Raw genomic sequence first — 106,359 nt, 5'->3', positions numbered from 1 at the left:
CCTATCCAACCTTGTGACAGCATTCAATATGTCCCATCCAATTGTGTGACCCCATTCAATGTGCCCCATCCAACATTGTGATCCCATTCAATGCGAGCATCCAACCTTGTGACTGCATTCTATGACCCATCCAACCTTGTGACCGCATTCAAAGTGACCCATCCAACCTTGTGACCGCATTTTATATGACCCATCCAACCCTGTGCCCCCATTCAATGTGCCCCATTCCAACCATGTGACTGCATTCTATATGACCCATCCAGCCTTGTGATATCATTCAATGTGACCCATCCAACCTTGTGACCGCATTCAAAGTGACCCATCCAACCTTGTGACCGCATTCAAAGTGACCCATCCAACCTTGTAACCCCATTCAATGTGTCCCATCCAACATTGTGATCCCATTCAATGCGAACATCCAACCTTGTGACCGCATTCTATATGACCCATCCAACCTTGTGATCACATTCAATGTGTCCCATCCAACCTTGTGACCTCATTCAATGTGCCCCATCCAACAATGTGATCCCATTCAATGCGAGCATCCAACCTTGTGACCGCATTCAACATGACCCATCCAACCTTGTAACCCCATTCAATGAGGCTGATCTAACCTTGTGACCCCATTCAATGTGCCCCACCCAACTTGTGACCCCATTCAATGTGACCCATCCAACCTTGTGACCACATTCTATATGACCCATCCAACCTTGTGACCCCACTCAATGTGACCAATCCAACCTTGTGACCCTATTCAATGTGACCCATCCAACCTTGTGACCTCATTTAATGTGACCAATCCAACCGTTTGACCGCATTCAATATGACCCATCCAACCTTGTGATCCCATTCAATGTGACCTATCCAACCTTGTGACAGCATTCAATATGTCCCATCCAATTGTGTGACCCCATTCAATGTGCCCCATCCAACATTGTGATCCCATTCAATGCGAGCATCCAACCTTGTGACTGCATTCTATGACCCATCCAACCTTGTGACCGCATTCAAAGTGACCCATCCAACCTTGTGACCGCATTTTATATGACCCATCCAACCCTGTGCCCCCATTCAATGTGCCCCATTCCAACCATGTGACTGCATTCTATATGACCCATCCAGCCTTGTGATATCATTCAATGTGACCCATCCAACCTTGTGACCGCATTCAAAGTGACCCATCCAACCTTGTGACTGCATTCAAAGTGACCCATCCAACCTTGTGACCCCATTCAATGTGTCCCATCCAACATTGTGATCCCATTCAATGCGAACATCCAACCTTGTGACCGCATTCTATATGACCCATCCAACCTTGTGATCACATTCAATGTGTCCCATCCAACCTTGTGACCTCATTCAATGTGCCCCATCCAACAATGTGATCCCATTCAATGCGAGCATCCAACCTTGTGACCGCATTCAACATGACCCATCCAACCTTGTAACCCCATTCAATGAGGCTGATCTAACCTTGTGACCCCATTCAATGTGCCCCACCCAACTTGTGACCCCATTCAATGTGACCCATCCAACCTTGTGACCACATTCAATGTGACCCATCCAACCTTGTGACCCCATTCAATGTGACCCATCCAACCTTGTGACCCCATTCAATGTGACCCATCCAACCTTGTGACCCCATTCAATGTGACCCATCTAACCTTGTGACCCCATTCAATGTGACCCATCCAACCTTGTGACCGCATTTTATATGACCCATCCAGCTTTGCAACCCCATTCAATGTGACCCATCTAACCTTGTGACCCCATTCAATGTGCCCCATTCCAGACTTGTGACCGCATTCTATATGACCCATCCAACCTTGTGACCGCATTTAAAGTGACCCATCCAACCTTGTGACCTCATTCAATGTGACCAATCCAACCGTTTGACCGCATTCAATATGACCCACCCAACCTTGTGATCCCATTCAATGTGACCTATCCAACCTTGTGACAGCATTCAATATGTCCCATCCAATTGTGTGACCCCATTCAATGTGCCCCATCCAACATTGTGATCCCATTCAATGCGAGCATCCAACCTTGTGACTGCATTCTATGACCCATCCAACCTTGTGACCGCATTCAAAGTGACCCATCCAACCTTGTGACCGCATTTTATATGACCCATCCAACCCTGTGCCCCCATTCAATGTGCCCCATTCCAACCATGTGACTGCATTCTATATGACCCATCCAGCCTTGTGATATCATTCAATGTGACCCATCCAACCTTGTGACCGCATTCAAAGTGACCCATCCAACCTTGTGACCACATTCAAAGTGACCCATCCAACCTTGTGACCCCATTCAATGTGTCCCATCCAACATTGTGATCCCATTCAATGCGAACATCCAACCTTGTGACCGCATTCTTTATGACCCATCCAACCTTGTGATCACATTCAATGTGTCCCATCCAACCTTGTGACCTCATTCAATGTGCCCCATCCAACAATGTGATCCCATTCAATGCGAGCATCCAACCTTGTGACCGCATTCAACATGACCCATCCAACCTTGTAACCCCATTCAATGAGGCTGATCTAACCTTGTGACCCCATTCAATGTGCCCCACCCAACTTGTGACCCCATTCAATGTGACCCATCCAACCTTGTGACCACATTCTATATGACCCATCCAACCCTGTGACCCCACTCAATGTGACCAATCCAACCTTGTGACCCTATTCAATGTGACCCATCCAACCTTGTGACCTCATTTAATGTGACCAATCCAACCGTTTGACCGCATTCAATATGACCCATCCAACCTTGTGATCCCATTCAATGTGACCTATCCAACCTTGTGACAGCATTCAATATGTCCCATCCAATTGTGTGACCCCATTCAATGTGCCCCATCCAACATTGTGATCCCATTCAATGCGAGCATCCAACCTTGTGACTGCATTCTATGACCCATCCAACCTTGTGACCGCATTCAAAGTGACCCATCCAACCTTGTGACCGCATTTTATATGACCCATCCAACCCTGTGCCCCCATTCAATGTGCCCCATTCCAACCATGTGACTGCATTCTATATGACCCATCCAGCCTTGTGATATCATTCAATGTGACCCATCCAACCTTGTGACCGCATTCAAAGTGACCCATCCAACCTTGTGACCGCATTCAAAGTGACCCATCCAACCTTGTGACCCCATTCAATGTGTCCCATCCAACATTGTGATCCCATTCAATGCGAACATCCAACCTTGTGACCGCATTCTATATGACCCATCCAACCTTGTGATCACATTCAATGTGTCCCATCCAACCTTGTGACCTCATTCAATGTGCCCCATCCAACAATGTGATCCCATTCAATGCGAGCATCCAACCTTGTGACCGCATTCAACATGACCCATCCAACCTTGTAACCCCATTCAATGAGGCTGATCTAACCTTGTGACCCCATTCAATGTGCCCCACCCAACTTGTGACCCCATTCAATGTGACCCATCCAACCTTGTGACCACATTCAATGTGACCCATCCAACCTTGTGACCCCATTCAATGTGACCCATCCAACCTTGTGACCCCATTCAATGTGACCCATCCAACCTTGTGACCCCATTCAATGTGACCCATCTAACCTTGTGACCCCATTCAATGTGACCCATCCAACCTTGTGACCGCATTTTATATGACCCATCCAGCCTTGCAACCCCATTCAATGTGACCCATCTAACCTTGTGACCCCATTCAATGTGCCCCATTCCAGACTTGTGACCGCATTCTATATGACCCATCCAACTTTGTGACACATCCAATCTTGTGACCGCATTCAATGTACCTCATCCAACCTTATGAGCCCATTAAACCTACATTGTGACCGCATTCTATATGACCCATTCAACCTTGTGGCCCCATTCAATGTGACCCATCCAACCTTGTAACCCCATTCAATGTGACCCATCCAACCTTGTGACCGCATTCAAAGTGACCCATCCAACCTTGTGACCGCATTTTATATGACCCATCCAACCCTGTGCCCCCATTCAATGTGCCCCATTCCAACCATGTGACTGCATTCTATATGACCCATCCAGCCTTGTGATATCATTCAATGTGACCCATCCAACCTTGTGACCGCATTCAAAGTGACCCATCCAACCTTGTGACCCCCTTCAATGTGTCCCATCCAACATTGTGATCCCATTCAATGCGAACATCCAACCTTGTGACCGCATTCTATATGACCCATCCAATCTTGTAACCCCATTCAATGTGACCCATCCAACCTTGTGACCCCATTCAATGTGATCCATCCAACCCTGTGACCCCATTCAATGTGACCCATCCAACCTTGTGACCCCATTCAATGTGACCCATCCAACCTTGTGACCGCATTCAATGTGACCAATCCAACCTTTTGACCTCATTCAATGTGACCCATCCAACCTTGTGTCCCCATTCCAACCATGTGACCGCATTCTATATGATCCATCCAACTTTGTGACCCATCCAACCTTGTGACCCCATTCTATATGACCCACCCAACCTTGTGACCGCATTCATTGTGTCCCATCCAACCTTGTGACCCCATTCAGTGTGACCCATTCCAACCTTGTGACCGCATTCTATATGACCCATCCAACCTTGTGACCGCATTAAATGTGTCCCATCCAACCTTGTGACCGCATTCAATGTGACCCATCCAACCTTGTGACCGCATTCTATATGACCCATTCAACCTTGTGACCCCATTCATTGTGACCCATCCAACCTTGTGACCCATTCAATGTGACCCATCCAACCTTGTGACCCCATTCAGTGTGACCCAATCAACCAGTGTACGACCTCATCCTACCCTGTGTGACCGCATTCTATATGACCCATCCAACCTTGTTACCCCATTCAATGTGACCAATCCAACCTTATAACCCCATTCAATGTGACCCATCCAACCTTGTGACCACATTCAATGTGACTCATCCAACCTTGTGACGCCATTCAATGTGACCCATCCAACCTTGTAACCCCATTCAATGTGACCCATCCAACATTGTGACCCCATTCAATGTGATCCATCCAACCCTGTGACCCCATTCAATGTGACCCATCCAACCTTGTGACCCCATTCAATGTGACTCATCCAACCTTGTGACCCATTCAATGTGACCCATCCAACCTTGTGACCCCATTCAGTGTGACCCAATCAACCAGTGTACGACCTCATCCTACCCTGTGTGACCCCATTCAATGTGACCAATCCAACCTTGTAACCCCATTCAATGTGACCCATCCAACCTTGTGACCACATTCAATGTGACCCATCCAACCTTGTGACCGCATTTTATATGACCCATCCAACCTTGTAACCCCATTCAATGTGACACATCCAACCTTGTGACGCCATTCAATGTGACCCATCCAACCTTGTAACCCCATTCAATGTGACCCATCCAACATTGTGACCCCATTCAATGTGATCCATCCAACCCTGTGACCCCATTCAATGTGACCCATCCAACCTTGTGACCCCATTCAATGTGACCCATCCAACCTTGTGACTGCATTCAATGTGACCCATCCAACCTTGTAACCCCATTACGTGTGACCCATCCAACCTTGTGACGCCATTCAATGTGACCCATCCAACCTTGTGACCCCATTCAGTGTGACCCAATCAACCAGTGTACGACCTCATCCTACCCTGTGTGACCGCATTCTATATGACCCATCCAATCTTGTTACCCCATTCAATGTGACCCATCCAACCTTGTAACCCCATTCAATGTGACCCATCCAACCTTGTGACCACATTCAATGTGACCCATCCAACCTTGTGACCGCATTTTATATGACCCATCCAACCTTGTAACCCCATTCAATGTGACCCATCCAACCTTGTGACGCCATTCAATGTGACCCATCCAACCTTGTAACCCCAATCAATGTGACCCATCCAACATTGTGACCCCATTCAATGTGATCCATCCAACCCTGTGACCCCATTCAATGTGACCCATCCAACCTTGTGACCCCATTCAATGTGACCTATCCAACCTTGTGACCTCATTCAATGTGACCCATCCAACCTTGTAACCCCATTCAGTGTGACCCATCCAACCTTGTGACGCCATTCAATGTGACCCATCCAACCTTGTAACCCCATTCAATGTGACCCATCCAACTTTGTGACCCCATTCAATGTGATCCATCCAACCCTGTGACCGCATTCAATGTGACCCATCCAACCTTGTGACCGCATTCAATGTGACCCATCCAACCTTGTGATCGCATTCAATGTGACCCATCCAACCTTTTGACCTCATTCAATGTGACCCACCCAACCTTCTGACCGCATTTTATATGACCCATCCAACTTGTGTCCCCATTCAATGTGCCCCATTCCAACCATGTGACCGCATTCTATATGACCCATCCAACTTTGTGACCCATCCAACCTTGTGACCGCATTCTATATGACCCATCCATCCTTGTGACCGCATTCATTGTGTCCCATCCAACCTTGTGACCCCATTCAATGTGACCAATTCCAACCATGTGACCGCATTTTATATGACCCATCCAACTTTGTGACCCATCCAACCTTGTGACCGCATTCTATATGACCCATCCAACCTTGTGACCGCATTCAATGTGTCCCATCCAACCTTCTGTCCCCATTCAATGTGCCCCATTCCAACTATGTGACCGCATTCTATATGACCCATCCAAATTTGTGACCCATCCAACTTTGTAACCCCATTCAATGTGACCCATCCAACCTTGTGACCGCATTCAATGTGACACATCCAACCTTGTGACCGCATTTTATATGACCCATCCAACCTTTTAACCCCATTCAATGTGACCCATCCAACCTTGTAACCCCATTCAATGTGACCCATCCAACTTTGTGACCCATCCAACCTTGTGACCGCATTCTATATGACCCATCCAACCTTGTGACCGCATTCAATGTGTCCCATCCAACCTTCTGTCCCCATTCAATGTGCCCCATTCCAACTATGTGACCGCATTCTATATGACCCATCCAAATTTGTGACCCATCCAACTTTGTAACCCCATTCAATGTGACCCATCCAACCTTGTGACCGCATTCAAAGTGACCCATCCAACCTTGTGACCGCATTTTATATGACCCATCCAACCCTGTGCCCCCATTCAATGTGCCCCATTCCAACCATGTGACTGCATTCTATATGACCCATCCAGCCTTGTGATATCATTCAATGTGACCCATCCAACCTTGTGACCGCATTCAAAGTGACCCATCCAACCTTGTGACCGCATTCAAAGTGACCCATCCAACCTTGTAACCCCATTCAATGTGTCCCATCCAACATTGTGATCCCATTCAATGCGAACATCCAACCTTGTGACCGCATTCTATATGACCCATCCAACCTTGTGATCACATTCAATGTGTCCCATCCAACCTTGTGACCTCATTCAATGTGCCCCATCCAACAATGTGATCCCATTCAATGCGAGCATCCAACCTTGTGACCGCATTCAACATGACCCATCCAACCTTGTAACCCCATTCAATGAGGCTGATCTAACCTTGTGACCCCATTCAATGTGCCCCACCCAACTTGTGACCCCATTCAATGTGACCCATCCAACCTTGTGACCACATTCTATATGACCCATCCAACCTTGTGACCCCACTCAATGTGACCAATCCAACCTTGTGACACTATTCAATGTGACCCATCCAACCTTGTGACCTCATTTAATGTGACCAATCCAACCGTTTGACCGCATTCAATATGACCCATCCAACCTTGTGATCCCATTCAATGTGACCTATCCAACCTTGTGACAGCATTCAATATGTCCCATCCAATTGTGTGACCCCATTCAATGTGCCCCATCCAACATTGTGATCCCATTCAATGCGAGCATCCAACCTTGTGACTGCATTCTATGACCCATCCAACCTTGTGACCGCATTCAAAGTGACCCATCCAACCTTGTGACCGCATTTTATATGACCCATCCAACCCTGTGCCCCCATTCAATGTGCCCCATTCCAACCATGTGACTGCATTCTATATGACCCATCCAGCCTTGTGATATCATTCAATGTGACCCATCCAACCTTGTGACCGCATTCAAAGTGACCCATCCAACCTTGTGACTGCATTCAAAGTGACCCATCCAACCTTGTGACCCCATTCAATGTGTCCCATCCAACATTGTGATCCCATTCAATGCGAACATCCAACCTTGTGACCGCATTCTATATGACCCATCCAACCTTGTGATCACATTCAATGTGTCCCATCCAACCTTGTGACCTCATTCAATGTGCCCCATCCAACAATGTGATCCCATTCAATGCGAGCATCCAACCTTGTGACCGCATTCAACATGACCCATCCAACCTTGTAACCCCATTCAATGAGGCTGATCTAACCTTGTGACCCCATTCAATGTGCCCCACCCAACTTGTGACCCCATTCAATGTGACCCATCCAACCTTGTGACCACATTCAATGTGACCCATCCAACCTTGTGACCCCATTCAATGTGACCCATCCAACCTTGTGACCCCATTCAATGTGACCCATCCAACCTTGTGACCCCATTCAATGTGACCCATCTAACCTTGTGACCCCATTCAATGTGACCCATCCAACCTTGTGACCGCATTTTATATGACCCATCCAGCTTTGCAACCCCATTCAATGTGACCCATCTAACCTTGTGACCCCATTCAATGTGCCCCATTCCAGACTTGTGACCGCATTCTATATGACCCATCCAACCTTGTGACCGCATTTAAAGTGACCCATCCAACCTTGTGACCTCATTCAATGTGACCAATCCAACCGTTTGACCGCATTCAATATGACCCACCCAACCTTGTGATCCCATTCAATGTGACCTATCCAACCTTGTGACAGCATTCAATATGTCCCATCCAATTGTGTGACCCCATTCAATGTGCCCCATCCAACATTGTGATCCCATTCAATGCGAGCATCCAACCTTGTGACTGCATTCTATGACCCATCCAACCTTGTGACCGCATTCAAAGTGACCCATCCAACCTTGTGACCGCATTTTATATGACCCATCCAACCCTGTGCCCCCATTCAATGTGCCCCATTCCAACCATGTGACTGCATTCTATATGACCCATCCAGCCTTGTGATATCATTCAATGTGACCCATCCAACCTTGTGACCGCATTCAAAGTGACCCATCCAACCTTGTGACCGCATTCAAAGTGACCCATCCAACCTTGTGACCCCATTCAATGTGTCCCATCCAACATTGTGATCCCATTCAATGCGAACATCCAACCTTGTGACCGCATTCTTTATGACCCATCCAACCTTGTGATCACATTCAATGTGTCCCATCCAACCTTGTGACCTCATTCAATGTGCCCCATCCAACAATGTGATCCCATTCAATGCGAGCATCCAACCTTGTGACCGCATTCAACATGACCCATCCAACCTTGTAACCCCATTCAATGAGGCTGATCTAACCTTGTGACCCCATTCAATGTGCCCCACCCAACTTGTGACCCCATTCAATGTGACCCATCCAACCTTGTGACCACATTCTATATGACCCATCCAACCCTGTGACCCCACTCAATGTGACCAATCCAACCTTGTGACCCTATTCAATGTGACCCATCCAACCTTGTGACCTCATTTAATGTGACCAATCCAACCGTTTGACCGCATTCAATATGACCCATCCAACCTTGTGATCCCATTCAATGTGACCTATCCAACCTTGTGACAGCATTCAATATGTCCCATCCAATTGTGTGACCCCATTCAATGTGCCCCATCCAACATTGTGATCCCATTCAATGCGAGCATCCAACCTTGTGACTGCATTCTATGACCCATCCAACCTTGTGACCGCATTCAAAGTGACCCATCCAACCTTGTGACCGCATTTTATATGACCCATCCAACCCTGTGCCCCCATTCAATGTGCCCCATTCCAACCATGTGACTGCATTCTATATGACCCATCCAGCCTTGTGATATCATTCAATGTGACCCATCCAACCTTGTGACCGCATTCAAAGTGACCCATCCAACCTTGTGACCGCATTCAAAGTGACCCATCCAACCTTGTGACCCCATTCAATGTGTCCCATCCAACATTGTGATCCCATTCAATGCGAACATCCAACCTTGTGACCGCATTCTATATGACCCATCCAACCTTGTGATCACATTCAATGTGTCCCATCCAACCTTGTGACCTCATTCAATGTGCCCCATCCAACAATGTGATCCCATTCAATGCGAGCATCCAACCTTGTGACCGCATTCAACATGACCCATCCAACCTTGTAACCCCATTCAATGAGGCTGATCTAACCTTGTGACCCCATTCAATGTGCCCCACCCAACTTGTGACCCCATTCAATGTGACCCATCCAACCTTGTGACCACATTCAATGTGACCCATCCAACCTTGTGACCCCATTCAATGTGACCCATCCAACCTTGTGACCCCATTCAATGTGACCCATCCAACCTTGTGACCCCATTCAATGTGACCCATCTAACCTTGTGACCCCATTCAATGTGACCCATCCAACCTTGTGACCGCATTTTATATGACCCATCCAGCCTTGCAACCCCATTCAATGTGACCCATCTAACCTTGTGACCCCATTCAATGTGCCCCATTCCAGACTTGTGACCGCATTCTATATGACCCATCCAACTTTGTGACACATCCAATCTTGTGACCGCATTCAATGTACCTCATCCAACCTTATGAGCCCATTAAACCTACATTGTGACCGCATTCTATATGACCCATTCAACCTTGTGGCCCCATTCAATGTGACCCATCCAACCTTGTAACCCCATTCAATGTGACCCATCCAACCTTGTGACCGCATTCAAAGTGACCCATCCAACCTTGTGACCGCATTTTATATGACCCATCCAACCCTGTGCCCCCATTCAATGTGCCCCATTCCAACCATGTGACTGCATTCTATATGACCCATCCAGCCTTGTGATATCATTCAATGTGACCCATCCAACCTTGTGACCGCATTCAAAGTGACCCATCCAACCTTGTGACCCCCTTCAATGTGTCCCATCCAACATTGTGATCCCATTCAATGCGAACATCCAACCTTGTGACCGCATTCTATATGACCCATCCAATCTTGTAACCCCATTCAATGTGACCCATCCAACCTTGTGACCCCATTCAATGTGATCCATCCAACCCTGTGACCCCATTCAATGTGACCCATCCAACCTTGTGACCCCATTCAATGTGACCCATCCAACCTTGTGACCGCATTCAATGTGACCAATCCAACCTTTTGACCTCATTCAATGTGACCCATCCAACCTTGTGTCCCCATTCCAACCATGTGACCGCATTCTATATGATCCATCCAACTTTGTGACCCATCCAACCTTGTGACCCCATTCTATATGACCCACCCAACCTTGTGACCGCATTCATTGTGTCCCATCCAACCTTGTGACCCCATTCAGTGTGACCCATTCCAACCTTGTGACCGCATTCTATATGACCCATCCAACCTTGTGACCGCATTAAATGTGTCCCATCCAACCTTGTGACCGCATTCAATGTGACCCATCCAACCTTGTGACCGCATTCTATATGACCCATTCAACCTTGTGACCCCATTCATTGTGACCCATCCAACCTTGTGACCCATTCAATGTGACCCATCCAACCTTGTGACCCCATTCAGTGTGACCCAATCAACCAGTGTACGACCTCATCCTACCCTGTGTGACCGCATTCTATATGACCCATCCAACCTTGTTACCCCATTCAATGTGACCAATCCAACCTTATAACCCCATTCAATGTGACCCATCCAACCTTGTGACCACATTCAATGTGACTCATCCAACCTTGTGACGCCATTCAATGTGACCCATCCAACCTTGTAACCCCATTCAATGTGACCCATCCAACATTGTGACCCCATTCAATGTGATCCATCCAACCCTGTGACCCCATTCAATGTGACCCATCCAACCTTGTGACCCCATTCAATGTGACTCATCCAACCTTGTGACCCATTCAATGTGACCCATCCAACCTTGTGACCCCATTCAGTGTGACCCAATCAACCAGTGTACGACCTCATCCTACCCTGTGTGACCCCATTCAATGTGACCAATCCAACCTTGTAACCCCATTCAATGTGACCCATCCAACCTTGTGACCACATTCAATGTGACCCATCCAACCTTGTGACCGCATTTTATATGACCCATCCAACCTTGTAACCCCATTCAATGTGACACATCCAACCTTGTGACGCCATTCAATGTGACCCATCCAACCTTGTAACCCCATTCAATGTGACCCATCCAACATTGTGACCCCATTCAATGTGATCCATCCAACCCTGTGACCCCATTCAATGTGACCCATCCAACCTTGTGACCCCATTCAATGTGACCCATCCAACCTTGTGACTGCATTCAATGTGACCCATCCAACCTTGTAACCCCATTACGTGTGACCCATCCAACCTTGTGACGCCATTCAATGTGACCCATCCAACCTTGTGACCCCATTCAGTGTGACCCAATCAACCAGTGTACGACCTCATCCTACCCTGTGTGACCGCATTCTATATGACCCATCCAATCTTGTTACCCCATTCAATGTGACCCATCCAACCTTGTAACCCCATTCAATGTGACCCATCCAACCTTGTGACCACATTCAATGTGACCCATCCAACCTTGTGACCGCATTTTATATGACCCATCCAACCTTGTAACCCCATTCAATGTGACCCATCCAACCTTGTGACGCCATTCAATGTGACCCATCCAACCTTGTAACCCCATTCAATGTGACCCATCCAACATTGTGACCCCATTCAATGTGATCCATCCAACCCTGTGACCCCATTCAATGTGACCCATCCAACCTTGTGACCCCATTCAATGTGACCCATCCAACCTTGTGACCTCATTCAATGTGACCCATCCAACCTTGTAACCCCATTCAGTGTGACCCATCCAACCTTGTGACGCCATTCAATGTGACCCATCCAACCTTGTAACCCCATTCAATGTGACCCATCCAACTTTGTGACCCCATTCAATGTGATCCATCCAACCCTGTGACCGCATTCAATGTGACCCATCCAACCTTGTGACCGCATTCAATGTGACCCATCCAACCTTGTGATCGCATTCAATGTGACCCATCCAACCTTTTGACCTCATTCAATGTGACCCACCCAACCTTCTGACCGCATTTTATATGACCCATCCAACTTGTGTCCCCATTCAATGTGCCCCATTCCAACCATGTGACCGCATTCTATATGACCCATCCAACTTTGTGACCCATCCAACCTTGTGACCGCATTCTATATGACCCATCCATCCTTGTGACCGCATTCATTGTGTCCCATCCAACCTTGTGACCCCATTCAATGTGACCAATTCCAACCATGTGACCGCATTTTATATGACCCATCCAACTTTGTGACCCATCCAACCTTGTGACCGCATTCTATATGACCCATCCAACCTTGTGACCGCATTCAATGTGTCCCATCCAACCTTCTGTCCCCATTCAATGTGCCCCATTCCAACTATGTGACCGCATTCTATATGACCCATCCAAATTTGTGACCCATCCAACTTTGTAACCCCATTCAATGTGACCCATCCAACCTTGTGACCGCATTCAATGTGACACATCCAACCTTGTGACCGCATTTTATATGACCCATCCAACCTTTTAACCCCATTCAATGTGACCCATCCAACCTTGTAACCCCATTCAATGTGACCCATCCAAACTTGTGACCCCATTCAATGTGACCCATCCAACCTTGTGACCGCATTTTATATGACCCATCCAACCTTGTAACCCCATTCAATGTGACCCATCCAAACTTGTGACCCCATTCAATGTGACCCATCCAACCTTGTGACCGCATTCAATGTGTCCCATCCAACCTTCTGTCCCCATTCAATGTGCCCCATTCCAACTATGTGACCGCATTCTATATGACCCATCCAAATTTGTGACCCATCCAACCTTGTAACCCCATTCAATGTGACCCATCCAACCTTGTGACCGCATTCAATGTGACACATCCAACCTTGTGACCGCATTTTATATGACCCATCCAACCTTTTAACCCCATTCAATGTGACCCATCCAACCTTGTAACCCCATTCAATGTGACCCATCCAAACTTGTGACCCCATTCAATGTGACCCATCCAACCTTGTAACCGCATTTTATATGACCCATCCAACCTTGTAACCCCATTCAATGTGACCCATCCAACCTTGTAACTCCATTCAATGTGACGCATCCAACCTTGTGACCCCATTCAATGTGACCCATCCAACCCTTTGACCCCATTCAATGTGACCCATTCAAACTTGTAACCCCATTCAATGTGACCATCTAAACTTGTGACCCCATTCAATGTGACCCATCCAACCTTGTGGCTCCATACAGGGAACTAGTGTTGAAAGGGTTGAATCTGGTTCTATATCTAACCAATCCAGTTATCGGGGAATCTCCATATCAAGTTTTGTTGGGACTATTTTTACACATGTATTAAATAAAACGTGAGAAGCAGTCTCACTAATCCAAAGTATGACTTTCATTAAAAAAATCGCACATCAGACAACCTGTTTATCTTGAATACAAACAAATCTGTATCACAACGAAGCTCAAGAAGGTGAAAATAACATCAAAATTGAAGTGTAAAAACCTAAAACGTCTTTTTGCATACTTTGTGGACCCGAGAAATGCATGCATTCGACATGAAGGCCTATACATAAAATTATTAAAATGTGGTACAGTAAATACAGTCAATGTGTATAGACCAATAATCTCATTCATGAGTAAAACATTAAACCCAACATTATTCAATCTTTTTATGAACTGTTCGTATACGTTTCTAGAAAATACATTGAAAAAAATACAAAAGTGATTTAACACCTCCACACCATAATGAAATGATTTACAGGCTGATTTGTCACAGGTGATGTTTTAAGAATTATATTAGTACACGTGGTGTCATACACTGCCAGATGCCCATATACCACATACTTGCTAAAAGTTACACGGATATTGTTTTAAAAACCTCTTGTTCAAGTTGATAGCAACTTGAATGTGAAGATACGCATGATATTGTTTCAATTCTAACGTCACCTGTGGGAATCCCGACAATGCGCATGATGGATGTCCGTACGAGCGATATGACAGAACGATCTGCCAGGTATTTTGATCTCAGCACATGTGACCTCCAACTCCAAAGGAAACACCCAGCAGTCATCTAGCGACATTGTTCTGCTATTGGGAAAATGAAATCCTGTTTAGATAAACTGGTAACATACATATGCAAGACATTGGAAACGTAATGTAAATATCGACTCGGGCATATCACAAATCATATTTGCTTAGAAAATTGTATTTTTTAAATCGGCGTGTGGTGACGGTAAAGCCGTGCTGATTTTCACTGTGATATTTCAAAACAACTACTTTCAACGCGTGTAAAATACATTGTTTGTTTACATACAATTCGTACACGCGCTGCGTGACGACCACCGCCCTTTATTTTTTTGCTGGGCATTTATTGAAAGTAGCTTTATAGTGTTATACATTTTTAATTTCGGTTGTAATTGTTCTTGGTCCGTGATGATTTCCGTCTTTCCTTTTTTTTTACACTACCAGGGTTGTTGTAGACTACTGGCCCTGATATTCTATTTTTTTTAGGTTGAATACTGCTTGTGTTCGTATATTAGCGCAATCAGCGGGCAATGACAATATTTTATGTCAAAATCTGTTGTTTTAGCATTACTCAACAGTGTGTGAACTTTTTAAAAATTCACTGCTAGTCTATTTTTTATTTAGAAAAGCTGTCAAATAATTTGCATTAAATGACAATTTTGCTGGGATTTCCATAGATTGTCATGGAAACACATTTCGTCATTCAAACCCGCTAAAAATAATGACAATTGTGTAATACTTCTAGACAAGAACAAACACATTGTAAAACACCCATATTATTAAATTTGATCACCATATTCTTGCCACGGAAACCAATGGTAAAATTCTCTTAAACAGATAAAACGTGTTGTTTTCACCCCATTCTGCACATCGATTTTCTCCGTACCGAGTACGGTGACCACGTGATTGTATTTAATTTTCTTCATTATTGTAACAATTTCGCATTATAACATTTATTAACTCATGAAATGAAAAAGCCTATACAAAAACAGGAACAGCAAAAACAAACACAACGCTTAAAACTCGTTAAGCATAGGAATATGATGTTATTGTGAGTTAAAACTGACCGTATAAGCCAACTCATAAATGCAATGAAACACTCAGAATTTATTTATTTTGCAATAAATTGTACTTCCGATTTTGCATAATATACCGAAAACATTGCCATGCGATTTATGACTAATTTTGTCAAAAGTTATGAGTGTGTTTCTACTTTAATAAATAATATCGTACAAAAAAATTTGGACCAGTCTAGGTCCCTTTATACAGAATAAATATTGAATAGGTATTGTTGGTGCGCCCTCACGTTGTACATTCAATCTCAGCGTGCGTGTTCGCGATTCCCGTTAATGGCGAGACCTTATTTCCAATATGGTAGCTGTCGTGTTGTGATGTGTCTTTGCGCTAACATGTTACTTTGATTTATGAATATTCGTGGGAAATTAACACAACCACTGAGCACGATGGACTAGAGGACATTCTATATTATAACTATGGGGACAGAGACTAGTATTTTACAGGGTTGCGATCTCGAAGAGCCATTAGAGACACCTTCGCAACAAGACTGGACGATTCATCCAGCCAAAAGGAACGATGGTTCCCGAGTCTCTGTTTTTGTTCACAAGAAAACGGAACAACAAAACGACAAACGTATAGAACATGCTGCTAAGGTGAGAGCGTGGAATTTTATTATAAAGTGGCCACCACGTCCTGATCACAATTTCAAGTTGTTTGTATTGATTGATTGAGGAGTTTAATGTCGATGACAGGACTAAATGGGGACACGTCGAGCTGTGTGACCCGGTTCGGTTGTGTGGTGTCAGCTGTGAATGTTGGGAGGGACATCTGTTCTGTAACACTGTTCAAATAACGAATATGTCAGTGTCTCTGCCAACGTTATGTCCCATTTATCAATGTTAATAACTCTTAAACCGCAGTAAAACGTTATTATATTTGTTTTAACACAACTAATTCTCCATTACATAAATAAGTATATGACTAGCCGAGGGGAATGTATGTGTTGAACCTCAAAATTTATTATTATACACTCATAAATAATAATAATAATAATTTGTATTCAACACGAAAATCTACTACAGAGAGTAATTTTATTGTTGTAAAACAAAAACAGAAATAATACTTCACGCAACTAATATCACACATAGCACATTAAATACATGATATACATGTAATTATAAAACTAAGAACAAAAATATAAGCTAATGTTATTGTTTAGGACAAGGCAAAACTGATGTACAGTTCACTCCACCAAAATCACCAATAAAACATTGAATAAATGTAACTAAGATTGGAATTAAAAACATGAAAATTAGTATAAGAATAAAACTACTAAGCTACTAAAATGCCATTGCATTAAAACTACCTGCAGACTTATTTGATGGAGTTACTATGTTCCATCATACTTGTATGTATGAATTGTGCAGTTTCTATTCTTGCTAAGCTTGTCATAACTAATCGAAATAAGTAGCTTCAGATATTTACCCTGCTGTGGAAGTACTGTCATGCTCTGTGGGTAATTCTTGATATCAGGCTTAGACAAAGATAATGTGTAAGTTATAATCCTGAAGACATTGATGAAAAGTTACGTCAGGAGGTGGTGCATACTGTAAAACTGTTATTTTAGGAATGCAGTCTAACTTGGCCAGGTCATAACAGTCGAACATGGCCAGATGTATAGTAATCGCCATGGTGTGATGTGAGCATGGGCTGATGGGTAAATGGGTCAATAATTATCACCATTTTCCATGTCTTTTTCATGTGTTTTTTATAGCTTCATTTCAATTTTAGATGATGTATTTGCCACATAACACGTCCAGTGATGCTACCACTTCACTGATATGTTTTTGTTTTCAATAACTCGCATCACTGCTATATTGTCGATTTCAGTGACAAATGTTTACGAAAAAAAAACACACAAGACATCCAGTTTGTGACAGCCTGGCTCTGCTATAGAAAAAAAAAATGATTAATGTTTCAATTTGTAGCCATTTTGTATGAATCGTGTATCGTACAGTACATGTAGTTTATTTTACCTTGACATGACTTGGGGCTTTCTGTACCGAAACAACAACTACAGATAAAGCATTTGTTAAAAAATGATATATTGCTGCTGTGTCGCTGAAATCAACAACACTCACCGACACATTAACACCTAACCCGCTGGTTGAGTTTGGTCGTTCACAGTATTCATCATTTTTAGCTAATAAAGCTACCGGTACTACGAGAATGTAAATGTTTATGGCAACAAAGATTTGATCTATGTTGTGATGACCGTCTTTGTAATTTAGATGAGATACACTTGCTGCCTCATGACAATATCGTCAGTAATAAATTAAAATAAAGTGTGATTTGAGGAAGATGTACGAACCAAACACTGGATTGTAATTACTATTATCAATTTTGTAAATATGCCAGACGCAAAGTACATAAGTACCAACTTTTTAGGAATTGCAGTTACTAAATTCATGCAGCACAAGACAGCAACACTTATCAACAAACAATGAAATAAACATTTTTCTCTAATATACATATATCTGAATTAAAATTTTGTAGTTTACATTAATTACCTCCACCAAGAAGGTTGAGTTATCAGTAGCATTGGTATTTCTATCTGAAATTTTTAACAGAGGTCTGGCGTGGCTCAAGGAAGTACCCATTGAATTTTGGTGGTGATCCAAATCACTGTCTGAAGAATATTCTTTTTCATTGCAAGATTTTTGGAATTCGATTTTGTGTACATGTATATAACACCATTACAATTGTGCAAGTGTTTAGCAAAAAATAACAAAATAAGATCGCAGTGAGTTTTATGAGATACTAATGTTTGATTTGGATCACTGCAAAGTTCTGGATACTGATCCAGAACAGAAAATGATGAGAGGGTTGGTATATTTTCAATCACTGTAAAGTAACAAATGAAAATGCCAGCCAAAACGCTGCTGTAGTAGTGTGTCAGCAGATATGATGCCTGGCCAGTAGTTATGGAGCTAGATCAGAAAAAAAAAAACGCTATTAGAAAAATATCAATTTTGTGAATAACTATTGTACATGTAGTAATAGTGATGATCCCAAATGTATGTTTACATTTTCAATGAATCCAATAATATACGTTAGATGAATATAACAATATGTGTGTGTCTGGGAGGGGGAGGGGGTACTTGGTGGTATTTTGTGCTCTTTACTTTCCTAAAGTCAGCGTTGTGTCAATGAATATTATTACCATCATATTTTCTCACAGCAACTCAAGATTCTGCGACATCCCACTATTCTGAAATTCTTTGCCTCTTGTAAAAATGTGGAAGGTACATACTTGATCACAGAGCTAGTAAAACCCCTGGAACTGGTGCTGGATAATTTAACCTCTGAAGAGATATGCGCTGGCATGTATAATGTGGTGGAAGCACTCAGCTTTCTTCATGAAAGAGTAAGTATGATCAGAGAACACTGATTACAGTGTTCTGAGCCCGAGGCTGTTTGACAGTTTACTTCAGAATTATTTTATATACTATTGACTAAGGGACGACGTCAAAAGATCGATGTCGGATAAAAAACTTATTTCCTTTAGTTTGGGGGTGGGGGTTTTGACCTCAAAAAGTTTCCATTCGACAAAAACGATTTTATTTTTTAATGAAGTCAAAAAAATCTTGGAGTATTTGTAGTTCGTTTTTTTTCTATCTAATCATAGACAGAAATAACCAAAAAAGGAAAAAACAGTAAAATGGTTTGGTTCGAGTGTAATTCTGTGCGTCAAATGAGGTGCATTTGTAAAATCTTTTTATACCCACCCGACAACCAACTGCTATGCAGTACTACTGTCCGATTATCAATTTGTATTTAATGGTGAATGTAGTCTGATGCCATGACCAATATTTATCAATTAAGTTTCAGTGGGGGGTAGGGGGGTTTGGAAAAAAACTAAAGCAATTAAGTTTTTTATCCGACATCGACCTTTTGACGTCATCCCAAATATCAACATACCATATCAACATACCATATTTGCTCGATTACAGTAGTAGCTGATACACTTATGTAAATTACAGAGGTGTGTCTACAATGTTTGATCAAAATAAGTAATATTTTATAATAGAATACAACAAATGTGGTTGTTGGTTATGTGCTGCATTTGGAGCAAATTGATATACTGATTATTTTAATACACCCTATTTTGACCAAAGCTACATTCCTGTTATTTACCGGTACTATTGATAGAGTAAATACAGTATTATTTATGCTAAAATAGTGACATACACACGTTGGGGGCTGAGTGTACATGTGCCAAAATGTGTGCGAAAACTGTCAGGACTGAGTCGGCACATGGCGAAAAATATCAAACCTAATTTTGGCACTTGTCAAAATCTGCTGTCTGAACTCTCGCCATGAACAAAATCAATGTAGACATTGGACAGTGAATATTTATACTGCGATCAATTTCTTCGTGCAGTGCTACATTGATATGAAAAATAGTTGTTCTTTGAATTTTTCTTTGCTGCTTTTTTGTGTGATTGTTAATAATGAATATCATAACAATTGGCATCAGATACACGTGCAGAACATGTGTACCACCATGCTGGGGTCAACAGATTGACAAACAAGGGTACGATTATGGTAGAACCCACTGGGCCCAAAGTGAGTCCAGATACAATTAACATGAACACAACTGCTGTAATCTCTTTTCAAACATGAAGGATTGAAAATATTCAACATGTGCTGAAATCATGTAATGTTAACGTAGCTACTAGTATTGTAAGTACATACATGCGTGGAAACAGAAATACATGAATGGAAATTTACTGTGTCGGCATCAAATATATAAATATACTTCCTGTTTACAGTGAGCTATTTCTTATACATGTCTCCTATTTCTGTTGACAGGGAGGTGTTTCCCATAACAATGTATACACGTCTTCTATCTATGTAAGTCAAGATGGCGGATGGAGACTTGGAGGAATGGAACAACTTTGTAAATTTCATGAGGCCACAATACAGGTAATATTTCTTGCTATAATTGTTGATTGAGTTCCTGTTATTATTTTTAAACACTAAAAGTAAGCTATGCTGTTCGTTCTATTAGCGCATTACATTTGTCAATAAAATGACATAGTTGTATCTTAGGTCAAAGTTAGTCATATTTTAATGAAAAGGTATACAATAAATGCACTACTGTAGAATATTTAATTTAATTGGAATTAAATTACCGCTTTTTGGGTGTTTTGTATGGAATTGATTTTCACTGATTTTTAACGAGTTGAATGGAAAATATGTGAAAAAAGGTATATTCGCTGGATTTTATTTTCACTGAATCATTCCTTCAACCAAAATTAATTCCAAGGAAAGATTTTACAGTATTTAGTTTGAGGGTTCTTCTATTAAAGATGTTCTTGTAATAGATCAAATACTGTAGAATACTTTATTTTCGCTTGGAATTAATTTTCGCTATTTTCGCTGAAGGGATGATTCTGTGAAAATAAAATTCAGCGAATATACTTTTTTTCCTATATTTCACATTAAACTCATCAAAGATCAGTGAAAACAAATTCCATACAAAATGCCCAACAAGTCTTTTCAGCGAAAATTAATTCCAGCGAAAATGAAGTATTAATATCTTTTTGATCATTTGCTCTCTGACTTGCCCAGACCAATCACATTCTTAGATTTGCACAAAGATGACATATAAACCAAAAATCGCATTAGCTGTATATAGAATGATTAAATTATTATATATTTTGATCATAGAAAAATTTCTATATTTCACATAAGTGCTTATATAAATGTGCACTTCTAATGGAGCAAATATAATAAGCCTGTGTGTGCAAATTGAGTATATATTCGTTACTCATCCCCTCTGTGATGTTAAATGTAATACCGGTAATTGTATCTCAACTTTAATCCAGGATAATGTGTTGCAAATAATAATAATATACTGTACTGTAAAAAGCGCCATGCAATTTTAGCGAATTGTGGTAAAATGACGTAATAGCAAAATGTTGATTTAGCGAATCTCTCTTGTCATTGTTGATTTCTTTGTTTGGTGGCCATTTTGAATTTATAATAAAGTCATTAGCGACATCTTGAATTAGCGAATCAGTTCTCTCGCTAAATTCGCGAAAAAGGCATGCTCGCGAAAAAGACATGTTTTACAGTATTCACTCAAATTGAACTTATTGCAATTTGAAGTGATCAAAAGTGCATGACAAAATTCGCATACATGTATAAAGAGGTTTACAGTAGAATTATTGAGACAGTCAGTTCGCAAGATGGCTTGCAACTTTTTTTGTTTTGTTCAATCTACACTGGGCAGCACTATTCCATTGACACAAGTACATACATTGTATATACAAATATATCAAGCAGTATCCCATATAGCATGTGTGTGAATGCATATCTAGCATTTAGTGGATCTTTAAAACATGTGAACATTCATCTATTTTTAGCTCCACTGTCAACTTTGTCGAGCGGAGCTTATCATATGAGTGATTGTCCGTTGTCGTCGTCCGTGTCAATGTTTTACTTTTTCGACTTCTTCTTGAAAACTACAAGCCTGAATGCTTTGATACTTGGTGTATATGTACCTTGGGTAGATCTCTCTCAGATTTGTTCATTTCATGATCATATCTTCAATTCTCTAATTTTGGTGAATATTTTTGTCATTTTTGGTAAAAAGTGATATTTTCGACTTCTCGTTAAAAACCGCAAGTATAATTACTTTGATATTACATATATAGGTACTACATGTGGATCTCTCTCAGATTTGTTCATTTTGTAATGATATCCTTAGTTCTCTAATTTTGGTGAATATTTTTGTCATTTTTAGTAAAAAGTGATATTTTCGACTTCTTGTTAAAAACCGCAAGTCCAATTGCTTTGATATTATATATATAGGTACTACATGTGGAACCCTCTCAGATTTGTTCATTTTCTAATGATGTCTTTAATTCTCTAATTTTGGTGAATATTTTTGTCATTTTTGGTAAAAAGTGATATTTTCAACTTCTTGTTAAAAACCGCAAGTCCAATTGCTTTGATATTACATATATAGGTACTACATGTGGACCTCTCTTAGATTTGTTCATTTTGTAATGATATTTTTAATTCTCTAATTTTGGTGAATATTTTTGTCATTTTTGGTAAAAAGTGATATTTTCAACTTCTTGTTAAAAACCGCAAGTCTGATTGCTTTTATATTACATATATAGGTATTACATGTGGACCTTGTTAATTTCGTGGTGATATCTTCAATTACTTAATTTTGATGATTATTTTTGTCATTTTTGGTGAAAAGTGATATTTTTGAATTCTTGTTGAAAACAGCAAGGTCCGTTGCTTTGATACTATACATATTGTTCATTTTATAATGATATCTTCAGTTCTTTAATTGAAATGTGCATTGCTAACAGCGGAGCTATCTCAGCCGACAGGCTGCTTGTTAACTTTTTGAGTGCCGGATATTTTTTCTTTCTAAAATTTAATGCAAATATTTTCACAATTTGTAAAATTGTCACTAAATTCCATACAGATATTGCTTGTAGTTTTTAATCGAAAGATTGGTCAATTTTTATTAACATTTTATAGATGGTACATGTACTAATAGCTGACAGTGGTGCTCAAAGTTATATTTCTGTCTGTTCTCAGTTGTTATCTTAGTTGTCCGAGTATAAACCCCTCTGGGAAAACGGCAAATTGACGAAAAATTTTGGGTTAAATGACTTGTTGTAAAATGCTGTAAATTTTGAGGGGGAGGGGCTTATACTCAAGCAGCGGTTTATACTCGGACAACTACGGTACTATCAAAACAAAAATTTTCATTTTGCTGTGTTTTCAGTTTTTAGAACAGATGTGTCCTATGAGAAACAGTAAAATAATCCCACCTGAAGAACAGGAAAAGTCTACATGTACATTAAGTGCTGAGTTTGGCCATGCAAGAGATGCATATGCATTTGGTGTATTGGCTCAGGAACTATTGGCGTATCTTGGTGAACTAGGTAATATTCAGGACATGTTTTTTTGTCTTTTTAGTTTTGTGGCAGGTCACATGAACTATAGAGGTGGTCTCAATGAAATTAATAAAAAATCCAACTATATAACCATACAATTTCTTCCCTATAGATAGTAATTACTCATAGTATACCGTAAAAACTTGATTAATTCACGGTCTCTATTAATTCGCACACCCATTTTATTTTCGAACGCTAATTTTTAAATGTATCCTTTTAATTTGCGGCGTTCAAAAACATGTTTAAAATTGTATTCTATTAATTCGCGGGCCAGAATAAAGTGGATAACTCAGAATATATCGCATGAAGACATTAAAAATATACATTTTGTTTGAATTTTTATGTTATCAGTACTTGGTGTAGCTGCAATCGCAGATGATCTCCGTCATCACAGCCTTTCAGTTAGCAAGCAGTTTAGGTTCGGTAAAGATTTGACCTGAAAAAAATCATTCCTCCACGACACTACAGATGTTGGGCAAGATTATTACTTAGTCGATAAATATCCATCGGTCAGCACATCGAGTATGAATTTCCGTGATGGAAAGCTTAGTACAAGGCTTTTTCGTTGCTGGTCCACATCGACCAAGTGTCCACCATTATTCTATTACGTCATTTAAGTGAACCGCCCTATGGTGCGTAAATTGACGTTTTTGATTGGTCGGGCGATTGACCTCGTGTCACATTTTCATTGTACCGGATTCGGTGAAAAACACAGAGATAAGCAGTCATGTACGTTCTATAAATCTAACCTTGCACACATAATCTTGTACTGACATGTTTTTTGTCCAAGAAAGACGTTCCCTTTCATTAAACCCCCAGTTATCTCTTACCGTCCATGGTATTTGTGAAAGTTGAAAGATTTTTTGAACAAATGACAAGTAACTATATTGATTTGCGTCTAGCTGGGTGGCCCGAATTTAAATATCAGTGCATGAACTCTGAAGGTCATTGCCCAATGCCACACAAACGCGTGGTTATTTGAGTTTAGTCGAAATGTACGTGAATAATGCGATCGAAGTGCACTGCCCAGAGTTTATTATATTATAGTAAAATTTAATTTGACGTATGGTATGTTTATGTTTGCGTAATTATTACGAATGTAATGCATTATCAAGTCGGTGATATTGAAATATTCACAGACCCAATACCCCGGGTCAGTGCCCTAACAATAGTTAAAAAAAACAATTATCATGAAAGCAATACATTACAGCATGCAGCAAGTTTCTCAAAGAAGTACGTGAAGTTCAACTGCGTCCCAAAATAATGTCGCTGATCACTCAGTTGTCTCAGCGTGTGTTGTGTCATGTCCATGATGCACCCCGTTTCGACTTTGGCTTGCTTTTCTTTCTTAGTGCATGTTCTTGTTCACGTAAAATGCGACCTCTCACCAATGTATTAAAACACTTTGAATTTATATTTTGCATGATTATATTTGGTCAACGCGAAACATTATGTTTTCTAAACATTTTCTGAGACCATTTTTATCAACGCAGGGTTATTTTTCCAGACAAGATGGGCTTCGTAATATCTGCCATAACAATAGCCCGGGCGATGCCTCGAAAAATAAAAAAAGGTAGTGCAGCCAGACGGCTACTTTGTAGCCACGTGTTCATTGTTTGTTTGTGTACAGAGTGACCTTTGCCATTTCACTGTTTCATTTCAAGTGTGACATGGTGCGTGGTTCTTGACGCAGTGCGTGTTCTCTGCCTGACTATTCGCCATTAATGGTGCTAACCACGAGTCTCAGAGGCACTAAAAAACATCCTGTAACCGTGTTCATTGGAAAACAATACAAATCACTAATAAAATTATGAAAACAGCTTCTTTTTGAATCGATCAAAAAGTACTCTTTTAATTCGCGCACCAAAAACCAATAATTTCCGTTTTTACGCTATTAATTTGTGCACTTGAAAAAATAATTATTTCTACTACTGCGAATTAATAGAGTTTTTACGGTATATTGAACATTTTTGCCACAGAAACCATATTCCATGTTTGTGACCATGTTACAATGCTGTGTGTGTATTACTATCATAATGATAGTTAAATTCCAGAGAAATAGTGGATCCTAAACAGAATACAATGTATCTGATTTGTAAACATTTTATGTTAATTAATGAGCCAATGTTCAGTCACTATCAGCACTACAACAATTTACCCACCGTCTGTTATGTTATTTTTGAAAGCAAGGTTTTCCTGATTTTTTTTTTTATTTCTTTTGCAGGTGACATTGCTGTCGATTTTTCCACCGTTATAGAACAATTCTTGAATCCAGACCCAACTCAAAGACCAAAACTTAAAACACTACTTTGCAATAAACTTTTTAAGTAAGTTAGATTGTTACTGTCTTATTTCTTCAGTTGGTCTTTGATGCTAACTCAAATTTGATTTAGGCCTTTCTAGGATGAATTCAACTGTTATTGTTTTCCCTCAATCACTCTAGCAGGACTAATTTTGTAGGAATTCTGAGTCAAAATAAAAAAAATCCCCAAAATCAAGTTGACTGCTGAGGTCTACTGAGTCTTCAAGAAAAATAGAATTGTATATGAATCTATGGATGACACAAACACAAATGTTGTGGTCCTGGATGTCCTTCATGTTTACGCTTTCACTTTATCAAATTACAAATTTTATAACTATTGAAAGATTTTTTTTAAGATCACTATTGAACGCATGATTTTCTGTTGTATCAATGACTTGCCAGTGTATTACCGTAACACAGCCAGTTTAGTCATAGCAAATCGTTGTGCATCAGTGGTGCATCATATCTGCTTAGAGGGTACACTCCTCTCAAATCCTCAGTCACCCACAAGTCAGGTTATGCCTTCTTGACTATTTGTTGCCTTCCAAACTGAATGTAGTCTTCAACCTTTTCACCACCAGTTCCCTCTTTTCATCACAAATTCACAAAATAGTCCTGTTTATAGTCTGCACTTTCCTTCAGAAGATTTGGACTAAAAAATCCAAATTTGTTTGAGTAAAAACATCCAATTTACTTTATTAAATTTTGTCTGTTGGCTCAAAAATTAGGAATCATTTCCAAAAATTCTGATGAATATAAAAAGAAAAATTTGGTAGAGAAAGTCTTGTGCTTAAAAGGTTAAATCTATTTGTGTATCTGGCTAGGTGCTGAAGTGTACCCGGTTCACACATCTGATTGTACGTTGTACACCAATTTCCAACCATATATATGTGTGCATGTTTCCCTCAAAACTCTTTACATGTTTAAAATGACATAGTACCTTTTTTCTTCAATAAAATATTTTGTGTTATATTTTTTTGTAGGAATGACTTTTTACAGATTATTAATTTTCTTAATAATATAACAATAAAATCAGAATCCGAGAAGACACTCTTCTTCAAAAGTTTGGTTCCTAAGTTGTTAGAATTACCTTCTTCATTGGTGGCTGCTCGACTTGTGCCAAAACTGCTGACTAGATTTGTAATGGCTGACTTTGATGCAGTGGAGTATGTTTTTCCACATTTATTCACACCAAACTCAGGTAAGTTCACCATATTTGGTTTTACCAAAGACTAATAAAAGTCATGTTTAGTCATGTTAACTCCTTGAAAGTCAATATTTGCCACCATCCACAAAGCCTGCACAATTTTTCTATAATTTAAATCAAAAAATGTATGAGGACAATGGAATAATATGTTCTTATGGTGGAAAGTTTGAATTCTTGGTTATGTATGTTTCGTCTTAGTTCTGATGAATCTGAAAACAAGGATTTGTGGATTTTATTTCCATGTGCATCAGTATTCAGTAGTATCCAGCACATGCTTGGGCTGATCAAGTTCAAGCATTACACATACCATACATCATATCGGATATATGTGCATGCATTTGTTTCATGATTTGATTCAAGACTGCTGAATAATGCATGTTATTTTATTTTTCGGATCAAGTTCAAAAATGGCTGTTTATAATAAGTTAAACAAATCTGAAGTTTTAGAGAAATGTTGCTTTGTCCCATGTTCGTATAACAACTCTATAGACGACTTTCCCGGAAGTAGCAAGACTGTGGTGCAAAAATACTCCTGCTTTGACAGGCTGAAAAAAATCAAACTATCAGTTTGCTTACAGTCGATAGAGGGGAATTTTATTTTTGTGACGTTGATTGGTACACTCAGAAGCACAATATAACGTGTGAAAAAATATGTTACACCCCAAAATGATATGCACGCATGTGAAACACTGTATTTTTGACTTTCAGGAAAGTTGTCTATCCCACCAGTCATTACTCTGCACACGCTTCTACACTGATCGGGCCACTGTAGAAGAGCGTATAGCAGCTCCAATCATAGACAAAATAAATTTGGTCTACGACATGCATTATTAAAACTCTACATTCTGTTACGCTGTTGTATACTGTTTCTGTGCATCCAAATAAGTTGGGTCTGTCTTCTCTCGCGTTCCTGTGCACGTTACTTCAAAATTAGAACGAAACAGCAGAAATTTTGCGTTCGTAAACAGCGACTTTACAAAAGTCACCAACTGATGGCGTCCCTTAGCCTGTGCTAAGGACTGGCCCTCCCAGTACGTGGACGCAATTGGGTCAAGCCAAAATACAAACATGTGAGATAAGCCTAAATCAGCTTAAATCTTAGCCTGTATTTCGTGTAGCGTGGACACTACTTATAAGTCATTTGTTCTGATCATTTAGAATGACTGCTAATATAAGCAATGTGATGGCGCAACTGAACAACTGTGCCCATTTGTGAAAAGACACTTTATAGTAGCATACTGTAGAATATTTTATTTTCGCTTGGAATTTATTTTCGCTATTTTCGCTGACGGGATGATTCCGTGAAAATAAAGTCCAGCGAATATACTTTTTTCCCTATATTCCACACTAAGCGCAGCAAAAATCAGTGAAAATACATTCCAAGCAAAACGCCCAAAAAGCCTGATCAGCGAAAATTAATTCCAGCGAAAATAAAGTATTCTACAGTACATTATATCTTTGGTTGTTTGTATATTATTACTACAAACTGCTACTCATCAGTGCTTTGTTACTTCACTTTTCAGATCCAATGTCAGAAACAGGATTCCAAGATGGTCATGTAAATCCAATTCTTCCAGTTCAAGAATTCAAAGAAAGCATTATTCCCATTATTGAGAAGATAATCTGTGTACGAGAAACACACGTCAGACTTGCTTTGCTCAAGTATTTTGCATCGTATGTACATTTGTTCGATACTGATGTGTTACGAAAAACAATTCTCCCACAGGTGAGATATCTCAGCATTTTTAGTTCTCATTTGGATGGTGGTCTGAAAACGAGAACATGTAATTTGGGTTTTGTGTGTGCGTGTGTCGTCATATTTCAGACATGCCCTGATGGATCTATTCAAAGGTACAACATATACATGTCATAAAGGTATACATATGCACGTTTTTAAATTTGACTATTCAGCAGCCTTTTTGAAATGTAGGGATTATAATTAAAAATTGGACTATAATTACATGTAACTAATACAAAATGTTTTGATGTTGTTAAATTAATGTTAGTTAATAATGTTAATAACAGTTTAAACAGGAACTGTGTCATTTTCAATGACTTGTCTTTCTCAATTTACATTGTAAGTAGTCGTTGTCCCTGCTTGATGCGTTTCCTGCTCCAATATTTTATGGAGTACAATTTGAGGGCCAATACTGCAATAATGTTTTTAGTTAGACGTTCATTGTGTGTCTGTACTAATGATTTTCCACTGATATCTCAAAAACGACAATACATTGGGCCTCAAAAATTGATTTTTCAAGTTAGAAAGGTACAACGTTATATATCGTACACTCCGAGTGTATGTGTTTCATCAATATGCTGCACATATGAATCGTTATATAGCTCAAGTCATGTAGAGCATGCAGCGTGATATGCATCTGAGCTGCGCATACACATATCAGACACTATGAGGAACCTACTTACTTCTGTCTTAAGGACAACGTCAAAAGATCAATGTCTGATAAAAAACTTAATTCCTTTAGTTTTTTCCCAAACCCCCCCCCCCCACCGAAACTTAATTGATAAATATTGATCATGGCGTCAGACTACATTCACCATTAAATACAAATTGATAATCGTACAGTTGTATGGCATAGCAATTGGTTGTAATAATGAAGGGAATATTCGTATGCGCAAACTACTTCTCTGGGTTCTGCGCATACTCTAGGTCCATGCCCTGAAATTGACCTCATTTGAGGCACATATTTACACTCAGACCAAACCATTTTCTCGTCTTGGATGTGTTTTTTTCATTTTCTGATATTTTTGTCTATGATTGGATAGAAAAAAAAACTAACTACAAATACAAATTTTTTTTGGCTTCATTAAAAAATAAAAACGTTTTTGTAGGATGAAACCCCCCCTAAACTAAAGCAAATAAGTTTTTTTATCCGACATCGATCTTTTGACGTCGTTCCTTAAGAGATGCAAAAGATGTTGTTTTTTTCGCTCTACAACAACCCGCATGTAAAATCGATGAGGTTCAAACCATAAACGCTTTGCAAAAGTCTTACCCGTTATATCCCATTGCTGCCTAGGCTCAGTCATTTTCCTTACAAATCCCTTGTGATTAATGTTTTCATATTATTGATTATTCAGATGTTGTTAGGCTTAAGGGACAGCAATGATGGCATTGTCAGTTCAAGTCTCCATGCTCTTGCTGAAATTGTATCAATACTTGGTGGTAAAACCGTTGTTGGAGGACCCAGAAGGAAACTGTTCTTGGATGGCAGGCCAAAGGTTTGTAAGATAGTGATATCTGACATGTTTGTATTTATCATATACCTCGTATTGCCTGGCTATGTAATGCTATGGGAATCCCGATGCGCGAGCCGTGCAATAATTTTCTATATTACGCCCGTGCCTCGTTTACCATATTTGATAAACGCACCTATTTCCTGGAACTACTTTCTGTTTACAAACAACGCGCGTAATTTGAGTCTGCGCTTCGATAATGGCTGACGATATTATTCTATGGATGGGAAATATACCGAAAAAACAGTTGGACTCATTATTACCCTGACGAAAACCGGCATTCCACCACAACCAATCATAAATATAACTGGTCACAAAAACGTGTCAAGTTTACAGCACTACGATAATCACATTCAGCTGGCATCGGTGTTGCTGGATACACCCAGTGACACCGATGCCAGCTGACTGTGACGATACTGTCTCTCAACGGAAGAACATCTGCGCATTTCAGATATTCTTAGTTGAGCTACGCCAGAAACTGGAACTGTAAACCAAATTGCTTCTTGTCAAGCAATTGTTTCTTGTTCACCGACTACGCTTTTTAACAACTGTGAAATCAGCGTGTCTCTACCTATGGCTACAACATCAGCTCCAAGAAGACGTCCGTTGTCGGACGTTGACTGACTTAGCTTAAGAAAGAAAGTTTATAATGAGTTTGTATATATTACCGTTAAAATATTGTTATAAATTTACGTTCATTTGCTGTTCCATTAAAACGTAATTTGTGGATATATTTGGTGACATTCGTCTATTGTGTGAGAGATGTTGACGCGTTTGCGTCGTTTAGAATCCTCTGTATAAATCCGCGCCAGTAAAAAGGCCCGTATCGAAACCCGGATGAAATCGACAGGGTTTTATTTTGGGCCAGACGAGCAAAAATTAACATAACTAAAGACTTTTTTTTTGATATAAGGTATATGATAAAACCTTTATGGACTGGATACGGCTTTTGCTGCCCTCGATCGTACGGCTTACACGCCCTCGCAAGCTTCGGGTGCTTCCAATGCACGACCTTGGGCTGCAAAAGCTGTATCCAGTCCATAAAGAATAATGTCTCATCTGTGTTCAGTTGTAGCATAGATCTTTTCCAAGGTCTATGGTTATAGTTTGTGTATATCTATTTCAAAAGTCGTGATTATGGTACAGTGTCCCTGTGTAGTTCTGCATTCTTCATGTAAGTTTCAGACTGATTTTTGTGAAAAAAATTTTCATATGAGAGAGAAAACACAGTTTCTAAAAGATTAAGGTCAGTTCCCGTAGTTGCGCACACAGTGGTCGTTCATGCAGGAATGGTTCATTATTTACCCAGTTTTCCAGTATGTCAGCTTTCAGGGCTGTATACATGTGCACACATTGTTCAATTTAAAATGATTGTCACTACACTGACAGCATGATTACTTCTCTGTGACATTCAACTCTTATCTCAGTCAAGGGACTCAGACTAAAAAATGTCATGGCATAATTAATCTTCCTGAAATATCAATGCAGCTGTCACTCAAGAATAAATTCTCTTACAAAAACTACAATGGGAGTCTTTGCAGTTAGTTACTTTGTCTGTATGCGTATGTGTGTGTCTGTTCCACTGATATCTCAAGAACCATACATCGGTTTTTGATGAAACTTGGTGCATAGATGCTCTGGGCCAATGCGCAGATTTGATTAGGTTCTGGTAAAAAGCCATGCATATTAATTACCTAATTTGCATGATAATTAGCTAATTTTTAGCTGTTCCATGACTGTTCCACTTATATCTAAAGAACCGCTCATTGAATTTTGATGAAACTAGGTACATAGATGCTTTGAACTTATGCACATATTTGATTAGTTTTTGGTGAAAATATATGCATACTAATTACCTAATTTGCATAATTTATCAATTTTCGGCTTTTCCACTGATACTCAACTACTAATCATCACATTTCAATGAAACTTGGTACCTAGATGTCATAGGACACTGTACAGACCTGGTAGTGTTCAGGGTGATATCAGTACATAATTATCACCTTATTGCAAAATAAATTTTCGGAAGTACATCACATTTCAATGAAAATGTACATAGGTTCTCTAGGACTATGCAGAGACCTGATTAGTTTTGGGGTGAATAATTGTGCAAATTAGTTACCTAATTTGCATAATTATTTAATTTTCAGCTTTTTCACTGTGTCACAGTGTATGGCCTGCTTATCGCAATTGAGAGGGCCACCCACAGAACTCACACTGAACAGGGGGTTCTTTCACTGCTAGTATGGGGTAGACAAGACAATATTACTGGAAATGAAATACACATACACCAAAATATCAAGTTAAAGCTCCTGGCTTTAATACCTCTCATAATAATTACAAGAAATAAAGCACAGAAAAATACAATGAATAAAGTCACTAAAATGGGGGATTGCTTAGGGAAGTGTGCATTTGTGATAACTCACAGTTCCAGGATGTATTATTGGACGACAGTAAATGGCTTCTGCAACACAACAACGGAGAAATACAGGAGTCTTGCTTGCAGAGGAACGCTGGAGGGCACCGCTGAAAGCAGGAGATCACAGCAGTTCATACAAGTCTCACAGAATGATGGTTGTAGCCTGTAATATTGTATCATAGCAGAACACACCGGAAAGCAAGTTAAAAGTGAAATGATTGACCAAAACTGTCCTGAGTTTATACCATCGGTAAAGGACAGGGTAGATTTGGTCAGTCTAAGCAGGCCTTGCACTGTGACACACTGATATCTTGAATACTAAATGAATCTAAAACTATGCAGAGAGCCAATTAGTTGTTGGTATATATTTATGCATATTAATCACCTACTTTGCATAATTAATCAATTTTCAACTTTCACACTGATATCTCAGGTACTAATCATCACATTTCATTGAAACTTTGTACATAGATGCTCTAGGACAATGTACAAATATGATCAGTTTTGGGTTAAAATCTGTTCATATTAATTCCCTAATTAGCATAATAATTCATAATTTGTTGGTTCTGATCACATTTCAATGAAACTTGGCACATAGATGGTCTGTTACATTGTGCAGACCTTATTTTACACTCAGATTTGTTCATTTTAATTTTCTGATTTGCATAATTAGTTTTTCCATCAATATCTCAAGTACGAGTAAATTTGAATTAATTTTTAATGTGTCTCTAATACTCTCAGCATAGGAAGTTCTTTCTAAGCTTTCTTTGATTAAACTTCTTTCCCAAAACTGCAGGTCTGATTGCATTGACACTGATAGGCATACCTCTCGTAGATTTGTTCATTTCATGATGATATCTTCAATTCTCTAATTTTCCATTTCTTACCACCATTGTCAACTCTTATACCACCATTGTCAACTCTTATACCACCATTGTCAACTCTTATACCACCATTGTCAACCCTTATACCACCATTGTCAACTCTTATACCACCATTGTCAACTCTTATACCACCATTGTCAACCCTTATACCACCATTGTCAACTCTTATACCACCATTGTCAACCTTTATACCACCATTGTCAACTCTTATACCACCATTGTCAACTCTTATACCACCATTGTCAACTCTTATACCACCATTGTCAACCCTTATACCACCATTGTCAACCCTTATACCACACTTATCAACTCTTATACCATCATTGTCAACCCTTATACCATCATTGTCAACCCTTATACCATCATTGTCAACCCTCATACCACCATTGTCAATCTTTATACCACTGTCACCTTTTATACCACACTTGTCAACCCTTATACCACCATTGTCAACCCTTATACCACCATTGTCAATCCTTATACCACTGTCACCTTTTATACCACACTTGTCAACCCTTATACCACCATTGTCAACCCTTATACCATCATTGTCAACCCTTATACCACCATTGTCAACCCTCATACCTCCATTGTCAATCCTTATACCACTGTCACCTTTTATACCACACTTGTCAACTCTTATACCACCATTGTCAACCCTCATACCACCATTGTCAATCCTTATACCACTGTCACCTTTTATACCACACTTGTCAACCCTTATACCACCATTGTCAACACCTATACCACCATTGTCAACCCTTATACCACCATTGTCAACCCTTATACCACCACAGTCAACCCTTATACCACCATTGTCAACCCTTATACCACCATTGTCAACCCTTATACCACCATTGTCAACCCTCACACCATAATTGTCAATCTTTATACCATCATTGTCAACCCTTATACCACAATTTTCAACCCTTACACCACCACTGTCACCCCTTATACCACTGTCAACCCTTATACCACTGTCACCCCTTTTACCACAATTGTCAACCCTTATCCCACCATTGTCAACCCTTATCCCACCATTGTCAACCCTTATACCACCATTGTCAACCCTTATACCACCATTGTCAACCCTTATACCACCATTGTCAATCCTTATACCACCATTGTCAACCCTTATACCACCACTGTCAACCCTTATACCACCACTGTCAACCCTTATACCACTGTCAACCCTTATACCACTGTCAACCCTTATACCATGATTGTCAACCTTTATACCACCATTGTCAACCCTTATACCATCATTGTCAACCCTTATACCATCATTGTCAACCTTATACCACCATTGTCAACCCTTATACCATCATTGTCAACCCTTATACCACCATTGTCAACCTTTATACCACCATTGTCAACCCTTATACCACCATTGTCAACCCTATACCACCATTGTCAACCCTTATACCACCATTGTCAACCATTTTACCACCACTGTCAACCCTTATACAACCATTGTCAACCCTTAAACCACCATTGTCAACCCTTATACCACCATTGTCAACCCTTATACCACCATTGTCAACCATTATACCACTGTCAACCCTTATACCACCATTGTCAACCCTTATACCATCATTGTCAACCTTATACCACCATTGTCAACCCTTATACCATCATTGTCAACCCTTATACCACCATTGTCAACCCTTATACCACCATTGTCAACCCTTATACCATCATTGTCAACCCTTATACCATCATTGTCAACCCTTATACCATCATTGTCAACCCTTATACCATCATTGTCAACCCTCATACCACCATTGTCAATCCTTATACCACTGTCAACCCTTATACCACTGTCAACCCTTATACCATGATTGTCAACCTTTATACCACCATTGTCAACCCTTATACCATCATTGTCAACCCTTATACCATCATTGTCAACCCTTATACCATCATTGTCAACCTTATACCACCATTGTCAACCCTTATACCATCATTGTCAACCCTTATACCACCATTGTCAACCTTTATACCACCATTGTCAACCCTTATACCACCATTGTCAACCCTATACCACCATTGTCAACCATTATACCACCACTGTCAACCCTTATACAACCACTGTCAACCCTTAAACCACCATTGTCAACCCTTATACCACCATTGTCAACCCTTATACCACCATTGTCAACCCTTATACCACTGTCAACCATTATACCACCATTGTCAACCCTTATACCATCATTGTCAACCTTATACCATCATTGTCAACCCTTATACTATCATTGTCAACCCTTATACTATCATTGTCAACCCTTATACTATCATTGTCAACCCTTATACCATCATTGTCAACCCTTACACCATAATTGTCAATCTTTACACCATCATTGTCAACCCTTATACCACTGTCACCCCTTTTACCACAATTGTCAACCCTTATACCACCATTGTCAACCTTTATACCACCATTGTCAACCCTTATACCACCATTGTCAACCCTTATACCACCATTGTCAACCCTTATACCACCATTGTCAACCATTATACCACCACTGTCAACCATTATACCACCATTGTCAACCATTATACCACCACTGTCAACCCTTATACCACCATTGTCAACCCTTATACCATCATTGTCAACCCTTATACCATCATTATCAACCCTTATACCACAATTGTCAACTGTTATACCACTGCCACTGTCACCTCTTATACCACTGTCACCTCTTATACCACCATTGTCAACCCCTATACCACCATTGTCAACCCTTATACCACCATTGTCAACCCTTACACCATCATTGTCAACCCTTATACCACCATTGTCAACCCTTATACCACCATTGTCAACCCTTATACCACCATTGTCAACCCTTATACCACCATTGTCAACCATTATACCACCACTGTCAACCATTATACCACCATTGTCAACCATTATACCACCACTGTCAACCCTTATACCACCATTGTCAACCCTTATACCATCATTGTCAACCCTTATACCATCATTATCAACCCTTATACCACAATTGTCAACTGTTATACCACTGCCACTGTCACCTCTTATACCACTGTCACCTCTTATACCACCATTGTCAACCCCTATACCACCATTGTCAACCCTTATACCACCATTGTCAACCCTTACACCATCATTGTCAACCCTTATACCACCATTGTCAACCCTTATACCACCATTGTCAACCTTTATACCACCATTGTCAACCTTTATACCACCATTGTCAACCCTTATACCACTGTCACCTCTTACACCACCATTGTCAACACCTATACCACACTTGTCAACCCTTATACCACCATTGTCAACCCTCATACCACCATTGTCAATCCTTATACCACTGTCACCTTTTATACCACACTTGTCAACCCTTATACCACCATTGTCAACACCTATACCACCATTGTCAACCCTTATACCACCATTGTCAACCCTTATACCACCACAGTCAACCCTTATACCACCATTGTCAACCCTTATACCACCATTGTCAACCCTTATACCACCATTGTCAACCCTCACACCATAATTGTCAATCTTTATACCATCATTGTCAACCCTTATACCACAATTTTCAACCCTTACACCACCACTGTCAACCCTTATACCACTGTCAACCCTTATACCACTGTCACCCCTTTTACCACAATTGTCAACCCTTATCCCACCATTGTCAACCCTTATCCCACCATTGTCAACCCTTATACCACCATTGTCAACCCTTATACCACCATTGTCAACCCTTATACCACCATTGTCAATCCTTATACCACCATTGTCAATTATTATACCACCATTGTCAACCCTTATACCACCACTGTCAACCCTTATACCACTGTCAACCCTTATACCACTGTCAACCCTTATACCATGATTGTCAACGATTATACCACCATTGTCAACCCTTATACCATCATTGTCAACCCTTATACCATCATTGTCAACCTTATACCACCATTGTCAACCCTTATACCATCATTGTCAACCCTTATACCACCATTGTCAACCTTTATACCACCATTGTCAACCCTTATACCACCATTGTCAACCCTATACCACCATTGTCAACCCTTATACCACCATTGTCAACCATTTTACCACCACTGTCAACCCTTATACAACCATTGTCAACCCTTAAACCACCATTGTCAACCCTTATACCACCATTGTCAACCCTTATACCACCATTGTCAACCATTATACCACTGTCAACCCTTATACCACCATTGTCAACCCTTATACCATCATTGTCAACCTTATACCACCATTGTCAACCCTTATACCATCATTGTCAACCCTTATACCACCATTGTCAACCCTTATACCACCATTGTCAACCCTTATACCATCATTGTCAACCCTTATACCATCATTGTCAACCCTTATACCATCATTGTCAACCCTTATACCATCATTGTCAACCCTCATACCACCATTGTCAATCCTTATACCACTGTCAACCCTTATACCACTGTCAACCCTTATACCATGATTGTCAACCCTTATACCACCATTGTCAACCCTTATACCATCATTGTCAACCCTTATACCATCATTGTCAACCCTTATACCATCATTGTCAACCTTATACCACCATTGTCAACCCTTATACCATCATTGTCAACCCTTATACCACCATTGTCAACCTTTATACCACCATTGTCAACCCTTATACCACCATTGTCAACCCTATACCACCATTGTCAACCCTTATACCACCATTGTCAACCATTATACCACCACTGTCAACCCTTATACAACCACTGTCAACCCTTATACCACCATTGTCAACCCTTATACCACCATTGTCAACCCTTATACCACCATTGTCAACCCTTATACCACTGTCAACCATTATACCACCATTGTCAACCCTTATACCATCATTGTCAACCTTATACCATCATTGTCAACCCTTATACTATCATTGTCAACCCTTATACTATCATTGTCAACCCTTATACTATCATTGTCAACCCTTATACCATCATTGTCAACCCTTACACCATAATTGTCAATCTTTACACCATCATTGTCAACCCTTATACCACTGTCACCCCTTTTACCACAATTATCAACCCTTATACCACCATTGTCAACCTTTATACCACCATTGTCAACCCTTATACCACCATTGTCAACCCTTATACCACCATTGTCAACCCTTATACCACCATTGTCAACCATTATACCACCACTGTCAACCATTATACCACCATTGTCAACCATTATACCACCACTGTCAACCCTTATACCACCATTGTCAACCCTTATACCATCATTGTCAACCCTTATACCATCATTATCAACCCTTATACCACAATTGTCAACTGTTATACCACTTCCACTGTCACCTCTTATACCACTGTCACCTCTTATACCACCATTGTCAACCCCTATACCACCATTGTCAACCCTTATACCACCATTGTCAACCCTTACACCATCATTGTCAACCCTTATACCACCATTGTCAACCCTTATACCACCATTGTCAACCTTTATACCACCATTGTCAACCTTTATACCACCATTGTCAACCCTTATACCACTGTCACCTCTTACACCACCATTGTCAACACCTATACCACTATTGTAAACCCTTATACCACCATTGTCAACCCTTATACCACCATTGTCAACCCGTATACCATGATTGTCAACCCTTATACCATGATTGTCAACCCTTATACCACCATTTTCAAATCTTATATCATCATTGTAACCCTTATGTGTATAGGATATTGCACTGTGATGTTATTACACCAGCATGTTTGATAACAAATGTCGCACAATACTCTGTACACAATCTACTGTGACAATCGTTCCCATTATTCATTTAATCAATAACAGCAGCAGTGAACAATGTCATTATTTTATATCCGGGTGCGAGTTCTTGTCAATCACTTTGATTTTCTATTGTTATTATTTACTCGTATGTGAACAAAATTGTCCATAGCAAATAAAATAAATAACGGAAGAAAAATTCTGTTTGTATTGTTGAATGTCATGTAAAATTCAGCTGATCTGTGAAAATTCACATCACATGATGTAGTACTGAAATTGTTTCTGTTTTCAGAGAAATATATGTAAAAAGATCCAAGCAATGGTAAAATAAGTCAAAATTAGTAGAAAGACAGATTAGTTTTTGTTTTCCAGGTTCAGAACACTAAATCATTTATTTTCCCGCAAATATACTAATTACCATAAAATCTATATTAGAAGCCACATCCCTTATAGAAGTCACATCCATTCTTTTCAACAAATGTGTTGATGCTCTAATAGAAGCCACATCATCTCTGTTGCATTGTACCATTTTAATGTACCAACTAAAAATAAACTCACCACTAATATATGAAGCACCCCTCTACAACTATAATGGTATCAACCATGCTAATCTGTGACAATCTGTTGTGTAGCACATGTTTGTCGTCAAATGAACAAATCATTTGCATAGTGTGGATTCATTTGGTTTTATTTATGCCACGTCAGTTGCAACCCTGTCTATTGTCTGGTGCATTTCTCTCCATCCATAATTACCCTGTTGGCAGTGAGTTGCATTTTGTTCAATTTTATTTTCCCTCATTTAATATTGTTGTTCTGGTCCATATGTCAGTATCAACTATAATTGATTTCTGATATTTTGCACTTGATTTCTGATTTTTTGCATTTTTAATTGCTGTACATTTTTGTTATTTTTTCATATCACAGTTGTGTGGTGTTAGAATTATTGATTTAGAAATTTTCTTGGACATTTCTGTGATTAACAAAATGCATATTTTGTCCTAACAGGATTATATGAAATACACACTTTGTTATATTACATATAGTTTATTCCGTATCTGAACAGGTCATTTCAAATTTGACTATTTCATTCAATGTTACAGCAAAAAATTGTATCTATTCGTGAATAATCTTTGTTGATATTGGTGAAAAAGTTCATAAAAAGGGATTTAAAAATTGTTGGCTAAAAATATGACTGCATCATGGATGGAATTGAATAGTTATTTTTCCAGACCTGAACTTTGACCCAGGTTAAATGTGATTTGCATAATGAACTGAAAATGTTGAAAACTGTTTTAAAAAATGAAGTGAGTTCTGAATATCAACTGAAATGAAACACAACAGTGTAAAATACACATTTTGTTTATACCAGTGGTGATATGTATTCCAACAATTAATATACCCGGTAGATTCCATATACATGTATGTGTGTACTAGGCTCATCATTTGCATATTGTTGCTATAAATTTTGATTTTAATTTATGCTAATTATATATTTGCAGTCAATAGCTCCAATGTGCAACAATATCCACCAATTAAAAAAAAACCTGTGTGCATCTAATTAGTCTTTTTAACCTTGTATGTAGATTATTTGCAAAAATACAAAAAATGTTTTACCATGACAGGTAGCAACATGTGACCAAGTAATTAAATTGAGCTTTATATCATTATAAATTTACCAATGAAATAAACTAATCATAAATCATCATCAAATTTACTTTGCAACATTGCAATATCCTGGAAACTGTACCAGCGGTGCTTGATTTGACTTCTAAAATTTCAATCCCCAAAAGCTGGATGGTCACAATCATTCTTATATGTGATTTATGAATTTGAACTTAAGCCAGATTGTGAACAAAATATATTCATGAAATATGAAGACTAAATTTAAATACAGTGAATGAATATTTGATCACAAGCATACTACTGTAAACTACTTTATTTTCGCTTGGAATTTTTGCTTTTTTTGCTGAAGGAATGATGCAGTGAAAATAAAATCCAGTGAATATACCCTTTTTCCTATATTTTACATTCAACTTGTCAAAATCAGTGAAAATAAATTCCATACAAAACACCCAAAAAATCTTTTCAGTGAAAATTGATTCCAGCTAAAATAAAGTATTTTACAGTATTTCACAGTATCTCATTTCAAATTCTCCCATCAAATATTCTGGGACTTTCAATATGCAAATGAAGTCAGGTGGCAAAATATTTTGCGTGGGAGATTGCAGTTTTCCTAATTATTTTATTTGGGTTTCAACTGTAAATAAAAAAATATTTGATGATATGCAATTTTTTTTCCTTTTTTCAGTTTCATCATCAACAAGAGAGCCCTATCACTCGTGGTGATAAACTTGGAAATTTAACTGCAGTCAGCGGAGTCATCAGTTTGCCAAAGCTTCTCAAGGCAACTGGTAGCCAGGGTGTAAATCATAGCAACGAAGAAAAAGAGCTAGCTCTCAATAAACAAGCTGAGAGGGAGAAGAGAAAACTTGAAGCCAAAAGGAAAGCTGAGGAAAAGCGTCTGGAGCGAGAGAAGAGAAAGCAAGAGCAGCATCAAAGAGGTAGTGTTGGATGTGTCATGTGTGTTGTGATTGGGTGGTAGCCAAAGTGCTGGATGTGTCATGTATGCTGATTGGGTGGTAGCCAAAGTGTTGGATGTGTCATGTGTGTTGTGATTGGGGGGTAGCCAAAGTGCTGGATGTGTCATGTATGCTGATTGGGTGGTAGCCAAAGTGCTGGATGTGTCATGTGTGTTATGATTGGGGGTAGCCAAAGTGCTGGATGTGTCATGTATGCTGATTGGGTGGTAGCCAAAGTGCTGGATGTGTCATGTATGCTGATTGGGTGGTAGCTAAAGTGCTGGATGTGTCATGTATGCTGATTGGGTGGTAGCCAAAGTGCTGGATGTGTCATGTATGCTGATTGGGTGGTAGCCAAAGTGCTGGATGTGTCATGTGTGTTATGATTGGGGGGTAGCCAAAGTGCTGGATGTGTCATGTATGCTGATTGGGGGGTAGCCAAAGTGCTGGATGTGTCATGTATGCTGATTGGGGGGTAGCCAAAGTGCTGGATGTGTCATGTATGCTGATTGGGTGGTAGCTAAAGTGCTGGATGTGTCATGTATGCTGATTGGGTGGTAGCCAAAGTGTTGGATGTGTCATGTGTGTTGTGATTGGGTGGTAGCCAAAGTGCTGGATGTGTCATGTATGCTGATTGGGTGGTAGCCAAAGTGTTGGATGTGTCATGTGTGTTGTGATTGGGTGGTAGCCAAAGTGCTGGATGTGTCATGTATGCTGATTGGGTGGTAGCTAAAGTGCTGGATGTGTCATGTATGCTGATTGGGGGGTAGCCAAAGTGCTGGATGTGTCATGTATGCTGATTGGGTGGTAGCCAAAGTGTTGGATGTGTCATGTATGCTGATTGGGTGGTAGCCAAAGTGTTGGATGTGTCATGTGTGTTGTGGTTGGGTGGTAGCCAAAGTGCTGGATGTGTCATGTATGCTGATTGGGTGGTAGCCAAAGTGTTGGATGTGTCATGTATGCTGATTGGGTGGTAGCCAAAGTGTTGGATGTGTCATGTGTGTTGTGATTGGGTGGTAGCCAAAGTGCTGGATGTGTTATGTATGCTGATTGGGTGGTAGCTAAAGTGCTAACGCGTGGGACTGTCCGGGCATGCGTGGGGGCGAACAGGGGGAAATACCCAACACGCAGGGCAGCAGCAGCAATTTTTGCACTGTATAATGTTCGTTTATTCAAATTCTAGCAGCTATCCACACTTTTTGTGATTGATGCCAGGGCATTTTGGCGAATCGAGTCTGCCATGTTGTTCACTAAACGACATATTACGTTTCGTCCACATATTTCAAAGTGTTGACGTCGCAACACATATTCAGCTGTGATTGACACTCTATTGTACAACTACAACAAAAGAAGAAAAGTACACTGTCCATAATTCAGTTCAACCTAACCAAGGCACGTTTGACATACCAAATATGATGAACTTGTATAATTCAGAAAAAAAATTTTGTCATTTGTTTTGGTTTGGAGCTGAAGCTAAGGGAAAACATTTACATAACCAGGGCGAGTTGCGTCTAGAAACAATCTGTGTTTGCTACTATAGGGAAAGGAACATGCTCCCGGGAAATTGAAAAATTCCTTTGAACTATGTTTATTTCATGAAAGCTTTTGTCTTAAATGCAAATTTGTCTTTAATATGTCCATTTGCCATCCTCATACCACTGAAGTACGATGCCACGGCAATGACTTGTATTCGCACACATGCTTTCTGTGTACAGTTGTGTGCATGTTCGCTAGTATAAATAACCGGTATAAGAAAAAAAGGCCCACTGAATGACGTTCCCGCTTTTAGCTTTAGTGCTCGATGTGTCATGTATGCTGATTGAGTGGTAGCCTAAGTGCTGGATGTGTCATGTATGCTGATTGGGTGGTAGCCTAAGTGTTGGATAAGCCATGTGTTTGCATATTTATTTATAACAATAGAAATAATCAACACATCACTAATCATTATTATTATTTCATCATTTCCTGATTGTGGTATGGTCGCTTCTGTTGCTTACAATTTTCTGTTCTTGTCTTCCATTAGCTACTTTGGCAACAAAAGTTATTCACGATGAAAGTATACTAGAAAAACTAAATGAATTAGAAACCATTGTTCCATCTGAGGAAGAAATAACAGAACTTGATTTGACTCACATAAGTGAGGTTGTAGAAAGTGACAATTTTGCCATGGCAACAAAAGAAACTGAGCTTCAAATAGAAGATGAAAGCTGGTCAGATTGGGGAGACATTGATCAGTCAGAATCAGTAGCCACTGAAGCTAAAGAGCAGGAAAAAGTCAAGGAGGACTGGTCGAATTGGGGCGATGATGAGAAAGGTGATGAAACTCTACTTGATGAACCAAAAAGTACTGTTGCTAAGAAACAAGCTGGTGCAATGAAAATTAAAAGTGCTGCTAAAAAATCGAACTCTTCTCCTGGTAGCTCCAATGTCTCCCCTCGCGATGAGAAACAACAGAAAGGAGGAAAAAATGTCACCCCAAAAGACCTTGGAAAGGAGTTTGAAATTCCTGATATCACAGCAAAACTGCCAGATCCTGAGCCAGACTTCTTTGCGGATATGGTGCCAACCGTCAAAAGCAATGTTGTCTCACTAGATGAGCTAATGAAGTCTAGTAAGTCAAAGTCAAAAACAACAAAAGAAATGAGTAATAAGGAGAGAGAAGCAATAGAAGCTGAAATAGAAGCAGAGTTATCTGCATCATTTGGTGCCATAGAAACAACAGATGAGGTAAGACCCTATCAACAGTTTGCAAATTGCAAGTTTTGCAATATGAGGTTATTGATACCGGTACTATCAATTATTATACTGTCAATTATTTATGATGATGATGAGTATGATGATCCTATTGTCCATACCACCTGAGTGCATACCTTGTATGTAGTATTCTAACGAGAACCTTTTAATATTATACATATTTTTCTACGTGCAGTAATAATTTAGCAAGATATAACAGCCGGGAATTACAGCAACAAAATGTTCCTCTCCACGCCATCTGTTGCGTTTAGTGACATGATTCATGAATGTACCGTAAACAGGACGCACATACAACATTTTACAGACGAATAATATCTATTGTCTTTGGTGTCACATAGAACAATATTTGATATTTCATTACTTTCTATTAATACTCCTAGTAATCTGATTGGTCTTTGCATGCTGATCGATGTTCAAGATCATTGGCAAACAATCTTCAATTGTCCCAAAACAGTACATTTCTTGAATAACTGCAATTAAAGTACATCTGAATAATATTTTGAATTTTTCTCGATATTTACTAAAGTGCGTCTTTTTAATCGTAACTTCGTAACTCATGACCCTTGACCTACTTGTTCAAAGATGTCAGGCAAATATGAATGCTGCTCACCTGAAGTATGTTAAAAAACAACCATTTTCTTAAAAAATATTTTTTCTTTTTTTTTTTATTACAGCTGGAAACAGGTTGGGGAGACGATGATCTTAATTTGGATGTCCAAGCAGAAGAAGAAACATAAACAACTTCGTGAACAAGATGTTATCAAAGCTGTGTCCCCTACCATTTAGTGGTATAGTCTTACATTACCATCTCACAGAACTTTGGGATTTTTGTTTTTATTTTGTAAACTGTCTTCAGACTACTAATTTAGGTGATGGTTCTATCAACCTGCCCACCACGCTAGCTGAAAGACAACATTTTAGTGATTTATGTTAATCACTTTTAGTCTCTAAAATAAATATTCATCCCTGGTTTATATGCGGTAGAGATGTTTATTGGGCTGTTTCGAACAATTCCAATGAAAGAGATAGCGACATTGAATGCTAACAAACACATTCAGCTCTTTGCATGCAATGGGCCATTCCAGTTTATATCTGCACCCCCCTGTTGATGTGGTCGGATTTCCAGCACTGTATGATGGGGAAAATACCCCGGAATTCCAACTGTATATGGAGAAACAGAATCTGGAAATCCAGACGAGTATGTAAAAAAAATTCCCGGAAATCCAGGCAGTTATGGCTACTAAATAAAATATGGCCTAGTTTATCTCGCCACATACCGGTTGATGAGGTTGGATTTCCAACAGTATGACTAAAAAAAACTTGGAATTGGGCCAGTATGAAATAGTTATTACTGAAATTAGATAAGGATGGTTGCACGAATGAGCTCATCAACACCGTGAATCAGGACTACCAGTAGTTTGGATTTCCATTATCAAATATAAAATTTTGAACTTGGTAAATTAGCCTATGATGAGAGTTATATTGGGATATTCTACTCTGTATGGTGGTACAAAGGAACTCATCAACACTATAAGTAGGAACTATAGTTTTGGATTTCCATTACTGTATGGTGAATGGTGACTTGGAAATAAAACTTTGTATGACTTTATACACCCATGGAAATTATACCCTGTATGAAGTAAACACACAAGCTCATCAACAGGGGGGTGCAGATATAAACTGGAATGGCCCAATATATTAATTGCTGGTGATAGAACAGAATTGTTTGATGGATTTTTAAAGTATTGATTGTACAACTGTATTTTACAATTATGTTTTAGGTAATCAATTTGTGGGTATTCAAATTAAATTTACAAAAAAAGTTTGAGATGTATGGTAATCCATGTGAAGAAGTAAGAACTTTGAGGTGGGAAAGAGGGAGGAAGGGTTGGCAGTTGCCAAGAAATTTAGCTTATTTTGTAATGAAAGTAAGAGCTATCACAGATTGACCAAACATGTTTTAAAATTCACCAAAATTCAATACATGATTTGAAATAGGAAATCTGGTATGTGATTGTTCAAAATTGCACCGAACGCTAAAGTTTGACTGGATTTTGTTATTATCAGAAAAGAATTTGATACACATATTATGACCTTGTGCAAAGAGAGCATTTGATCTGCAGTACTTAGGGAATAAACAAATCATATAGGGTCTATGGTATTTTGACGATAATATGTAAAAAAACATCAAGTTTAGAACATGACAAATTCTCTGGAATAAGACGTCCATTAACAAGAGCAATTGTCTTTGTCATTGATATTTTGTCTGCATTCTCTTGACATGGTTTCCATGGTAACATAATTTCCATGGTAACATGATGACTTTCATGGTATAATTATTTCACATTTTGGTGCCATTGCACTGAAATACATAAATTAAAGATGCCAAAGAAAAAAAAAATGTCATAATTACCTTTTATTCATCTCTGGACAACTTATATTGTATGATTTCTGACTTTATGGTCAAGATTTACGCACTTCAAATTTGAAATGAAAGCATTTAGGTTGTTTCAAAGAGTATACAATGTAAATATGTTGCTATGGCAACACAACAAATTGGTGCTGTAGTTGAACATGCTTTTCATGATAGATCGTGTACATGCTATTATTTGAATCAGTAAAGAAATATCTTATGCCATCTGCTTATAATAGAGAACCGTATTTGCTCTTTTAAAAGCGCATGTAAGTTAACAGCTTTATTCATTGTATGCTCAACATTTTTTAAAGCGGGGGAGTCGTCACCTGCACATGCGTCCGATGGCCATAGCGCGTCACTGTTTATAAACAATCGTCAACCCATGAGCCTTTGCGTTTTTAGCGCGTGTTGTTATCATGGCTTAGGGCTCAATTTCCACGTTTGCGCAGGTGACGTCCTTCTCGCTTTAACTATATTTGTGCCAAGCTACATCTCTGGATAATGAATTTATTGCTGTCACTTCTTGCATGTTTTCAAAGAATTCTCCCAAACCTAATACCACATATTTGGAAATCAGGGCAAACTGCACTCTGATTTAACCCTAAACCTTTCTGGTGCAAGGATTATTAAACTATGAAATATTTTGACTATAAGCACAACTCATTTATTTATTAAAGCGAATACACTACTAACAAAGCAAATACGGTAACAATGATAGTTGGATTTTAACTTCTGTCAAATTGACGTCGGGTACATAGTATTTTTATGGGTGTCTTTCTATTCAGTTTCATAGAACTTGATGCTGTTCACTTTTCAATATATTATAATTGAAATAAAAGGGGTGGATACTTAAATAATGGTCTTGATTACATCTCACCTATTATTTACTTGCACTCTATGTTTGCCCTGTTAGCGTGTGATAATGGACAGTGCTGAGAACTTTATCTTTTCGTTCTGGTTATAATAGATTGTTATTTAACCATTATAAAATGTGGTTTTATTTATTGTACAACTTCAGGGAGGAGCAACACACTGTCGTACGGTACAATGTACACACAAGCAGAATTTTCTTTTTTTTTAGTAATTTTAACATTGGCATTACTATTGACTGTGGAAATAGCTTCCCATGAAATGAATGATTTGTTGTTTATTTATATCAACACCCGTGCTCCAAATGGTTTAATTTATTGTTGTGATACAGTACACACAACCTCAGAGGTTTTAAAACAAAACTGAAATTGAACATCATGTCAGAACCTGGTAATTTCTTTGTATAAATGTACATTTCAGTTTTTTCTGTATATTAAATATTGGGACTAGATCATATTTCTGTCGTTACTGAATCAGTGCTTATGTATGTTGCAGCTGTATATAACGTACAACTAAAAAAGATTTTAATTTTTAGGTAATAAAACTGTATACGAGATAAGTGAAATCAATTTTATAATTGATAAAAGATTGATTCTCGGTAATAAAAAAAACTGAGAAGACTAGTTTATCCTCTCAACTGCATATTCCTACCCATCAACTTGATAGTGTCCAGTCCAGCTAACATTAGTAAATCCTCACGGGCTAAAGCATTTTAGAAAACTAGACTCCTTCACAAGGAATGCTTTAGGAAATGGAGGTGGTTAGTCACACCCAGACAAGTTCACTCTCTGTGGTACAAGATTCCATTCACTTTTCGACAACAAAAGCACTATATGGGTCATTGCAATCATCCAGTCCACAATATCTAGTCCTGGTTTCTACATTCATTTTCACCTCGTTGTAAATTCGTCAAGTGGATGGAGACCAGTTCTGAATCTGTCTCCTCCAAACCAATGCATTGAGCTGGACTTGTTTAAACTATACGACTTTCTTAGCAATGTTTGATATGAAGGCTCTGGACAGTTAACCCTATCTGAAAATGTGTAGACTAAAAAGAGAGATGCCAATTCAGAGTTCGCTTTGATCTTTGTGTGGCTTTATTGCAAAGGTTTACTGTACAGTGTAGTGGTACATCTCCATGCCCATCTTTGTTTACTATACTTTGATTACCGATGTCTCCACCAATCACCTGTTTTAGCGACCACGGTACACCCATACATTTCTGAGGTCATTAGTTTTTGCAGTGTTTGATTTTGATATAAACAGACTCAGCAAGTTTTTTTCCCTGGCACCCATTTCGTCAGATCATGCACGTGCCACATATCTGGCTGCACAGCGGGAATGTTTACTGCGACTTGCAACACTATGATCCAATCCAGCGACTTTAGAAGCGTCCTTCAGACGTCCTCCAATTGTATTGGAGAGCTTACCCGAGACAAGTTGACCAACAAGTGCAGGTAATCTCTAATATGATGGGCCAATCCTGATCGCCTCAAGGTCACAAAGCCCTTTATCTCATGGCCGACATTCTGAGTCAAGCAGATCATGATAGACCAACAAAGAATCCAGGAGACTGAAACTCAAAATTGCTATCACATCAATTGGAATTAACTAAATGTAGATGAGCGAATTTAAACTAGGAGTTTTTTGGCAATCAACTGAAGATGCAACTACTTCACCAGTACCATTGCCTACCTCAAAAGGGTGCGTGTGATGAAGTCACCATTCCTTAAATTGGCATTGAACATTCTGTCCTGGTGTGCAGATTGGAATATTGTTCATGCAAGCACATCTGGGGGGGGGGGGGGGGGGGGGGGGGTCTGGGTTCACAATCCTATCAGTTACACTACATCCCCACTATACATTCAATACCAAATCCTCATGCATATATGCTTCATCACTATTATACCCTATTCATGATCACGCTCATTTATTCAAGAAATCATAGTCTGGATTGAATCCATCACACTTTTTTCTACATGGAGAATACGATTTCCCAAGTATCACAGCTAATTTCTTTCTAGAATTGGTTTTACACATGTATGCACAAGTCTTATCGAAAGCAGTAGAATATACGTTGTCGTCTGTTGTCTACCAAGGTACTAGTGTCCAAGGAAGTGTAGCTAAACATCGGTTACCACGTGTAACCTCAACTTAGATTGCATTTCGTGCATCTATGACACATTTGTGCTATTGATCTCTTGACCCTCCTATTCATCAGGTCAGGCTAATTTTTCTGTTGGTACGTTTATCAAAAATGTTCTTGCGGCAGGATTCTGGCAGATAAATGTTTTCATTAGCCACAAGTCTCAAACCACCTGGGCAGATTATCCCCCTGCTGGACTTGGCGCTGAAAAGGAGGATCATCAGACGAGAACCTTTTTTTCAGACGCTTAATTGTCTTCAGTCTAAATCATTGTCAGGACATGGCTAACATTCACAAAAGTGAGTAGCCATCTCCTTACTAGAGTACTTACCGGTAGTCTAGCGTTGGAAACAGTTTCTAATTTACACAATTTTCTTTTCTTTAACACTGCTGACATTTGTTTTGGGTATTTTGTACTCTGCCCATTGAGTGGGCTTGGTAGAGCATAGTAAAATTCACAAATTCCTGGGATTATTTAAAATTTTACATAGCAAAACCATACCTATCTTACACCACCTTCCACAGTTCTCTGGGAGAATTGCAACACTGGTCACTTGCACGTCTAGGATTCTCATTTTGTACAGCAACCCAAAAAGCTAGTTTTTAACCAAGAACTTTAGGACAACAAAGCCTATAGATTTTCCTTTCATACCTAATGCAGCAAAGGTTTCTCCATGGTCGTATACATTGCCGCCATACACAGCCGTGCTAGAGATATCCATATTAAAGTGTTCACATGACCTCAAAAATCAGCTATGAATTATTTAAAAGAACTTGTTGTGCAAACTTCGATGAATGGGTACCCAGAATTCTATTTGTACAAGTAATTTCTTCATCTTTTCACAGTCTGGCAATTATATAACCTTATTAACTTCCCAAGTAGTCTGCTGCATTAGTTTTTTAAAAGTTTTGCCATGTGTGATCAGAGTGTCAAAGTTACCTCAGTCTGGCATTGTGGTAGTCAAGTCAAGAATGAATTGTTCACTAAAATAACATGCACCTCTCAAATATCAAAGCAATTTGGCAGATAGTGTTCAGGAATTTTAAAATCCACCCAAGGTACATACAATACAACTGAGCTGGTAGTTTTCAAGAAGTCTAAAATAGCATTTATGCTAAAAATGTCACGAAATTAACAAATCCGACAGGTCCACCCAAGGTATCTACATACCAAGTATCAAGGCAATTGAGCCGGTAGTTTTCAAGAAAATGCAATTGTTGGACATTACTACCGGCAATATGAACAATTCCGCTCTGACATCTACATTGACACAGCAGAGCTAATAAATGCAAACCACTCAATTCGAACTGGGGCTGATAAGCATGGATTTCAACTACAGAATATAACGTCTGTAATTATGTATTAAGTTTCATTGAAATAAAATATCGGTAGCGGGAAAAGCTTGATAATCATGCAAATTATTTAGGTCTGCATTGTCCCAGGACATTTATGCATTACGTTTCATCAAAATCCCTCGAGATAAGGACGGGACATTCAGAGAGGCAAAGACTCCCATTACTTTGTTCACACAAAAGTCAAAAGAACACATAATTAACTTGCCATCCAGGCCAGAAGAGGTTTTTATTTATTCGCAACCGCTACGGGTCCAGAGGATGGGAAATTCAAATGTTCATTTGTCAGTTTTATTTTATTTATTCTTTTTCTCTAGCCCTCAGGTGGGAGGCCTTCTTTTGTCGTACCCGATCATCACGCTGTGCTTTTGATAGACTAGCACGGTTCCATCTGAAAATAGAAAATATTTGAAATCATGAACGGTTGAATAGACTTGTGGCCTTTGCAGACTGCATCTAATTGTGTTAGATACACACAATTCTAAAATTGCACCATCACCAAGTCTTGCAGGAACTTATTTTTGAACAGAATCATGATTCAGAAACACCAATGTATACAATTTTAAAAATGTTTTTAACCACGAAAGGTGAAAATTGTGAAGAAAACGTTTTAATTACATCCATTGTAATTATGAATCATACATGAATTATCAATCAAAGGTTAGTTATTCACGAGGCTGGATAACTCTATTAAATAAGCCACTAAAAACAAACTTACCGTTTAGGTTTGACGTCTCTTTTTGGTTTTGGTTTATGAACAGGATCGGCTCTGATAGCTGCATGCGCTTTTTTGTACATTTCCTCAACCTGTGCGAGTAAAATTGAGAGTCAAAACGGGGAGAATATTAGGTAATTTGAATAATTAAATTTTACACACATCGATCACTGAAGTGATTTTAATTACAGGGCTCAATTAACACTGTTTCGCATTGCAAAGTTTTATTTATGGAGGAGCTACATTTGCTGTGTGCATGTTTCAATTATACACATCACTGTAGCCTAGACTCGCGAATTTGTTCCACCATGCATACAGTTCAGACACCAATTTGGAATCATTGTTAATCATACGGTAATTCCAGCTTAATTGGCTTAATTCATCATAGATACTGTATAAAATGAATCCACTTGAACAAGCAATCAACTAATCCATCGGCTTTCACAAAATCAACCTGGATAATTATTTCCCCACATGTTCTACTTGTAGAACATTTTATTCATTTGGTTCAAAATTTGCAAATTGTTGCACCAACATTTCAACACAAAGTTGTGGAGTTCAGGGTTAATGATCAAAAACAATTATCCAGCTGCTTTGAACCAACCAAGAAATATATACCAACTTTATTTAGCTAAATAATGCATTCTATTTTGGCAAACAAAGTTTGAAGCTTTTTACTTTAAATATAAAACAATTTTTATTTTAAAGTCATTGAGAATTGTATTACTTTTAAGATTTCTGGGCTTTATTCTGATTTAGATCAATGAAAATCATTGCACAGACTATTATTAACAACTTTAGCTGCTTTTTTAATTCAAAGTAATCCTAAGCCAAAATAATACAAAATGAGGTGAAATGTTTGGTAGTACACAACTGACGGCGATTAATGCATAGATATTCGCATGATATTAGCATACATTAGTAGGTCACATGACATTACCCTATATTTAATCATTCGGAACATGTATCAATTCTCCGCACAAAAATGACAGTAATTTCCATGATACATTTTCTACATTTTAAATGCATGCTTTTACATGATATTCCCTTTTAAAGCAGGGGTGTCATCACATGCTTATCATGTGTTAGATGGCCATGACGCGTCATTGTTTACAATCAAGCATCTACCCATGAGCCTTTCCATTTTCAGTGCGTGTTATCGTTTGTGACGATATTCCCTCTCGTGCACAGGTGACTACCTTCCCGCTTTAAAAGACATCTTTAATAGTAAACTTTTTAGATAATGCAAGATAATGAAAGGGTACTTACACTATCTGGGGTGATGTTCTGTTTGATGTATTGAGAAAACTGCCGTTTGTAAGCTTCCTCATCATCGTCTTGCAACATTTTCATGTAGTCAGAAACATGACCACCAAATATATGTTTACGGTGGATGTCAGCATGAAATTCCTTGCCGTCGTTGTCATACCCTGGAAAGCGTTTAACACTGCAATATACAAGTCAATATTAAATCATTCGTAGTGGCGACTAAACATCAGGTGGCATTCAACAAACTAAAAAACTATTCCACGGTCAACAAGCCATGCATGCATGGCACAGTCCCCGTTAGTTATCAAATTTAAGATGTATAGTTTTGTTTATAGTAATATAGCTGGCAGGGTTCTCCCCAGGGCTTTTTAGCGCCGAGGTCCGCGGCGCTATACCTGTGAATCTCTGCGCTTCACTTGGGACCTTGGCGCTATGTGTTCCCACCTCGGCGCTTGATTTCATATTTGACATGCCAATATCAGATGTGAAAAAGCTTTGTTCGCCACGCCGGTCGGCCCCGATCGTCACTCAAAATTAGTGACCACCACGGAAATGCTTCCGACGAGGACTATTGTCTGATTGTTGGTATAATTACGTACCGACCGACACGCATCCTGCCAGTCGTGGATTATAATTTATAAACAATACACCTAGTCGCACGATACGTAGCGGCTAGTCAAATTTGTGGAATTAGCACCTCTTTGTAAGTAAATACTTTCTGCGATAGACAGTCTTTAGATTGAAAGCTAAAATTATTTCAAAATCAATTCCACCTCGATATAACATGGTCAAATCGGAGTTCACGCTACTCAAGAAAAAAACAACGTGTTTATTGAGCGATTTGGTAAAATACATTTGAACTGTTATCATTGCGAATCATGTAAAAACTCTTCTTTCAAGACCTAATTTACCTTTTAAAAATTGCAAATCACCTCTTTCGAAAGCTGTCATGCAGTTTTCAATTGAAATCGATGCCAACACATCGTGCTACGACATCGCTTTACTTCCGCAATGTAATTTTTATGATCACTACCATTCGGAAAACTTCGGGTTCTACCGGCATTACCATGCGGCATTTTGATTGGTTAATGGAATTCTTGATCCATCGGGTCAAAGGACACATGCTAATGTTTCACAAACATCATGGCGGGTCTGTTTTTTTTTACCGGAGCGATCAAGTGATCAAAAATAATCGCCCCCGATAAAAATAAGTCGGATTTTACTTACATTTCATATCACAAAAAAAAAGAAGTAAAATTTGTTGAGGAATTATTGCTATAACTGGTGTATAACATGGCCAAGTAAGTTATGTCACGTCGTAACTTTGATGATCGTTTTGAAGCTTTATTTGTTCGCTCATTACTGTAATTGTAAACGTTTTAGAAGTTGATGGTACGAATAATAAATTACAACAATACGTCAATTAATTACGTGATCGATTTTTTGAAGGAGAATGTTTTTGGAGTGAATAAAATTATGAGATTCGTGAACATAAATCTGGCTTAACGTTTTGAATGCGTTTCCTTCAACGTTTTACAAAACAATTAAATTGCAACAATAATGTATTTGTGTTTGTTTTTAGTCTGTAGCATTTGTATTTCGAGAATGTTTCAAACTCTTCTAAATTGTGAAACATAATGTGTTGATTCCATTAAAAAAAATATTTGCCCTGTGACTGAGCTCACTAATACTCATAATTGTAAATAAGTTCTGTTAATCAATGAAGGAAAGATATGTAAATGATATGCAAATTATTATGCAAATTAGCCCCGGCGCTATGCATTTTTTCTGGGGAGAAGCCTGTGCTGGAATATAACCATGTCAGGAATATGATTTTTTTAACATAAAAATGATTGACATTTGTATCTGATCGTCAAACAAGTACTTGTCCATATTGAGATATATTGCTCTGGAACAGCATTCAAAATCAGCCATTTTAAATGCATGTATATATATAACATGATGTATAACGAATATATAAAATTTGAATATAACAAGTCAAATCATTTAAGAGATATGGATCTAGAAGCCCAATAATTAAAACAAAATGGTCGCCAGTCAGCCATTTTAAATCCAATCTGATAAATAAAACGACGAGCATCAGGAGCCCATAATGTCTAATGTATGCACCAAGTTTGAACGAAATCCACCCATAAATGCTTGATATTTGATGATTTTTTAGCACAAAAATTACCACCATTCGGTCATTTTGAATAGGATAGTCAAACCAATATATCTGTTTATCTATGACATGATGTATAATGAATATTTAAAATTTGAACATAATCAGTGAAAGCAAGTCTGAGATGTGGGTCTAGAAGCCCATTCATTAAAACAAAATGGCCGCCAGACAGCCATTTTGAATCCGATCTGAAAAATAAATGATGTGCATCAGGAACCTGTAATGTCTAATATATGTACCAAGTTTGAACGAAATCCATCCATAAATGATCTTGAATCAGATCGTAAAACAAAATGATGTTCATCAAGGTCCTATAATGTCTAATGTATATACCAAGTTTGAACAAAATCCATCAGTAAACACCCGAGAAATGGTGATTTTGACGATTTTTAGCACAAAAATGGCTGCCATTCGGCCATATTGAATCCGATCGTGAAACAAATTGACATGCACATGTATAATATCATGTATGATGTATGTGTGAAGTTTGATTGTTATTGGTCCAGGCATTTCTACAATACCGGTCCAGACGCACGCACGCACAGACACATGGAGGTAAAAACATAAGTCCCTGTTTTCGGACTGCGTCCGAAAGGGGACTAAAAATGTGCTATACACATTTGGCCAATTTTGATGGAGTAAGGGTTTCTTATTGTCGTATTCCATCTGAAAGGGACATTTGACAGTGAACTATAAAAATTAAAAACAAATTCAAGTTCAAAATCAAATCTGATTTTTTGCAGAGAATGTTTGACATGTTTTTCACGCATGACACAAGATCTCGTAGTGAATATAAAAAACTACTTATTGTTTGAGTCAAACAGCAATGTTTAAATCCTGTAATCTTTTCCACCTAAAATAGCTAATTGCAAATCTTGATTAAAGAAAATGTGGCCAAAGACTTGCTGGCAATAGGCTAGTGCTGTGAGAACACACAGATGTCAATATTTTACTAATCTACGACAATTAACATACATTTGAAATGAACTGCATACATGTATGACTAGTTATGAAATAAACACCCATGTTTCCTTTCACGGAATTCATACTGCACAACTTTAGTAACAAAAGAACTCAAAACTCTTTCATTATAACATTTTTTTCAGAAATGTAGTAGGTAGTTCAGACGCCAATATAGAATCATGGTAAATCATACGGTAATTCCAGCTGTATTGGCTTAATCATCATAACTTGTGTTTCAATCAAAACATTAATTTTTAGAAATCTAAACATGAAAATTCTGATTAGACAAAGTTGAATCTACAGTTGTCGTACAGAAGCATGTTCAATATGGATAAAATACAAAATTGGAAACCATGCTTCCTTGACAGTTCTAGCACTTTAATTTGTTAAGACAGAATAAACCACTGGATTACCTGTGTGGAATGTCTAATCCACCATCAGCAGCACCTTTCAAGCAACCAAATATCCTGGCACCAGTGGTGGTACGTGCCAGACCAACATCTAAGAAACATCGGAATGCTCCTGGCTTTCCATCTTCAGATTCAACAGTGTATTCATCTCCATCAACTTCTTCTTGTCCTTTATACAGATCAGCTAATTCAAATTTTGTTAGGAGCTGCCATTTACACACAAAAAACAAGGTAACGTTAGCAAGTACAGGACATTGTAGAATATCTATGTACTTTGCTATAAATTTAGATCCCAGGATATTTCATTTGATAAGAGTGATCAATTCCCTTGCCTGTCACTCAAAATTAAGATTTGCAAAATTTAAACCATGATCACTCCCCAATTCAAACATTTCAGAAGATAATATTAAATATTTTAGCTTTTCTAATCTACTTATGGTTCAGGAATAACATTTCTAATTTTCCAGTCTTCTTCATTGACAAACCTGGTGTATTCTCCTTATAGGACTCTCCAGTCATAAAATTCATTCAAGCCAGCAACAAAATGACAAGACTCATTCAAACCAATAAACATTTTAAGTTTATGGATGTCCTACTTCAATACAGAACTACTGGAGTTGTGCTTCAAATTTTCTACATTTTCAAAAATAGTTCAGACGCCAATATAGAATCATGGTGAATCATACGGTAATTCCAGCTGTATTGGCTTAATCATCATAACTTTGAAAAATAAATTTTTAAACACACTGAAGCAAAAAGGAAATGTACGACTTACTTTGACAACTACACTTAATAGAATGACAGGAATATGAAAATTGAGAAAGTTTTCTCAGTAATAACTATACTTACCCTACGAGCTACTAACAAGCCAGTACAATAGGCAGCAGAATAATTAGTCAACCCGACCTTCACGCCATAGCGAGGAAGTTCATGAGCATATGCAGCACATATGATGATGTCTCCCTCTATCCTGGCGTACGCTACCTGTAAAGTGATTGGTAATAAGAAAGAGCATTTCATTACAACACACAACAAAATAAACATAAAAATAGACTGAAAACACTCAACTAGAGACCAGATATTCATCAATGCTAAAGAAAATAATACTGCAAATTTGGGAGTTTCATTTGAAGGAGTCTGTATCCTAATTTGCCACCTACTCTTGTACCTAACGATTCATTAGCCGCCTATTTTTCTAAATACCGTGTGCAAGAGAATACAATTCAGCTGGCTACTTTTCTTGATAGAGCCTTCCAATCAAAATATTCAAGGTAAACTCTGATCTTTGACCTCAGGCGAGTGTCAATACCACTAGACTCATTAACAATTAGTATTTTACTGAAACTAATTTTTAATGGAATTTAGTTGTTCCTTCCAGCTGTTCAATAGTTATAAGCTTGTTCAATGCATGTAATGTTATGATCACTGCTCAAGGCAGACAGAACCAAATAACAGACTGCAGCTTCTGACCTAATCACAGTATGGAAAAAAAATTATGAAGTTATGAAAAATTCAATTTTGACAACTTGACGTGCCTAGATTTCTACATTCAATTTTGAAGCACCAAATATAGCTTTCAAAATTACCTGGCATATTATGTCCTTATTGGTGAATCGCACAATCAATCGATACTTAGGTGTGTTGTACTTGTTCTTGTCTTGAACCACGAGGCGTTTACGAGCATAGTAATCGGTTTTACCCTCCCTCCTACGTCGGAACTTCACTTGGTATCTTTTAAAATACGCTTTATTTTTCACAACTTTAACAAATCCCTGGATTAGACAAATGGAAACGCATATAAACATTATAATCTTTCAATACAGTACAGCTTTCATAGTAAATGCTTTTAGAGGTGGCACATTACATTGAAGCAGTGAATGTAAACAATCTGTGGGAGAACACAGAGCTGCCTTACTTCTATGTTCATTCATATATAGGAGATTATTTTTTTAATTAATCTAAAAATGAAATAGCTATGGCTGAACCAGTCAATCTGATCCAAAGTGATCTAGTAAACAAAGTGATAAAAATATACAGTGGAAACAAACTAATGCAGGAGATCGCATCTTGACTGAAATAGTGTTCATTTCAGACCACATCAGCACAGTTAACCAAAGGTTTATTTATTCACCAAACGCCATTCACATTTTACCGAACAGGTGGCACCACACTTTCCTGTTAAGATAGTAGAATGTGAATACCCATGTGTGTGATGTCTAATTGTTCAGGCTAGAAGCCAGAATTTAAGCCTTTAAATTTCGTCGAAAGTATGCCCGACATTGTTGTAGTTTAAGGGTGTGTGACAGTCGTGTTATACAAAGGCCATTTTTCATCGCAATACATTTGGAGAGAAATTAGCGTTAGGCAGCCAAAAAGAATATAATCTCGCCAGTCTTCCAAATAAACACCACATTAGACATCAACCTCTATAGACAGTACGATGATGGAAAGCGTGATGTTTTGAAAGTTTACAAATAGCAATTAAAGGGAAAATCGACCATACCTCAGTTTATCTTTAAACATAGTTTTTCGTAACAATATTTTCAACAACTCAATGAAAACAACGCACGTGTTTTTAGCCACGTGGAACTTCTGGTGTCACTGAAGATGCCTCGGAGGAGTGAACCGAGGGGTCATTTCAGAAATCGACAGACAAGTTTGTTTGTTGTGCCTGTCTATCAAATAGTAGCGACTTGTTTTTTTTGAAAGATAAATCCATGAAAGATGATCACAACAGTCCCAAACGCATATTAGGTTCTAATTACAACGATAATGGAACAAACAAGCTGAGTATTTATTGAAAGTCATGCTTTCCGTCCGCCATATTGGATCTACAGTCAGCGAAATTGTGGACGCTGAATCCATTTCATCTGCCTTTTATCTCGTATTTAAAACTCCCAAATACACGCAAACCGGTCGCACCGATATTTTAAAATAGTCAACGGGCTATTATTTTTTCAGTAACCCTTACCATTTTGATTTCTGGGAGCCTCAAATCGTGAGGACTTCACAGATAGCTCGGCTGCAGGCTGATGGCTGCCCAAAAAAAGACCGTACGTTTATGCGCATGCTCTTAAGTAACGGCAGAACCCGGATGTAATACAGAAGCCATAATGGAACAGCTGATCGACTGGTATGTGCAGAATTTAGGGACTCGTCTCTCAATGTGTAACCGGTGCTAGTTCCTTTGAAAAGTGACAGGGTACAAATGTGCCGCTCACATACAACACATCAAAGGGTAAACTTGCTTTGTCAGGCACTTTTTTTAAGAGCAAATTTTTGCTAATGCTAATGCCACGGTCAGCTGGCATCGGCCCGGTGTCGCTGGGTGTATCATATCATAGACCTTAGAATGAGATAAGGTCTATGATCATATACATATACATGTACACCCAGCGACACCGATGCCAGCTGACTAATGCTAATGCTAACCTTGCTTACGCCCTAACGGATTGTTCAGTGTTCCGACCACTAAACGATGTTGAAAATAGGCGATAATTCGATGACACGACAATTTTAAACCGCGAGGGATTCTAGATTCGAATGATTGCAGGTACTGAAAAGATGAACAGGAGAAAGGAAAACGAGGAAAGGCAAAGAAACGCGGACTTAAAAAAAAAATTCAGAGATAGAATTTGAAGCGAAAATATGCTGTACCACATAATGTATATTGTTTATCATCGATTTTTGTTTTAATTTAACTTGACTTTTTAAATTGTATTTATATTGCTGGTTCAGTAGACATTTTTACGAGTCTGTCTTCTTTTGAGATATCTCTTTTAAATACCATAAGTTGAGCTTTGGGTCTTTCTTTTTATTTTATATTATATTCGTAAACATTTTTGTATTTGTATTTTATGAGTGCCTGTAATTGGGGAAACCTGTTGGTATCTCAAATAAATAAATAAATAAATAAATAAATAAATAAATAAATAAATAAATAAATAAATAAATAAATAAATAAATAAATAAATAAATAAATAAATAAATAAATAAATAAATAAATAAATAAATAAATAAATAAATAAATAAATAAATAAATAAATAAATAAATAAATAAATAAATAAATAAATAAATAAATAAATAAATAAATAAATAAATAAATAAATAAATAAATAAATAAATAAATAAATAAATAAATAAATAAATAAATAAATAAATAAATTATTCTACTCAATAGTTTTATTCATTCTCCTTTACATTGTACATAGATTTCGTGCCGCCGCCTCTGATAATATAATAATAGGAGTATTGAAGTGAAATTCATCTTCAAATTTGACAGATTCTTTGATCAACTTCAAGATATGTAAATCTACCCCCTCAACTATGTTTGGGGCATCGACAACAAGGCCTAAAGCGCACTTTTTTTCTGGCTGTGGTTAACATTTGAATTTGCAATGCCATCTTAATTGTCTCGGGTACAATTTTCACTATAATTGTCAATACAAAACCCATAAAAACATTGCATATTTTTCATTTGTGTTGCTTACGTCTTATATATTTTTAATTTTTGTATATGCGTGTTTTACTCTGTTATCAGTCAGGCAGTTCAGTTATAATCGCTTGGGTTAAGCGCAACCAATATTTAATACCTCGGGACAACGTTTTAACTTACGATGGATGTTCTGTTACACTAGAATCGGCAAAAAATAAAATACTAGTATACAAGAACACACGCCGGTATAGCTTTCGGGCTTTCGAGGGTGATTGCCGGTGGTGGCGGCAGACTCATTCTCGCTGACGGTAATTTAGCTTTACGTAAAATTTTTCAATTCCATATCTATTCCTCACATGTATCTTTGGAGTTCATATCTGATATTACCAGAATTCCTAACAGGTATAAGATTTTAATATTATTCAAGACTAAATTCTTAAAAGGATATTTCCTTCTCAACTCGAAATACTATAGTAGTCAATAATGCTGTACAAAGCTATCATACCGATCATTTGAAAGAACGATTGAATGCAATTCAAGGCACCGTATTGTGAATTATGCTACCCGTGACTTAGAACCTTGTGACATGTGTACATTTGATTATAAACCTATTCTGCATCGCCAGATTGCAAAGTATGTAATTTCGGTAATTTGAAAACCATTTTTTTCTTTCACAGTGTGGTTACTGTAAATAAATCATATGCCATAAATCAGGATACTTTTCCCATTTGTTATTAGAGTATAAAGCAAACATTACATCACGTAACAGGTTCTGAACAGATGTATGTAATCACTTTGTCGTGGACTTCAGTGTAGGGTGAATAACTTAGATGACACGTCATTTCTTTGTTTAAAGTGGGAGAGTCGTCACCTGCGCACGCGCGGGAATTGAGTCCCAAGCGACGATAACAACGCACGCTAAAAACGCGAAGGCTCATTGTTTGTAAACAATGAAACGCTATGGCCATCTGACGCATGCGCAGGTGACGACTCCCCCGCTTTAATCTTATGATATTATAAATGAAGAATTTCGTAGAGTACAAATGTAATTATTTTGTCTGGTTTGAATTTATGAAATGTGCTTTTTGTTTGCTAAAGATGTGCACAACTAGTTATATCATATGATACGCAGTACATGTAAATACCATTAATTAAATCATTTATATACATATTACTTTACTTTTCCACGTGTGATATGATTTTTTGAAAATCTGTATCTTTAAGTTTGATGGTCTTAGCTCTTCTTGTATAAACAGGAATAAAGACTCAATAACAATGCACTTTTTAAATTCCTATTTTTCTCAAGTAACTTTAACTTATTGCGTATAACACTAAAATATTATCGGCCTCTACTGTAACCTTTACAGAAACCTCCTTGGACATCATGTAGAGCACAAGTACTCATTCAAAAATCTTACCACCAAACGCATATAATAGTATTACCCCCTATAACTATCAGAACTCGCCCTTTAATAAAGTGGTATGACACCTCGTGAACTCCCTGGTCGGAATGCACCTGTGTCAAATATATCGATGAACAACTTCCTCATTAAATCAATTAAATTAGTCATTACAAACCGGTTTGGAGGTACGCTGAGATCGCGCTGCTTTACCTTTGTCCTCCAGATGAACCCCGAGTTTAACAACAAAATATTACATTACTCATGGACGAATCAATAACTTTTTCTTGAAAAAAAACATTTGTTTATTTCCCAATACGATTCAGTGAACTCGTTTGATTTGCGTTCTATCTTCTTTCTTTCCCGCAGTAGCACTTTCATTTTCTTTTTATACTTCTCTACGATTCATTAGTGTCTTCTTCTATACCGCGAAATATAATGTCAGTGCGTCTCCGACAAACTCAATTTCCGCGTCACCTTGTTGCAGTGACTCCACCTATTTCTGCGTCACAATCTAGTACCAAGCTTGGCCTTTTTTTTGTAGTAGCCACACAATTAACGTCGTCCATTGCCCTTTGTGTTTCTATTTTACTCGCTTTTTTTGCTTAGTATATTCATTTTTTTCCTCTTCAAATTTTTTGCATTCAAGTTTTTTCCGAATATCTTTCATTTAATATCAAAGTTCCACTTGGTTCTATCATGATGCTACGCCGGCCCGGCATGGTTGTGATTTAACAATGTGTTTCTCTAAATTTGAATTTAGAACTCATGTTGCTATTACAACACATGCGGTTCATTCCAGAAAAGCAATACCAAATACAGGCTAAGAAAATATAATGCCCTTCTCAACGACTAAGTCTGCTAAGTGACCCCCTGCCTCTGAATTTTGGGGGCCCGCCCGATTGTAAAAACTGAGCCCTCCCTTAAAATCGACAATCTGTTTTGTATACTGTTAACCTCAATATTTATTTTAATGACAAATGATACGGAACAAAATTGCAATTAAATTCTATAGACCACAATGTAAACACATTCTATAATTAAAACCACTCAAATAAATGTGCCGAATTGTACACTCTTTCTTTCGAGTATCAGTAGTGTGGTTGCGAACTTTGACTTGCTGTAAACTTTGTTCTTATTCGCAGCGAGAGCTGCGCTACCTTTGACCTCAGAGCACATGACAAAGGATTATCCAATCACCGGCGACGGCGGTTTCAAAATAAACCTTCCAAAATGGCGACTGCTACACTCAATCTGTTGAATAAATTTTCAAAATCGCACTGATTGGAGATTGTACTTGAAACTTCCCAGTAGTGACTGACCTTAATCTGTACAGAGGAATTATAGATTTGTGTGTGTACTCTACGCTTTCTGGTCTCAACTTATTTTAATGAATGTACACCATCGGTTCCGCGCAACTTGATTGATTTTCAGATCTTCGTCTCTCGTACGTCTGTGGTCGAAGGTAATTTTTTTTTCGGCTGACAATGTCATGAAATGTATGCAGTCGCCGCTGTTTGTTGCTCAACTTTAACAAGTTCTGATAGATTACGATTTAACAGGACTTTGACACTTCGTAATTGTTGCAAGGACTTGTAAAGTACACGTTTCGACATGTCATCAGAGGAGGATATTTTGTTTAGAAACGTTAGCGATCTCCGTCGACGACTTCTACAAACTGAACGAAGTTTGCAGAGTTTCTCAACGCCAGATACACGAAGGTAATATACTTAAGAAATAAATTTGAGTCTTGGTGGTACTTGTATTTCTCCGACGGCCAGTACGAGTGCTTCGGGGAACCATTGCAAGCTACGGCATGATTCTGTCCATGATTCTGTTTAGCTGTGGTGATTGAATTCCCCCTTGAATTTTTCTTCACTTTATTCCTGTTTTGCAGCACGTAGAACTTGATATTTTGAAATGTTATTCCCCAGTAAGGATTTTTGTGTGAGATATTATCAGCAAGCTCTTCATTTCTTTATTCTATCATAGTCCCAATAATGGGGTCTATGATTCTACACTCGCATCATCACCTGTCCTCGGCATCATGTGGGGATGACATTAATAATTCACGTTTCTATGGCAACACGTTTTATTAACAGGGATCACCTGTAGCACATTTACTCATCAGATGTTGAAAAATGAATTTGTAAACTTTCTAATTATCGTTAAAAAATATTTAATATCACAGATATATTAAAAGCATTTATACCTGGTTCTTACCACTTCAAAGAAACGCACATTGAAATGTATACAGTAAAGAAGATGTATTCAGTGGCATTCAATCTACATACTAGTAATCTTTATTTTAATTTGTTTTCATACATAAAATAAATATACTCAGTCGATCTAAACAGATTTGTAAAGATTCTGTTTACAATGTGGGCACTAGCTCACTTTTATAAAAGAAATATCACAAAGGTTTTGCAGTTTCATTATGTAATTTTTTTTAAATGATGAATTTGAATTACAAAACTGAAATGCTAAATTTGTTCACTACAGTTGTTAGTTGGTCACTTTTCATAAATCAGCGTGATAGAATTAATGTTTTGTTTTTTTTTTTCTTATGAAAGCATCGTACCACATTATGTTTGAAGTGGGTCCCATGTGACTGTTCAATACAAATAGAATTGTTTGTTTAACAAAATTTGAAAGTGAGCTGCAAGACTGTGGTACTTTAATAATAATAAATAATAGTTCATAAACACCTACAAATGATTGTCAGTGTGAAAAAATAAGAGTTAAATTTATATGAGCATAGTATATATCTCACCTATAATGCTTGTAACTCAGTCAATTTTTCCAACCGCATCCATCAAATTAAAAAAAACAAAACATTGTAACTCACCAGGCTAAATGTACAAAGTTCAATCTATTTGGTGACTACTTTATATTGTATTTCCTATGCAGGCTTGTATGCCATTCACTGTACTATATATACCACTTTAATTTTAAAAGTCAAACAGTGAGAATTTTTTTTTTTTGATCTATAAGGCAGTTTTTCAGTAAGTTGCATTGACATAAATGCTCTCAGTTCTAAAATTACAAAAATTAAGTAGGGAAAGTGCAAAATTTGTTAGCAGTGAGAATTTTTTTTATTTGATCTATAAGACAGTTTTTCAATAAATTCCATCGACATAAATGCTCTCAATAGTAAAATCACCAGCATTAATAGCGACAAAAATTAAACTCTAAATACTGAAGATGAGTTGACATATTATATTAGGCTTCAATACAACTCAAACAAATACCTTTGGCTTACATGTACCTCAGTTGAACTTCTAATATAAGAAATATGGTGTTTACTCTGAAGGGCAGAGCTGAGGTGGATCATTTAGGACAACGGTTAGATGAGAGTTGAAAGAGATAAAAGTGTCATTCATTTAGTGCCCCGCCCATTTTAGTTACTATGCAACATGGCATTATAGCAGGTCCTTAATAAATCTCAGCTGACCTTTAATAGTAGTCGTTCCATAATATTCACTGTTACTGCCTAAAATAGTTCAAATTGTCACAATGTACCAATGCCCAGTGCATTACCCTGGCATGCCAGTGGATCATACCCACTCAAGGTAGGTAATTAGAATCCTTATAATAATGTGGCACTTGTGAAGTTTTCAATGCCATTTACAATTGGTCTAACTCGTAGTACCGAGTTGCAACTGTCGCTTTGTGCTGCACTATCAAGATCTTTAGTTATAGGAGAAAAATAAATCGGTCATTCCTGGTCATTCTGTGTTTCATTTCTTGAGCTCAATAGTGTATTTCAGAGTTTTTTCATTGACTTTTATTACTGCCTTCAGCATATACTTAAAGTGTAGGATTAACAGCAACAACTATTCCACTTGGCTGTTTGCCAAGCTTCTGTTACAACTTGTTGAATTCTCCCTTGAGCTCAGTTTTAAAAATAAATAAGCAACTTTTAATCATTATCAATTTCAGCTATGCTTCTTAAACCAGGTTTCTGTTTAAAACCTTTTTTTTTAGTTCTTATTTCAAATTACTACGGTATATTGTTTATACTATATGCTTTTTATTTAACTTATTTTTTAATTTGTTCGTTGGTGAAAATCTCCCAGTATGTTTTGTACATGAATTTGTATGTATGAATTTACGTAGTGTTTTATTCACTGGTAGAATAAAATTTTACTTAATCGTCAATACTATATTATTTGGTATTTCAATAACCGATTCTTTTGTTATTTCTCTACACACTGGATCTCATCTATTGTATTTGACCTCATTGTTTGTCCTTTAACAATGTCCTTTGTTTACTAACTACACTTGCTGAGCATTAGGCAGCAGTAGCAGATTTTTCATTCAGTCTCTTATTTTTGGTTTTCCAAGCCATTACTCGCTAGTTTTTTTTTTTTTTTTATTCAATCCGATTTTTCAATCAGTGCTTTTGTAAACTTCTGGTTAAGTACTCCAAAATGTCCATATCAGGTCATTTGCATAGTTGAAGGTTTAGTTTTTTTACCATCCAAAATATAAACACACATATTTTTTTTAGGACCTATTGGGTGTGGAAAATTAAGCCCATTTGGCATTATAGAAAAAAAAAATATAAAAATAAGCAGAACAAATTGTCATTTAATAAATTAATTAATATCTCACAAATGTTTATCAAGGTTTGATCAAGTTTGATAAAGAATTTGAAAAAAATTCTTTAACTCTTGTGTGAGGTTTTAGAAGTTAAAGTGATACTGTTGTCATGTTAGATATGGATTCCATGCGATGTACACAACTTGTTTACTGATAATCCCTGTTGTTTACACTAAGTTTGCATGATGTCTGTAGTGTGTTATGGAGAAAAGTCAAAATATTTTTGCAAACACTGCCAATTAGCTATCCAAGAATTAAAATTCACAGCACTAACTCTTTTGACAGGTGTGCTATACATGTAGTAATCTTTGGTTGTAATTATTTCACAGACTGTGGTTTTTTTTTTGCTATAAAAGCATCCCATTAACCTTTCCACCACACGACTTTCTTACCCAAATTTTTTCTGCACTTTTTTTTTATATTTGAGAAAATTTTTAGTTGTTACTCAAAAAAATTGGCTATTTTTGTCCCAATCTTCTGAAGGAAAGTGCAGACTATAAATAGGACTATTTTGTGAATTTGTGATGAAAAGAGGGAACTGGTGGTGAAAAGGTTAAGAATGGTAAAAACTTAAAGTCAAAATATTTTAAATAAACACTGCCAAGACTTAAAACCAGAGCACTAATTGACAGGTGTAGTACACATGCAGTTGTCTTTAATTGCATTCGTTTCACAGACCACCTATTTGCTATAAAAACATTGGCAGCTATGGGTATACATAACTAGATTATTTTTTCATTTTGCTATTGCAGCAGAAGACAAGAGTTTTTACCAACTGACGTTGAGTCTACAACTTCTGCAGAGCAATACGGTACCCTATCTATGGATGATCTCGTGTCTGATTCAATGAGTGAGGACAGAATGAATGGACACAGTAGATTACCTCGTCCAGTTTCTACTGCACAGGCATACACTATGAACAGGCAACACAGCTTTAAAATGGTAAGCATAGTGTCATAGGTCATCTAGTCATACCCTCTGAACCGTATAGTTCTCAAGAGTGGATTATTTAAAGGGTTTATATGTTAGGTGACATGAACTGAGATCTCACTGAAATCGTGTGTGTAATTATGAGTTAACTTGAAGGCACAATGCTACTGTGAAAACACCAGATATTATTTATTTGAATATGAACTGTTCTTTTTTCAGATGAATCATTTCTTCATCTGATTTAAGCCCATTTTATAGCTTGAAAAAATGTCAGCCAGTTGACTTGAGGTCGTCTGTATGTACAGTACGGTTCTAGCGTAACTTATCATTTAGCTAGCCTTAAAGCGAGAGGGTCGTCACCTGTGCACGAGCTGGAATTGAGTTCCAAGCGACGATAACAACACATGCTAAAAACGCAAAGGCTCATAGGTAGACGCTTGTTTGTAAACAATGACACGCTATGGCCATCTGACGCATGCGCAGGTGACGACTCCCCCCGCTTTAAACTGTCTTAAAGCTAAGTTAGCATATTTTCAAAACTGTCACTTATTTACACGGTGCAGCGTAATCTGCCTAGGTATGTCTCATATTAGAAACATGGGTACTATAAGTAACTACTGCAAATAGTTACAATGATACTCACTGAATACAGTTTGTTTAAAAAGGTAAAGCAAGTTGATAGCCTGCTTGGAAGTTAAGTTACCCCCAAACTGTACTGTATGCTGCCCTCAGAGTCACAGATGCTCCAGTCGCAATTGAAAATACAAGCCATGTTTGAAATAATCTGCTGTACCCGTTTAGTCTGATTTTTTAAACTATTATTAAATCCAAATAATTATTATATGTGGTATTCAGTGTGGAGAATCCATGGCAGTGGGGAGGCAGCTCAGCTCAGTTTCACTTTTTTACCAATAGCTAATTTAACATTCGCCAAAGGCATTGCAACAATATAAAACACTTTTTACATGGTAATTGTTAAAATACATCATCTCGTTGATTATTTTTTGTATGTAACAGTACCTTACTATAAAACTTGGTTGCTTTTGTTTGAGCTTGAATGTTATTTTTACCTTTTTTATTTGTCCAACAATATATATAAAATATAACTTTTGGCTGTTGATGTCTGGTAAGTGTTTAATAATATATGGAGTCTACAGTTTAGTTTACATCTACTCTAAAAAAGGTGAGCTTGTCCCACTGAAACATAAAAGTTAAAGGGCGGTAGTTGTCGCGCCACGCATGCGCGAGATATATGGGTCTCATAAAAACAAAGATGGCAACTTTGACTATTGCACAGATCAAAGAGTAGTTTCAAAGCTTTAATTAGGTAATTTTTAGGAGATTGAAAGGTATCAAGGGATTCATCGGCGGTATTCAGTGCAAGTCGCGCCCAGGTCAACCATTAAAAATTGTTAATGATGAAACTATATAAGCTCATGATAATGTGAACCAGTTTACTTTTAAACCAAAATGACATTTTAATAAATAAATTTTCTGCTTCTCATTTCAGCAACCTTCTTCCAGAGCATCATCTTGTACATCCATCAGTGGCAGTGACTTTGACGACGGACTCAGAAAAAAACTACACAATCTCCGAGATGAGAACGCACAACTTATTAGTCAGAATCATGAACTGATGAATCAGCTGGAGAGTATCGAATGTGATTTGATGTCGAAAGATAGTAAGGTGTGACACCACTGATTATTGTTGCTCATATTTTTTTATATACTTCGAATGTTATTAATATGATGTATTCTGATGATCCCATAAATACAGTACAGAGAAAGCAACTGGTTGCGAAAACAATAGAATTCATTTGTCTGTAAAACGTTGTACAAATGAGTTCGAATATGCGCGTCATATTTACGCCACATTCAAACAGTTTCCTTTGTTTATGTCAGTCACAGCAACAATGTACAATGTGACTGAAATGGAATCATGTTACTGAACATAAACTATCGCGCTGGCATAATACCATGACAGCAAATTGATACAATTTCAATATAGTAATTATTATTATCATCATATGCATATCGTTTTCCATGTTTGGGTCCAATAACAGATCAAAGAATTAGGCCGAGATTTCAACACGAGCTGAGTGGGTCCCAAGTTGGTCCCAAGTTGGTCCCGACATACTGAAATCCCTGTTCTAACATTGAGGATAAAAAATTCCAGCACATGCCGGGATACTGTAACGTGAACGTAGCAATTATCAGTAGGGTTTAAAGTAATGGTCTAATCCCAGCTCGTAATTGTGTATAACAAGACTTATTAAATGCAGTTTGACCTTTGACTCAGTCACTGATAGTCACAGTAAAACCAGATGGCATAGTCACATGCAAAGTATGCATTATAGTTTGTGTTTCATGATATTTTAATTTTTTTAAGACAGTCTCTACTCTCAACTATAATTTAATTGTAGCTAATATAAAATTATGTTAATTTTGGACAAAAGAAATTGTAGAAAATAATTAGAAAACTGTGCAAAAAGATGCATCAAAATTTGGATGTAAAATAATACGATGCTTACAAAGTTACAAAGTTAATAATATACGTATAGCATGCGATTAGAGATGGTCTATTAGAGATGTGCTTCTAATAGAATAAATACAGTATACAAGTTGACAAACTGTAAAAAGTCAGTGCTCTATTCAATAAAGGTATTGGAGATCCAAATAAAACTCCAACCAGTGTTATTGTTGATGATAGTAGCTTTGTTAATTTATGACCCAAATAGCAACTTAGTTAATAGCCAGTGTGTGCTAGGTATTGTGTTGGCGGTTATTGAATGCGTGCCTTGACTTGTTATAAATGCATGTTTGCCTTATCTTTGTTTGTTGTTACCTTTCAATGGCATACCATAGATAAATCTATTTGTTATTTCACAGGATTTTTTAGACTTTTTATAGGAAAAATTGTTAAAAATCAAAAAAAAAAGTCAAAGGGCATTAGTTGACACATGTAGTCCAGGTACATTGAACTGTATTTATTTTATGTATTTTATATTTTTTTATTAGACGCATAAAATCCTTAGGTAAGGATAAAAAGGGTCTTACAGAAAGAAATTAAAAAAAAAAACTACAATCTAAAAAAGAAAACAAAAAATAAAAACTTTTCTAAAAAAAAAAAAAAAAAAAAAAAACAAGTCAAAAACAAAAAAATACAATTTGCAGCCAATGGTGAATACAGAATATAGAATGAACACAAAATGTGGCCTAATACACTGATAGTTGTTGCTGTTTTGTTCCATAGCTGTTTTTTAAGAAGACAGCTAAGGCTGATGCTAGAGTATGGTTTGCCATAATCAAAATGAATTTATTCTGACTATTTTCTTTATCAAAATTTGGAATTTTATCTTGTGCAGTCAGGAATAATTTGTCCCTATGGTGACTGTAAGCTGGACATTTCATTACAAAATGTTGCTCATCCTCAACTATATTTTGGCTGCACATATCACATGTTCTTTTATCCAGCGGCACATTATTATGTCTGCCTTTCTCAATTTTATGAGTAGACTTTGGATTCATGTTTTAGGACTTTGAAAGCTTAAGTCAACTTTTGCTATATTTTTCCCCACATTTTTTCAAAAAAAATATTATAGAAAAACATATACAAATGTTCACAATTTGCATCAAAATGTAAAATACTTTATCATTTTATAACATATTTCCAGCTGATAACTGGAAGAATTTTTTTTTGAATATTCAAAAACGTGGTCCATGAGTAATGACACCTTTCAAAGTATGTATTTTACATCATTATACATAATAATATTATAATTATGTAACTATTTAGCAGCCACTACCACCAATTTAAAAAAAAAATCTTAGTTTAATTGCTCGATATGTGATATTAAGTTGAATCTGACATGATTATCTTACGAACACTGTTGTAAACCATAACCATTTCACTATTAGAAATGTTTGGGATTATATAATATGTTTCCCAGTATAACATTTAGCAGAAGTTCTTATTCTCTCTCCAATACAAAAGTTGTAATATTGGCAAAATATTGTTCAAGGCTCTTGGGATGTTTAATAACAAGCGTAATGTGATAGTTATGATACTTACAAGATATCAGTATTAGAAGTGTCTAGCCATTAGTCAAATCATAGATTTGGTTGTGATTGAATTTTCACCATCAGTTCCCTCTTTTCATCAAAAATTCACAAAATAGTCCCGTTTATAGTCTGCACTTTCCTTCAGAAGATTTGGCCCAAAAATAGCAAAATTTTTAGAGTAAAAACTGAATATTGACTCATATTTTGTAGGTTTGCTTTAAAATTAGGGTTCATTTCCAGAAATATTGTAGAATATAAGAAAAAAGTGCAGATAAATTTGGGCGAGAAAGTCTGATGATGAAAAAGTTAAGATGTCATCAATTCACCAAATGATGTGCAAACATTTTTGTTCAAAGATGAACCAGTATTTCCTGTGAAGCATTTTTTAGTTACGGGGACTTATGTTTTGACCTCCGTGTGTGTGTGTGCGTGCGTGCGTGTCTCCGGACCTGTATCTTAGAAATGCCTGGACCAATCACAATCAAACTTCACACATACGTCATACATGATATTATACATATGCACGTCAATTTGTTTCACGATCTGATTCAAGATGGCCGAATGGCGGCCATTTTTGTGCTAAAAATCATTGAAATAAAGCAATTCTTGGCTGTTTACAGATGGATTTTGTTCAAACTTGGTATATACATTAGACATTATAGGACCTTGATTCACATCATTTTGTTTTACGATCTGATTCAAGATGGCCAAATGGCGGCCATTTTTGTGCTAAAAAATCCTAAAAATCAAGCATTTCTTGGCTGTTTACAGATGGATTTTGTTCAAACTTGGTATATACATTCAACATTATGGGACCTTGATGCAAATAATTTTGTTTTTCAGATAAGATTCAAAATGGCTGACTGGCGGCCATTTTGTTTTAATGAATGTGGTTCTCGTGCCATATCTCTGACTTGCTTTCACTGATTATGTTCAAATTTTAAATATTCATTATACATCATGTCATAGATAAACAGATATATTTGTTTGACGATCCTATTCAAAATGGCCGAATGGTGGTCATTTTTGTGCTAAAAAATCATCAAATATCAAGCATTTCTGGCATTTATGGATGGATTTCCTTCAAACTTGGTACATACATTAGACATTACGGGTTCCTGATGCACGTCATTTTATTTTTCAGATTGGATTCAAAATGGCTGACTGGCGACCATTTTGTTTTAATTATTGGGCTTCTAGAGCCATATCTCTTAAATGCTTTGACTGATTATATTCAAATTTTATATATTCGTTATACATCATGTTATATATATATACAAATGTACATGTATTCAAAATGGCTGATTTTGAATGCTTTCCAGAGCAATATCTCTCAATATGGACGAGTACTTGTTTGACAATCAGATACTAATGGCAATCATTTTAATGTTAAAAAATCATATTCCTGACATGGTTATATTCCAGCTATACTATAAACAAAACTATATATTTTAATTTTGATAACTAACAGGGACTGTGCCATGCATGGCTTGTTCAATATATTTTATTCATTTTTCTGTATAGCTATTATTTTCCTCCCTTCTGAGTTCATAGGACTACTATTTAACTTATGTTTCCACTATGTCTGAGTGAACTTTGACACAGAATGTTACATACTTCCGTTGCATTGAGTGCGCACCAAAAGCAGAAGTTGGAACTGCAATGCATGTTGGGATAAATTGCAGTAAAGACAATAATATGAGGTTATTACAAGGATACCTCAAAGTATGCACAAAGACAGTACAGCAGGAGTATCGACCGACGCACAGCGGAGGTTGATGCGAAGGCGTACTTTTGTGCATACTTTGAGGTATCCTGATAATAACGTATCCTCGTAATAACCTTATTATTATACATCTTTTCCTTTCAAGGATACATCATGGGAACGCCAAAATCCAAAAAAGCTTAGAACTGAATCAGCAAACTTCTTTGTGCAGGGTCCGGTCAAACCCTGGTGGCAGCTATATTTGTTTTCATCATTAGAGGACACTTATGCGTGTAATCGTTCCATATTAGGAATTCACATTTCCTTATATGGTAGGATGAAAATACCCAGTAAAATACCGCAAAATTACTGCACGCTGTAACTTATGACGTTACAATGTATAATAACAGATATATACATAATAATTAACTCTCAGACATGGTAACTTTTAGAAATTATGATTTTGGTTTCCAGGTTACTCAGTATTGTTTCAGCTAAATTTTGCGGTCATTAAAACTCCAGTGACAAATTTGTGAAAATTGTCTTGCATGAAATTAAATTTAGTTTTTTTTAAATTTAGATTAAAATGCTGAACATGGAATTGGATACTTACCGAGATAATGAACCAAATGTTGAAGAGAAGCTAGTTAGTCTAGAATCTGAAGTTTTAGCACATGACAAGGCACTTCGGTAAGTACCAGTACTGTTTATTTCAAGGAGGAGCTACGATATAGTGCTTGACAAAAATAGAAAAACAAAATTGTTAAATCAGTTTTTATAGACATTTTGTGCTGTTATTTTCACTAAATTATACTCAGGCAAAATAGAATCAAATGGATATTGATTATGCTTCAGTGGATATGATCACGATACTGCCTTTGTGTGGAAACCTCATATTACTAGGCCACATATCGAATCCTCAGTAGAATACAGTATAGGTTTGTCGAGAAGTACGCTTACATCTGTGTGATGAAACTGTGCGATTTGGATGATAAGAATTCATAAAAATCATAAATTCTGATAAAAACTGGATTTTGCAAATTGGGTGAAAGATACAAGCATCCATTTTATTCTACCCTCTTGAAAACCCAGAATTGCATGAACTTTGGTGGTTTGCATTTTGACTTGTAAGAGAATCAAGTCTCTCAGGAAAAGTAATGCAGTTCATGTATCAATTCTCTCATTCTTTAACATTCAGAATTAAACATAACAAATTGAATTCTCTTTTCTAGGGATGCTGAAAACAGATTAGAAGATAGCCAAAAACAATTACAAGATAGAGAGAAATATTTTAAAAAGATGCGAGAAGAGTTGAAAGCATCACAAGCAGAAGTTTCAGAAGAAATTCACAGAAGAAAAAGGTAAAAGTTATATTTTTTCAACTTGTCTCTTTACACATCATATTTAATTTTGTTGTGTGTGGTAAAATATATCATATAGATTTGTTTCATTTAATTACGAGGAATAATTTATTCACCTGCAATAGGCAGTTTCTGATTGTCCAGTTATTGTGCTTTCCTAATATTAGAAATATTCTAGACTTCTTTTATGAAATACGAAACCAGTGGAGTTTGTTGGGACATTCTATTATGGAAACCGTTGAAAGAAGTCACAGAAATGAGACTTATTAGAGACAGACCTCCAATAGGACTTATTTGTACCCATAGAGATCGTGTATAGAGCACTCTACAAGCATCGACATGTTACATTCTTCAAAATAAAACATTCTGTGTTGAGATGTTATACTTATCTCGTTTGAATCTACAACTTTGAAATAAAACTTTCTTGTTTTGTTTTTTTAGGGTGGAAGCTCAACGAGATGAGTCTCTTCAAAGTCTAGAAGAACTAAATGATCAACTTGCAGAATACAGAACAAAAACAAAAGAGAAGATCAAAAAAGTATGTTATATGTCAATCTATTTCCCCTTTATTTCAGATTAACTGTGTTACCGGTAGTATCGTTTAATTTTCATCACATAAATTGTTGTGATTGATGATATAAAGACAAATTTTTCATGATGTTTCCTTATCCTCAAAAATTGTTTTTCTGCTAGTGTTTTAAAACACTAATTTGAGCAACGTTATTTCGCAATTTCGATCTTTTGTAAACCTGGGGTGATGTATCAAGGTCTAAAGTAACCGTTTTATCAATTTTTGAAAAATCAAGAAAAAAGTGAAAATTTCCCTTCTCGCTACCTTAAAATACCCGACTGAATTAATCTCTTAATAGTCATGACTCAATTACCAGTCTCTGACGCATACGTATATAGCTGCTGATACTGTTTGTTATACTGCCCTCAATGGTATTATTATATCCATGTTCACAGGAACATAATTAATAATAATTACAATTTGTCTGAATGACAATTTTACATTTCTCCTTTAGGACCTCCTCTAGTATTGTTTTTTTATTTAGTATAATTGTAATCTAATAGAATTTATTTTATAATTAGCTTAATTCCAAAATTTAATTATCAATTAAAATGTAAAATTGAAACAGGTCAATCAATAAAATACATATTAAAAAACACTTGTATACAGCAACAAGAGCATAAGAGCTGGCAGTGTGGCTTATTTATTAAAAATTAATATTAAAATATTAATATCAAACTTCATGTATCATCATAATTTCACTGTTTTGTGGCTGTCGTCTAGAACAAAACAGATTACTGAGATACAGTGTACACTTGGATGCATGGACTTGGTCCTGACTTTTATAATACTATTCAAAACATAATTCTGTACCGTACTTGTTAATTCTTATTCCCTGCTTAGTTGCAAAGTAATGAAGAGCATCTACGCGATAGTTTACTACATACAGATAAAGAAAGAGAGGAACTATTGAATCAAGCTGCAGCATTAGAATCAGAATTACATATTATGCAACAAAAATTTAAGTAAGTGAAACAACATAACTGTTTTTTTTTTTTTGATTTTTATATATCATATGAAAACTTGTTTTTTGTTTTGGTTAAGTGTAAAGAAAAGCTCTGAAAACATTTGCTACTGTTGTCAGCTTTTCTTACCAGTATAATCATAATGAATACTGTGAAATAATTTATTTTCACTGAAATTAATTTTCGTTGAAAAGACTTTTGGGGCATTTTGTATGGAATTTATTTTCACTGATTTTTGTTGAGTTGAATGTAAAATACAGGAAAAAATGTATATCGCTGGATTTTATTTTCACTGAATCACTCCTTCAGCAAAAATAGCGAAGTAAAAATAAAGTATTTCACAGTATTTGGAAGTGTAGAAATTATGGTCCAGCTAAGTAATTAGTATTAAATTCTAACATTTCGGTCCAAAATTGAGCTTGACGTGTGAACAAGTTTGGTATGAACAAAAACTATATTTTTCATATTTTTGCTTAATTTTTAACAGTCATTGTGATATGAAGTTAATATAAGGAATGAAATTGTTATAAACATGCAGAAAAATAAAAGTCGTTTTTAATTTTTGAGTTCCTTTATTGTCATATCTTGCAGACTTTTGGAAGATGAACGTTCCATTGACTACATGGGGAGGTCTGACACCGACACAATGAACATTGAACTGAGAACCCAGGTATCAAGGCAGTCTCAAAAAATCACTGAACTGGAAATCAACTTGGATAAGAAAACACGAGAAATCAATCACCTGACTAGACAGCTGGAAACCAAAGCCAGAGACTGTGTGGAATTACAGGATATTACACGAAGACAAAGTGAAAGACTGAACGACTGCCAGAAAGAACTTGATACCAGCCGTGTTGAGATGAAGACACTGGAGTCCTTGGCTCAGAAAGTACAAGATAGGGCACTTGGTGCTTCTCTGGTATGTTGGAAAATCAATAAACCAATAAATACTTTATTATTGCTTGGAATTAATTTTCGCTATTTTTTTGCTGAAGGAATGATTCAGTGAAAATAAAATTCAGCGAATATACCTTTTTATTCTATATTTTACATTCAACTCATCAAAAATCAATGAAAATAAATTCCTTATAAAACATTGAAAAAGTCCTTTCAGTGAAAATTAATTCCAGCTAAAATAAAGTATTTTACAGTAGTTTGATATCGTACGAAAAACTTTGCTTTATGAAGTAAATTGTTAGAGTGCCCTCGGTGTCAGGGTTAGTTAATTCTTTTGTTAGCTTTTACATGTGTAAAGATTTCACTGAGTTTTATTTTCACCAATAAGTGGAATCCACTATTAAATTCATATGAAGATTGTTTGGTTTTAAACCCAGTAAATATGCTACAAATATCAAAATAGTTAAAATAAAATAAATTAAATTAATTTTTTATTTTCTTTCAGGGTTCAGACAGTGGTTTGAGTACGACTAGTACTATTAAACAAAATGGCTTCAGTCCTTCCCACGCCAGTAGTCCACCAAGGAGTACAACACCACAGGCAGATTATTTAAATAACAGCCAGTCACTGAGTGAAGATGGAGATGCAAATCTCTCCATCAGTAGTACCAGTGGCAGGGCTGTGATCGCTGAACTCAAGTACGTCATATGCAAAAACATTTGTTGTTTTAAATATTAACAATTACTTGTGTGTAAATTTGGTTTCATATTCATTTTTTTTATGTATTTTATGGTGAGTATTTTGTCAGAAAGGAATATTCACTTAAGGAGATTTTATCTCTTTCAATGAAATAACTGTTCTTTATTGGCGACTTGTTAAAAAAAATAGAACAAATCATTGTAGGTAATTTTGGTAATTTTGTGTTGTGCAAGCGTTAAAGTTAGTGTATAAGATCAGGATGCTTGCACCAATACTCACTAGATGTGATGAAAGTTGCTTTTCATGACAATTTCAAAATATGGTAACCAAATTATCACCAAAATCAATTACAGAAGTTTTTCAGATTTGACATGGTTAAAATCATTGGCGCTTGATACAAGAATTCTGTGAATAATTATGTAAAATGTTTAAAAAAATCATATTTAATCATCTAAACAAGCCGATTCGATCAACTTGATTTTAGGATATCATTTTGACTCATGATGCCCATAAAATAAGTTTCGTTAGAGGGCACACTGACTTGCCACATGACCAATGAAATTCAGCCTAGCATGCATACTTTTACTGGAAATCTTGCATGTATTTTATAGCGATGTCCAATCACAAATGGAATAATAACTTTATTGTATATTATGTTTTGTATATTTCAGAATGAAGTTAGCCATGAAAGATGCCGAGATCCAACGATTGCAAAGATTACGTGAGTCTACACCAGTTGTTGAAAGTCAGATGGATGGATTGAAGAGTGAACTAATGGCGGTTGTTGAGAACAGCAAAATGGGTAAAAAAAACAACAATTTTTAATTATTCTTGCCACCATTCTTCTTGAAGTATTTTGTTGAAATCATTTCCTGACGTTGTCCCTCTAGAAATCAAAGTGGTTTTATGTAAATTATTATGACAGGTGACAGAAAGTCACAAGAATTGGAGGAAATAATTAACCGACTTGAGGAAGAGAGAGGCAAGCGGGCGTCTGAAGTGCTGGAGCTGGAAGAGAAGCTGAATGAGAAGGAACTGTTAACGTCTTCACTGGAATCTCGAGTGAATCAATGTAACAATCACATTGCTGATTTGCAGAAAGAGGTCAGCGAGAAATGTGATGGAATGGTTAATCTTGAAAAGGAGGTAAATTAATCTACAACACAATTAAGTTCTTGTTTTTTGTGCTCAGAAATTGCAAAGTCTCAATGAGGCACTAAGTTAGCTCGTTATTTTGCCAACAACATCTCCATTAAATGCTAGTAATTTTTAAAAAAAATATCATTTTGAACAACTGGATGAGAACTGATGTGTATGCAGATTGTGTGGGTTTATTTGCTTCGTCAAAACCAAAGTTATTAGCAAGTTAGTTTGCAGACTTCTGAGACTTGCTGTGAAACTTTTAACAAGATACCTTTGTACTATGAGGTTACAGCAAGAATACTGTATGTATGAAGGTGTAGGATGTTCATATTGATCAATCGTAGTCACTAAGAACGATCAGGAATGTGATTCTATTCTGCTGAATGCTAAGTTGCTGCTGTATTTCATGTGAACAAGGGGAAACTGACGAACGTGTTGCAGATTTCTAGTGTTTGAATGAATCAAAGTACGGACTGCTGAATTCTATTGTTTTTGGCACCAAGTGTATGCATAATAACTATTTTTATTTACAGGTACGAAAGAAGAGTTCTCAAGTAACGGAATTAGAAAGGCAACTGAATGAAAAAGTGTCAGCATTTTCCTTGCACGCAAGCAGACTTGTAGAACTTGAAGATGCTTTGAGAGACCGGTCATCAGAGCTGGGTCAACTGAAAGGTGAAATGGCCGACAAGTCTGAGGAGTTTGTACAAGCTAGTTCTCTTGTAGAAAAGGTGAAATCTCTCCACGCGGAGCACTGCAAGGAATTAGAGCAACAGATTGAAATGGTTAGTAAAAGTTTTTGCAGTTTGTTTTGCAGTTTGTAGATTCATGCAATATTAGAAAAGGTTTCCTCGGCTTGTTTTTCAATTTCTAGATCTGTCTCTGTGAAAGCTGTAGAAAAATGGCACACTTCGCTTTTTCTTAAATTACAACGGTCTTCGCATGATGCACTTTCAAATTTCTTGACACAGTGTAATGCGTTTTAATGTTATGCATTCTTTGTGTATAGTACATAATCTTGTTGCTAGGACGATATTTTGTATAAGGTTTTAAAATTGTGTAGTTTATTGGTTAGAAATTATTTGGTTGGGTTGGGTTAATATTGATTTGATTGTTGTTAGAGTCAGATTACTTTACCCGCAACATTTTAGATTAAACTATGTCATACATAGTCGTATTTAATTTTTTATATGGTTCAAAGGTGAACTTATTTTACATATTCAAAATAGTATATCTAAACAAACTATGTATTCAATACAATACAATTAAAGGTTTGGGTTTTGGCATGATTTAGCCTTTTCACCACCACCCTCTTTTCATCACAACTTCACAAAATAGTTCTGTTTATAGTCTGCTCTTTCCTTCAGAAGATTGGGACAAAAATAACCAAATTTTTTGAGTAAAAACTGAAAATTGTCTTAAATTTTGTCTGTTGGCTCCAAAATTAAGGTTCATTTCCAGGAATATTGAAGAATATAAAAAAAAAGTGCAGAAAAATTTGGGCAGGAAAGTCTGGTGGTGAAAAGGTTATGGTATGAAGTATTTTCAGCAGTGATAAACTCAAAATGACTTCAAATGTCATCTTATTTGCGTTCTCTAACGTCATTAATTTGTCATCTTTAGTTACAATTGAGATGTGAAGAAAAGAATTCCCAGCTACAGCATATGGAGAGTTCAATGGCATCTTTACAGAGTGAATTATCAATGAAATCAACAAGGGTTGAACAGTTAGATAAAGCATTACAAGAATGTAGACAGGTATAGAAAACTCATCTTGGAGAATGATATTTCTGGTAGTAAATTTATTGATTATTGCTCCAGCACAGTATCACCTCTGAGTACATGAATATTTACTGTAGAATACTTTATTTTTGCTTGGAATTAATTATAGGAATAATTCAGTGAAAATAAAATCCAGCGAATATACCTTTTTTCCTATATTTTACATTCAAATAAATTCCAGACAAAACATCTAAAAAGTCTTTTCAGCGAAAATTACTTCCAGCTAAAATAAAGTATTTTACAGTAATCTCAGTTTTCAGATCCTATATTCAAAGAGAATTTTTGTTTATGTGTCTTATTATCTCTATTTTTTTCTTGTTCATGGCCAGTATAATATCCAAATTATACAAATTTTGAAAATTTGATTATTTCGCTGATTTTTTTTAAAAACTTAAAAATAGTGAATGTGAAAATGTTTTCATAAATTTAAAAAGAACAGCCTATATGCAAAACTATTCCACAAATTATGCAAATTTATTTTGACTTCAAAGGATAAATCTGAGTTATTTTTGTGTTTTTATTGCAGGAGCTGAGTTGTAAAATGCGAGATCATGACCAAGCTTGGCAAGTATTACAGTACAGAGCAAGTGAAGGGACAACCAGAGTATCACAATTAGAGTCAGCTTTAGTTGTGTGCAAAGAAGAATTAAAAGTCTACATAGATCAGTTGGATGAAACCAGAGAAAGACATGAAAGGCAACTAGATAAGAAAAATGAAGAGGCAAGTTTCTCTCTGGTTTGGAATCAGAATACGGTGAACAAGTGGAAGTGTAGAAAAATTAAAAACACTACAAATTCGTGATTGAAAGGTTCCATTATATAAATGACAAGCAAATGAAAAGTATGGGTATGAAACTTGTTTCCATGGAGACAATGATAATGTTAAGCCCTACTCTGTTAGCCAATTTTCAATTGGAATTTAGTCAAAAGACATACAATTTAGGTTTATGATTAAGTTAGTTTTATTTTGATTTTCCAAATTTCCAGTCCCTATGACTGATTTACCAATATTTCAGTAAATTCCTGTATGAAAAGTGTGTTCCTTATTAGTTGTTTGCAGGAGTATATTCCACCAACCTTTGCTTTTTGTTTCAATGTTAATTTCTGACCAACCAGATTTGATATTGGTTACTGATTTTAATCAGCCCACTTAAAAACATTGGTCTATGGCAATGATTAGTGTTTATTATTTATTTATTTATTTATTTATTTATTTATTTATTTATTTATTTATTTATTTATTTATTTATTTATTTATTTATTTATTTATTTATTTATTTATTTATTTATTTATTTATTTATTTATTTATTTATTTATTTATTTATTTCAACAGGTACGAAAATTAGATAAACTACTAAAACAATCACGACATGATTTGGATGAGAGAGAGAATCAGATTCTTGAATTACAACAAACGCTACATGAACGGCAACTCATGTTGCAACAAAGTACATCACGCATAGGAGAATTAGAAGACGGCCAATCACAGCTAGAACAACAGGTGATTAGAATAAATACATAATCAATTATTTCCGGATACTGGCTTGTTCTAGTAGTTTAATGTCACTTTCAGCTGAATGCATATGCTTGTATATATTGGCTCTTGGAGGCATGAGTCATGTGAATACGTCACTAATTAATATTCAGGCAGTACAGCATTTCATTAACCTCCACATACCGCCAATCCTTTGGGTCTACATCAAGAAAACTATGCCGAAATGCATTCACTGAAAGCATAGTTAATCAATTGAACAAAGTGAAACAAGATGGAAAGATGGCCGCAGGGTTGTGTTTAGGTCTTCAGAGGGCGCCATCTATTGAAATCAACTTGTCACATTGCATTTTACTGTGAAATACTTTATTTTTGCTTGTAATTAATTTTCGCTATTTTCGCTGAAGGAATGATTCAGTGAAAATAAAATCCAGCGGATATACCGTACTCGACCTCGTTAGCGCCCATGCCCGGGCAAGTGCACATTTTTTTATATTTGGGGTCACATTCGGCAAAGCGCCCACCCCTTCAAAATGCAACTAATTTAAAACTTGGTCTTGCGTAACGAATCTTGGTAATCGTTTTTATATGATACAGCGTGGATATCGATCGCTGTGAACATGTTGTGAATGCGTAGAACACTGTAACCGTGCGTAAACTACGCATGACAATGACCTGTTAATACAAATAAAATGCGATAAATATTTCATGCCATATTCAGTTTACCTCTCAAAAATTGCTAGTTACTATTTTTTTGGAAAAACCATGTCGTTTATTCGCTGAAATCAATTCCAACAGATCGTACTTCGACATCGATAGTTCACTTCCGCATTGCGTTACCGGAAAGTCTTCAGGAATTTCCGAAGAATTGCGTCAGTACAACACAGCATTCTGATTAGTTAATAACCAACTTGACCCATTAGGTCAAAGAACGCTGCTGTAGGTCAAATCTGCAATTGCATCATGGCGGAAAGTGATTTTCATCGAGAGTTTGCGTACGATCCAACACCTTCGTCAGTGGAGATAATATGACAATTTTGACTTGGACTGTGTTCCAACAGACTCAAATGTTTTTAATTCCGTAAATTAAGGTGGTACGTAATTAATATTGTAATAAAATGTGCGTATTTTTTGTGATCATTTCTGTTTCTTCATTGTGAAAATCAATGACGACGCAACTAATTTAGTAATTTGATTTTCCCTCAAAGACTTAATCTGTCACTTGATGAATCAAAATTTTCATTTGCACTCTTTTTCGAAGGAGGTGCTCGGGTAAGCGCCCACCCCTACAAAATCGTGATTTTCTGAGTTGAGGCCCCTGGGCGCTAACGTGGTCGAGTACGGTACCTTTTTTATTTTATTTTATTTTACATTCAACTTGTCAAAAAATTAGGAAAATAAATTCCATACAAAACAAATTAAAATTAATTCCAACTAAAATAAAGTATTTTACAGTCAGTATGTGATATTAGCCTTATTAGTCCCCGTTCGGACGAAGTCCGAAAACGGGGACTTATAATTCGGTCTCCGTCCGTGCATCTGTGCGTCCGTCCGGAGTCATATCTCAGAATCCGTTCATTCTTTGCACATGCCTAGTACTTTATGTGGGACATATGCACATGCAGTGGTTTAGCGATTCGATTCAAAATGGCCGACTGGCAGCCATCTTGTTTTTTGAAAATGTTGTATTTTGGACATGCTTTATCAGTTTTCATTCAAACTTGGTACATAGATTATACTTGTTAGGATACATGTCCATGACGAAGTATTTCACAATTGGATCAAAGATGGCCGACTGGCAGCCATCTTGTTTTTTGAAAATGTTGTATTTTGGACATGCTTTGTCAGTTTTCATTCAAATTTAGTACATAGATCATATATGTTAGGATACATGTCCCCAACCGTCCGTGAGTTTCTGAGTCTGTCCGTCCGTCCGTCCGTGTGTCCGTCTGTCCATGTGTCAGTCTGTCCAAAGTCATATTTCAGAATCTTGTGAACCGATTCCGTTCATTCTTTGCATGTGCCTAGTACCTTATGTGGGACATACGCACATGCAGTGGTTTAGTGATTCAATTCAAAATGGCTGACTGGCAGCCATCTTGTTTTTTGAAAATGTTGTATTTTAGACATGCTTTATCAGTTTTCATTCAAACTTGGTACATAGATTATACTTGTTAGGATACATGTCCATGACGAAGTATTTCACAATTGGATCAAAGATGGCCGACTGGCAGCCATCTTGTTTTTTTTATGCGGTATCTTGGACGTGCTCTGTCAGTTTTCATTCAAATTTGACACATACATGTTCTTTATACATGTTAGGATGCATGTCCATGACAATTTGTTTCAAAATCTGGTCAAGGATTGCCGATTGACAGCCATCTGACTTTTTGGCCTTACTACTATATTTCCAAAATTTATGTACCATTTTCATTCGTATTTGGCACATACATCATACATATCAGTGTGTTTCATAATCAGATCAAAGATGGCCAAATAACGGCTGTTTTTATTTTTGGCCATATTACTACTACACGGAATACGTGTTTTCATGTATTAAAATAAACAATCTGTTGTATACGCCACTTGGAACTCAAGTTTCAAGGACACGCTCGCGACAACCCCTCTGCTTTAATATGACGAGCACAAAGAGAACTTTCAAAAATTTTATATTTTTTCTCGATTCAAACAAATATGGCCGACTGGTGGCCATCTTGTTTTTCATGGTACCCATGCTACTTTATCTTGAATGCAATGAACGTTTCTGTTTAAATTTTGTACAAAGATAATATACCAAGACATACATCTGCACCAACATTATTTTTGTGATTCAATTCAATATGGCTGGCTGACGCCCAATTTTCATGTAAAAGCGCTAAATCGTCATTTTTACTTGTCCGGAGCTGTTTCTCAGAGATGACTAGGCCAATTTGGATCAAAGTTGGTATGATGATCATACATATTGGGTTATAGTTGCATGTCATATTTTTTCTGTGATTCAAACTAATATGGCTGACTGGTGTTTTTCATGATACCCATGCCTACTTTCCCAGGAATACAATGAACATTTCTGTTTAAATTTTGTACAAAGACAGTATACCAATAGATACATCAACATGAACATTATTTTTGTAATTTGATTCAATATGACTGCCCAATGTCCAATTCTCGTGTAAAAGCACTAAATCATAATTTTTTACAAATCCATCTCCTATTAATGGTTTCAATCTAATCTCAATGACTTCATCAGCATCAAATTGATATGTCAGATCACAAAATTTGGGACGGGGACTGTGTCATTAACAATGACTTGGTTAGAGTCCATACATTTGTACATTTTCAAAATCACAGCTGTTGTCACTTTAACCCTTATCTGGTCAAGTCAATGTAAAATTACCTGAGGCTTTCAAGATAAGGGTTAATAACAGCAAAATGCCCAAATATGGAGCTTATTGTCAGTACATTATAATTCATCATTATATTCCCGCAGCTTTCTCGTCTGGAACGAGAACTAACCCAGTCTAGAGACGCTTCAATTCAAGAGACAGAGAACATGGAGAAGAAATTACACCAAGCATGTATTGATTTGGAGGAACGGACGATTCAAATAGAGGAATTAACTGAAACACTTAGGTAATTATTTGGATAATGGTATCAGAGCCAATCAGTAGAAACATAGATTTATTTCTTTGCTTGGGAGAGTGATATATTTTGCTGTGGTCAATGTCATTTACATTGTGTGGATTATGATTTGAAAGAAAATATTACATATTTATTGCTGCCGATTTGTACTAAAAAATAAAAATAGTCCAGTGGAATCTATTTGTATTTATTTACGAACACCTACGCATTCCACAGAGAAACAGCAATGGTTATAAAAACAAATGAAAGAAACAAGGGAAAAAAACAAGCACTCAAAATAAGATTTACCGAGTTCAGGGTTTGATGAGCAAAAAACCTTTTTTTTAATTAACTGTCAAACTTGAAGGTACATAAGTTGATCTCTGAGTAATAAAATTAACTGTTCGCAGTGGGTTTTATGTTGATGACATTCCATTAGATATATGACTGTAGTAACCTTTATACTGTAAAGTTCTTTTATTTTCACTTGGAATTTATTTTTGCTGAAAGGGTGATTCAATGAACATAAGATTCATATGTATATACCTTTTTTCTTATGTTTTACATTGAAATCATCAAAAATCAGTAAGACAAACTCCATGCAAACCAAAATGTATTTTCAGCAAAAATTAATTCCAGCTAAAATAGTATTTTACAGTAAATGTCTACATTAATGATTCTAACTGACATCATGTTACTGTAAAAATCATGGTTGTAAATTTCTCTTTTTTTGTATTTACCTCTTTTTAATCAGTCAAATACAGACAGATTTCACAAAGACATCAGCCGAGGTCAGTGATTTGAATAAGCAATTACATGATACTCGGAGAGAGTCTGATGACAAATCTACAGCGATCGCACAACTTGATATCGCTCTCAAAGATGCAAAGACACAGTTAGAACAAAGAACAAATCGAGGTATGAAAAACTGCACTCTTATTTGTGCATTACTTTATTTTGAAATTTGATATGCAGGGAAATCAAAATGCAATTCAGTGGCAATACTACTGGTATTTCTCTTATTTATTTTTTTTACAGTAACATAATAAATAAATTACACGCAGAATATTTTTTTCAAGTTAAATATATTTCAGCTAAATTTGAAAATGTTGTCATCGAGGTTATTCTGGATGATCTGCACAACTGATTACTGTTGGACTTCTGTCTAGACATATTTCTTGTATGTAAGGGGGTCTAAAAACTAACTCCAAGATGGCGTTAACGTTACACCGTAAATAGGCAGTCAATACCAAACGTGCACATTACACTCTTTCACTTTTCTAGCCATCGGTGTGATGTGTCTAATCACCGGTACATACTATAACTTAAGTGTTTACACACTTGTTTACCGTAGTTCGTGAGCAGTCGGCGAAATAACCATTTAAATATAAATTTGTTTTAAAAGGCATGCAGTGTACCCTTAAAATAAAGTAGTATATGGGCATCGATCAACCAATGGGAATCACGCTCTTTGCAGAGTGACACTACGATCTATTCGCAGAGAGCAATAATCGCCATTCAGCGAGTCACACTATCATGTCCCCCCTTTCATACCTCCATATTTATATTATTTCTATGTGTAAATGCGTCTAGACTGTAAAATATATTCTGAAACAAAGTCAATGACTATGAAATGTTGTCCAAGTTTAATTTTGGTATGGTTAATAAATATCATTTTCAAGATATGTGTTATAGTTATTAAAATAACATTTGTTAGGCTTAGAAATAAATTTTGTTTTGAGGTTTAGCAGTATTACTTTTGGGGAATTTTTTATACAGTTTATGTTATATTATAAGGTACATTGAGATTAATACAGTACATGTAGTATTAATTGATGAACATACATAACATTATTGTTCTTGTTAATTTTTGCTCTGAATTTTTCCCACATGAATTTTAATGTTTGAATAACAGAGGTTTATTTTGTGAAAGGTGATATAATTTTACTTTGAAGTTCAAAGGTTATCACATACAGGAGTCAAACATTGATTTTATGTGTTAGCCTAAGGGGTCCATGCATGATAACCAATTATAATGTTATATTACAGTTAATGAATTAGAGCAAAGATTACATCACATGGGAGAGGAATTGGAGTTAAATACGAAACGATCTGGTCAACTAGACGATGAACTGAATCGAGCTGGCGGTGAACTACAGCAGGCTGTGCACCAACTGGAAGAGTTGCAACGAATGGTACAAAGTAATAAAAAGGAAATTAAACGTAAAGATGACAAGATATGTGCTCTGGATATGAATCTTAAGTAAGGGGTGCCAGATTGTATGTTTTAAAAAAAATGTATAATTATTTTATATAATATTATTTATTATTATTAATTTGACTGATTTTGTAAATATTTTTAAAATAACAACTTAAAGTTTACAATAACGTGTCATAGCAGCTACAATTGTGCTTATACCAGTAAATGTGGCCTTATTTGGTGTAAATGTTAACAACTTAGGGGGTACAGTTTATAAAATAAAGCCTTTAATAGGGGGTCTATTAGGGATTAAATGTGATTGGCTGATGGTACTAATTATTCATGTTGTGTGTCACAGGGAAGCCAATGAGGAACTGATGAATCGGGACAGAGAATTAACAGATTTAGATCAAGCACTGAAGGAGAGACAGTGGGAATTGAAACAAAGGGCGGCACAGGTTGCGCAGCTAGACATGACGATGAAAGAACACCGCAGCGAATTGGAAACAAAAGTTGTGAAGTTGGAAGAACAGTTGAGTAAAAGTCAGCAGAATCTGAAAGAAAGGTCAAAACAGGTTAGTGTTATTATATCTTCAGTGGTGTAGGTACAAGTTCTGTATTGTCCCTGCTACAGATGCTTTTTATTTGGCAGTTGATGAAATGTGTCTTAATAAGTGATTTTTTGTTCATTGCGAGATCTCATGTTTCACGTGAGAGGCGTGGACCGAACATTGGCCACAAAAATCAAATAATTTGACTTTGAATTTCTTTTTCAGCTCAGTGTCGAAATGCTAATTTTTCAGAGAGCAGTATAGCATTAGGATACCCTTACTTTATCCAAATTGACCGTCATCAAATGTCCATGGCAACAAAATACCTCCAAAATACTTTCTTATTTGTGGAATCCCATGCAATGTTTTGACAACCGTATGAGACTATGACCTTTGGTTGCCTTGTCTTTATATTCAATTTCATGCATAACCCATGGTTTTGTAGTAACGAAAAATGTCAATTGAGCAAAATAGCGTGATATTCATAAAAATGCAGTAGTAAGGGCAATAGACATTTCCAACACATCGCTTTATCAAGCGACAAAGTACTTCTGTGATGTTGAAATATCAAAGATAACTCTGTTTTCTTGTGATGTCATTTAGTTACATCGTGATAATATACATCCTGCTCAAACTGTTCCATTTGTTTACTCCTTTGCTAGATTGCTGATCTAGATGATCAATTGCAGCAACAGCGTGAAGCCGAGAAAGAGAAAACACTGCAATTACAGCAATGGGAGCAGACAATGCAGAGACAGAAAATGGATCTCAGTCATAAAATGGATAAAATAGAGGATCTAGAGAGGGTAGGTCATGGTTTCTTGTTACATTTATTGATCATGGTATCGAGCTACTGGCTTTACTGACTTAATTAAAGATTGAAACAAGTTTATCTGCCTCTTTGAGACTGCAGCATTTAACACTCGGGGAAATTTATTTTGAGCATGGATCTTAAAAGCAATGCAACATTGTCCTAGATCGGTGTAATTATTGCATTAAAACTGAATTATTTCAAGATATGTACATAAAATGATACTGGATTTTGTTTAATGTACATTGAATGTGTTTCTTTAAAGCTGTACTGTTCAACCCATGGTACATTAGCTGACCCAATGGTATACTGAAAGACCCAATAGTATATACTGCCTGACTCCATGGTATATACTGCCTGATCCCATGGTATATACTGCCTGAATCCATGGTAAATACTGCCTGGTTTATACTGTGTCATCCTGTGGTATATACTGCCTGACTTCATGGTATATACTGCCTGGTTTATACTGTGTCATCCTGTGGTATATACTGCCTGATCCCATGGTATATACTGCCTGATCCCATGGTATATACTGCCTGAATCCATGGTAAATACTGCCTGGTTTATACTGTGTCATCCTGTGGTATATACTGCCTGATCCCATGGTATATACTGCCTGAATCCATGGTAAATACTGCCTGGTTTATATTGCGTCATCCTGTGGTATATACTGCCTGACTTCATGGTATATACTGCCTGGTTTATACTGTGTCATCCTGTGGTATATACTGCCTGATCCCATGGTATATACTGCCTGAATCCATGGTAAATACTGCCTGGTTTATACTGTGTCATCCTGTGGTATATACTGCCTGACTTCATGGTATATACTGCCTGGTTTATACTGTGTCATCCTGTGGTATATACTGCCTGATCCCATGGTATATACTGCCTGATCCCATGGTATATACTGCCTGAATCCATGGTAAATACTGCCTGGTTTATACTGTGTCATCCTGTGGTATATACTGCCTGATCCCATGGTATATACTGCCTGAATCCATGGTAAATACTGCCTGGTTTATATTGCGTCATCCTGTGGTATATACTGCCTGACTTCATGGTATATACTGCCTGGTTTATACTGTGTCATCCTGTGGTATATACTGCCTGATCCCATGGTATATACTGCCTGAATCCATGGTAAATACTGCCTGGTTTATACTGTGTCATCCTGTGGTATATACTGCCTGACCCCATGGTATATACTGCCTGACTCCATGGTAAATACTGCCTGGTTTATATTGCGTCATCCTGTGGTATATACTGCCTGACTTCATGGTATATACTGCCTGACCCCATGGTATATACTGCCTGACTCCATGGTATATACTGCCTGGTTTATACTGCATCATCCTGTGGTATATACTGCCTGACTTCATGGTATATACTGCCTGACTTCATGGTATATACTGCCTGGTTTATACTGCGTCATCCTGTGGTATATACTGCCTGACCCCATGGTATATACTGCCTGACTCCATGGTATATACTGCCTGATTCCATGGTATATACTGCCTGGTTTATACTGCATCATCCTGTGGTATATACTGCCTGACTTCATGGTATATACTGCCTGACTCCATGGTAAATACTGCCTGGTTTATACTGCGTCATCCTGTGGTATATACTGCCTGACTTCATGGTATATACTGCCTGACCCCATGGTATATACTGCCTGGTTTATACTCCGTCATCCTGTGGTATATACTGCCTGACCCCATGGTATATACTGCCTGACTCCATGGTATATACTGCCTGATTCCATGGTATATACTGCCTGGTTTATACTGCGTCATCCTGTGGTATATACTGCCTGACCCCATGGTATATACTGCCTGACCCATGGTATATACTGCCTGACCCCATGGTATATACTGCCTGACTTCATGGTATATACTGCCTGACTTCATGGTATATACTGCCTGACTCCATGGTATATACTGCCTGGTTTATACTGCGTCATCCTGTGGTATATACTGCCTGACTTCATGGTATATACTGCCTGACTCCATGGTTTATACTGCCTGGTTTATACTGCGTCATCCTGTGGTATATACTGCCTGACTTCATGGTATATACTGCCTGACTTCATGGTATATACTGCCTGACTTCATGGTATATACTGCCTGACTTCATGGTATATACTGCCTGACTTCATGGTATATACTGCCTGACTTCATGGTATATACTGCCTGACTTCATGGTATATACTGCCTGACTTCATGGTATATACTGCCTGACTTCATGGTATATACTGCCTGACTTCATGGTATATACTGCCTGACTCCATGGTATATACTGCCTGGTTTATACTGCGTCATCCTGTGGTATATACTGCCTGACCCCATGGTATATACTGCCTGACTCCATGGTATATACTGCCTGACTCCATGGTATATACTGCCTGGTTTATACTGCGTCATCCTGTGGTATATACTGCCTGACTTTGTGGTATATACTGCCTGACTTCATGGTACATTGTATATACTGCCTGACTTCATGGTATATACTGCCTGACTTCATGGTATATACTGCCTGACTTCATGGTATATACTGCCTGGTTTATACTGCGTCATCCTGTGGTATATACTGCTTGACTTCATGGTATATACTGCCTGGTTTATACTGCGTCATCCTGTGGTATATACTGCCTGACCCCATGGTATATACTGCCTGACTCCATGGTATATACTGCCTGACTCCATGGTATATACTGCCTGGTTTATACTGCGTCATCCTGTGGTATATACTGCCTGACTTCATGGTATATACTGCCTGACTCCATGGTATATACTGCCTGACTCCATGGTATATACTGCCTGGTTTATACTGCGTCATCCTGTGGTATATACTGCCTGACTTCATGGTATATACTGCCTGGTTTATACTGCGTCATCCTGTGGTATATACTGCCTGACTCCATGGTATATACTGCCTGACTCCATGGTATATACTGCCTGGTTTATACTGCGTTATCCTGTGGTAAATACTGCCTGACTCCATGGTATATACTGCCTGACTCCATGGTATATACTGCCTGGTTTATACTGCGTCATCCTGTGGTATATACTGCCTGACCCCATGGTATATACTGCCTGACTCCATGGTATATACTGCCTGACCCCATGGTATATACTGCCTGACCCCATGGTATATACTGCCTGGTTTATACTGCGTTATCCTGTGGTATATACTGCCTGACCTCATGGTATATACTGCCTGACCCCATGGTATATACTGCCTGACTTCATGGTATATACTGCCTGACCCCATGGTATATACTGCCTGACTCCATGGTATATACTGTCTGGTTTATACTGCGTCATCCTGTGGTATATACTGCCTGACTTCATGGTATATACTGCCTGACCCCATGGTATATACTGCCTGACTCCATGGTATATACTGCCTGGTTTATACTGCGTCATCCTGTGGTATATACTGCCTGACTTCATGGTATATACTGCCTGACTTCATGGTATATACTGCCTGACTTCATGGTATATACTGCCTGACTTCATGGTATATACTGCCTGACTTCATGGTATATACTGCCTGACTTCATGGTATATACTGCCTGACTTCATGGTATATACTGCCTGACTTCATGGTATATACTGCCTGACTTCATGGTATATACTGCCTGACTTCATGGTATATACTGCCTGACTTCATGGTATATACTGCCTGACTTCATGGTATATACTGCCTGACTTCATGGTATATACTGCCTGACTTCATGGTATATACTGCCTGACTTCATGGTATATACTGCCTGACTCCATGGTATATACTGCCTGGTTTATACTGCGTCATCCTGTGGTATATACTGCCTGACCCCATGGTATATACTGCCTGACTCCATGGTATATACTGCCTGACTCCATGGTATATACTGCCTGGTTTATACTGCGTCATCCTGTGGTATATACTGCCTGACTTTGTGGTATATACTGCCTGACTTCATGGTACATTGTATATACTGCCTGACTTCATGGTATATACTGCCTGACTTCATGGTATATACTGCCTGACTTCATGGTATATACTGCCTGGTTTATACTGCGTCATCCTGTGGTATATACTGCTTGACTTCATGGTATATACTGCCTGGTTTATACTGCGTCATCCTGTGGTATATACTGCCTGACCCCATGGTATATACTGCCTGACTCCATGGTATATACTGCCTGACTCCATGGTATATACTGCCTGGTTTATACTGCGTCATCCTGTGGTATATACTGCCTGACTTCATGGTATATACTGCCTGACTCCATGGTATATACTGCCTGACTCCATGGTATATACTGCCTGGTTTATACTGCGTCATCCTGTGGTATATACTGCCTGACTTCATGGTATATACTGCCTGGTTTATACTGCGTCATCCTGTGGTATATACTGCCTGACTCCATGGTATATACTGCCTGACTCCATGGTATATACTGCCTGGTTTATACTGCGTTATCCTGTGGTAAATACTGCCTGACTCCATGGTATATACTGCCTGACTCCATGGTATATACTGCCTGGTTTATACTGCGTCATCCTGTGGTATATACTGCCTGACCCCATGGTATATACTGCCTGACTCCATGGTATATACTGCCTGACCCCATGGTATATACTGCCTGACCCCATGGTATATACTGCCTGGTTTATACTGCGTTATCCTGTGGTATATACTGCCTGACCTCATGGTATATACTGCCTGACCCCATGGTATATACTGCCTGACTTCATGGTATATACTGCCTGACCCCATGGTATATACTGCCTGACTCCATGGTATATACTGTCTGGTTTATACTGCGTCATCCTGTGGTATATACTGCCTGACTTCATGGTATATACTGCCTGACCCCATGGTATATACTGCCTGACTCCATGGTATATACTGCCTGGTTTATACTGTGTCATCCTGTGGTATATACTGCCTGACTTCATGGTATATACTGCCTGACTTCATGGTATATACTGCCTGACTTCATGGTATATACTGCCTGACTTCATGGTATATACTGCCTGACTTCATGGTATATACTGCCTGACTTCATGGTATATACTGCCTGACTCCATGGTATATACTGCCTGGTTTATACTGCGTCATCCTGTGGTATATACTGCCTGACTCCATGGTATATACTGCCTGACCCCATGGTATATACTGCCTGACCTAATGGTATATACTGCCTGACTCCATGGTATATACTGCCTGGCTTATACTGCGTCATCCTGTGGTATATACTGCCTGACATTATGGTATATTGCAGGACCAAATTGTATATACTGCATGACCCCCATGGCAATACTGCCTGATCTTGTGGTATATACTGCCTGACTCCATGGTATATACTGCCTGGTTTATACTGCTTCATCCTATGGTGTATACTGCCTGACATCATGGTATATTGCAGGACCAAATTGTATATACTGCATGACCCCATGGCAATACTGCCTGATCTTGTGGTATATATTGCATGACTCCATGGTATATACAGTCTGACCCCAAGCGCATTGATAATAAATACTTTAGTGTCGTAAATAATACTGTGTGTGACTTAAATATACATCAGGTAAAATGTTATCTCCAAATACATTGTTCTCTTCAGAAAACAAAAGAATTAAGTTCCAAACTTAACGATCACAGGAAAGATGAACTTGAACAAGGTCAGCATTTGAGATTGACTCGTGAACAGATGCAGAGACAACACATGGATTTGACTGACACTAAAAAGCAGCTTGCAAAGTCACAAAGAGAACAGGTATTGTCAATATACTTTATCCATACCAACTTTTCCCATTATTCCTAGTGTGATTAGTTCCTGTAAGTTTATACATTATACATTTTACTTTTTATTTATTTGTGTAATAAATTATTATTGTATACCAAGCCTTTGCCACATTTCACTAAAAAGCTCTGTTTTCGTTCAAATAAATTATATGGAGTAAACTGTATCACCAACATTGGACATTCTAGATTGTTGACGTCACTTTCACTATCTTTTGTTCATATTGGATGTGAAGGATATAGCACATACTGTAAAATCCGTATTAGAAGCTGCTGTTTCTATTGAATTGGTACAATGCAACAGAGGTGATGCAGCTTCTAATAGAGCATCTACACATATGAGAAATTATGAATTTTTGGATCTCAATTGTTCAAAAAGAATGGGTGCAACTTCTATTAGGGATGCAGCTTCTAATACAGATTTTATGGTAATGAAAATAGAATCCTGCCAGTGAATGCAAACTTTTGCACAATCAATGCAAAACATTTTTCATTTGCATTTTTAGCTATTTTTATCTTTCTTTAAATTATAACTACTAACAGAGAAAAGACACATAGTTATCATACTGTCTGAGTGCATACTTTGAGGTATTCTCATAATAACCTTATTATTATACATCTTTTCCTTCCAAGGATACATCATGGGAATGCCAAAATCCAAAAAGTTTAGAACAGAATCAGCGAACTTCTTTGTGTTGAGTCCGGTCAAACCCTGATGGCAGCCATGTTAATTTTTATTAGTAGAGAACGCTTACGTGTGTAATCATTTCATATTTGGAATTCGCATTTCCTTATATGGTAGGATGAAATACCCCGTAAAATACCACAAAATTACTGCACGCTGTAACTTATGGCGTTACGGTGACAGATGTATAATAATTTATAGTATTCTTATGATACCCATATATTATCATCATTATCATAACAAGTATTCTGACTTTTAATAAAAAAAGACATCAACTGTAAATCAGTTGAATTTTCATGAATTCTACAAGACTTTCTTAAAATCTTATCATCAATTGAGTCATTGATCACAAACCTCAAAGATGATTTAACAGTACCCTTCACGACGTTGTTTGTTGCACACCATTTAAGGTCTCTTTACACAATAATGTGAAAGTACTTTATTTTATATTGCTACATCATCAATAGGATCGTATGGCGAGAGAATTGGAGGAAACAATCCAAGTCTGTAAGAGTAAAGAATTAGATTGCAGCAAATTGGCTGAGGAACTCGGTGCCAGTAGAGCCAGAGAAGCTGCAGCAGACTCAAGATGTATTGCAGAAATACATCATTTGAGACAACAATTGGAATTGGACATCAAACAGAAAGATATTGAAGTTAGTATTCTTTATTTAGATTGGTGTTTATTTATCACGTGACTTAATGAATTTCATTCAATTCAGTCAATCAAAGTTGGAAATGAGGCACAAGGCAGACTTTGCAGCTGTCAAAGCCACATAATATATTCTACCTGAGTATGACGCAATATCATTTTTATTAGTGTATAAAGTCTGTGTGTGTCTTCACCTATATTTCAGACATGCCTGGACCAATCACATTCAAACTTCACTCATACATCATGCATCTTGGGATACATAATGCATATCCTTTTGTTTCTGGATCTGATTCAAAGTGACAGAATGACGGCCATTTTTGTGGCAAATATTCATCTAAGCCAAGCATGTCTGCCATTTCGAATCTAGATCTTGGTCATGTATGCACAGATTCATTCAAACTTGCTACAAACATCAGACATTATGGGACCTTGCTGCACGTCTTTTTACCTTGCCCGTAACATCAAAGATGGAAGGGAAAGGTATTTTAAGGGAATAATTTCTGTCTGGTGTTGTCGTTGTTGTCGTCGTCGTTGTTGTTGTCATTGTTGTCGACGTTGTTAATAAATGTTATTGTGTGCACAATAAATTTACTAATTCTATTACAAACTTTATCAAACTTGGTCACCTTCCCTGAGTATGAACGACGGATATCCTGTATAAAAAATATCATGCAAAAATTGAGAAAATCTGATAAAATATTTTGACTGTTTCTACTTGACTGATCACTGGTGATACACATTCAAAGGTCACTGATCTCAGTGAAAATATGCATTGTTGTCTGTGTTCAATGAAGCAAATCATTTATCTTGTAATAATATCCTTGGTAATGTATCTCCAAAATCCCATGGGAATACTAGACTGGGTTTCAAAACCAACTCATGGAGAGAGTTTTTGCACAGTCTGATACACATTTGCAAACCTAAAATTTTTACAGAAAACAAGATGTCAGAAAATCAATATAAGCACTCCTATGACCTGGAAGCCAAACTTTGATCAAGATCTGAAGCTAATAGAAAATCTGTTTAGTCCAAAGTTATTAAATCAAAAAAAATGCATGAAAAGCAAAACGTTGCATCCACATTTTGAAAAGAAAATTGTACTCAATTGTATTTGACAAACAGTCCATTCAACAAATGAAAATTCACAGGAATTTGTTTCAGCTATTAGAACAGAATGATAGCTTTTATAATAATAATTTAAACACGCACTTCAAAAACAAAGATTGCAGTGTTTGAAGATGTAGATTCTCAGGAGGCAACAATACTGTTGACTTCTCTCTCCACTGGACACCAACTAACTATTTAAGTTGATTTGCATACAAAGCAGAGCTTGCAACAGATAGCTATTCATAAAGGGTGTTTTTTTTTTTACTTTTCAAATAATACAGTAGTCACACAATGAATATAATCATTAATTTTTGACAGACACCTGTACAAAATACTTGGACAAAAGCCAGCTAAGATTTTCTGGTATCTTGCATGATTTATGAATCTATTCACGTCTAAATTCAGCACTTTTTTTCTGAGATGAGGCATTTGTTTTTATACTATAATATCTTAATTACTTTAAATAAAGCTGGAAATTATGTATCTTAAAATAATTAAACAAATTAGGCACCAATGTTTTTGTAAGATATTTACATCTATCAAGGATATTCGGTAGACTGCTTTCCCACTGTTGTTTCAAACCCAAATCTTGTTTGTATTCAAAATTAATTATGACAATGCATATTCATATTGAAACAAACTATGATAAAGGGAATAATATTATATAACAAAGGGCAAGGTCACCAGAGTTCAACTATGTTTGTTTCCCAGATGGGATTCAAAATAGCCGAATGATGGCCATTTTGTTTTAATGAATACTATTCTGGAGTCACATCTCGGACATACCCTGACTTGTTATGTTCAAACTTTATATATATGTCACAACTATGAACATGACAGTCATTTTGGTGTATGGACAGATTTCGATCAAATTTGGTACATAGTCATCATGGGACTTGGATGCATATCATTTTGTTTTAATGAATGCAGTTCTGGATTCTTATCTCTGACATGTTATGGCCATTCAGGGACTATGTTATGCAATTACTTGTTTATTTCATTATTTTGTCTTGTAATAATCACAAAGACAGAATAAATATTTATCTATCAGACATTGATTTGAAACACTCAAAGCATGAAGATCGATTGGTTCATGCACATATACAAGCGATGGAGTCAGTGAGTTGCTGACCGTTTGGTCGTAACATTAACTAACGTCAATGGCGTCAATGCAGTTCTGGATTCTTATCTCTGACATGTTATGGGCATTCAGGGACTATGTTATGCAATTACTTGTTTATTTCATTATTTTGTCTTGTAATAATCACGAAGACAGAATAAATATTTATCTATCAGACATTGATTTGAAACACTCAAAGCATGAAGATCGATTGGTTCATGCACATATACAAGCGATGGAGTCAGTGAGTTGCTGACCGTTTGGTCGTGACATTAACTAACGTCAATGGCGTCACTGAGTTGTTGACGCAGTCAAACTGAATATCACGCACACATAAAAAACTTTCAGATAGGATAAGGATTATTGTTAATTTAACCTTTGACCCTATATCAACCATTGCCACATGCGGCTATGTATACCATCAGACTAGCCACAGTAAAATTTAATATTTCTGTAATAAGCTTTTCTCTCTGAATTTTAGATTTCCAGTTTACAAGAAAGTCACAGTACTTTACTAGCTGCCAAGAATCAACAAGAAACCAACCACAGATTACACTCTCAGCAACTTGAAGAGAGAAACAAGCATATTACCCAGCAACTACAGACTACTGAAGATAAACTGACAAGTTTGGAAAATGAACTACGGGCCAGAAAAGAAGTAGTTGAAGCTGCGAATGAAGCCATTGTGATTAAGGTGAGTGCTCAATGTTGTTGTTTTTCAAATGTCAATTATTAGTTGCTGTTCGGATGCAGTCCGAAAATAGGCACTTATAAATTGACCTCTGTGCGTTTGTGCGTCTGTGTTTCCTCAGTCTGGACCTATATCATAGACATGCCTGGACCGATTACATTCAAACTTCATACATACATCATACATAATATTATACATGCACATCAATTTTTTTCACGATCTGTTTCAAGATGGCCGAATGGCAGCCTTTTTTGTACTGAAAAATCATCAAACTCAAGCATTTTTCAGCTGTTTACAGATGGATTTTGTTCAAACTTGGTACATACATTAGACATTATGCGACCTTGATGCATGTCATTGTGTTTTTCAGATTGGATTAAAAATAGCTGACTGGCCGCCATTTTGTTTTAATGAATGCGGTTCTAGAGCCATATCTCTGACATGCTTTGACTGATTATCTTAAATTTTTTATATTCATTATACATCATAGACATACAGATGTATTCAAAGTGACCGACTGGTGGCCATTTTGTTTTTAATATTACTATTCCATAGCAATATCCTTTGTTATGGACAAGTACTCGTTTGATGATCAGATACAAGATGACTGAATGTTAAAAAAAACATCTTCTTTATTGTGAATTACAGGAGGCAGAGGTGGCTCGTCTAAATGCCAAGATTTCTGGGTACGAAAGGGCAACATTTGGGATGAGAAATCGAGAAAGTTCATCATCGAGGCATAACTATTTTCCATCAACGTCTGGATTCGCACAAAGCATGCCACCATTGTTACCAACGCTAGGCCCAACTCTGCCAACTCCACAACCAATGAGCTTCTCAATGACTTCATCACCGCGGACGAACTTACGAAGAGCCACGTCTGATTACTCCTTGGCTGATCACTCACAACTTAACATGTCTGGCGTGAGTGATTTACGCAGTGACGCAGGAAACATCACAACAAGAGACTATTTCAAACAACCATTACCATACTCTCATATGTCTGTTTCACATAGTAGCATTGGGGATCTGCTTGCATCAAAACCATACACCAAGGGTCGAGTGGAGCCAGAACCTGATTCGTTTCAGAGTATGCTGCAGATGGCAAGACAGGAAATCAGTTCAGCACCCAGCACGCCATCAAGGAATCACTTCCGTACATTCAGTCAACCAGTTGAAGCGCCAACATCGCAGAAAAGCTTGGATCATGGTTATTTGTCGAGTGGATCATCTTTGCACGCTTCACATTCTATGCCCGGTTCACCAACAAAATGTATGCCACCATCAGTTTACGTATCGCCACCAGGTAGCATGCAAAGATCGCCACCGCAGTACGGACTCACAAGGTCAAGTTCTCATCCACATCTTAATATTGATGATACCAAGAAAACATCTCCAACAAGTGAGTCATTCATAAGCTTTCATAAATTATAAGTCCCACTATTATAATTTATCCTGGTTATTGAATTTTTTTTCTTTAACCAAAGCCAAAGTCAACTTCTGGCTCCATTCACAAAATAGTTCCATTTATAGTCTGCTCATTTCCATCTGAGATGTTGTGAAAATTTTAAAATTTGTTGATCAAAAGCTAGAAGTAATGTCAGATTTTGTCTGTTTGGTTCAAAATTAAGGTTGAATTCAATGAAAATTACAGAAACTGCACAAATTTATGCAAATTTTAGCAAATTGGTGCTTAAATGGTTAAATACAATGATTCATTATATAGACAAACTGTGAAAAAGTCCCTTGTCTAATGTTTATGGACAATTTATGCAGTCTCTACTTCAGTTACACCTAGTTACGACACTTAGTGATATCTCATGGCATATATAGATTAGATGAGTTGAATATGAGATTATGAGTGAATTCCCATCATGCAGTATTTGTACTGGCCAATGAATGAATAATACTTATGTCATCACTATTAAGTGCGTGTGACATTTAAACTGGCCATAGATATCTAGACATTAACGGAGTGGTGTACAGTGAGTGGATTGCTGTATAATGAGTGGAACATTGTGTAGTGGTGCACAGCGCCTCATAGATTTTAGATGTACAGCTTCTACAGATTCTAGGTGTTAGTAAGGTGTAAAGTGAATAGAGCACCACATAAGTTCTAGGTGTTAATAGACTGGCGTATAACAAGTGGTCAACTTTTCAAGCTACTTCTACACTTCACCTTATCTACAGAATATCAGTAAACTAATAGTATTTTATTTATTTATTTATTGATTTTTTTAAAGACTACAACACAACTCTAAGTTCACCAATTTCACCATTCAAACCCAGTAAGGATCAGGTTGAAGAGCGAAGCCCTCAAGACGTCATGGTTACGCCATTCAAATCTTCATCTCCAGATAGTACCATGAATCCTGAAGACTAGTAAGTCGTCTTTGTTTGATCCAGAATAATATGTGCAGTCACAATGCTGTGAATGTAGCTTATTGGTTGTCAACTACTATTGTTGATATTGTACCTTTGAAAATTAGGTTCTGACAGTTACAAGTGTTGAAAAAATCACACCATCAACACTAATTATCAAAATTACAGTTGTGACCTTAAGGTCATATTGTGAGGTCATTGATGGAAGTCAGTATTAAAATAAAAATCATTTGTGAAATAATTTTTAGTAAAAAAAATGACCAGAGACATATTTTTAGTTTGGTGCAGCTTGAAAAGAAGACTGTAATTGCATGAGATTCTTGCTTCTGTCCTTTGCCATCATTTTCACTAACTTCTAAAACAGCAAATATTGATCAAACTTGGCATGTTGATGATATCTATATATAATTCTATTTCAGTATGTTACATCTACAAGAAAGGTTACGTGTCAATGAAGAAAGAAGGCGGAAAATTGACGAACAACTTCAGAGCGTGCGTGATATAGCACGTGAAGCCCAACAGAATGCTCCTCAATAGATAGCGATGCTGCTCATTTTTTTATACCACTCATCCATATTCAGCAAGAGTGAAGACATTCCCATGATGCATCACCATGCCATCATTGTGCTGTTGTGTTTGATATGGGTCCCATGCCATGTTCAGTATACATTGTATGCCATTTGAGCATGCACTGCATGAGGGCTGTGGCATTGCTGAAGCATTAGCTATTTGGGACAGAAAATGTGTTTTGATGATCCCATATCCTTGTGCTGTACATCCAGTTGTTAAAAAAATTTGAACAGCCTACAATCATCAGTTCAACATTAACATTTCAAATTAAAAAGTTGATTTTGATCAATCTATTCCAAACCTTTTTTTTTTTGAAAGGCAGATTTTAAGAATGATGGCAAAAATTGAAAATGTTGACAGCTATGTTTTTTCGATATAATGTAAATACTTTACCAAAAATAGTAAAAACTGACCTATGAGGCACTTCAGCTATGAAGTCAAATGTTTACTGACATGGAGATGGGACTGTCAATAGTCATTAACATATCAAATTTAATGTTGATTTGGTTTTCGTCTCCTTTTGAATGCATAAGTCAAACTTTTTCCATATTCCTTCAAAAATGTTGGCAAGATAGGAAATGATGTCTGCTTGGTCAGAAATTGACAGATAAATTGAAGTTAAGAGAATAAAAAGACTACTGGGGAGAAGCTGAGCCACAGACCAGAAGTAATTGAGGTCATTCACAGAGTTCACTGTCTGTCTGTATTTGAGAAATTAAAATGCGCAAACATGAATCAGATGTTATATATTTCCTCCAAACAATTTATCAAAAATGTGTATAGTGTAAACTGAAAATAATAAATTATTTAATTATGATGTATGTTTTCACATTTGTGGGAGTTCTGTCGGTGAAATTGCTTTTACAAGGAGCAAAAGCAAAAAATAATTGCATAAACCGTTTTGGGATTACTAAAGGCAGCCATACTGTTAATACGCATATCATTATTATAACGTATCCCACTGATCCAAGGAATGACAAAGATGTTCCTGTTTACTGTCTCTATGATTGTACAGTTTGTTTTTCCTTTTCTTTTTTTTTGCAGTATGATAAATAATATTAAGAATTTATAAGATAAGAGTATGCAATTTTCATAACTATCAACATGTGCGGGTAATATGAGAACAATTCCATTTCATGCACGTCAATCAAGCGTAGTTTCAACCAACAGTGTCACAAAACACTGGGTGCTTGGAAATGTTTGCATACAGATTATTGGCGCATTCAAAATGCAAAGCGTATATAATATGCGCATTGTGAATATTAAAGCTACAACGCTATGAAAAAAGTCTGAGATTAACATGATATCTAAAATTGCAGGTTTCACTAAATTTTGTGATCATATCGCAATTTGCCAGACTTCAATTTGTATATTATACCTTCAACTTATAAATCCTTGATAATACATCACTGGTGACTGAAATAAATTTTGTAAATTTTCTGAATTAAAAAGTAACGAACTTTTATAATGTGTTGGAGCATTTTCCTTTTCTAAATTGTTATGCAATTTGCTGATTTATTTTAAAGCCATTGCTAGCTGATGCGAAATTCTTTCCAGGTTAACTGACCTGGATGCTCTCCTCTCCGTTCCAGTATTTAGTTCAAGACACATCTTGATACAATGAACACAGATGAAATTTATTCATGTAATCAATAAAAAGTGATATGCCTTATCCAAGAGAATGTTTCTACCTGTTTTTTTTTACGTTTTCTTTCTAACCAAAGATCTTTCATTCCAATGTAATTTTTGTTTTGTCCTAAAGATTTTATAAATAAGTGATTTATTTAAAATAGATTGACAATTATTGTATTAAAGTTGATTTATTTTATTATGAGTGATTTTGTAAACAAAATAAATGTAATATAAATTTCTAATGATAGCAGTGTTGCTTGATATGATTACTAATTGATGGAGATGTTGTCTTTCCTAAGATAACAATTGAATTGAGATGTCTTTCCTAAGATAACAATTGAATTGAGATGTCTGTCCAAAGATAACAATTGAATTGAGATGTCTGTCCAAAGATAACAATTGAATTGAGATGTCTGTCCAAAGATAACAATTGAATTGAGATGTCTGTCCAAAGATAACAATTGAATTGAGATGTCTGTCCAAAGATAACAATTGAATTGAGATGTCTGTCCAAAGATAACAATTGAATTGAGATGTCTGTCCAAAGATAACAATTGAATTGAGATGTCTGTCCAAAGATAACAATTGAATTGAGATGTCTGTCCAAAGATAACAATTGAATTGAGATGTCTGTGCAAAGATAACAATTGAATTGTGATGTCTGTCCAAAGATAACAATTGAATTGAGATGTCTGTCCAAA

The 106,359-nt window shown here is 37.1% G+C and overlaps 3 protein-coding genes across 3 annotated transcripts; 2 read left to right on the top strand and 1 right to left on the bottom strand.

The window, feature by feature from the left end:
* The first annotated feature begins 16,625 nt into the window (after window positions 1–16,625).
* LOC102808886 (protein-associating with the carboxyl-terminal domain of ezrin-like) lies at window positions 16,626–48,733 on the top strand. The gene is made up of 11 exons (XM_085492453.1): window positions 16,626–16,936; window positions 19,525–19,710; window positions 21,159–21,272; window positions 24,106–24,265; window positions 26,502–26,604; window positions 27,563–27,780; window positions 29,310–29,512; window positions 30,883–31,023; window positions 42,435–42,687; window positions 44,729–45,432; window positions 46,134–48,733. Exons 1-11 carry the CDS (start codon window positions 16,760–16,762, stop codon window positions 46,194–46,196), a joined length of 2,322 nt encoding a protein of 773 aa, XP_085348579.1. The 5' UTR covers window positions 16,626–16,759; the 3' UTR covers window positions 46,197–48,733.
* Window positions 48,734–52,443: 3,710 nt separating this feature from the next.
* Window positions 52,444–60,873, bottom strand: LOC100371777 (large ribosomal subunit protein uL18-like). Its single transcript, XM_002736858.3, has 7 exons — window positions 60,755–60,873; window positions 59,370–59,555; window positions 58,633–58,767; window positions 57,787–57,989; window positions 54,229–54,406; window positions 52,963–53,051; window positions 52,444–52,635 (listed from the first exon to the last, which is right to left on the bottom strand). Exons 1-7 carry the CDS (start codon window positions 60,755–60,757, stop codon window positions 52,545–52,547), a joined length of 885 nt encoding a protein of 294 aa, XP_002736904.1. The 5' UTR covers window positions 60,758–60,873; the 3' UTR covers window positions 52,444–52,544.
* Window positions 60,874–65,221: 4,348 nt separating this feature from the next.
* LOC100372626 (uncharacterized) lies at window positions 65,222–104,434 on the top strand. Its single transcript, XM_085492005.1, has 26 exons — window positions 65,222–65,340; window positions 68,977–69,166; window positions 70,665–70,841; window positions 75,502–75,611; window positions 76,154–76,282; window positions 76,724–76,820; window positions 77,697–77,818; window positions 78,410–78,737; window positions 79,221–79,414; window positions 80,087–80,217; window positions 80,341–80,561; window positions 81,092–81,343; window positions 82,182–82,316; window positions 82,867–83,061; window positions 83,675–83,842; window positions 87,324–87,466; window positions 88,209–88,372; window positions 89,504–89,717; window positions 90,013–90,229; window positions 90,868–91,011; window positions 96,638–96,790; window positions 97,969–98,157; window positions 100,865–101,077; window positions 101,723–102,476; window positions 103,318–103,456; window positions 103,876–104,434. The coding sequence occupies exons 1-26, from the start codon at window positions 65,234–65,236 to the stop codon at window positions 103,991–103,993; spliced, it is 5,004 nt and encodes a 1,667-aa protein (XP_085348131.1). The 5' UTR covers window positions 65,222–65,233; the 3' UTR covers window positions 103,994–104,434.
* The last annotated feature ends 1,925 nt before the right edge of the window (window positions 104,435–106,359 follow it).

Source organism: Saccoglossus kowalevskii, chromosome 17, assembly GCF_978046115.1.
Source record: "Saccoglossus kowalevskii chromosome 17, keSacKowa6.1, whole genome shotgun sequence".
Classification (NCBI taxonomy): Eukaryota; Metazoa; Hemichordata; class Enteropneusta; family Harrimaniidae; genus Saccoglossus; species Saccoglossus kowalevskii.
Note: the sequence above shows the minus strand (reverse complement) of the source record. Positions and strands in the feature narration are given on the sequence as shown.

Bases quoted from the DNA above. Each gene is read 5' to 3' on its own strand.
- LOC102808886 (XM_085492453.1), top strand. From the start codon at position 16,760: ATGGGGACAGAGACTAGTATTTTACAGGGTTGCGATCTCGAAGAGCCA. The intron at 24,266-26,501 runs GTAATATTCAGG...TTTCTTTTGCAG, and splicing joins GGCGTATCTTGGTGAACTAG to GTGACATTGCTGTCGATTTT. The intron at 31,024-42,434 runs GTTTGTAAGATA...TCCTTTTTTCAG, and splicing joins TCTTGGATGGCAGGCCAAAG to TTTCATCATCAACAAGAGAG.
- LOC100371777 (XM_002736858.3), bottom strand. The intron at 54,407-57,786 runs GTAATCCAGTGG...TGTATATTGCAG, and splicing joins GGATTAGACATTCCACACAG to TGTTAAACGCTTTCCAGGGT. The intron at 52,636-52,962 runs GTAAGTTTGTTT...TTCTATTTTCAG, and splicing joins AGAGACGTCAAACCTAAACG to ATGGAACCGTGCTAGTCTAT.
- LOC100372626 (XM_085492005.1), top strand. From the start codon at position 65,234: ATGTCATCAGAGGAGGATATTTTGTTTAGAAACGTTAGCGATCTCCGT. The intron at 79,415-80,086 runs GTACGTCATATG...TGTATATTTCAG, and splicing joins GCTGTGATCGCTGAACTCAA to AATGAAGTTAGCCATGAAAG. The intron at 83,062-83,674 runs GCAAGTTTCTCT...TTATTTCAACAG, and splicing joins TAGATAAGAAAAATGAAGAG to GTACGAAAATTAGATAAACT.